At 43.6% G+C, this 117711-nt stretch overlaps 15 protein-coding genes and 2 long non-coding RNA genes across 31 annotated transcripts in view; 10 read left to right on the top strand and 7 right to left on the bottom strand.

Moving 5' to 3' along the window:
- The window catches only part of shank3a (SH3 and multiple ankyrin repeat domains 3a), a 130914-nt gene extending 125346 nt beyond the window's left edge, over positions 1–5568 (bottom strand). Inside the window, exon 1 of the mRNA XM_084671743.1 lies at positions 5504–5568. The gene's annotated coding sequence lies outside the window, so the exon portion shown is untranslated. The remainder of the gene's footprint in view (positions 1–5503) is intronic.
- An 11704-nt stretch (positions 5569–17272) lies between these two features.
- On the top strand, positions 17273–20767 carry arsa (arylsulfatase A). 2 transcript variants are annotated; one of them, XM_084673205.1, is made up of 9 exons: positions 17273–17361; positions 17513–17645; positions 17855–18095; positions 18194–18412; positions 18716–18885; positions 18972–19096; positions 19296–19423; positions 19520–19622; positions 19780–20767. In XM_084673205.1, exons 1-9 carry the CDS (start codon positions 17340–17342, stop codon positions 20073–20075), a joined length of 1437 nt encoding a protein of 478 aa, XP_084529331.1. In that variant the 5' UTR covers positions 17273–17339; the 3' UTR covers positions 20076–20767. The 2 variants fall into 2 exon arrangements, with proteins under 2 accessions (XP_084529331.1, XP_084529330.1); XM_084673204.1 differs by having other exon boundaries at positions 17294–17645.
- A 965-nt stretch (positions 20768–21732) lies between these two features.
- mapk8ip2 (mitogen-activated protein kinase 8 interacting protein 2) lies at positions 21733–46271 on the bottom strand. Of its 2 annotated transcripts, XM_084672544.1 has the most exons (15): positions 45874–46271; positions 36188–36293; positions 29998–30225; positions 29788–29866; positions 29439–29659; positions 29340–29343; positions 26785–29044; positions 26441–26646; positions 25743–25818; positions 24818–24990; positions 24602–24711; positions 24001–24123; positions 23830–23900; positions 23644–23742; positions 21733–23177 (listed from the first exon to the last, which is right to left on the bottom strand). In XM_084672544.1, exons 1-15 carry the CDS (start codon positions 45936–45938, stop codon positions 23105–23107), a joined length of 3894 nt encoding a protein of 1297 aa, XP_084528670.1. In that variant the 5' UTR covers positions 45939–46271; the 3' UTR covers positions 21733–23104. The 2 variants fall into 2 exon arrangements, with proteins under 2 accessions (XP_084528670.1, XP_084528671.1); XM_084672545.1 differs by lacking the exon at positions 29340–29343 and having other exon boundaries at positions 29456–29659.
- On the top strand, positions 37889–41143 carry LOC146258945 (gastricsin-like). The gene is made up of 9 exons (XM_084672014.1): positions 37889–37944; positions 38139–38283; positions 38406–38523; positions 38834–38952; positions 39217–39416; positions 39641–39757; positions 39993–40140; positions 40446–40544; positions 40686–41143. The coding sequence occupies exons 1-9, from the start codon at positions 37889–37891 to the stop codon at positions 40833–40835; spliced, it is 1152 nt and encodes a 383-aa protein (XP_084528140.1). The 3' UTR covers positions 40836–41143.
- Positions 46272–47258: 987 nt separating the features above from the next.
- LOC146258946 (zona pellucida sperm-binding protein 3-like) lies at positions 47259–49531 on the bottom strand. Its single transcript, XM_084671838.1, has 8 exons — positions 49098–49531; positions 48843–48961; positions 48653–48756; positions 48377–48554; positions 47983–48163; positions 47802–47887; positions 47485–47720; positions 47259–47376 (listed from the first exon to the last, which is right to left on the bottom strand). Exons 1-8 carry the CDS (start codon positions 49482–49484, stop codon positions 47315–47317), a joined length of 1353 nt encoding a protein of 450 aa, XP_084527964.1. The 5' UTR covers positions 49485–49531; the 3' UTR covers positions 47259–47314.
- Positions 49532–51759: 2228 nt separating this feature from the next.
- Positions 51760–57733, top strand: chkb (choline kinase beta). 2 transcript variants are annotated; one of them, XM_084671836.1, is made up of 11 exons: positions 51760–52248; positions 52412–52520; positions 52714–52827; positions 52989–53122; positions 53259–53363; positions 54269–54327; positions 55237–55324; positions 55428–55536; positions 56107–56210; positions 56299–56380; positions 56467–57733. In XM_084671836.1, the coding sequence occupies exons 1-11, from the start codon at positions 51896–51898 to the stop codon at positions 56521–56523; spliced, it is 1314 nt and encodes a 437-aa protein (XP_084527962.1). In that variant the 5' UTR covers positions 51760–51895; the 3' UTR covers positions 56524–57733. The 2 variants fall into 2 exon arrangements, with proteins under 2 accessions (XP_084527962.1, XP_084527963.1); XM_084671837.1 differs by having other exon boundaries at positions 52445–52520.
- A 315-nt stretch (positions 57734–58048) lies between these two features.
- Positions 58049–61597, top strand: LOC146258948 (kelch-like protein 23). 2 transcript variants are annotated; one of them, XM_084673346.1, is made up of 8 exons: positions 58049–58792; positions 58893–59081; positions 59139–59323; positions 59409–59760; positions 59891–60036; positions 60216–60370; positions 60778–60935; positions 61087–61597. In XM_084673346.1, the coding sequence occupies exons 1-8, from the start codon at positions 58535–58537 to the stop codon at positions 61267–61269; spliced, it is 1626 nt and encodes a 541-aa protein (XP_084529472.1). In that variant the 5' UTR covers positions 58049–58534; the 3' UTR covers positions 61270–61597. The 2 variants fall into 2 exon arrangements, with proteins under 2 accessions (XP_084529472.1, XP_084529473.1); XM_084673347.1 differs by having other exon boundaries at positions 59667–59760.
- A 150-nt stretch (positions 61598–61747) lies between these two features.
- On the top strand, positions 61748–68328 carry cpt1b (carnitine palmitoyltransferase 1B (muscle)). Of its 4 annotated transcripts, XM_084673200.1 has the most exons (20): positions 61748–61907; positions 62688–62848; positions 63081–63220; positions 63324–63495; positions 63620–63721; positions 63814–63951; positions 64053–64130; positions 64229–64336; positions 64475–64559; positions 65092–65287; positions 65389–65574; positions 65664–65769; positions 65871–65987; positions 66068–66232; positions 66586–66720; positions 67000–67152; positions 67252–67365; positions 67463–67555; positions 67692–67823; positions 67936–68328. In XM_084673200.1, the coding sequence occupies exons 2-19, from the start codon at positions 62708–62710 to the stop codon at positions 67788–67790; spliced, it is 2328 nt and encodes a 775-aa protein (XP_084529326.1). In that variant the 5' UTR covers positions 61748–61907; positions 62688–62707; the 3' UTR covers positions 67791–67823; positions 67936–68328. The 4 variants fall into 4 exon arrangements, with proteins under 4 accessions (XP_084529326.1, XP_084529323.1, XP_084529325.1 ...); XM_084673197.1 differs by having other exon boundaries at positions 67692–68328; XM_084673199.1 differs by lacking the exon at positions 61748–61907 and adding an exon at positions 62290–62583 and having other exon boundaries at positions 67692–68328.
- Positions 68329–68486: 158 nt separating this feature from the next.
- Positions 68487–73296, bottom strand: sephs1 (selenophosphate synthetase 1). 3 transcript variants are annotated; one of them, XM_084672899.1, is made up of 10 exons: positions 73246–73296; positions 72145–72308; positions 71910–72006; positions 71687–71790; positions 71343–71450; positions 70871–71025; positions 70670–70760; positions 70473–70572; positions 70089–70301; positions 68487–69918 (listed from the first exon to the last, which is right to left on the bottom strand). In XM_084672899.1, the coding sequence occupies exons 2-10, from the start codon at positions 72238–72240 to the stop codon at positions 69704–69706; spliced, it is 1179 nt and encodes a 392-aa protein (XP_084529025.1). In that variant the 5' UTR covers positions 72241–72308; positions 73246–73296; the 3' UTR covers positions 68487–69703. The 3 variants fall into 3 exon arrangements, with proteins under 3 accessions (XP_084529025.1, XP_084529026.1, XP_084529027.1); XM_084672900.1 differs by having other exon boundaries at positions 73232–73281; XM_084672901.1 differs by lacking the exon at positions 73246–73296 and adding an exon at positions 73041–73162.
- Positions 72816–73717, top strand: LOC146258951 (uncharacterized). The gene is made up of 2 exons (XR_014729787.1): positions 72816–72936; positions 73623–73717. It is a non-coding gene; the product is annotated as an uncharacterized LOC146258951 (long non-coding RNA).
- Positions 73718–73880: 163 nt separating this feature from the next.
- bend7 (BEN domain containing 7) lies at positions 73881–78221 on the bottom strand. The gene is made up of 11 exons (XM_084672722.1): positions 78033–78221; positions 77361–77438; positions 76892–77233; positions 76413–76526; positions 75956–76290; positions 75743–75850; positions 75460–75577; positions 75245–75358; positions 75120–75164; positions 74654–74701; positions 73881–74553 (listed from the first exon to the last, which is right to left on the bottom strand). Exons 1-11 carry the CDS (start codon positions 78094–78096, stop codon positions 74495–74497), a joined length of 1425 nt encoding a protein of 474 aa, XP_084528848.1. The 5' UTR covers positions 78097–78221; the 3' UTR covers positions 73881–74494.
- A 657-nt stretch (positions 78222–78878) lies between these two features.
- prpf18 (PRP18 pre-mRNA processing factor 18 homolog (yeast)) lies at positions 78879–83268 on the top strand. 3 transcript variants are annotated; one of them, XM_084672894.1, is made up of 11 exons: positions 78879–79038; positions 79300–79377; positions 79695–79721; positions 80791–80895; positions 81017–81130; positions 81261–81407; positions 81760–81828; positions 82100–82240; positions 82333–82404; positions 82500–82655; positions 82812–83268. In XM_084672894.1, the coding sequence occupies exons 1-11, from the start codon at positions 78973–78975 to the stop codon at positions 82890–82892; spliced, it is 1056 nt and encodes a 351-aa protein (XP_084529020.1). In that variant the 5' UTR covers positions 78879–78972; the 3' UTR covers positions 82893–83268. The 3 variants fall into 3 exon arrangements, with proteins under 3 accessions (XP_084529020.1, XP_084529021.1, XP_084529022.1); XM_084672895.1 differs by lacking the exon at positions 79695–79721; XM_084672896.1 differs by lacking the exons at positions 78879–79038; positions 79300–79377 and having other exon boundaries at positions 80225–80895.
- Positions 83269–88334: 5066 nt separating this feature from the next.
- On the top strand, positions 88335–95212 carry LOC146258954 (uncharacterized). The gene is made up of 5 exons (XM_084672966.1): positions 88335–88820; positions 90703–90879; positions 92767–92976; positions 94146–94359; positions 94599–95212. The coding sequence occupies exons 1-5, from the start codon at positions 88335–88337 to the stop codon at positions 94775–94777; spliced, it is 1266 nt and encodes a 421-aa protein (XP_084529092.1). The 3' UTR covers positions 94778–95212.
- An 801-nt stretch (positions 95213–96013) lies between these two features.
- Positions 96014–101071, top strand: LOC146258955 (uncharacterized). Of its 4 annotated transcripts, none has more exons than XM_084672458.1 (9): positions 96014–96112; positions 96223–96296; positions 96389–96442; positions 96847–96946; positions 97033–97069; positions 97184–97320; positions 97592–100040; positions 100240–100276; positions 100388–101071. In XM_084672458.1, the coding sequence occupies exons 3-9, from the start codon at positions 96394–96396 to the stop codon at positions 100519–100521; spliced, it is 2943 nt and encodes a 980-aa protein (XP_084528584.1). In that variant the 5' UTR covers positions 96014–96112; positions 96223–96296; positions 96389–96393; the 3' UTR covers positions 100522–101071. The 4 variants fall into 4 exon arrangements, with proteins under 4 accessions (XP_084528584.1, XP_084528586.1, XP_084528585.1 ...); XM_084672460.1 differs by having other exon boundaries at positions 96394–96442; XM_084672459.1 differs by having other exon boundaries at positions 96019–96108.
- A 3381-nt stretch (positions 101072–104452) lies between these two features.
- LOC146258956 (uncharacterized) lies at positions 104453–105747 on the bottom strand. Its single transcript, XR_014729752.1, has 3 exons — positions 105631–105747; positions 105219–105327; positions 104453–105080 (listed from the first exon to the last, which is right to left on the bottom strand). It is a non-coding gene; the product is annotated as an uncharacterized LOC146258956 (long non-coding RNA).
- Positions 105748–107142: 1395 nt separating this feature from the next.
- LOC146258957 (ADP-ribosylation factor 4-like) lies at positions 107143–110609 on the bottom strand. Its single transcript, XM_084671565.1, has 6 exons — positions 110384–110609; positions 109617–109697; positions 109366–109475; positions 109032–109103; positions 108698–108823; positions 107143–108608 (listed from the first exon to the last, which is right to left on the bottom strand). Exons 1-6 carry the CDS (start codon positions 110448–110450, stop codon positions 108522–108524), a joined length of 543 nt encoding a protein of 180 aa, XP_084527691.1. The 5' UTR covers positions 110451–110609; the 3' UTR covers positions 107143–108521.
- Positions 110610–111787: 1178 nt separating this feature from the next.
- Positions 111788–116199, top strand: LOC146258958 (uncharacterized). Its single transcript, XM_084671566.1, has 12 exons — positions 111788–111876; positions 112009–112052; positions 112557–112620; positions 113333–113479; positions 114177–114275; positions 114418–114470; positions 114596–114706; positions 114921–114966; positions 115076–115147; positions 115431–115584; positions 115697–115767; positions 115864–116199. Exons 1-12 carry the CDS (start codon positions 111850–111852, stop codon positions 116020–116022), a joined length of 1047 nt encoding a protein of 348 aa, XP_084527692.1. The 5' UTR covers positions 111788–111849; the 3' UTR covers positions 116023–116199.
- Positions 116200–117711: the final 1512 nt, after the last annotated feature.

The raw sequence follows: 117711 nt of genomic DNA on the forward strand, positions 1-117711 counted from the left end.
AACATTAAACCAAACACTGCACTCGAAAGAAGCGGGTTCCTTCAAGGTAGCCCGACTGGCGAGGGATTCATTCACAACTCCTTCTTTATCAGCCCCTCCACTCTCACTAGTATCTGTTCTCCCTTGGCACAGTTGCACCGGGTCGCTATGGTAACATAGGATTCCAGCCGAGATCACATCCAGAGAAGCAACAACAGATCCTCTGGTCTGAAAGTCCTCCTGTCTGTACTACAAACCCCCCCCTCCCTCCCTCCCCCCCCGTCGTCGTCTGTCTGTTTCCTCTGAAATCTACAAACCCTTTTCTCTCTACATAAGGGTTATAAGAAGACTCAAGCCATTAGGCTCCTCCAGATGGCTTGGCAAGAAGACTTTGTGATGGATGCTCAAAGCCTGTAAAATTATATCTATATTGGCATTAAAACAAGCAAATAAAACCATTTCTAAACTATTCACTACATGCAATCATACTGATGTCAACATACATAATTTCCATTGTCAATACTCATTAAACTTTTCAACAAATATTTGAGGAGTTTTTTTTGTAGATGTACACACGTCATAAACAGACACACATGCATGGTCTGTAGTAGTTATCTGCCTGTGTTAATGAGTGTAATTGTGTTAGTTGTTTTGGGACTAAGATAAACAGTTGTTGTGATTACTGAGGCGTTTCCGGACCGGAGGCCATGGGTTGCACCACTACTGGGAATGACATCTAAATCTGTCTCAAGAGCCACCCAACAAACAGTTTATCTTCTTCTGTCAGTTTCATTGATCTCCAAGTCACAGTGTACGTCCAGTGTCCGAACAACCTTTTCCATGTTTGACTCGTGCAAACCAAGTTGAACTAGTTAAACTCACTCCTCAGCATCACCTGTCCATCTGATTGGCCATAGATCTGCTAGCTCTTCAACGTAGCTGGCTGAAGCTCTTGATCGTGAGTGTCGGCCGGTTGCACGCGTGACGTGAGAACAAACCCTGGAGGGAGCAGGTGAGGGAGAACACGGTCCTGACAAGCGACTCGGAGGAGATTGGACTATGGTCACTAAGTGCTGAGGACTCTGTCTGGGTCGAGCTGCTCTTAAAAAGCTGCTGCATAGTAAGAGTGAAGACACTGACAGATCAATTTAAGTGTGTGCGTGTGTGTGCGTGTGTGTGTGTGTGTTTGTCTGTGTGCTGAGCCATCGTCTGCCTCTCCTTCTGAATACTAAAAGTCCTGCAGCGGCCTAGACCAAACTAACCACTGCAGACAAACAAGGGGAAAGTCTCCTATTCCCATTGGCTGGTCATTATGCTGCAATATCTTATGCTTTGTTTTTCCTTGGCTCAGACTTGTCTGATCTGGATGTTGCACAAGGACCAAGAAACAACAGCCTCTCTCTCTCTCACACACACACACACACTCCAGCTAACTGAGGTCATAAGATAGAAAGACTCTGGAGAGGATAGGTGTGGGAGCTTGACACGTGCTAGAAGGGATTAGGAAAACACAAACAGCATCACTTTAAATAAGATGAAAACACACACACAGTCACACACACACACACACACACACAGTCACACACACACACACACACACACACAGTCACACACGCACACACACAGTCACACACACACACAGTCACAGAAAAAGCACAAATCCACGCACGCATAGACACAAACACACACAGTCTCCCTCCAGACCAGAGCATTGGCTGGATCCACCTTCTCTCAGAAGAGCGCTCATTACTCCCCAGATTGTCTTGTAGTTGCAGCCACACAGCGCCTGTTAGAGAGCAGTGCTGGGGCTTCACAGCAGTACGGAGAGAGCTGTGGAGAGGACCGATCTGACGGAGGGAGGACACTGCCTAACCCTGACTAATGATCATGTCTACCTTATGGTGGGCACGCACACACATAGAGGGCATTGCATTGGACCCTTTGAGAAATTGCAGAAACAAGATGGCCGAACACACACAATGTATGACTGAAAAGGAAGAACGGCTGAGCTTTCCATCTTCGCTGACCCAGCTACGCATTTCCTACAGTGTGTGTCTGCTCCCCCAAGCCTCCTTTCTTCAGCTGACTCGGCCACAAGACTAGTTGTTCTCTCTGCATTAACATGTCATGATTTCCTTTGTTAGTTTTTTCTGTTTTGAGGCCCACAGCTGAATGTTTGCTTGGTAATCTGATACGGTTATTCATACGTGTGCAAGAAAACAAACTTCCCTGCAAACAGAGCAAAACTACAAGGCAGAGGACTTTGCTCTCTTTTGATTTTATATCCAAACAAAGCTATAATTTTATCAACCGTTTCATTAACTTTTCGAGTATTAAAGATCATCAAAAACACATTCAGTTTGTCATTATCTTCCATTTGAGATGGTTAAGCACTGTTATATTGTTGATATTAAATCTGTAACAACCCTGTCTGCCCGCCATGGTCTTGTAATCATTTTGAGATGACTTGCATCATAAATGATTTTGGTTGTGCGAGTGCATTCTTATGTGTAGGTGTGTGCATACGTGTATGTGTGTGTGTGTGTTTGTGTAAGCTTGTATTGTATGTACTGTAACTATTTGCACGTGTCCATGTGTGTCTTGTTTGCTCGTTATTTTACAAACAAGCACCTGTTTGTGTTGTCCAAGGTAAGAGACACCAAGCAGTGAGCCTAACGTTTTCCTTTCAAGGAATCGCACAGAAGCACAAGCTGTGAGTCTCTGAAAGAAACCCTTCGTTCTGTCTCGGCAGCATGTCAACTGCAGCCTCTCAATCAATACCTGACTGCGCCTTTCTGCTCGGAGTCCCAGTGCAGTGTGGACGCTGTCAAGCGCTTGGTTCATGTCAACAACAGGTTAACAACAGCCCTGCCTGCTATACAAGAATGTTTCGGCTCTTCCTGATTGTAATGGAAGCCAGGGTGATGAGAGTGGACCCCTGTGGATGCTGAGGAGCTCCTAATAAAGGACCTGACTGCAAGGGGAAGGAGGGGGGAGAACATTACCTACATGAGAATATTGAGAATCTCAGCTTGACAAGCTAGTTTAGCACATTAAAAACAGTCAGCCGTCCACAGTGAGGGCTGTCGTCAATGTTACTGCTTTATTGTATGATTTAAAACATAGTGTAATCAACATGCCTGTGGTTGGAGGCAGCATGGGTGCAAAGATAATTTGCAGGACTAAAGCTTGATATAAATGACTGTGTCGGGAGCAGGGTAAGCGTACCCTGGTGACAGCCCCACACCAGCCCCCCCCGCAACCCCCCTACCAGCCCCCACACCAGCCCCCACACCAGCCCCACACCAGCCCCCCCCGCAGCCCCCCTACCAGCCCCCACACCAGCCCCCCCGCAGCCCCCACTCCAGCCCCCACTCCAGCCCCCCCGCAGCCCCCACTCCAGCCCCCACTCCAGCCCCCACACCAGCCCCCACACCAGCCCTCACACCAGCCCCCCACACCAGCCCCCACTCCAGCCCCCACACCAGCCCTCACACCAGCCCCCCACACCAGCCCCCACTCCAGCCCCCCACACCAGCCCTCACACCAGCCCTCACTCCAGCCCCCACTCCAGCCCTCACACCAGCCCTCACACCAGCCCCCCAGCCCCCACACCAGCCCCCACTCCAGCCCCCCTACCAGCCCCCACTCCAGCCCCCACACCAGCCCTCACACCAGCCCCCCACACCAGCCCCCACACCAGCCCCCACACCAGCCCTCACACCAGCCCTCACTCCAGCCCCCACACCAGCCCCCACTCCAGCCCCCACTCCAGCCCCCAAAACCAGCCCCCACACCAGCCCCCCCACCAGCCCTCACACCAGGCTCCTAAGCCTCTATTCTGTAAGTAAACTGTGTCATAACAACAAATTCCACAATGCAAAACTTTGCCCTCATGCTCAAACATGTTCCATTTGGACACGGTTTTGCTATTGGCAGCAGTACCTCACATCTTTACCATGAAACCAGTGGATACCACCCTGTCTACCAACTGGTCTCTCTCACTAATCACTCTTCTAACTTCCCAGGTAGATCTTCTCTATATGTAGGCTCTCAGTATCTCCATACTGCCAAGGTTATTTGGGAATTTATATTTTTATCTGACTGATTCATTTGTGTTATTACATTTATTACATTCGTAGCATGCCTATACAGGGTCCTGTAAAGGGACCTGATTCAATATGAATCATTAAACAAGTACGCGAATCATAAAACAACTGTAATGCTTTGATTGTAAACATTTGATACTAATGTTTATGGAGTATTCACCTGGACAACAGCATGCAATCTCAAATGAACAGCCTTTTCCCCTCACCTCACATTCCCCTGGGTTAAATCTATGGAATCCATTTGAGACCAGAAAGGGTTGCACTAATTCACAAATTGACTTCTGAAACACATTATAGGTGCTTGTTCCACATTGATCTACATGTATGCAATATTTAGTTGTATGCAATCAATGTTTTACGATTCCATTACAACCCATGATCATGAAATTGAGGTCAACATAAAAAGCAATGATTGAAATGACAACTGGAAACAATGTAGACGGTGTTCAAATATAACGTTCACAAGCTTTATATCTTTAATATGCGAAGTAGCCTAACTGATATAATTTAGACGTACAGTACTGTTCTACTTGTGTGTGTAAGAGAGAGAACAAGAGTTAAAGCTCACTGTAGTTATAGTGTTCAACTCCAGAATATGAAGGGATGGATGGCTGAGAGAGGGACAAAGAAAGAAAGAAAGAAAGAAAGACGAGACGAGATGGAGAAAGGAGAGAGACAGAGAGAGAGACGGAGGCCGTTGGCAAAGTCAACATTGTCATTAACACAGCCGTGACGACAGAAGGAGGGGAGAGCTGGGGAGAGCATTCAGGAGCTCAGGGCATTGAGATGACCACCCCAGTGGCACAGCACGCGTGCACATGGCGTCAGACATGCCTGTTGCTAAGGAATGAAAACCAAACAGAAAACCTAACCATACAATAACAGCTAGGAAGGGTCGTACACTTCTGTCTGTGAATGTGTTGACTAGCATCAGTGTTGTTTGCCATGTCAGGGCAAACCGCAGGAGAAACGTTTGAGTACATGGGCCGTAGTGTCAGTGTGGGACGTCAAGGTTTGACTACGAATTCTAGCCTCTAAATGCCAAATCCTGACTACAAATGTATGATGTGATCCAAAAACATAGAGAAGAACATCTTCTATGTTAGACACTAGGCATGCTTGAAAGTCTACCATGCCTGATGTTGCCTGATATGTGCTGGTGCATCATGAACCCACTATTCAGATGAGGATTCATTCGTGTGCTTGCCCTGAACACAGCAAGCCAAATGAAGGGGCAAAACCAGAAGTGAGCCCAGAAAAACGCCTTTGTGCGTGAATGATGGTCTCTGTCGTATGACCCTAGTCGTATAGAAACAGGACACCTCACACTCCACTGTTTAAACGGGTGAAATCAACACAACAGCACGCACTCTTGCAAATCTGAAGATATTACATGTTCTTATAGCGAGAAATACCTCAAGTAGCAAATGATCCAACTATGAGAAGAATCCCCATGCAGGTTTGAACTGTAGAATTGCCAATCTTCGACTAAGCCAATGTGAACATACACACAGCACAAAGCCCCAGGGTGACTGACCACAAGTTTACTGACCCCACAGCGGAACAGCCTAATGTGACTTCCTCATTCTGGCTACTGTTTCAGCCCCTGAACAGCAGTGACTGACATGTGGAGGGGGGGCAGGGGGTGCTGAGATTGACAGATGAGCTCGGCACTCACTTTAAAGTGCAGGACTTGTCCTTGATGGACTGTTTTGGTCAGACAGCCAATCATTCTTCGCGTCTGTTTGCCCCCACTCCCCCAGGGACATCTCACCCAATGAGAGATAAAGGAGGCACAGTGTTCTAGAATGTGCCTGAAGCTGATGTGTCACAAATCACCAGAAAAATCACATTACTAGTCTGCATCAACGACAAAATTGGGTCCATCTGTAAATGTTTGTCTGTGGTTACTGATCAAAGTAGGCAAGGCTGCTTTTGTTGTTATTTGATTTGGGTTCCGATTGAGCAAAGAACATAAAATGTATCACTCCATTTCAGCAGCATCTGAGGCGCTACTCTGTGCACTCTGGAGGTAAACACAGCCTTTTAAAGCTATTAAAAGGAATTTCTCTAAAATATTAACTAGCTTACAGTTTTACAGCCACAAAACAAATCTCTGCTCAACCATGATACAACAGCATGAGTGAAGTTGTCCAGCTTCACTGATCTGTTTGTCTAAAAGTTTCTCCTCCCCCGTTAAAGGGCTGTCATCTTAGACTCAAATTAATTCTTGACATGTTCTTTATGGGGTTGCCACTAAATACCCTGAATAACATCTTGTTTATGTGCTGAGAGTTTTAACTAGCTGTCTGCAGGCATGTCTATGGACAAAAAAGAGTCATTAGTTTCTCTCTCTCTCTCTCTCTCTCTCTCTCTCTCTCTCTCTCTCTCTCTCTCTCTCTCTCTCTCTCTCTCTCTCTCTCTCTCTGTGTGTCCCTCCCTTTCATTTCCTTTTCTGTCTCCCTCAGTCCGTACTAAAATCATTAGCATCTCAAGATGCAGACAGAGGAAGTGAAAAAACCTCTACCACAGTTCACAACCTCTGCCACTCATCCCCAGAGGCCGACAATGGGATTGTGCCATTGGATGACCTGGACGTCACTCGAGCTCATTAGGCCAATCACAAAGTGTTTGATTTCAGCAGCTGGGCAGAGAGGTCACAGATACCTTGGTTTTGCTAGAAGGCTGTGAAACTAGCAATACATGTAAGGCACACAGATGAATAGCTGTGCCGCTTTGATTACATCCCTGGGTACAGCCAGCAGCAAGCTGAGACTTTCATTAGGAACAAAGAAATGGATTCCAGAGCTGTTCTAGAATCCCCTGTTTCTGGTGTGGGTGGGTGTGAGCAAGCCAATCGGCTGATATAAGCTGGTGTGCAACATCATTTGGAACCACCTGTAGCCCAGTTTGTTTGTGCCTTTCATTAACTGGCCTACACACTAATCTATCCAACCTCAAACAACATCAGTGTAAAAATCCATAATCGACTGATCTTACTATATCCCACTGCTATTACTGTGTTACTGGTTATCTTTTAACCTCCTCGCTGTCGTGGGAACAGGCAGAAACAGGAGTCACAGATTAACTAAAAAGTGATGTCACAGCACATCTGATGCATGCCAACATCTCTCCTTAAACATCTGACTGATCAAAGTCAATAACAAAGCATTTACTTATTACCAACTATAATGCACACCGTACATATCTCACTGTGGGGATTAACAAGCTGAACGATAACAAACAAAATCAAAAACAAAACAAATCTTTGATCTGAGATCAAGTGGATAGGCCTACAGGCAAAACTAAAGAAGGAAACTCACCAGCAGATTGTCAGTGTTGTACTCCAGTGTTCACATCAGTGATATTCCGTTCAGCTGAAACCTCCTCCTCAACACTTATCCCAACACACGCGGCGCGCTGACACCCAGGGGGAGAAAGGAAGCAGGGGATCTTCGCAAGAGCGGGAGGGGGAAAGAGGAATGAGAATAAAAGTGTGAGAGTGAGCCCGCAGACAAACACACACGTACATCAAGTCAAATACATCACGTAAAATACCGCAGTCAGGCTGAAAAGCTCAAACACAGCCGAGTTTAGTCGTACGTCAGCTTGCATCCATCCGTTTCCAAAAATCCACCCAAGAGACCTTTGGGCTCCATTAAGACAGCCTACAGGTTATGGATAGCCTACCGATGAGGCGTGTGTGCGACGCGGCCCACCTGTACGCCTGCCCACTAGACAGCTGCCGTGCCTGTTCAATGAGAGTGTAGTTTGACTGTGGGCTCCCACCTGCAGTTCTGCACCGTGCGACCAGCCTTCCCACAGCCCGCCAGGCACTCCCGCTAATGAAAGCAGATGGAAGGGTTGAGAAGGTTGAGAGGGGAAGGAATCCTTGAGGTGGCAGTGATGAAAAGAGAGGAGCGTCACAGAGGATAAGTAACAGGTCACAGGGAGGAGGGAGATAGAAAGTACACGTTAAAATTTAAATGCACGAGCGGTGTACAGACACACACACACACACACACAGCTAACCCCAAAACCACTCGAAAACCAACTGGCTTACTGAAAGATAGCCTGACAGAGGCAACAAAGGGATAGGCCTACGTGTGCTCGAGGAAAAACTAAGCAGTCGTTCTAAGTGTGCTCTCTCAGGCTCGCACACTTACCAGACTGTACAGGACTGCAAGAGCAGGACGTGACAGTCAACTCCACCATGAAACAGCAAGATATGACACTGAGGGAGGACCAGACCCCAGGAGGACACTTCGCTTGAGTATACCACTGATGTGACGTGGGTAGAAGATGCCGTCTGCCGTAGACACTTAAAGCCTAAACAGCAGACCAGACTCCTCCCAGGAGGTTCAAACAAGCTGTACTTATTTTCTCTCGCTGAAATGATGAGACAAGCACACACACACACACAGGTCTACCTGTTCTTTTGGGCGTGTGTGTTTGCGTGTGTTTGTGTATGTGTGTGAGGGAGGCATGGAAGCGTCTTTTTGTCCCCTGTGCCGACCCAGTAAGGTGATCCTAACTGGGTAAACAATACCTGTTCATTCAACCGGACCCAGCTGGAGGACTGATCTAAGCTTAGCCAGACAGTGACAAGCCTGCCAGACATGGGGAAAAATTTCCTCACTATGTGGACCATTCATGGGGAGGTCTTCTTTCAGCAATACAGGGTGTCTCCTGACTGTGTGTGTGTGAGGGGGGGGGGGGGGGTCAAAGGATTTCTCAGACATAAAAGATGGAACTGGAAATGCGGGCAGGTGGAGTAAAAAATCTTCAGTCTTCACCTGTGTGTGTAAACTCTCTCTCTCTCCGGAGGTAATTCACACCAGCATTAATAATAGAGGAATGTGTGTGTGTGTGTGTGGTGTGTGTGTGTGTGGTGTGGTGTGGTGTGGTGTGTGTGTGTGCACTGCTACAGATACTGCAGCATTCAGCTTGTCCTTGCTCAGTTTCCGTGGCTCATCAGTTCATCATTATGTTGTTATTCCGCGTGCATTCTCTCACAGTCGGGATACAAACCATGTCTTTAGTCTGCCCAATCTGAGAATTCTCACACATGCCTCCAATCAGATCAATAACCTGTTTGGCTCTTCAGAGCAGAGGTACACACAGTTGTGCACTCACACATGAATACACAGACACATACAGCCCAAGCATGTCCAAACGTATTATACAAATGCACACAGTTCAAATATTCTGCTCACATTCCATTCAATCATGACTGCCAGCCATGTCAATGAGATTCCTGGATATTGAGCAGTCAGCAAGTCAGTCCCATACAGCCTCAAACCGATCTGATCCCAAATTGAGCCAAAAGGTTATTTACATATTCATGATGGAGGACAAGACTGGCATGGTCTGTTAAGGGTCACCTTTGAAAGAAATAATAGGTTTACAGTTTTTTTCAATTGTTTACACACAATTTTGAAAACCGGGTTCTTTTTTTCAAAATATAATCACAATTATCCAAACACCACACTGAATTGGCATAATTCTTAGATTGTTTGCAAAATGACACACTTCAGTCAAAACATACACACTTCAGTCAAAACATATACACATATTTGTGAAAATGCTATTAGTTTTCATTTAACCAACACAGTCCTCCATGATCAGACACTATTGCAGCCAGTTTCACACTGCTGTGATACATAAAAAACACTTTTGTAAAAAAACGAATTTTAGGAAATAGCATGTGCTAGATTTTTGACCAGACATCGTTATGTAAGGGATAATAGAAAATAAATAAAAAAAGAACAATAGTGACAAACCCGCAACATTGTTCATGATTAGTCTAAGATAGGAAGAATATACATAATTAGGCCTACTATAAACATACCAACCAAATAAAAATCACTGCATGAAGTACATATCCTTTGACTCTGAAGAAAAACTACTGTAAAAGTAACAATAATACTGTAACTATTCATCATCTTTCCGTCTGGCTGGATCAGGACATAAGACTTCATCCACATCACAGGCTATGTCTTCATTGGCAAGGCACTGTTGGAAGAATCGCCTCGTGTGACAAATCCACCCCTGCAGAGAAGCTGCTTCGATATGATCACAGGCCTGCTCCATGGCCTGAATGAGGGGCAAACGGTCATAGGGCCGCAGGTCGTGTACCTTCCACCGACATGCTGAGAAAAACCCTTCTATTGGATTTAGGAAGGGGGAGTATGGGGGAAGGTATAAGACTTCAAATTCAGGGTGCTCATGGAACCAATTCTGGACCAGAGCAGCCCGATGGAATGAGACATTGTACCCCGGGTCTCCTCCTCTACCTCCTTCTCCTCTTCCTCTAGCTCCTTCCTCTCCTCTTTGAGCTCCCTCTCTCATTCTCACTTTTCACTTCAATGTTCTACACTTGTGTCTTTCATCCCATTGGTACAACAACAACTCTGAATTCTCCACCAGCTGCTTTCCTAATTCACAACTATTTCCCATTTCGCTGTTTCCTTTTTTTGGGCGATAAAAGTATAAATTTGAGGAACATTTCATACCATTTCACAAGGGACTGAGTGACAGTGTGCTATCAGCAGCACATGTAGATATTACATTTTCTCAAAGAAAACACAGCTATTGCTGTCCCCATAGACAAGGAACTTTAGCACATCTGATGCTAGTTTGTCTGCCATCAGCACTGCTATGTCAGTGTGTGTGTGTGTGTGTGTGTGTGTGTGTGTGTGTGTGTGTGTGTGTGTGTGTGTGTGTGTTAGTGGGAGCGCTGAGCCATGGCAGTCTCTGGTGACTGAAGCTGTTGATCATCCTTGGATGAAAATGTTCTGACTGTTGCACACCAATGAGCTTCAGCGGTGAGGTAAAAGTGACGTAAAAGTAGAAGAAGAAGAAGAAGAAAGACTGTTCCTGACTTCACACAACAGGAAAGGATGAGTCTCCACGGAAACACTAAGACAAAGCTGGGGAAAACAGAATGTGAGCTGACTGCTCTCACAATGTGTTTTCTGGTTTGCTTGATGGTTTGGTTTCATGGAGCTATGAGCCTGATCATAAGGTTGTGTATCAGCTGATGGGGTCATCACGTAGGGGTCGAAGGTCATCCCAGGTGGAGATGGGTAGTGTAAGAGAAGCATCTGTGTGACATCCCACCAAAGTGGAAAGTAAAGTTTACTGGATCAGGGGCTGTAAGAATAGAAGCCCTGGACGTAGTATCTATTGGACAAATGGACACAGACAGCAGTGAAAGACAGCAAGGAAAGAGAGAGACAGAGGGAACAGCTTTCATTGAGCATGTCACTAAGAAATGGGATCTGAGTTTGTGGGCATTGGAGCGGTAATTGGTTCCAGGTTCCAGTCCCTGTGGGAGACGAACTCAAGGAACATTGCTGTATGGGAGCTGATATGCAGCTTGATAGCTTAAATACCCATCTGACGGATTCAAAATTCTGCAGCCCTATGCAGAGTGAGGACTAGATGAGCCTGATCAGGCCAGGGTAATAGATTGCCTTGGTAATTTACTGCTAGCAAGCTAATGAGACTCTTGGCATGGTTATACTTTACTTATTAAGCCTGCACTGGAGATGATATCCAGGAAGATGTAACCCACTATGGCTGAAGCAGTTTTCACTTCTCTATAGTCTCTATAGTAGGTTTTCTCACACTAGAAGTGGGAGCAGGATTTTATGGTGGGGAACTATTGCATTTTGTTCAGCTGCAGTTTGTCCAGTTGCCTTCAAGCCCAGGGGAGGCTGCAAGGTTGAAAGAGGGCATTCTCTCGTCTCTCTGGTTGTTCCAACTAACATGGATGACAGGGCAGTATTTAAATCCCCAAAATAACAATGATAATAAAAAATCTCATTAAGTTTGACACCTGCATTTCATGAATATGGAAATACACAGGACTGAGCATATTCTCTGCTTTTGAAAGTGTAGCCTGTTGGTTAACTAGATCATAATCAATTCAGGCAGAGTTGTTTGGAAAGCACCAGGGCTTTGCGGTCCCTAAGAGGAGCTGGAGGTCAGATCACGCCTCAAGGTGACTGCTTGAATGAGATGACACTGGGTTCATCTCAGTTGTCCTGAGAGTAATTGATCATATCGCTACTGTGATCCTTGCATATCAAACATTCCTGTGACAGCAACTTCACATCTAGCCATATTCTGCTTAAGATGATATCAGACTTGTAATATAGCAGGCACTGGCAATTTAGCGTGTTGATTTAAGTGAACTCCTTTTAAAGTAGCATGCTAATGAAATGCATTAGTAATGCCCTGGTACACACACACACAGAGTTCAACACAGATGCTCTTAAAGTAGCTTGTTAATGTGGCAAATGTGGTGTGTTGATGGGATTCATCTGATTGTAAATTCTGAGTTAACTCTAATGCACCATGTTAATGATACTTTATGGGGTGCAGCTACACTTTACTACACCTGTATACAATTATGAATCATTTATTCAATCTGCTTATGAAAAGGGAAGGTTTGTGTTCTCCAAATGCACTCAAACGATAAGACTATTCCACAAGGCACTAACGTGACCAGCGAAACACGACAACGCCCACGAGAGTAATACTCAAAGATTCTTGAGGAATCCATTGGATATCGTCTAGTCTATCTCACCTGGCATGGCTCTAGGTTTCCTGACTCTGTCAGTCTCCAGGAGGAGGGCCGGGGTAAGGCAGGGGTCAGCTCTATAAAAGAACAAATCACTTGTGAAGAGCAGCTTTGTTCGACAATAACAGATGAGCAGGTCAGCTGGTGAGAGGAGGGGAGACAGCCTGAGGGCCACTCAGGATGGTTTATAAGATTACTTAGCAGCTCTGGACTGCAGGGTGCAAGGGCGGGCCTTGGTCACGGTCACTAACAGATCATAACTCTCAGATCATAAGCCTTTAGGAACATAGGTAATGTATATCCAGGAGGTGTTTGTATTTTGGCGTTTGTATTTGCTTTGCTCTGAAACTTCCTCTGGGTCCTAGAAGGATACATGTCCGCTAGTTGTATCTCAACATCATTGTGAGCAATAGTATGGACTGAGAGCTTAGCGTAACTGTAATGGTGCACGTTAGCCAAATGTGTCTTCAAACATTCATGAGATCTCCAGCTCATGTTTCTTCTAAGAGGTTTGTTAGATTCCGTTGCACATTTGTGCCGTATTTGAGCAAGACACAACTGCTACAATGACAACACAGCACAGATGTTTGGCTTTCTCTAACAAATACTGTTTTAGGTTGGTGTACACTGTTGCTGCACCACATCCTACAGCATTTTGTAAAATAGTACAATTATTTTACCTGTGAACTGTGTTGACTGTGTTTTTAAATGTAGATTAGAGACCTTTAGGGTCAGTGGAAATCAATGCAATGTACTCAGAATGGGTTTTATCTTCTATAATTGGGCATTTGAGTACATGGTTACCGATTCCCAGGCAGGCAAAGGGTTTAGAATGAAGTTCTATAAATCCCACTTCTCCACCCAGTCTTTTCTGCAGCAGAGTTCTGACCAATGGCGAGGTAAGCTCAGACAGAAGAGAGTGACAGTTGCTGTCCATGGTCCTGACTGTTCCAGAAAGATTCAGACCGGTGGTGCTGAACAGACAGCTGTGTGCATTTTCTCTCCCATCTCTCTCTCTCTTCTCGCTATTTGTACCTCTCTCCCTCTGTCCACCTCCATTTTCAGGTTCTGCAACTAAGGCTAGTGTGCGTCTGAAAGATGATCCTTAGTCCTTCTCACACAGGTGAGGGAGTAAGGCGTGAGGTCTCATCAAGGTAGAGAAAGTGTGAAAAAGGAAGGGAGAGAGAAGGAGAGACGGAAATGGATGAAGACACTGGCACCATCCAAGAACAGTAATATACATCTACTCTTTGTCTGCACAATCAAACAGTAACAGCAACACTGTACTCACATTCAGGAATTGTCCTAGAACAACAAATGGAGCTAAGTTATTCATCAAATAATACTTAAGATCAATAACAAAGGAAGGCACCAGCTACAGACTACCTCATTCAGAAGAGGGCTCAGTTAGGAAACTCAACCAGACATGACTTGATCAAATAGCGCCCTCTAGTGCTCAAACAGATAGCTCCAGTGCTGCCTGTAGAATTGCAGCATTCTCTCCATCAATCAGGATGAAGACTCTAAAGTTTTTGATAAAACTCAATTCATGGCTGACTGGCCGCACAGTTTGTGTTTGCTTCAACATAATTCATGACACAAACATAAGGTACGAAGCTGAACAGTAAGATGTTGAATACTAATAATGAGAAAATAATGAGCCTTGGACAGTACAACTAACATGACGGGCGCTGTTTCAACTTCACAACTTAAAGATCCACAATAGGAGGTATAGAGAAATAGACAGTGCAGGGAATAGAGAGATGTTCTCCTGTGGGTATGAGCAGGTATCTGGAGACAAACACTCACCTGCTTGCCCATTGGGATTAGCCTCTCTCATCTCAGGGGACCAGGGTTGACAGGAATATGTGTTTCTCCTCCTATTGGCGTCAGCTGTTTTGGTCTATTCATTTACAACTGCCTAAAGATGAAAAAACAAACAAACACGCACATCGCCCTCTCAAGAACAATACCGTCCATGTCTAAATCCCTCAAAACTCTTAGTTACTGTACATATTCAACGGTAGGCTAGGCTACACAGTGAGTGGTGGGGTAAAACCCAAACGCAGGAGAGTTGCGAGGCATTGTGTCGAACAGAGGGTTTAATATCAAAAACAGGAAACAGACATGGTACTCACAGGGACAATGGGTAATGACAAGACAAACACTGGTCACAAAACAGGAACCTAAATACACAGAAACAAATAAGGCACAGGTGGACAAAGACACAAGTCTAAAATATTAACACACACACACTCACAAACACACCCACAGTACACACACATACACACTCAAACAAATGCATACAGGCAGACACACACTCGCACACCTGAGATCAGATACCTTGTTGTGGTTGTGGTAATACCTGTTCTGGTGAGGGTTTGTGAATGCTGCTTCCATTTACCAGTTAACAGGTCCGCCCTGTCGGGTGTCTTGGACAATGATCAGATACAGTATGTGTTTGATTCATAAAACCAGTGACACACTGAATACAGTTTGGTGTTTCCTGGGGTAGGAAGGCAAGTACCGGAACCCCAGCACAAGTCATTCGTTGGAAGCCATGGGACTGGGAGTGTCCTTGGTGCAAGGGAAGGTGACGCATGCTGTCTGTCAAAGTTGGTCTGTGCCATGGAGTGAAATGCCTGGGGTGTCCTTGTCAGGATTAAATGAAGTGGACTAAAGCAGGGAAGTGACACTCCAAGGGGTTGCTTTATCTGCACACACTTGTGACACTGCCAGGCAAAGATGGACGCACACATACAGTAAGTACATCATTTATACGATGTCTCGAATTGGAGAAAAAATTTGTGTAATATTGTAATACCGTAAGTAGGCAGAGAAGAGGAAAAATACAATTGTGGTTAAATTGACAAAAGCATATAGTTATTTTAAAGGGTCTGCCTTTTTCTCTACCCTTCTAAGTTGCTCTCGCCCCATAAAACCAGTAAACAAACAGACACAGACACACTTTCAGTTTTGCGGCATGTAGGTCAACCCTGCAGAGATATGTTAAAGTGAATGGTAAATCAAAACAATCCATCAGCTAGAGCCACAGCAATGGTTCCCTGAGGCTGAACACAGCTGGTGCAGCTAGACATAAAAAATACACACACACATAAAACACTTTGATTTTCCAATTTGAGGGTTAGTAAAAAGAAGGTGGATCTCCAGCATAAAGCAAAAAGATAAAATATATTTATTTTCTTTTATAAACCACTTCTTGTGTTCCAGCCCTTCCTATTGCTGCTCAATATAAGACATTTGCATTCATAATCAATAGGGTATGCCTGCTTAGTGGAATATGATATAGTCCAGGGCTCGCAACTAACTTTTTTCCTCACTGTCCCAGTACCGTCCCAATTAAAGTGCAAAATTAACCATAACAAACTGAACTTGACCTGTCCCAAGATGTAAATTATTTTATTTTTGCATTTGTCAACTCTGTTTTAGGCTTCTCTGTTCTCCTCTCCCCCTTTCGTTTCTTTCACTTTGTGTGGAAAAAAAACGTTTTGAAAATACAAGTAATACAATTTAGAAAACGATTTCTTATAAAAAAAATATGTTTGCATCATTGATGAGTACTTGATGAAGAATTCCTCCATTAGTTTTTTACACTGAGAAAACGGGGAACGAGGCCTGAGGAAAGTGGTTCCCCCCAGACTATATGGTCCACCTCCAACCATTTTCCTCAGGCTTCCAGGGAAATATGTTTCCCCTGTTTTCTCAGTGTAAAAAACAAATGTACACATGAAACTTGTTATGATCACAGTAACATACATCACCAGCATCACTGTATGGCTTTATAAATGTCCAGACTGCAATATACAAGGCGGGGAACCACTTTCCTTAGACCTCCAGGGAAATCTGTTCCCCCTGTGTTCTCGGTGTAAAAGACTGTTATAGATTAAACTTATTATACATAATGATCACAGTAACATATACATCACCAGCATCACCGTATTGCTTTATAGATAGAAATGCATTCCATTTCCACAGTGCTAAGAAAAACGTATATTACAAGGCCGGGAACGTCCTTATTTTAGAAAATCAACCTTGGCATTTATTTCTCCCTGAACTCGAGCGGTCCCGCTCGAGCGATACTGCATCAGCACTCTATTTCTCTTCCTGTTGAGTTAATTGGCTCGGTGTCAGGCTGAATCACTAGCAGAAGGCACACAGACACAGGTAGCGCGTCAATTCTGCAAGTGGTGGGAGACATGAGAACATTCGAAAGGATTCAACCCACCAAGATTCAAGGACATAAAATAATGGGATCTCTTGGTGGTAACGTGGACCAAAAACCCTCAGAATTTTTTTTATTATTGACATACAATAACTTTTACATCCACAAGATGGCTGTAGTGATAGGCTTCTTGAGTTTTCAGCAACAAGACAGCTTCTCTGACAGTTTTTTTTTTTCCAGTAATGAATGTGTATTTAAATTCAGTACTGAGATACAAGCAATGAGAAACGTTACAAATAAATGACCCTAACAGTTAGCATCACAAGTACGGTATATGACAATCACAACAATAATTCTTTGACAGCTGCTTGCTCACCACAAGAGACTACGTCATTTGTAAGCGACAGTACAATTTGATCACATGACGATCATTTGACAAACGTTTCACGTGACCACTGGGGGCTATCTGTTGTGATGAATGCGAATGAATTGTTTGCAAAGTTTGTTAACTTGCTATTCCTTTGCCAACTATTCGTGTATTTGCAGAAAACTGGAATTGCAAAATGTTCTCTGCCCTGTTTGCAACGTTGATTCTCTCTCTGGCTGTGCGTTCTTTAGGTTCGTCTCCAAATTTTATTCTTCTTTTTGCAGATGATTTGGGTTTCGGGGATTTGGGTTGCTATGGACATCCCAGTTCACTTACCCCTAACTTGGACCGACTGGCATCCGACGGTCTCCGATTTACTGACTTTTACTGTACCAGTCCTGTATGCAGCCCCTCGAGGTACGCAGTAGGCTACGACACAGACGTACCACACTGCGTCGTTGTGATTGATACATACTTGAGTAATCTACACATAAAACTACAGAAGAGTAATTTATATTATTTTAACGGTGGCCGTATGCCGCCCTACTAAAACTCATTGGAATGTTTGTATATTATAATGTAGTTGTATGTATGTATGTATAGATATATCATTACTTCTTAATCAGGGCATCTTTGCTGACTGGGCGCTACCAGACCAGGTCGGGGGTATATCCTGGAGTTCTCTATCCTGGCTCCCGTGGAGGTCTACCTCTCAACGAGACTACCATAGCTGAAGTGCTCAAACCGTTGGGCTATGCCACCGCTGCTATAGGGAAGTGGCACCTGGGTCTTGGGCTCAATGGTACATACCTGCCCACCCGCCAGGGCTTTGACAACTACCTTGGAGTCCCATACTCGCACGACATGGTAAGTCTTAGTGTGTGCTTGGTTTGCTCTGTTGGTGTATTCAGTATGAAGATGTGTTGTCCAACCTGCAATGGTTTGTACCCCTCTCTTCCTTCCAGGGACCCTGTCAGAATCTGACATGTTTCCCTCCAGATGTTAAATGCTATGGGTACTGTGATGTTGGCGTGGTAACCGTTCCCCTGATGAACAATGACATTATCAAGCAGCAGCCTGTGAACTTCCTGGATCTAGAGAGGGCTTACAGTGATTTTGCTACAGATTTCATCACTTTGTCGGCCAGGAGACAACAGCCATTCTTCCTCTACTACCCTTCCCATGTAAGTAGCTGTTCTTCTTCGTTGTCAGAAAGCGCTTTTGGTTCATTTACAAAAGCGTATGTTTTTCTAAGTTAACTTCTACCTCTCCTACTCTGTATGGATGTCTCTGTCTCTCGCTTTCTCTCTCTTTGACATTTTGTATCAGTGACACACTTGTGTGCCATCAATTGATTTCTGTAATGTCCATTTTTGTTTAAAATGGCTGGTATCTGATAGGTTGACTGCCCAACAAATGCTTTAAGACCTGAAATCTCTCCTTTTCTCTGTCTTTCTTTTGTTCGCCCTCTTCCTCTATTCCTCTAGCACACTCACTACCCCCAGTATGCTGGTCCCGGGGCTGCAGGCCACTCTCTCCGGGGTCCATTTGGAGATGCTCTTCTGGAGTTTGACACCACCGTGGGGAACCTCTTGTCAAGCCTCGAACAGAATGGGGTTCTCAACAACACACTTATATTCTTCACAGCCGATAATGGGTGTGTGCGTGTGAGAGAGAGAAAGAGACAAAGACAGTGTGTCAGTGTGTATAGCTGTTTAGTAATTGCCCTTTCTCTGTCTCTAGACCAGAGCTGATGCGTAGGTCACGGGGAGGAAACTCTGGCTCTCTAAAGTGTGGGAAGGGCACCACTTATGAGGGGGGCATGAGGGAGCCTGCCATAGCCTACTGGCCTGGGACCATCAGAGCTGGTAGGAAAACAGTCACTACCAGGACAACCTTGGATGGATGTTTGAAGTTCCAACACCAAGTGCTCTAGACCTTAGAAATCTTCTTCTGTTTTGCCACATATGAGTGACATATTCGACTACTATGAAATGGGTGTTCAAACCCAAGTATGGAATCCTTTTGACTAGGGTAATGAAATTGGCTTTGATATTCATATCCAAGGGGTCACACATGAGCTAGCCAGCACGTTGGACATCCTGCCCACCATTGCAGGATTTGCAGGTGCCAAATTACCCAGTGTCCAGTTGGATGGTGTGGATATGACTGATATTTTGGTCAACCATGGAAAGGTAAGAGAGACATTTTCACTTTTTCTGGGAAGTTTTGGAGTAGCCTGATATGTCCATTTCAGTCTTTAACTGACAGTCCTCCTGCCTGTCCTCTAGAGTAAGAGGGAGGCCATGATGTTCTACCCCACAGACCCCAGTGAGAAGTATGGCATTTTTGCTCTCAGGCTTGGGAAGTACAAGGCCCACTTCTATACACGAGGTGCGTTCTAATCCGAAGAGAAAATGTCCCGCATATCAAGCACAAAAAAAGCTTTCTTGGTGTCAGACTTTTTTTTTTTTTTTTGAAGATTCAAGCATTATATAATCGTAATACAATGTGATTGAAAACAACTTTATTCCCCTTGTCTCCCTCTCAGGGGCTACCCACAGTGAGACCACCCCGGACCAGGCTTGCCACGTCACTGCCTTCCTGACGGCCCATGACCCCCCGCTGGTATTTGACCTGGAAGCTGACCCATCAGAAAACTACCCCCTCTCCCTTCAGGAACACCCAGAACTCAAGTTACTGCTGAAGAAGATCCAGAGTTTAAAGACCCAGTTTGATGCCTCCATGGTGTTTGGAGAGAGCCAGATAGGGAAAGGAAGTGACCCGGAACTACAGCCCTGCTGCAACCCCCACTGCAGCCCTAAACCTAGCTGCTGCCAGTGTTGACAGACACCGTACCTTTAAAGTCCTGAGACTACAAAGATCTGTTGAGGGGGGCACACACATGCACTTTAATACCATCACCCAAAAACAACTAGGCTAAAAAGGGCAGACTTGGCTTGGATTACCAGTACTGTACACGCATGTTCAAAACCACAGGACACATGAGGTGAATAATTGTTGTTTTTATACTGCATTCCCTTCCTTAACTCAATAGATGTAGTTTTTATTACTTTAACATTGTTTTAAATGCTTCTCAAAATCCAAATGTGTGCTTTCCTACTGAAAAGTTTACTGCTGATTTAATATTTGTGTTGTGAATCAATTGTTTCCTCTGTGATGACAGCTGATGTGAAATCCCTTATAGGTCGATTCTACGAATTTAGAGGAAATGTTTTTTTTGTTTGTTTTTCTTAACTAATTCTATTAAGTGTTGTAAGGGAAGAGACAAGAAAGACAATGGGACATTGTTCGGACATCAAGCATATATTTTATTCATAAGACCAAACCCATGACAAGGCAGAGTGTTTTTCGTTTTTCATTTTTTTCATTTTTTCTTCATTTAAATTTTCAGTTTTTACAAGTCCTTGTTTTTTTTTTAAAGATATATGTTTGTTCTCTCACATACCTGTACTGATTTGATCTAGTAATACAGTGAAGAATCTTGTTTATGTAATAAAGTCCAAAGTTTTGTTGAACTGATATTGTATGACTATACAGAACTAGGTCATCCTCAGGAATTGTCTTGTGGAGCTATAGGAAGGGAGGGTTTCAACTAGGCTGTCACAAGAGAAAACCAGAAACACTTCAATTTATAGGTCTGATAGTATAGGTCAGAGATGGGGCTTGTTTCTAGAGCTCAGAAGGATGGCCTAGCCTATATTAGCAAGATGCAATATGTTTCTTTATGAAAGCCAACTGTGAAAGCTCTGTTTTAATAGTCCAGTCACTACTCAGCTCTAACAGGGATTGGTCATTGCTCAGGTGGGATGACAGTGCCAAAGGGAACATAGAACATAATGCATGTCCCTCAATAGTGATGTCACTTGTCACTAATACCCCTACAAGTTGTCAGCAAAAGCTTGTTTGTGTAGTGTTGCCGAGTTGGTGAGAGCTGAGAATGTCACTTTGTGTGATTAATGTTGGAATAACAATTTTTGTGGAAATGTGACAAGTTCAACAAAGAACACAAAGTCCATGACTGTCCATGTCCATTTTCTTTTCCATCAGCGTTTTCATTTGGTTGTGATCTTTTGAAATTGTATTCATTTACATATTTAGTTTAAATAACATACTCAACATAAAGGACACAGCACTATCTTTTGGATTTGCTATCGTATTTACATAATCTAACTGACAGTGATACACATTAAGATTACATCGTCACAGCCTCCTACCTATAAAACGGTCACTAAGGATCTTGTCACCATGGAAAGACCTGTTGTGGCTCTACGATGCTCTCTTCTTCTTCCTCTGAGATTCTGATGATGAATACAGACAGCGGAAGAAAGTATAGTATTGGGACCTAATGCATCCCCTCTACTTCACCTGCTACTAGGGACAGTAATCAGAAGCCTTTCGTTTCAGGCACGAGTGGACTGTATGAATGTATTTATGATTCACCCCCCACCCCCCTCTTGACTCTACCCCCTTGGTCCTTGTGGTACTGCCAGCTACAGTATGCTAAAACAAGCCTTGAAGAGACTACTACATGAAGTAAGCAATCCACATACTGACGACGTAAACATACTCCCCGCCTGCCTGAAGACAAGGAGAGTTTATGTGAAAACGTAGCCATTTCTCCAGGATTTGGCGACCAGTACATATAACTACCTAAATAAACCTGCTGGCTGAAACGAGCCTTGCACATCCAATAAATCCTTCCTCAGTGTCCAGTGGCCTTTCATGAACTTTACCAACTTACACACTTACCAACATTTTTGGGGTTTAGTGTCACTTGAAGAACCGCCATCATATCCAGATCTGACAAAACGATGTCATTATTGAGAACCACTTGTTTGGGCAGATCATCTCGTTCCTTTCCTCATCAAACTCAGCAACCAAAAAAACCTGATGGGAACTGAGGAAGGTGTTGTGAGGGAGCAGTGTTGAACAGTCAAGACTATGATATCATGGCTTTGTGTGAAGTGGCCCTCAGCTCACTTTGACCTGAAGTTTGACTGACCATTACAGAGTAGTTTACAGTGTTTACTTATAGCTATGAGTTTGATGTTAACTCACAACTCGGAGAGTACAGGCGACCCAGATTATAGGTCCTCATCCTCAGTCCCCGAATATGGGGAAACCCCTAAACCTGGGAAAACAGATCACTTCTCTCCACTAGCTCATTCTCTTTTCTCTCTTATTAGGTTATTGATTGTGTTTGAAACGTACATAAAGTGGGTATGAAGCGTCCGTATGTTTCTACTGTCTATACATATATTTACAGTACACACTACATCTTGTACGCAATACAGGAGTAAGCTCAGACCAAGGACAGTTCACTGGAATCTCTCTACCTTTCTCCAAAGTCATTATCAGTAGAAAATCTAATCAGCCGTTTGCCGATATTACACCAAATCTCAGCCCAAACAATTCACCTACATCACAGCTATTTTGCACCCTGCTGTGTCTTTTAAATGTGTGTGCATGTGTGTGTTTGTGTGCATTACCCTACCAGCCATGCATTAAAACATGTGAAACCGCAGTAGTAGGAATATCCTTTTGAGACCTAAGAGGATGACTTTTTAAATTAACAGGTGCCCAGCCTCTTAGTTCTGCAACTGTATCATATAAAAGTCAAAGAAACAGGCAACAAATCCATCAAGAAGATGGGAAATAAACAATTGGACAGACAAAGTAAAATATGTCGCATACTGTAGAACTGAAATGACAATCCCAGTTTTAGAGTTACACAGGGGTATTTTACAATGGACAGAAAAAGATCCACCACCTCCCTCTGGTGGTGAAATTGATGAACATACACTGGCGATGGGGAGAGGGGGGTTGTCAAGGCAACACATCCTCTTTCCTGCCTACTCCAAGTAGATGTCTTCGGTCGGGCAGGCGTACTCCAGATGCTCCTGGTAATACTCCTGGAAGGCCCGTCTGGAGAGAAGGACACAGTGTCACGTGAGGGACATACCAGGGAACGATCAAACAAAAAAAGAGACAAATCTACAATGTGGAGAAGAATGTGTCCTCGTCTTCGTCATGGTGAGATTCAGACTTCTCTCAGCCCTGTTCTGTAGACAGTGAATCATCGGTATCTTTAATAATTCAGACCCTGTGGGCCTGATTCCAACAAGATGAACAAATCACAGTTAGAAGTCATTATCAATGTCATTTCCCTTTCTCTCCTTCTCTCTCTCTCTCTCTCTCTCTCTCTCTCTCTCTCTCTCTCTCTCTCTCTCTCTCTCTCTCTCTCTCTCTCTCTTTCTAGTCAAATATGACTAAGTCAAATTAGTCCAGAAGTACAGTACAGAACAGAAAATACAGAAGACTGTTAATATCTCAGATGGGCTTTAAGAGAGCACCGAGACAGAGCGAATGTTTGGGTGAGCTGTGGACTCACCCGACACACTCAGCCACGCGCCTCATGGACTCCTGGGAGACGAACACGTGACAGGCGAATCTGTTCAGCATGGGGTGCTTAGTGATGAAACCAAAGTAGCTGAGGGAACAGGGGAAAGGAAAAAGGTGCATGTGACAACACTGTAGGAATCCAGTTCACTAACAGAATGTGGTCATGGGGACGTACCAGTTGTTCTTGGGATGGCATCCGCAGAAGGAGATGTTCTTCATCTGAAAGAAGTGACTGCACCTGTCGAACTGAGGGCAATGGGGGGGGGGGGGGGGTCAGACTCCTTCCACTTGCCTATACGTAACATCCAAGCCTTTCTATTGCTCCGCCGTTCCACTCACGCCTCACCTCATCCATGGTATCGTATTCATCCTCCAGGCTCATGACCAGCTTGACCCCTTGCAGGCTGATCTCCAGCTCGCACAGGGAGGGGGGTCGCACATGCACCGTCCGCTTCCGGGATACTGCAATCTGACAGGCAGAGAGAGAGAGAGAGAGAGAGAGAGAGGGAGGGAGAGAGAGAGAGAGAGAGAGAGAGAGAGAGAGAGAGAGAGAGAGAGAGAGAGACATGCTTACCTAGACAGGTGAAATGCAATGGAGTCATACACACTTTCATTTGCTGGAGCCCTCCCAAAGTTCCATTAGCCCCCCCAAAAAAATATATATATTAAAAAATATATATATTAATCTTTTTTTTAAAACATATTTTACATCTAAATGTGTCCATTTATCTTCCTAAAACCCACTAGAGGACACAATTTAAAAGGAAACGTTCAAACATTTCTTCTGGGGGGAAGATGCCCCCAGACCCCCCTAGGTTTGCTGGGTCACAGGAAAAATAATAGGTTTTATCTAGGGGCTTAGCCCCCCCAAAAGTGGGAACCTAGATTTGCTCTGCATTCGCGATAATAGTGCATGTGCCTTACTCATCACTTCCTGTTGGGCTTACCTTTTGCATGGCGGCACAGAGGATGCCGTTACCTTGGTGATAGGGTACCTCCACAGAACCCAGGAACTGCACACTGAAACTCTCCATCCACGCAGGGTTCCTCTTCACTCCTACAGGAAATACATACACAGGATGTGACATCACACAGGGGCACAAATGAACTATTCGAGAACACAAGTCTTCTTAAACACCAGTGACCTTGATGCCTCCACTTACCGACAATTTCCTTGGATTGTCCTATGACCTCATGAGCGTAGAAGGCGGGGAATATGCCCCTCTCCCCTGTGCGCATGTTATAACCTCTGTACCAGTAGTCATCCTCCTCTTCCTCTACGTAGAGAGGGTCGTCCACATCCAGCTCCAGCTCATCTGCATGTCTGGGGATGAACCTGCAGGGGGCAGCAGGGAGGGGCAGGGGTTCAAGCACAGTTCAGGAACCCCGAGTTGCTTTTTAAATACTGCATCCTACTGAGCCCCATGATCCCATGATCAAAGCAGAAAGATCCTTGTTAGTGTAAAGGCAGGCCACTGGGGCTGGGTGCTCTTGTTCATGTGCACAGGAAGAGTCTGCTGAGGGGTCAGGTGACTCCCAGAGGACTGACTGTCAGCTGATGAAATAACAGATACATTGTGCCATGAGAAGAGAGAGATGAGAGAGAAGACATAATATGCAATAAGATCGAGGGTGACACAATCCAGTAAGAGCAATATAGAAGTATGCTTAGCGGAGGAGAGATTTAACGGCAAATGTACACAATTGCCGTGTTATTGAACAAAGGGCATGTGCGTACACACACATATTAGACATGTAGTGACAGGTGTGATTATCGCTGGTCCCTCGGTGCCAGGGCTGTGGGCCCAGCTGTAGCTACGACACCTGGCTTCGCCTCTCTCTCCCTCTCTCTCCTTTCTCTGTAGCTCCCTCCCCCTCCCTCCCCCTCCCTCCCCCTTCCTCCCCCCTCTCCACCACTTGTGACTCACCGGCCACATCTCTCCTGCAGCGCACCCCCACCCCTGAGCTCTTCAGGGAATATCATATTTCACAGTGAATTGAGTTTGCTCTTTCATTTGGATGCTGCATTTCTCTCATCCTAGTTCATACTGTGCCTTGTCTTTTACTTGAATCGAGTCTCTCTCTCACCTGTACACAGCCCTGTGCGTCTGGTCTCTCTCCTCTCCGCTGATTGTACAGGAGAACAGCCCAAAAGACTCTGTACCTACAGATATGAACACATAAACATATACCATAATGAGGTCTCCGACACAAACCTTCCCAAATGAAAAACGACAAACCTGTTCTTGACTAGATAGACTTTTAATTGAACAAAATTATGAGTCATCAGCTATGTGAATCACCAAGGGGAACATTGGTTGAGAATAGATCTACTAAGGAGCGCAGTCCTTCAACATTCACAGTCTCATCTGGAGCTACAGCACAGTGAGATCGTTCAGCTGACTTCACTAATGGAGAAACCCATTAGGGTTGACAATGCCTGCCAGCATCCTCCAGATGCCTGTCGATGATGTCAGCTCATTGCAGGGAACTAGGGATATGTTAATACTGGTACTGTACTTATAGCTCTTTCAATAACACATGTTTTTACACCATACTGGTGACACGCAAAGCTTTATGTTCCAAAAGCAACATCTTTCATTGAAAGCCCCTTGGTTGGGAGTAGTGTTATTCTAGGATTCATTTTAGGGCAAAATGTTCTACATAACACCCAGAAGGACACCCTCATGTTAATAAACCAAATAACTGTCTCTACCGTACAATCTTAGCACCCTCTTTACTTGCACAGTTGAAGCAATAGCACTCTTATTTTTTCGTTGACTTACTGGAGGAGCGCGAGGTGCTGTTGACAAACACGTTGAGGAACTTCTTGGAGAAGGGTATGTCTGCCTCGGGGGAGGAGTCTTCTGAGGAGCTGAGTTCCGGCCGCACGCCCGCGTCACACTGCCCGTAGCCCACCTGTCCAGTGCCTAGGGGGTCGTCGTCGCACAGTGTGGAGAGCTCGCTGTCGTCACTCAACACAGAAGTGCACCTGGGAACGTCCCGCACGCGAAACAATCGTGCGAAAGGCATTACATTTCGGATGCATTTCGTGTCATTACATTCAGATGTTAAATCATTTGTGAATGACTCGTTCATGCACAGAGACCCACATGCATCCCCTGCATACCTCCTGAGGCTGACCAGCTCCAGTGTGGTGTTCTCGTCCACCACCAGGGTGTACTTCATCGAGTCGTAGGCCAGGCCGTCGTCATCCTGCTGCAGCCTCCCTACCTGCAGGGGGAGCTCCCGCTCGCAAAGGGGGAGGTCCCGCACGCTCTCGTCAATGGGCGGGGAGCTGTCCAGATAGAGGTCGCTTCCTCCGTAGGACGATTTCTTCCTCAAGCTTCCCGAGAAGGGCGAGTCGTCCTCCTCCTCCACCCCCTCCTCCTCCTCGTCGTTGTCCGTGGAGTAGGTGAGACTGAAACAGCGGTTGGTTTGGGCAGTGGGGATATCCAGGGTCAAACTGTGTTTGACCTCGGTGATGCGCTCCAGGGAGGCCGTGGAGCGGCCGCAGGGCTTGGCCTCTGTCTCCCGGCCCTCGTCCTTGTCGCTGGCCACACTTTCGGTCAGGCTGGGAGACTCCAGATCCTTCCTCCCCTCCAGCATCGTCAGGTCGTTATCGGGCTCCCCGGCCTCCTTCTCCTCCTCCCGTCTCTGGCTGTTTTTGGCGGCCTGAGCGCTGACGCCCTTCTCAGGGCGGGGGGCTGTGTGGCTGCGGTTCGGGCTGTGGACGTAGCGCTCCACGATGACAGGGCTCATGGTGTGGAACGTGGCACTGCCCACGTGCATTGTGGGGCTGAGCTTCTCGTCGCTCCTCACAGACTGCCTCTTAGGAGGCTTGGCACTCTTCTCTCCCTCCTCCCTTTCCTCCCCTCCCCATCGTCGGCCTTTCCCCTCCTTCCCCTTCTCCTCGGATCCCTTCGTCTGGCTTGGCCGCCCAAGCTCTTCCTCCGGAGGCGCTTCGGCGAAGGCGTCCGTCTCGATGTCTGAGGAAGGAGAGATGGTGTCGGTGACGGACGTAGACCTCTTGAAGCACTCCTCGGGGCAGCTGATTGGATAAGAGCCTTCCGAGATCATCTTGTTGACCAGATTGCTCAGCAGCCACGGTGAGTCAGAGTTCTCGCTCAGCTCGTCCTCGCTCTCTGACTCAGACTCTCCCTCGCTGTTTCCGTCGTACTCGTCAGCTGTGGGCATGAGCCGCGGCCCCACGGGCAGGTAAAAGGAGCGCTTGAAGCTCTCCAGACTGTGGTCAGGCTCGATCTGCAGAACCATCTGTCTGGAGTGGCTGTCCTCGCAGTGCTGGGCCGGGGGAAGGGTCTCATCCGGGTCGGCCAGGTGCTCGTAGGGGAGGTCCTCGTCCACGCCGTGGAGGCCCATCAGAGCCAGCCCGTCGTCGTACGTCTCCGGAGGGGGGATGGGGGAGTCGGCCGTGGAGGGAGTGGCCATGATGGGCGATGGGAGGGGGGACGGGGAGGGGAGGGGTGATCCGTCTTTGATAGGGTCGCGCTGACCGAGGAGCAGAGACGCCTTCAACCCCACGATGCCGCTGTCCTGCTCCAGCTCCGTGTCGGGGTCCAGCTCCTGGTCGGAGGTGGGCGAGCTGGCTTCCTCGATGGAGTTGGTGAGGTGGGAGGAGCGCCCGCTGCTGCTGTCGTCGCTGGTCAGGTCCAGCTCCGTCTCCGAGATGGAGGAGATCATGTTGGAGACCAGCGGACCCCCGCACGCGAACGCCGCCTCCAGCTCCCCCTCAATATCCGAGTCTGACCCTGGAGAGCTCAGGTCCTGGTCCGGATCTGACATGGTGTAGCAACGCTTGGCGTTCATGTCTGCTATTCCCGGGTCTGACGACGGAGAGGTGGAGTCGTTGGCGGCCACTTCATTGGCCGGGCCATGGCGGTCGGAGCCATTGGATTGGTCGAGAGCATTTGAATGGCTGGAGTAACTTTTAAACGAGGCGGACTCGGATGGCTCAATGGAAGGGAATTCCACGTATTGGTTCTCTTTGCACACCATGTCGTATGTCTCCTTGCACATAAACTCCACCTCAATGTCCTTCTCCAGCTCCTCCTCAGACAGGGGCGTGTCAGAGCCGTCGTTCCCCCCGATGGGAGCCGTGGAGGACAGGCACCGGCTGGTCCCATCGGGGTCTGGGTCGTTCTCCAGCTCTCGGTCCAGGCCAGACTCGCTGGTGATTGTGTATGTGTCGTTGGCGCGTCGGGAGGACTGGCATGAGTGTTTGTGGTTGTGGTCGCTGTTGAGATCGTGGTCGACCTCTGTATCGGAACACTGGGAGTGTTCGTCCGCGGAGGGCACTCTGGAGGTCTGGAGATGGGCCTGCTCAGGGAATTCTCCAGAGCAGGGTTGAGACTTATGCTGGCCAAAAGACCCTGCAGAGGAGAGGAGGGAGAGAGGAGGGAGAGAGAGAGAAAGGGAAGAAGGTAAAGGAGGGGATGATTGTATGGAAAGATAAGATACACCAAGTATGTGAGCAGTCTGTGCATGGACAGCAATGTTTAACCGTCACCAGAGGGGAGATGTCAATGACTAGAAACATATGGTTGATACAGAGGATTCAGCAAATCATCCTGCACGTTGGCACAAAGGAGTTTCTTAAATACTTTGTCGAGCACTGTTGCCGAAGTCTGCTGAACTCTGATCTGATTGTGATCTGAAAGTGACGACGAGACTTCACGGCACATCAAATCACGGTACATCATGTCACGTCACGTCACGACACTCATGTTCATGGGATGAGTTTTGATCTCTGACTTCCAGCGTAACATCGGACATTTTGTTACCGTATTCAGGCCTCTCTCGTCTGTTGCCCTCCATGTCGCAGAGAAGGGGCCTGCGGGGAGACTGGGGGTGCCCGCCCTCCCCTGCCTGTTTGGGGGGAGTACCTTTGCTCTGGGACCCTGGAACCTGGGAGGCTAGTGCGACTGGGCATTGGCCCGTCACATGGCTGCCGTCCTCAAGACATGAGTGAGTCGGAGACAGACGGCCTGCAAGGCAAACATGTGACAGTGAACCACCTTTACAAGTGAATTGCGACAAGCAAAAAGCTGTTAAGCGAACAAAACATCGAGGGAATTGAAGCAAATTGAGGGCTGCATGGCATTGTTGTTCTCACCCTGTGAAGCTGGGTTGCGAAGAGAGTCTTGCCAGCTTCCCTTCTTCGGGGACAAACTGCTGTTGTTGTTCAGGGAATCCTAGGGGAAAACAGGGACGAGTCTGAGTTTTGGTGTTGAATAATATCAATGGATCTGTGTCTGGAATTAAATTTGGACCTGTGTAAGTGTGTAAGTGTGTAAGTGTGCGTGCGTGCGTGTGTGCTACACACCTGTGAGACAGCGGTGGTGAGGTTGAGAGTGGTCGGTCGGCTCGTCAGTGTTCCCAGGGTGGGGGAGAGTGAGGGGGAGGTCAACGGGGAGGGAGGATCCTCAGGGTCGACCTCCTCGTCCTCCTCGTCGTCCTCATCCTCATCGTCAATCATCTCAAACTCCTGGAAGTCGTCCTGGAAGGAACACATCTGGTGGTGCAGCTCGCTCTTCTCCAGGATCAGACAGTCCTGAAGACAAAGAGAGAAATGATTCGTGAACAGAGGCTTCCGAGAAGAGAGAGAACGTTCTCTCCGAATGGAGTCTTTTGCTCTGTCATCCGTACCTCTGACAGGAGAGAAGGAACAGTTCAGCAACTCCTCTGTCTAGCACACATCCGATTCCAGAATAACCCAGAATATTGCCACTTTCGGAGGGACAAAACACTAGGAAGCTGACTGCACACACGATCACACACTTTTCCTTGACCACACACTGCTGAGGATCCCACACACATCCCCATACCACGGTAGGATGGGGTTCAGGTGACTGGTCCACTCCACAACAGAGTGCACATTAACTGTCATGGAAATCTGCTAATGTCCTTTTTATTTGTGTAAGTGTGTGTGTTTGGGTGTGTGCGTGTAGGTGTGTGTGTGTGTAGAATGCTAGTGTGTTTTTATTATACCAGACAAGATGGATAAAAGCACATTAATGTGGTGCTTTAATCCAGCCCCAAAGCACTTACTATTGATTAGAAGTAGCATTACACTGTACAGTATCTCAGTACAAAGTTGTACCACGGAATATACGGTAAATAATCTAGAGCATTCCCGCACAGTGTCAGTCTGTCTTGCTGTGTGTCCCATTTGACCCTCTCAAGGAATCTCTGTCTATTAATCTCTGTTTTCAAGAATGTGAACAAACACCAGTAGTTTCATTCCTCTCCACACTTCCCCTGAACGCTATATTGAGTTTGACAGTGAAAGCACTTGGTGGAATCTGTTCTATCCACTTTGAATTTGGCCAGTGCAGCAGTTTCCTATCTCCTTTTCAAAAGGATGTATTTTAATGGGAGGCATCAAAGCAAGGCCTCTCATCTCCTGCGCCTCGCAGGACTGCTGACGCCCTGTAAACCCCTCACATTACCACAGGAACACGGGTCAACACCCAATACACCGCCAAGAAGTTACAGTACATTCCCAGTCAGATCCACAGAAAGATGTGTGTTTCATATGAAGGTTGGATTGCACATCAATCACCCCACAGACATTCGCGTTGAATCAATCATCCTCTGGTGACAGCAATATTTCTCAATTTAACAACATTGCAATCACATATATCTTTATGGTGTAAACATCACAAGGTCGATAGCTGTACTGATGAAGGTTTGCGTGCGTCACAAGGCATCTTGCTCTTGGGGAACAGCAGCAGGCCACCCTAGGAGAGAGTGAGCAGCCATAAATATGAGTTGCCTCTGAGAGAGGATCGATCCTTGGGTCTCAGGTTCCCAAGGACACCCCATCCTGCCTGGCTAGCCCTGACACGCGCGCCTCCCCTTCTGCTGACTTAGAGGCCAAGCTGGGCCATGTTGTGAATGAGCTTCCCCACACCCGCTGTCACCAACATGAGAGTTTGTGGCAGCGGCCTACGTTTTTAACTTGTGAAAATGCCAGCAAACATTCACCCAATAACCCCGTTGGAAGTTCTTAAAGTCATCCGGCTCATCTGTTTCTGAGCCAAAGTGCTTACTCAGTAGCCCACTGACCGTGAACACTGAAGCTCTGGTGGGATGGCTTGTAAGAGGAGGACTGAAGTATCTTTGATGTGTAATTAGAGGGACTGGAGGCTGGTTGGGCCTCGCTAACGCTCCGGCAGGCTCGCTCTTTGAGAGACGAGCAGGCTCACTGTGCCGCACAGCAGAGGACGGAGACAGCAGCTCGTCAGTGATTCACATGCCTCAGCAGAGAGACAGGAGCAGAGACGGAGGGAGCAGAGCGCAGTCGGGGACAGGATGGCTGACTGAGAAAGAGCAAGGAGACCAGGACGTAGCTGTCGTGGAGGAGGTGCTAAGGCTGAGGGGCTGCCTGACGACAGTCCACGTCATCTGAGATCAAATACTTCCGAAGGTTGAGAGAAAAAAGACTCTGAGAGATTGACAGAGCAAGAGAGTCAGAGGAAAGGACAGCGTCAGGACTAACAGGCGATGACAGACAGCAGTCCACTGACATGAGTTTGAACCCAGACAAGCTAAGGCTTCACCCATTTAAAGGACATACGGAAAGCCCAACTAGATATCTTACCTGCCACTACACAAAGAAATGTCTCACTGTATCCCCATGAATCGTAATGTGCACGTTTACATTATGAGGGAGGCGACTACAGGAGCTGCATTGGTGTATCTCTGTGGTCTTGGCCTGTGGTGTTGGTGCAGGCCACTGGATGCCTGCAGATTGGAGCAAGTTCTTGTGTCAGGGCAAGCATGACTAGACACATAATGCTCACTGGTGCATTCCAGAGTCCATTTGAACTCCAATCCATATGGACTGCACGGTCTGTTCCTGATCTTATCGACTGCTGACACTTGCTGTATGTTTCTCTCTTACAGTGATCAATGTTTTAAAGCAGGAGATAAGAAACTGGGATTTGTCCATTTTTTTGGTGATGTTGCAGTTATTATTTGTGAATGGCAAGGATATCTAGCACAGCTTATATGCAGGCCTATTACATCAATCAACGGTGTCTGTGATTTGCAAACAAAGGCGACATCCTGCCGATGGTGATTGATAGCCTGGGGTATTTATCGGTGATGTCATTCCCATCCTGTAAATCTACACACGTTTAACTCCCAGCAAGCACCAGGGCTGAGGCACGGCCTATCAATGTGCGACAGCCTGAATAATACATGTGTGGAGGCCGCTCAATCAGTGTTGGGTAGGAGGAGAGACCGACGTGGCTGGAAGAGAGAGAGAGGGAAAGGAGGAAAGAGAAAGTGAAAAGTACAAGAGGGCTGGGATACAAATGTGCTGGCAGAGAGAATATGTGAGGAGTGTCAGAGATGAGAGGGAACTCCTTGTATTTGACAGGACAGTGTGCACGGTGAGATTCAGTGATCCAGGGGCGGCGCCAGAGAATTTTTTAAACAGGTGCTGCGCAATTATACATATATTCGATTTATAAATACTATTAATAAATGAGCAATATTTTTGGGGGTGCTATCGGGGTGCTTTGGTCTTTTTTGGGGGTGCTGAAGCACCTGCTAGCCCCTCCCTAGCGCTGCCCATGGTATGCTTGCTAACTGTAGACTGGTCAAACAAAACAAATAAGCAAGACAGATTGACATACAATCTGTGTTTTTCTGCAAACTCCCTTTTATACACTCACACAGACAGTCCCAGAGGCTCCATGCCTTGTGATCCAGTGTGCCTGCATCATGTCAATGATGGGGAATGCGACCTGGAAGAAACCTCATTTAAGAGTGACACCATCTCTGCTGTACGCCCACACAACTGAGCAGTCAGAAAGGGGGGGGGGGGGGATGTCTATGTGGGACAGGAATATATGAATTCCTGAGTTTTCATGAATTGAAAACGTTTTATTTACACAGACCCAGATAGCTATGATATCTGTAATGGATTTGGCAGTTTATTTTGGATTCATTTTGAAGATCAACACCAGGATGCTAACTCCCCTATCCCCCCCCCCATCCCCCCCTACCCCCCCCCCCCCCCTCCCAGCACTTCCCCGACAACAACATTCTCTCTGCGAACAGAGAGCACAAGAGAGAGATGGGGAAACCTGAGCTCAGTCTGCAGGACGAGGGAGGGAAGGAGGGAGACTGAACGAGAAGAGAGCGAAAGACAGAACGAGCAAGAGAGTAAGAGAGAGGGGAGGGGAGGGGAATGGAATAAGGCAGGAGGGAGGGACATTGACTCTGCATAGCAGCAAACTGCACTGGTCACCCCCCCCCCTCGCCCCCCCCCCCACCCTCTCTGCTGCAGCCATGGCCCTGAGCCACAACCATAAAACATTCACATCCCACAGGAGAAACAGAGGGGGAGAGGGACAGAAAGACAGATGAAGAGAAAGCAAAAGACAGAGTTAACAGAGCAAAGAGAGAAGGAAACGATAGGAGATTAACAGGCAAGACAAGTTACGGGTTACTGTACATGGAGAATAAACATGGCGATTATGTGAGAGTTGCTGTGCATGTTTGATCTGTATTTTGCTATTTTGTGAAGGTCTGCTTGTTTTCACTTCATACAGCTGACTAAATGGGAATATCAAAGCAGCTTCACCCGTCCCATCTGCAAGAGTGAATCTAAGTAACCCAATTAAACACAGCTTAGTGATGGGGGCTCCATTTTATCTGTCGTATGTTGTGGAGCTGGTGTTAATCAAGCTGGAGGGCAGGTTAGAGTCCTGGCCAATAATATAATGACTCCATCCCTGGCCAGCCTGGTACAGACAAAGGCTGCAAGGTTACACAGATACAGCTTACATAACAGCCACATGCAAATTGGCACTTCACTCTTTTAAGGCTCCAGAGGGGGTGCACCAAAATATTCTCTCCCTCTCTCTCCCCCACTCTCTCCCTCCCTCTCCCTCTACCTCTCTCTCTCTCGCACATTTTAATGTCCCTCTTTCTAATCCGTTCTTTCTCTCAGTCGCTCGCTCTTTTTCTCTGTTGCTTGCTCTCAGTCTCTCTCTTTTCCTCTTATTCTCACTCTCTTGCTCTCTTTGACCCTGTTTCTCGCTTCTTTTCAACCTGCTTCAACAAGCTGCTATTTGGCAACTGTCAGCCAACAGCAGACCAGCCTGGGTTACTGCTTATTCATACAGTTTTTCACAATTGCTAAAACACATTCTTGAAACAGTCAACCATTTTCTCAAAACTGTAAACACAAAACCTCATCTTCAAGCATTATTTACAAAACCTCTGAATCCTCTTGCAAAATGAAACTTTCGCCTCAAAACTGTTTTACCTGTCCTCAAAATCAAACTTGTGCCTCAAAACAGATTTACCTGTGCTCAAAATCAAACACTGCTATCAAATCATAAACAAAGTGATCAAAATGATATACACTATCAAGCAATCAGTACACAATAAAAAAAAAATTTTTTACACGTTATTCAAAACGTATAGTTCTCAAGGAGAAGTAACCAATTTTTACGTAATCTCAAAACAAATGTCATATTCTTTTGATGAACAAAAACATGTTCTATCACAGTAGCTCAACATTTATCAGAAAATACTACTCTGCTTCGCGCTTTGCAATTTGTCTTGTTCTTTTTCCTCCTTGTACCCCTATACAGTACTATACTGGCATTGCATAGTTTGTCACCAAAGGGCACTACAACGTCCCTGTTGGCAACACGAGTCGGGCAGAATGTTAGGTAAATTTGTTCATATTTTGTTACGCGTTCTCTTGTTCTTTGTTGATATGAACCTGCAACCAGTCTAAATCTATTGAGCAGTCAGTACTGTTACTGCTCAATACAAGCTCTCTCTTGGAAGTCGCTTTGGATAAAAGCGTCTGCTAAATGAATAAATGTAAATGTAAATGTAAATGTTACTGTAACAAATGGAAAGTACAATGTTCAGAGCCATACCATTTGTTCATTGTACAGTATAGAGCCTACGATGCACTGTACTACAGTATACAATACTATACAGTAAAAGGGAAAAAAAATCTAAGGAGTAAACATGTGATCTCTTTTGTCTTTGGGCTGGGTCAGGGTTGTCGACATCACCTTCAACAACCTGTTTGCTCTCTGAACTGGCTTATATTGGTTGTGTCACATCATTTGAAACAAGTTACATAAATCATTTTTGAGTGGTTGTGTTTAGTCAATGACATGTTTTCTCTATTTATATTTGATTGTTGCCATTTGTGTTTACCAGTACGGATGACATGTGCATTAGAGTGCAGAATATGTTTTGAGATTTGCTGAAAAGTCTATGTGAGATCTGCAAATTGTGTTTTACCATGTGAAACGGTTTAAGGTATTGACAACAGACTGCATAATTAGCTACATCAGTTAGCTAATTGTGCAGGCAACTGATAACTTTGTTCAGCCAGGGTTTTAGTGTTTTAGCAATTCAAAAAACTGTAATATACAATGAGAGATGACTGTAAATAAATAATGATGACAAACAGGCTGTAGATACCTTGCAGTCAATATGGTTGTTGTGGTAATAGTGAGTCTCACCTTCTCATAAGGGTCTGAGTCATAGTTGAGTCCAATACCACAGTCATCTGTGATTTCAGAGAGATCTTCATCATCAAACTCCTCCAGACTGATATCATGAGATGGCCTGAAAACATAAACGCACACAATGTAAATGCAGTATACTGTATTCAGGGTTCCACACACGGTCATACATGTACATAAAGGTTTCCACCGCGCGTCCACCCTCCAGGAGGGTGATTCTCTCAGACTCATCGTTGCCCACACAGTGTGCTCCAGCCCTGGGGACGACTGCTCTGCGCTAGAGCCTGTCACTATCTCTCTGGGTCTCCACCAGAGTCAAGGCCACACACTCTTCTGCTGTAGTGGTGTGAGTTTCAGGCTGCTCCTGAGGCAGGCGGGAGAGGGGCCGAACATGACCAGCTCTGACCTCTCGAGACGAACGCCTGCCTCACACACACGCACACACACGCACATACACACACACACACACGCACACGCACAACGCTGAGGCAGTCTATGATCCTACACTGCAGCATATCCCTCAAAGGGAGGGCGACGCCATACGAAGAGGCCCTGTTTAGAACCACAGCACATGCGAGGCACAGAGGCCGTTTTCGTGAGACCGAAACGTCTCGTTTCCCTTCCTCTCGTCTGCGGTACATTTGTTTCAGCAGGGCTTCTCCACTGCTGCTTCTCAGATGGTGTGAAGCTCAGAGGGAAATGCTGCATTGCAGCTTTTCTAGTGAGGACAGGACACCCAGATTCTAGTATACAGTAGAAGGTATAAAGACAAGGAGGGAAAATGAGAAAGAGAGAGAGAGAGAGAAAGATTACACCACATTAAACCAAGAATCACAGAATCAGCTACCAGATCACATTCATGAATAAGATACAGAGTGCAAAATCAAGTCAAAATGTTTCATATGAAAGGTTTAAATCTAGTGTGCATTGACATGTTCACAAAGCATGAACATACATGAGTTACCTAAAAGCATAGGCATAGAGATTCCCAATCTACTGTAAATACCATGACAAAGTGCTTTTATGTGGCTGGGTGGATAGCAATGTGGATTTTAGATAGCTCTATCCAAATTCATTCCATTCTCAAGCACACTGATAGCCTTGACCTTTGTATGAGGTTGAAAGCACAAACTACTTTGTTTCCTATCAACACAACTTAACAGAGAATGGCTGTAGAACCTTTCCAGTGGCATTGACACCATGGAAATATCTTTACTCTATGACTTTATTCTGACAAGTCCTAGATTTTGTACGTATGTTTCTTGTTTACACTCCTGACCAGTACATTTGAATGTCACTCTTCGCTGGTGGTTGCCAGAAAAAATTGACTGAGGTCTAGCCAAGATCAGTAAAAAAACACAAAAAAAACTGCTTTCAAGCTGCAAAAAAACACATAATCATGTTATAACCCAATTGTTTGATTACAATAAGTGTTTTGGAGGTGTTTAGTGAGCCCTATCTGGACAGACCATATAGGAGGGCTGGATAGGGGTGGGCTCAGTCTACCTGGAGGATGGAGAGTGTAGAGGAGGACGGAAGCTGAGGGTGACCTCTAATGAGCTGATATGATCCTGCTGATATGATAATCAAAACGATACAACATGATAAGGGGGTCTGGCCTGTTGTAGCCTATATAAGACCAGGGAAGCTGTAGCCAACTTGTGTCCAGCATACAGCGTAGTGTGTTGACCAGCGATCATGAAGTTCCTCATCGTTGTCCTGGCGTGTGCCGTTGTCGCCGAGGGAATAGTCAGGTATGCTGCCCTCCTCTGTCCTGTCTCTTTCTGCGTTTCGCTCCTTCTCTCTCTCTCTCACTCGATACCCAAATTTTCTAGGAGAAGCGTGCCGGTTATACCGGGAGCTCGCGTTGACGAAAGCTTGCTTGGCTTTTTCAGTCACATGAAGACCAGCTACTGTGAGTGTGTTTGTGTGTGACCTGTTTTTTCAGGGTTCCTCTGGTGAAGCACAAGTCTATCCGTCAGGCTCTAAGGGAGAAGGGCGTCCACCTGCCTTACCAGGACCCTGCTCTGAAATACCAACCTACTGAGTTTGCAGGCGGCTCCACTACAATGTACATCAACAACTATGCTGATGTAAGGCCGACTCAACTCATTCAAATATGGACTAGCCTTGCACTGAGTGACTAGGTTCTATGCTAACTATACCGTTCTGTAGGGAATATAACTATACCCTTCCTGGTAACTGTGCCCTCTAGACCACCTACTATGGAGCCATTACCATTGGCACGCCACCCCAGTCCTTCCAGGTGCTGTTTGACACTGGCTCTGCAAACCTGTGGGTAGATTCTATCTACTGCAACACCCAGGCCTGCAGTGAGTCCATCTCCAGTGGCTATACAACTTCAACATTAACAAGCTTTGCAATGATGGCTCAAGCCGTTCAGATCACCATTTCATAATAGTGTTTTCCAATTCAAACCTATCTCCTTTTAAGTGTAAAGTGAAGAATGCACAGACACTATATTCAACATGACAACCACGACAATGCTGCTCTTGCGATTCAAGGAATTTCAATTCAATATATGTCACTGAGGCCCCCTTTGTTATATGATGCATTCATTTGATCAAAAGCAGTGAAATGCTCTGTCACTGAACTAGACTTTTCCTTTTCGATCATTTCTAGATACACACACTAAGTTCAATCCCCAGGCCTCTTCCACTTACTCTGCCAACGGACAGACCTTCTACCTGCCCTACGGAGCAGGGAGCCTCAACGGGGTGTTTGCTTATGACACTGTCAATGTGAGTCCGACTGTTGTTAGGATATGTCAATGTCAATGTAAGTCCAACTGTTGTTAGGATATGTCAATGTCAATGTAGGTCCAACTGTTGTTAGGATATGTCAATTTCAATGTAGGTCCGACTGTTGTTAGGATATCTCACTGTCAATGTAAGTCCGACTGTTGTTAGGATATCTCACTGTCAATGTGAGTCTGACTGTTGTTAGGAAGAGAAGAAAGGTGAAAGTAATGAGCTGTGACCCTTTTGGTAATATGAACTCTGTAGGTTGGTGGGATTGTCATCAACAACCAGGAGATTGGACTAAGCACTAATGAGCCAGGTCAGAACTTTGTTGTGGCTCAGTTTGACGGCATCTTGGGTCTATCCTACCCTACCATCTCTGCTGGAGGGGAGACCCCTGTCATGGACAACATGATGTCCCAGCGTCTCCTGCAGGCAGACATCTTTGCTTTCTACATGACCGGGTATGACTACCTCTGACCTACATAAACGAACACTACTAGTACAACACTAGCCTACTCTACAAGAACAATACTAACTTATTCAAGCACACCATCTGAAAAACACCTTGAATTCTTTTTTTTTGACACAAGCCAATGCCAGACGAGTACATTACTTGTACAGTACCATTCCAACAGCAGGTTAGGTATTAGGTTGGGTATTAGCTGTGCTGTGTTTCATATTGCAGTGGCGGGCAGCAGGGCAGTGAGCTGTCATTTGGAGGAGTAGACAACACCAAGTATTCAGGCCAGATCTACTGGACTCCCGTTACCTCCCAGACCTACTGGCAGATTGGTGTTGCTGGGTGAGAGCCAAAACCCTACAAAACACAAACAACAGACTATGCAAATGATTCACACCACAAGTGTCTCAATGTTACATGATAACTTGAGCTACGGTATCTCAAAAGTCAATGTTATTTGGAATAGTAAGTCATAGAATAAGCCACATTGCTGTGGCGAGTTGTCTATTCAGTCCAGTTTGGATGAGAATCTGGCCCCAGGGCATGTCATGAGTCGTCCGTGTGTGTTCTCTGTTAGGTTCGGGATTAACGGTCAGGAGACGGGCTGGTGCAGTCAGGGCTGCCAGGCCATCGTAGACACGGGCACCTCCATGCTCACCGCTCCTAGTTCGCTCATGGGAGGCATCATGCAGTCCATCGGAGCCCAGAGGGACCAGTATGGACAGGTGAGCCGCACAGCTGCGGACAGGGCGCAATGCTCCAGTCTGTACCAGCAGGGTGTACCGAAAGACTAATGTAAGGGTAAACTAAACCAATCTCTCTTTACCACAAAAACAGAGGGACTGGAAGTGCAGAAAATACCATATCAGGACCATGTTAAAATATATATCGAGCAATTGCAAAGTTAAACTACATATTATGCAATGCAATGCATGACGGAAGGGTCCTGTGCACATCATATTGTCATCTTTTTCCATCTCTCTCAGTCCCTCATGCCCTTTCTCTGTGTTATGTTTGTTTGTTGCTCCAGTACGTTGTGGACTGCAACCAGGCCAGCAACCTTCCAACCTTGTCCTTCACGATCAGCGGGGTTTCCTTCCCTCTGCCTCCCTCAGCCTACATTCAACAGGTAAGTCAGTGTGTGTGTGTGTGTGTGTGTGTGTGCATGAGAGCGTGTGTATGGGAATAGGAGCTTGTCAGAGCATTAGAACGGGTCGACATAATAGCACGTGTGTGTCTAGCAACAACTGTCTGTTTCTCCATGCAGCAGAACCAGGAGTGTGTGGTGGCCATCACCCCCACTTACCTGCCCTCTCAGAACGGACAGCCTCTGTGGATCTTTGGAGACGTGTTCCTCAGGTCATACTACTCAGTCTACGACCGCGCCTACAACCGCGTGGGCTTTGCCACCGCTGCCTAAACCTGGCACACGTAACGTGACCGGTAACAACATGATGATGACCGCTAACCTGCTGCAATGCTCCAGTGTTCCATACAGAGTTGTATGTCCTGTGTACAGTACATGGCTCTGAATGGTCTCTAACACCGCTCACACATGTTAAACTGCTATTCAATGAGAACCTCTGCATGGTAACTACCACAGGGGATCTTGTCTTGGGCTTGCTTAAACAGACTTTTTCGTGATCAATTGTTGTTTCCTGTCATATCAACATACCAGTAAGTTGTTGTAATGAAAACAACTGAATCACGAAAACCAATTTTTTAATTAAAAGGTTCAATCTTCTAAGGATGTCATTCTTAGATTCTGCTTCTACAGCAATGATGATTAGAAGATTTGCTCTTTTCAAATAAATTCTCAACAATTACATATCTATGTGTCTGTGTGTGTCTATTTGTGTGTTCCTAACTGCACAATTACACAGTTCTTGGAGTAAGGGTATGTTTGCAAATACGTTTCTGTCTGTCTGTCTGTCTGTCTGTCTGTCTGTCTGTCTGTCTGTGCATGTGTCTGTGTGTGTGTGTTTGTCTGATTAGAGCAACAGCTCATTAGTAAAATGGATTCTGGGGAGTCATACATTTTTGCTACAACATAGAATTAGCGCTCTGCTCCCTAAGCTTATTAAAGTGCTGCACACAAACACATACACACACACACGTTAACAAAACCAAAGTTACTCATAACCCAACCATAGATCATGGCATTTAAACCAAATAAGCAGTCAAGCATAAAGCTGTCACACCATCAAGCATCTCTCTTGTATTAATTTTCCTGCTTCGCATGTATGAGATTTGATGGTTGAATCAAAATTAATTAACTAAAGTGTCCGAGAAATCATGTACTAGACATGGATAGGCTTGATTTATTCACCCCCAGAGAGCCTGTACAAATGTATCTTGGGGTTCTATAATACAAAACTCAATAACGTGAAGAGCAGTATTGGGTTACAGTAGTCAATACTGAGGAGAGTGGAGAGCCAGATGGGGCATTTCAGGGAAGGGTGGAGTAGGAAGAATGAGGTCACACATGGACTCACCCCCCACACACACACACACACACACACACACACGCACACCGCCTCTAAGCTATCTCTGGAGTGAATGTGAGTGTGTGTGTGTGTGTGTGTGTGCAAAATCACCACAGCTGGCTCTCCATGGTCATCTCCATGGCAGCTGTCAACACAACAGGGGAATAAAGACTGGCTGACAAAAAAAAAAGCATTCTGAAGCGCCCACAGTCTTTCTGTAAAGGTGTTTCCTCTGGAGGTTGCCTCTGTGTCTTGGCTCCATTTTGTTGCTCTGCTTGTCTGCACAGTTTGCTGTAGCCAGGCTATTGTGGCATACTATCATCTGTCCCCATTTTCCCTAAACGGCAAGACCTGCAAAATGTGTCACAGTAAAACCTCAAAAGCCACCCCCACCCTCCTTCTCTCCCTCTCCCTCTCCCTCTCCCTCTCCCTCTCCCTCTCCCTCTCCCACTCCCTCTCCCTCTCCCACTCCCTCCCCCTCCGACCCAAAAATGTGCCCTTAAGTCCCAGAGGTGAGTGAGCAAACCGACACGTCAGGAAAACATAACAATTTTAGAGTATGTGGCAGCATGCTCCAGACTCCAGAATATGCTATACTACTGCTGCTCATACTGTTCCATCCGTTTTATTGTGGCCAGATCTGATTTGGCCTGTGGCACAGAGGCCTGTTTATCAAATCTCTGTCAGAGCTCTACAGCCATCGCTTGAGTCAGTATCGACAAAGCACAGCCATCTGCCTCTCTTTTTTTACTTCTCTTTATTTCTGTTGGTCTGTTCTCCCTCGCTCTTTATTCTCCTTTTCACTCTCCCCGATTTCTCTCTTTATCTGTTTCTCACTCCTGTCATTTTCCTGTTTACCCTTCAGTCTCTCTCCCTCCACCTTCCACTGTTTCTCTCTTTTGGGCAAACACTTGTACCAGACCTTAGCATCATCCTGGTCATCATCTACGGTGTCTGATGAGGTCAGTCAGGCCCAGACAACAGCTAACTCCTCAATGATGTCATCTTGGGCTAATTTCTCCAAATTCAGCCTGCCTAAGCAAACTGCACTGGGCTGCGAAAACTGCCCCTGAGAAGGGCTCTTGCTCAATTCTCGCTCTCTTTTTCTTTAGGCCCATGTAAAAGCTCTTTCCCCACACACACACACACAGACACAAACCAAACCTGATGCTGCCACTGATAACTATCAATGTCGCTCCTCTATTCCACCCCCCTCCGTAGTTTGTGAGCTAAGGCTGTGACAACCACCTGAACCAGTCACCCGTCAGCCCACTGACCCCTTCACAGTCACACACACACACACACACAAATGAGAACATGAGTCACCAATCATAGTGCTTGTATCTCCCTTAGAGAAACAGGTTCAAAGCATATTTGAATGATGCTGTGTTTGTGGATGAACTGTTGTGTTCAGTAGTTCAATCAGCAGATCAGAATCATGTTGGTTTGAGAGAGAGAGAAATAAACATGGGTCCTTAAGCTAAAATGAATTTGTGTTTGATTTAAGCCTCTTAGTCAATGGTACTGCCCCCCCCCCCCTCCATTCCAAGCTTCAAAGGAACATGTAAACTGGAGCATCAATATAGAACTAGTCACCAAGTGGAGGGGTGGAGTCAGAACAGCCTGCTGCCAAAACACTCCAATCAGTGACAAACCACTATGCCAAATGAGAAGACTGAGATAGAGAAAGAGAAATAGACAGAGAGAGATTTGACTCTAAACAATAAATAAAATATTCCATTTCACGCAAGGCAAAACGTTCCCGAGAAACAATCAACCTATTTCGGAACATTTCCACAGGTGTTTTTTATGCATCTGTGAAAATGTAGTACCATGTAGGCTCTAATCAAGATCAGCGAGCAGGTATGGTGAGCCAGGTTCCTACTCCTAACCCAAGTGAGTAAGTTCACTCCAGCGACTAGGAGTGTTCTGTCACCGTGCTGAGCCTACAGCTCCATTCTGGGAGTACCCAGACACTGTGAATATGAAGCACAAGCTCCCCAGAGGCTTATATTTATACCAAGGGGAACCATTTTGAGGTTACATAAAGCAGATTACCAGACAAACACACTGGCACACAGCTGTTCAGTCCCACAGACAGACACACACACGACAACACACTTAAGAACTAATTATGAGTGGATATAATAACGCGGACACACGTTTCTGCGGTTTTCCTATCAATTGATATGGGTGTTTCAGTGTTTCATTCACTCACGCATTCACTCTCACTCACTCCCTCACTCACTCACCAACTTACTCATCTGCATGGCATTAAAGTACTTTGAGTGTAACCACATTGCGACTCCTAGAGAGCAGTGTACATACAGTATACTGCTGCAAGAAGGATTATAATTTCTGCAAGACAATGTCACTCCCGTTGGATCAGCTAACCATGATGGAATGCACTGCCATGGGTTGTTGACAGTTGATTTACAGTAATACTATATGGATCTGAAATAACAACACACATGTATTTCTGAAATGTAATGTTTCTTGTCTCGAATCTGTTTACACTGGATATTTCCTTTTGAAGTACAGTAGACTACAATGGTGTTTATAGAGGGTATATATGTGACACAGAATATACACAATACGAAAGGTCTTTATTTCTGCTTCTTTATCTCCTTGCCTCCCTTACTCCTTTGTTTATCCCTTTCAAGGTCATTCTGAATGTTACTGTGCTTGTCATTAAGGCTAATAGATAAGGAGCGGCCTGGGTTTGGTTCCCTCACTGGTAATGAGATGTACTGTCTCTAGCATTCAGCAGTTCTGCTGGGGACTGGGTTTAAGGGCCACAGGAAGCACTGGATTGGGCCTTGGGAGAGCAAAGCTCCTCTTCCTGGTGCTCAGGTCGTCACTCCTTTCTTCCCAAGGCAAATGGGACACTCAGTTCCTTCCACTTACCCTGACCTTCTCAGAACCCCATACCTTTCATGGTATAATTTGGAATGTATCATTGTAATACACATGGTGCGGTGAGGTGTATTCAAATAATTATGGTAACGTGTCTTAGGACATTGATAAACACCGTACTCCTGTGGAGGCTTTCAAGACAAATCAGATGCATACATTTCTTAACTTTAGATATACTGTATTTATAATACTATAGTATGTCAAAATATACGTATACCAACTATCTTTAAAACAGTTTGAAGTATGTCTGTCAGTCATTTAACAAAAGATTATTCACTCAGATAATCCAATGACTAAAGACGAGCCAATGTGATATTACCTGGAATAGAATAGTCTGCCTTTCAACCTTTTAGCAAACATGCAGGAATCATGTATCATAATGGAAATTGTTGTAATTGTAGTTGTAACCTACTATCTAAATGATTCGAAGAAAGTGGTGCCTTAAGACCAGTAAGCTTAGTCACCTGCATCCGACTGTTTTAGCATATCAAACAGTGAAACCGGCTAAAATAGCAACGTGTGTCTGTTTGGATATAGGATCTGCGTTTAGGTATGCAATACACGCTTTGACAGCTACAGCTCAGGAACCAGCTCTGGTTTGTGTTTGTCTCAACAGGGCGTGGGCCTTGCTCCCTCTCCTTCTCTGGGGTAATTGAATCGGGGAAAATGCGGCAAGCAGGCAAACAGCGTGACAGTAAAAATCAATTGCTTGTCCCTCCAGTGAACATTTGTCCTCTTATTTTAAAAGGTAACGCACTTCAAGGGTAAATATTTTTGACGACACCAGAGGCCTACAGACCTAGACAAAAACAAAACACAAGCTTCCTCAGATTCAATCGGTGCTTGCGCACTGCGCGTTGTGGCTGAAACGTAGTAGCAAACAGGATGTTTTAACAGTGTGTCTATGGCTTGTAAAACTGTGTAAAAAATGATAACAAATAAGCAGTTTTCACATTCAGTTTGATGCGTGCTTTGTCCACTTATCTCCAATATCAACGCTGAAACAACCCCGTTCCCGCGGCTCCCATCATATGTGGTGACGAGGTGTAATCTTACCTGCAACCGGGAGGAGAGAGTGAATGGAACGTGGAAAGGGAAAACATCTCAGCCCTGTCCGCCATCTTCTTCCAGAAACGACTCAATGTGACTGCGGAGAAATACTCAAGGAGTGCAGTCCATTCACGGCTGGGTAGGGCAACAGACGGACGCAATCACGGACAGATTCTCTCTTCCTCCCCCTATCCTACGGGCAGATGCGCCTGGCCACGACCTATTGGCAAGTCAGATAAGCGTGATCAGCACCATCAAATCTGTAGAGCAATCCAATCTAGGGGGAAAATGTAACCGACCAGACGGAGAAAACAGTGCGGTAAAAAAAATTTTTTTTCTTTCTCTACAGATACATCCAGGATAGTAGGCCTGCACACCCGCAGTCCGACAGCTGCCTCGCCAAATGCCTTCTGCTGATGCTGCCTATGACACGAAGCGGCGACGGGCCAGCGGTGCAAAGTGGGCGGGCGGGGGTGGGGGGTGGGGGGGGGGGGAGTGAGCATACGTAGAGTTAGTTACAGGGGAGTACTTGCTAACCTCGCGAACCATAACTAAAAGTTTTTCAAATGCCTTTTCGTGATATTTGTCAATTCTTATGAAGATTACAGATAACCAGTTCCACAGCAACTAAGTCAAGGAGTGCAATTAGAGAAATGTCTTGTCTTGACAATCTTGGAATGTCCTCAATGTGACGCCACATCATGGGGTATATATGATCACAGCTGAACTGAAGGAATCTCAGTATGTTTCAACATTGTCATATTTCCAATGTTAAGGTGACCGACATATCTCAAGGAAGAATCTTATGTTAACTTCCAGGTTTCGGGAATGGGCTGCGAAAAAGGAAGTTGAAAAAGTACCATACAGTTCGTCAACAGATTTTAATCGGCTCAACAAGCCAAAGCAATAGCTGAACTGCGGAGCTGTCCAGTAACCTGGTGCTGAATCTGACGAGAACGGGTGTCTCCATACGCGATACAAGCATTAACAAGACCCACTTCTCACCACAGGAGGGCGTCAGATACCACAAGATACTCTCTTGTGGTTCACTCCAGTCATGAAGGACCATTAAAATTACAATTTGTATCCATCATATTTAATCAGCATATCAGCAGTTGAAGCAATCAAATGCACGCTATATTGTATTTAATTTGCCATCTATTTGCTTGTTTTCATATGGAAATTGACAACCTTTGCCTTGTGAATATTTGAGATTGATGGGTCTTGTAGAAAAAGGTTTGACAAGCTGCTAGGGATAATAAGAGATATTGTATAAGACACCTTATACAATCTTGCCAAACTTCAAGTATTGGTAAGCGCTTAACACAGAGCAATATAATACATTGATAAATGATAGGACCATAAAAGAGAGAACATACAGGCCAGGGATATACCATTCCAAATGTTTATTAAAATGGTGACGCTATTGTTAAGAATATGGATTGAGTTACTCCATCTGTTCCTCTCCAACAGTGATAGCGATGCTGGCCAAAGCTTCCCATTCGTGATCTGAAGGGCAGAGGCACAAGGGAAGGGTGTCAATTTTGTTGACATAAGCCATTCAATGTAAAAAAAGAAACAAAACATGTGTTTATCTTCGTTTTACACAATACAGACCTGCATCAATGGTCACTTCGCGAACCTTTCTCCAACCACCACCACCTCCGCCGCCACCACCACCGCCGCCACCACCACCGCCGCCACCACCACCATAGCCGCCACCGCCGCCACCACCATAGCCGCCACCACCATCGCCGCCACCACCGCCGCCACCACCACCACCACCACCATAACCACTACAGTTAGAGTCACAGCAGCCACAAGCTGCATGATATCCATTGGACTCTCTCCATCTGTGGAAAATGACAGAGAGTTATTCACACCATGTCAGAGATTAGAAATCGTACAATAACAGTCTCACATAGTTAACTTACCCATTGGCAAAGGAGCAGGCTTTGTAGGTACCGTCAATAGACCGGGCAGCAGTGGATGCCTTCAAGTAGCAGGTCATGTAGATTTTCTGCAAAGTGCAAAGAGAAAGGTTTTAAATGGGAGAATAAAACATTATGGAGGATCTCAAAGAACATGAGAAGATCTTTAGTAGAGCTTGCTCACCATTGACCTTGCTGGAGATGTCTTGCCAGGTATCTTGACCCCAGCTAGGCCCATGCCCTGGCCCTGGCCCGGGCTCACGCCCGCGAACATAAAGGATTCAAGCTGGAACTGAAGCTTAGTGTCATCTCCCCGTGGAAAGAATGTGGAGGCAGACCCAGTGGCCTGACCATCAATCATACAACTGCAGAACACAGACAAGACATAGGCTCTTGTTAGAGTCCCATCGACAAATGTATCCTTTATCTTGCATCTGACGAGGTTTGACAGCCACAGCACAGTGTGCAAAAAGACAACAAAAGACAAGTACTCGGCCAAAGATTTGAGGAACCTACAAAGATATTGCTCATGGAGGTGCTGTTCAGAGTGTCACCTGCTCCCCTCTCCCTGTACTTACCCATGGTTGTCAATGAAAGCATATCTTGGTGAGGAGTTGACATCAGGTTGAAGGGTGGCCACACAGCGGTCCACGTAGACACGCAGGGGAACGTGCATGTACTGTTGGACAGAGGCCTGTATTCTAATCAAATCGCCTTGTATGTAATTGTTGTTAAGCCTCTCAAACTTCCCGTCATCTGAAAAAAGACATTTAGGTTTGATAGTGCTACTGATTCATTATTGATATTACTGATCCCTCTCGAAATAAATTGTCAAACTATTTCTACAAACTCACCAGTCATGAGTTTTAAAGTAAAGTAAAGTAATTCTTCTGCCACCCTAGTAGTAGAGAATGGGATCCACCGTGGATTCAAAGCTAAACTGCTCACATTGTGTTTCCTGGAACAGACAAATAAACTGCATCACAGTCCAGAACACAAATGTTGCATTTGAGGTAAGTTGTGAAACATGGATCATTGACATACCTTTGGTAGTGGCACGCCACTCTAATTTCAGCTTTGCCAGTCCTCACAATAGGGACATTTTGCACAGGACTGGGTGAATAGGTCACAAGGTAGGAGTATACCAACGAGTCCTCATTCATCTGGAAAATGCATCACTTAACAATGTCAATGTGCACATAATCATGTCACATTATCACAAGTCATGACACGCACCTCTAAAAGACATGATTGCACATGTGAAATGAATGTCAGTTAGTTATTGCTGTTTATATTTACCGTGATTTGGCTGCCACATGACACCAGATCAGACTGAAAGAGCAAATCTGTCGGTATCTCTTGCGACACAGAACAACTTCCCAACTTTAGATCATCACTTTTGATTAACTGACCAGTACCAAACATGTCCCTCTTCACCATGATATTGACCTGGCTCTCTAGGCACGAAACTGAAACAGAGTTGGTAACAGGAGGTAAAGGCACATCAACAACCACCCCTGTCTGGCTATCTGCTGGAGGATCTTTAGGAAATTCCCAGGAGATTGGTGGCTCAGGAATAACCTTTCCTTGATAATTAGGTTTTCCAAAGTCCTGAGGGGCACCATCACATGCATAACCAAGCACAACCACTACCACAAGACAATTTGCGATCCACTTCATCGCCATGGCTTCACAACAAGAAGTAGTCCACACAGTTCACCAGATACTGTGAGGACGTGGGGAAGTTGATGCTGCTTTTATAAGGGATGGGTCATGTTTACTTTGTTGACACAGCACCTTATTTTTCTGACCGTTCCAAATGAATTTCAGGCCAATGAATTAGCTGGGGAATTGGTATTCAAGTGTGCTATTCAAAACAAGTAGCTCTCGCAGAATGCAACACACAGATTTTTCCCAAAACAGATGTGGGTGTACTTTACATACATTTTACTCTGGCATGGAGACTGCCAACAGAAACTAGCCTTTTGGCTATAACTGGGTGCATTTTAACGTTCATTAATGTACACTGTCCCTCTTGATATTTTTTTAAAATAAATAAAGGAATATTAGTTTATTCTTCAATTACATATTCTTATTTACAAGGTTTTATTTTATTTTTTTATTGATTCAATGGCCTCCTTTGGCCTTTGGTGTTCAATTCTACATCATGAGATGCAACTGGGCAGCTATGTAAGATTATTTATGTTGTGCTTAGAATCAACACAACTCTAATATTGCAACCGATTGCTTGCCCCTGGATAAGATCTTTGTGACCCAAATGTTCCAGGTCAAAACTTTTAAAGCCAGGATGAACACTGTGCAGATATACATCCAGCCTTTTGGATGACGTAAGTGGCCAGATGTCATCAAGCAAAATCCTACAGTCATATCAAAACAATTCAAAGAAGTTAGCTCTACATCTTCTTCTTCTTTAGGTAATTTGCTTCCTGGTGCAGATGAGGATCCTAATGTAAACAATCCTATCGTTAGTCAAATCTAATTCCACTATACATAGAGAGAGATAAACTATAATTGTCAATCTTTAAAAGCAGAACATGATCTAAGACATTTTAAGGCCCTTCACAGTCCCTGATAAGCAACAAATAATGATTGAATTGGATTACTGCAAAAACGCCTGTTAAATTCTTTAACAAACCATTGCTTTGCACTTGTGCTCAGACAAAATCAACATTCGTTGACAAACAGTCACATTGACCGTCCTCAATATTTAGATGTTCAAACTGAACTTTGAAATGTATTTAAGGACTGAGTGACCTCAGTCATGTCAATCAGTGGAGTATGTGGCTCATTTGCTCATTACATTGTTCAGCTTGCACATACATGTATTATTATTTGACACTTATGTATGCATTATATACACAAGTATTTATATAGGGTATCAAATGTTTATTTCATCATCCTCGTCTCCCTAAACAACACTACAACAGCATCCAAACTAAAACGGCAATTTATGAAAATAAGAATTTGGGGCACAAAGATGTTCTGGAAATATTTTAACAATTCATCTCACACCTGTTAACCATAGTGTTTGGTTGGTGGCCAAGGGGTGTGTACGTGTGGTAGTGTGTGGTGTGGTTAGCACTAGTTGTTACTCCTTGAGGTTGCACGTTAGACTTGAATGTTGGCACATCAATTGCTCTTGTTTTTACTGCTGTTCTCTCAGAATTGTTGTTTTATGTTTTGTCTTGCAGCCCTTTCCCCCTTTCCCCTCAGCTAGCTTTTTCCACAAAGGCTGCCATGGAAAATAAGAATTTCTTCTTGATTACTTTCCTGGTCGACCGTTAAATACAAATAAAGGGAGGGGGCTGGCCAATAAGTCCACCCAATCTAAAAGTAAGCTGGACTTTGCCAGGTTGTTCACAGCATATGGGGAACTGTTTGGTTCACTTAGTGTAAAGTCCTGACAAATAAATTAAGAATAGTATATCCTGTGACTGTGGCCATAATGCCATAGATAAATGGGTTCAAGAGAGTTCCATGCCTACAAAGAGACTTGTACCACGTAATAATTTTTTACCTGTTGAATGCATAATGTAGAGCCACTTTTTGGAATTATTCTTCTTGTTCACAGATGAACATCCATACTTGCTTACTTAGACTACGTATCATTTACAAACCAGTGTGTATTGACTGTTCAAACGTAGTCATTACTGTTTGATATACACATTCATTTATGCTCAATACCATATAGTTTCAGATACAAATTAAGTCTACACTTTCTTACGCTGTAAAATTACAAATTGTTTACGTTCCGTCAGTGTTAGTGTGAAGACATGAAGCAGGGAAAGAAATACACTGTCCTGTAGTGACTTTCCACACACTCCTGCACAGTAGGTGGCGATGTGGGCACCTTTAAGTTAGATCCAATACGCCAACTACATTCTAAGAAGAAGAAAAACGCAGAGACTCACAATCAACGGTTTATCAAAATCCAGTTCTATGCGATTAAGATCGAGTATGTCAGACTATTCACGATAGCCATCTTTAAATGGAAATCTACGGCAATTGAGAAACACATTCCATCTGAATTTGCATCCTTAACCTTTAGTCCAGTTGCTAAAGCAAAACAGATTACAATGCAGTCGGGGCAAAATACGATTACATGCCAGGGCGAGGGTGCTTTGGACAAATCCGACAAGACAAAGGCTTTTAGAAACATTCCTACTCTTACAACAGAAGACACTGATCCCGCCCTGGAAAGGAGAAGCGTGGGTGACATTATTTCCGTGGCTAACGAGACTAGTTTAAGGACACCGAGCCCTGGGGGTGCCAACGGCGATGACGACTCTGAAGCGGAGTCGTATCGGGATGGACGAAGCGAGGAAGTGGACAGGGACACTAAAGGCAGGGCGTTTGCTTGGTGTCGAGACTTTCTGTCTGGCTCATGGAAGACCATTCCAGAAGCGGATTTTCAGATCAGCATTGTGAGGTTAGTAGACAGCTACCACACTTAAACACAACTACAGATCTTACGGCTACATATACAATAACTGGCGTTATATTATATAACTAGACACAACTTTTCTTGCCACGTGTGCACAGCTTTGATAATTTGTGTCCAATGTCCAATGTTTTTTGCCCTGTGTTTGCAGCGGTGGACTGAGTAATCTTTTGTACATGTGCAGTTTACCTGACAATGTAAATCCCATGTGCGACGAGCCGCCCAGGGTACTGCTCCGAATCTATGGAGCCATTCTTCAGGTCTGTACTGTCAATCCCTTCAAGTAAAATGTTTACTTTTGCAAGTGTCTGCTTATTAGCTTTTAGATGAAAGGGAAAGGGTGGAGAGACATGAGATTGTGACAATTAGGCTAGAAGTTTACGTATTAAATGAGAAATGCTCAGACTAGTTAGTTTTCTGAGACATCACAACTAATTTGGATGTGTGTGGCAGGGGGTGGATTCTTTGGTTCTAGAGAGTGTGATGTTTGCCATCCTTGCAGAGCGAACACTGGGGCCACAGCTGTATGGCATCTTCCCAGAGGGACGCCTCGAACAGTACCTACCAGTATGATGACTCACACACACACAGTACTGTAACACTTTCCCCCACACTCACTGGAATACTGAGTAAAAAAAACGAAATACCCTTTTATAATTACGTTATAGTATCAACCACAAATGAAGAATATTTAATACATTTGATGTAACATTTCTGTACCCAATCAGAATACCCGTATGAAGACGGAGCAGCTATCAGATCCAGAAATCTCAGCTAAGATTGCCTCCAAACTGGCATGCTTCCACAAAATGGCAATGCCATTCAACAAGGAGCCCAAGTGGTTGTTTGGGACCATTGACAAGTGAGAATAAGACAATACTTTGTCTGATCAGAACCTTCTCAACAAACATGTGGTTTCTCAGTGTGCACTTAGAAGAACAAAGCATGATTAATCCCAGCACTAATACTGGCACACATTTTCCGTTTGTGTTTTGCAGGTACATGAATCAAGTGATGAATCTGAAATTTGTCAGAGAAGCTCACGTGAAGAAATACAACAAGCTAATGAAATTAAATCTTCCTGCTGAGCTGGAGAAACTCCGGTGAGTGAGGATTGGCATTAAAGGATTGGCATTAAAATTTGCCTCCATTCAATAGTACCCTGAAGCGGTTAGGGAATCGGGCTATTAATCAGAATGTTGCCAGTTCGATTCCCAGACGTGCGAATGACGTTGTGTCCTTGGGCAAGGCACTTCACCTTACTTACCTCGGGGGGAATGCCCCTGTACTTACTGTAAGTTGCTCTGGATAAGAGCGTCTGCAAAATGACTACAAGTAAATAGTATTTCCTTGGATATAGGGACAAGAGGCACTCACTATCTTACAGTTCTTCTTCAATCATGTGGCAGTGACAGAAAGAGGACTATGATGTTCTCAGTGTAGCTAGATAGGTTGACCTCTCCCCCAGTTGATATAGGACCTATTTGAACACTCAGCAGCACAAGAGCTTTCCTGTACTGTGACCGTACACCATATAGTGCTACATCTTGAGATAGGAAAAAATGATAGTGTCACTCTTGCAGTCCACCTGGTTGCCTAACATCTCATTTGTCTAATATTCACTCTGAAAAATTGTTCTTTGGTCTAGTCTTGTCTAATATAACTACAGTTAGGTAGTTGCTCCAACCAACAATGTACTGTGCTATGGCTTCAGAATCTATTCTGACCCCTTCACTGTTAGTGGAAGGAAGTTGTTCTGTAATCCTGTTGTGTTTCTGCATGCCTGGTCCACCCCACTGGACGTAAGATGACAGGTGTGTGGCTCCCACCCCAACAGCAATGAGCCATGTCTTTTGTGTGCATGATATTGCTGTTGTGATGTGTACTATGAGATGTAACAATTACTGTTTTGTTAAACCCAAGATGCCCTTGTTTTCTCTCTTGTCTCTCTCTCTCTCAATCGTCTTCCTTCTTTCACCTTCCCACTCAATCTCTTCCTCCTGATTAGAACGCTGCTAACAGCAACCCCATCTCCTGTGGTGTTCTGCCATAATGACGTTCAGGAAGGTAAGAGTCACCTTGTCCCCCCCACAATGATCTGCCACCTGACTCCACTGTCAGACCCTTCCTAGCAGAACATGAAGCTACCGAACTTAAGAGGAAGCATGGTGAGGCTATTTTTAGTTTGGAGTTCAGGCATGTGGATTACTGACAACCAATAGGTACATAATTGGAATAAGAACAGACTAAACCAAGCATCTTATTTCCTCATTCAGTTTCTATACACAAACCCATTATGTTTGGATGATATCAGACATGATCATGACCTAAAACTGTTTTGACGGGTTTGTCAAAGTAGTCAAGATCAAGGCTATTGGTGAGTCTGACCTGTCCATGTGTGGGCAAGAGACATCTTAAAAGCTGTGGAGGCTCTATCCTGTCCTTGTGTTCCTGATCAAAACATTGGGAAAATTGTCTCAATCGTTTGTGCTCTGTGAAGTTAACATTTTAATATTTAATTTATTTTATAGGTACGTCAGAGGTCACTCAGCCCACCAACATGGTCCAAATTCACCCCAAATTTGTGTTAGTTTTTTATTCTTTTGTGTTGGTTTGTGCCGTTAAAGGTTTTGTTTGTGCATATCAAAAAAATGGCAGCACAAAAACTAACCGCACAAACCAGCACAAATGATTGAGACCTTTGCTAATGTTTTGTGTTGGGTGGAGGGCTAATTTTAGGCTGTGTGTGGGTGTGAGAAGCATAATACAAGCAGTAGAAGTCTTATGTCTACTTATTTTTATATTTTCTATATATGTTTTACATTGTTTAGTTCTTAGAATTAACCACACTATTGTACTTTTCTACAGTTTTTATTTAAGATTTGTATATGTTTATTGTATGCACCTTCCTGCCACAGTAAATTCCGTCTTTGTGTAAACCTACATGGCGAATAAACCAGATTCTGATATGACTAGGTAACATCCTGATTCTGGAGGGCAAACACCAGTCCTCAACACTGAAACTCATGCTCATCGACTTTGAATACAGCAGTTACAATTACAGGTGCAGGTTTTGTTGTTTACCGTGTCAACAAATGGGTCAAGTTATGATGCTGAAACAGGAATACAGTTTTCTTTAATGTCTTCTTTGTTGTCATTCGCTTTAGGGGCTTTGACTTTGGTAACCATTTCTGTGAATGGATGTATGACTACACATACAACCAGTGGCCCTTTTACAAAGCAACAGCAGACAACTATCCCAGCAGGGAGCAACAGGTGAGGTCATCCACTAACTATAATCACAGATGCTCACCCCAATCTAAGTCATTCTTTATTATCTATTTCACTATGCTTACGCATGACGTCATCATGCCATAATGCCAGGATTATAACCAGCATTATTTCACAAACGGGGATTGTATAAAGTTGAAATGTGGTAGGTGTATGGCTCAAGACCCAAGGATGTGCTGTGAAAGCACCTGAAGTTGTTTGGATGCAACAAATAAATGGAAGTATATCGAGGTGACATAAGGTGCAGCTGTGAACGCCAGGCCAGGCAGGACACACTCCTTTAGGGATCACCAAGGTCTAACAAACTGCTGCTTTAGCATTAGCAGCTAACTGCATTTCTTCTGGCCACATGGCACCACCTAGAGGCCAATGGGTATGTGTGTTTAAGGGATCCACCGGAAGACCACACATTAAAATAAAAATAATAAAATAAAAACATACCTTTAGAAATTCAGCGTACAGACGGTGTTTAATTACAGTTTGAATACATTTTACTTAATATACGCAACATATTGCTCATTATACCACCTGTTATATCACCTGTGTCTCCTGCAGCTCCTTTTCATCCACAACTATCTGTTGGAGATAGGGAGCAGCTCTGAGAGACCCTTGCATGAGGACGAGCGCTACATAGAGGCCATGCTTCTAGAAGCCAACAGGTATCAAAGTCTCCTATACAACTATTGCAATCCTATAATTAATTGTTATACTTCTCTTATATATCAATGTTGTGTTTTTTTTTTTTAGGTTTGCATTGGCCTCCCACTTTCTCTGGGGCCTGTGGTCCATCATCCAAGCAAGGATATCAAAGATTGAGTTTGGCTATATGGTAAGAAGCATCATCTGCCCTAAGGGAAAACAATGACCTGTGTGTGAAGGTACATCACATTTTCTCATTTTGATCTCTCATTCCAGGACTATGCCCAGTCACGGTTTGATGCCTACTTCAAGCAAAAAAAGCTTGTCTCCTAACTTTGACTTTTCCTACAAAGTACAATGATTTCATTGATCAGATCATCCGTCCTTTATTTAATTTTTCATCCCTTAGTCCTTTTTCATAGTAATGGGGCAGGGTCCAAAGATTTCCGATGCTGTAGGTGTGTTTGTATCCGAGACCAATACAAGGGGAGTGAGGGTGTCATGCATCCTTTAGGTTATAGCTGGCTATTTATTTGCCTTTGTAGCACATACTATGCTTTGCATTAATAAGTGCTATACTGTGTCAGCACTGTTTTATTCTAACTGCAGTCTAAATCAATGCACTTATCCTCCTCATAATGTGAATGCTGTTATAGCGGTCTTGTTTAATTGAAGAACATCCAGTTGTTCCAGACAGTTGTGCTCTTCACCTGTCGTCTTGCACTTACATGTGATTTGTCAAAAATCTTCTGTTCAAAGATTCTTTGCATTTTGTGTTGTCACCGTAGTCAGGTTTACTGTGCATGTTGTAGAATGTTGGCTTTACAGCATGGCACCAAACTGTGAATGTCCATTTCTCAACTCAACAGTTATCATTACTTTTCTTTGTCTTTTTGGGGAAGATAAGTGTGTAATTTAAAACAGGTAACTAGTTGGCCATGATGTAATTGCTTTTACTTTAGCAGTCTTTGTGAATCATGAGTCATTCTACCTCATTGAATGCAGTGAGTTTCTTTGTAATTGATAATCAAGATGTTAAATTGTGACATGCATTAATGTCAATTATGACCATACAGTAAAGTTGTACTGTACAAGATTTAAAACCAGATCAGGATGAGTTGCTTCAAAAGTGCAATTCATTTTGTTTTTTAAAGCTAATCAAAATTCCAACTCTACTTCTGCATTTCCTTTTAGTATAACCTACAAACAGTTTGTGTATGAGGTGTTTTCATTTCAGTCCATATTTGAGACCGTCATGTTTGTTTAAAATCAAGATTAACAGCATGCTTCTGTGATACAATAAAAAAATGATTATAAATGGGATCAGGTTGAAAAGCAAGGCCGGAGTTTCAGTGCTTTGAATGATTATACATTTCAAAATACATTTCAAAATGTATTCCTATGTTTCATTTCTTAATCATTTTTGCTAATGCTGCCTTATTGAGAAACCTTTTAAAGAATTGCTGATGTAAATACAAATTTCTCTTTTGGCACTGCTTTGAGTGTTGCCATTGAACTGCTAATAAATATACTTCATACCTGAGGATGTTCTCGATATTTCTGTTGGACCCATTGAGGGTAGATATTTGACACTCACAAACTTAATTTGCAATCGCTATAAACCCAAAATAAAACATTTGCGTCTGGCCAACCATGTCAAATCAATTACACTGTAGACGTACTGAACAGTATGACCTATTGATGATAGAAACGAAATGATAGAGTGCGTTCTATAGTATGTCCTGTTATAGCAGTTGAGGGCTCACATTTCAGTTCCCTATCCCCACCTCTCTTTTTCAAATGGCTTTAAATAGACCAGCAGGGCAGAACTCTATCCGGCTCAGAAGTCTGTATGTATCCAGTCTGGGTGATGCAAGTACAGGCTTCCTGACAAAATGATTCACGCCTGGATTTGTAATATAAAATCTGTCCACTACTGTGTTTTGACAGTATTTAAAAAAAACCTGATGCAGTCCTTAATTCTGCTTCATTTTGGACTGTTTGTTTAGCTTATCAGACACGAGGTTTGGAGAGCTTTTGTGGATCAAGGAAAGAAACAGACTCAGGCAGGAACCAGTTTTCCATTACAAATGGGGTTTGTGAGAAAAAAAAAGTAAAAGGTAGTACTGTCGCTTCAGCTTGAGATACAATTTGTTTTAAAGATAAAATGTTTCCACAAACCTTTGGTCGTGATGTGCACCTGCTGTGTTTTTAGTACAGCATGAAATGAACAGCAAATCTGTCCCAGTAAAACATGCTCAATTATGTCGACTGTAACTGATCTTGTGTGGAACTAAACAAATGAAATTCCCTCTTCATTGGATAAACTGTTCCCCCGGATATAATGGCTCGTCTCAGGCCGTATTTGACATTTCTTCTTCAGTGGTTAAGCTTGTGGTTGAAGCATTGTTTTGCAAGGTTGTGGAAGGCAGTTTCAGCAGCACACCGCTGGCTGACTGCTTCATCTGGTGGAACAATGGACAGAACATGTACAGGGGGAGTTCAGGAGGAATGGAAGACTGATATGGCATACCGCACATATCTCCATGGAGATGGCAGTCATACCATGGTTACAATCCAGACCAGCACTCATGTTTTCCATGTAAATCAATGCACTGTGGATACTGCAAAACATTAAAAACTGTGGTGTTCCAAGAATCATCCATACATAGTATATGCTATGATCTTTCTCCATGTGTCAGGTGGATCTGGGAAGGCTTTCAGCCTGCAGTGAGTACTTCAGAGCCTTGTCTGAATCCAATATGAGAGAGACCTCAGAGAACCTCATCCACCTGGACGACATTCCATCCTCTGTGCTTCACAGTCTGCTGGAGTTCACTTTTTGGAACAGCTTTCATGTTCCTAAAGAAGAGCTGGGGATACACATACAGGTGGGCTGATTAAGGTTATTAAGGTTCAGACTCAAACTAAACTAACTGCTTCCTAAGGTGGGTAGCTACCTCCTGGCTGAGGATTTCCTGTCACGGTGCCTGTCAGCCCTGGACAGTGTGCTGACCCCAGATACCTGCCTGTTCTATCTGGGTCTGGCCCAAGACATCTGCTGCACTGAATTGCGGACAACAGTGTTCACTTACCTGAGCAGAAGCCTGCTGGAGTTGCCTCACCTCACCAGGTGTGTTCAGTACACATGGTTACTGTATTTAGTCTGGAAGCACATAGGTATACAGAAAACACCATGCTTGTGGTTAATTTCTCAGGAGGGAGGATCCTCAGGAGGGGGAGGAGCTGCTTTGGCTGAGGTCGCAGGGTGATCTCCAACTGTGTAGCCTCAGAAAAGAGAACCTGACCTCTTGGAATGACCCAGAGACAGAAGCTGCCCGTCACATTTTCAGATTTGAGGGTTCAGAGGTCAACGGAGAATGGCATCCAATCACAGAGCTCCCCTTTATGGCTGATAAGTGGTGTTTCACCACAGTGGTCCTGTATAACTACTTGTTTTTCATCGGTGGTTACAGGCAGCGACTGAAAAGAGGGTGGGAGTTCAAAATGGCCTCTTTTAGATACAATCCCTTTACTAATACCTGGGTCTCAACTGCCCCTCTGATCAAGGTAGGTTCAGTCACATGCCACCTGGAAATCTAACATTTCTGCCTTTGTTGTAATGAAACAACGCATGTATGCAGTGTTTGTAAAAACAGCACAACTGAAGACAAATAACGTATAATCTCGGTGTCTGCAGCACAGAAGGCATTTCAGTGCAGTGGCATGTGATGGCTGTATCTATGCTGTGGGAGGCTGGTACTTGGACTCTCTGGTGACGCCAGACTCCAGCACTACCCTCTACACTGCTGTGGAGTGTTACAACCCCTGGGAGGATACATGGAGGTTGGTCAACAAACCAAGTGTAGCAGACAACCACAGAAGACTAAGCCTCCTGACAACATGTTGAAAACACAATTCCAAATTGAATTAATTGTGCTATCCCTAATATGATTTGTGTTTGGGATTGGCAATCATTTGGGATGATACATTTATAATCAGTCATCCCCCCCCCCTCTTTTCAGATTTGTTTCCTCGTTGCCCATGAGTGACTTCTTGTTCAGTATGTCCTTGTCCCATGATGTCCCTTTGGCCAGCAGTCTGGGACACTTCCTCTATGTCCTGGGGAACATCCAGAGGACTGGAGAGAAACTGGTCCTACAGTACAACACCAGAAAGGGTACCTTAATTCGAGTAACGTACAGTCAACTCCGGAATTAATTGCGCCTCTGGCAAGGGGGAGCAAAAAGTGTAAAAAATGTCCCTTTTCTGTAATTTAGCTTAATGTCACAATGAAAAAAAAAAGAACAATCCAACCTCCAATTGAAGTACATTTATTTTGGGGAAACTGACGCACTGAGGCATTTTTCCTATTTATAGTTGACTTTAATTTGACTTCAGTTGACCAGAGTGTTTAGGAACATTAGGAGGACAAGAGAACACACACATCAAATCACAGACAGTGTGTTGAGCTTCCTAAGTTAGCAAATGGTTATACATCCGGTCCAATAATTTCAGAGTTGACTGTATTATTACCCACATATGGCTATCTATTGATCAATCAATCTATTTATCTATCTTTCATAGACACTTGGTGTGAGCTGCTTCCTACTCTTACCAGGACCGATGCAGACATACCTAGTATTTACTTTCTGGGGGCCACAGACAAGCTGTTTGTAATTGGTGGGAACAACTCAGAAAACATAGTGGCATCATTCTCTGTGGAGTCTCAGCAGTGGGGAAAGGTGACTGTAGGGAATCTATTGTTTCTATCAATTTCAGCCCTATTAATGATTCATTATTAAATTGCATTATTCAAATAGCATATAGTATATTATCTTTACATTATTGGATCGAAGGTAGCCTGGATGATTAATGCCTTTTGTCTCGTTCTAGGTACAAGTGGCTGAGAAGGTGGCATTAGCCGGGCAGGGAGCGGTGCTAGGTAACCAGGTCTATATGCCTGGAATTGAGCACAATGCTATAGTAAGACTGGATCTCAACTCTCTCTCCCTCAGTGTCCTCCCTCCTCTTCCCATCTCAACCAACTACGAGGCACTTTTTCACCTTCATTTTTAATAGACCCTATTCTGCAGCCTGGTCTTGTCATTACTCCTCATAAGTTTACGGTCAACCTTATGGCGGTGTAGCAGGACATGGAACATGAAGTTATTTGGCAAAATGTTGCTACATAAACAATTCCATTGAACTGAGAAACCTTACACAAACATACAGTATATCTGTCCTGCTGCCAGTAGAGTATTAATACTGTAATATAGCCTAGTACTGTACTTTAGGCCTATATTGTTGTTGAGACCCTCCAAGCAAGTAGTTGGGCTAATTTCCTTGTTCTGTGTATATGTATGCCAGTTCATATGACAATAAACTAGTGCAAACCAACTAAGAACCAGAGTGTACATCATTGGTTCTAAAAGTACAGCACACAGGGTGTCGAGTTACAGTTACCGAGAGAGAGAGAGAGAGAGAGAGAGAGAGAGAGAGAGAGAGAGAGAGAGAGAGAGAGAGAGGGAGAGGGAGGGAGAGAGAGGGAGGGAGAGGGTGGGAAAAAACACCAGATACACAACTCTCAAAACCTAGGAAAGCTGCTCCAAGGGTATTGAAGTCACACTAGAGGACAAACTGAAGCCAAGTCCAGAAGAATTACAGTTTACGTAACACGGAAAACTCCCTTACCTGAAAAATCTGGTGATAAAAAGGTAGGCCAATGCCAATATTGTGAATTTGTGTATAGAATCATTTTCGTTACGTTTTACTGTTGTTGGAGTCAAAATAACGTTTGTTCTGATTCCGGCAAACTCACAATCCATAACAACGGTTTACAAATAGGCTACAACCTCTTCGATTCCAAACAGTCAACGGCTTGTAATGTTTTTAGGGCCTTTTTAAGCCACGATGCATGGACTGAATTGCATGAACATTTGAATGAATTGATAAATAAATGAACTTATTGGTTTTAAACTGTCATTTTCAGAGAGAATATCTATCTTAGAACATCGTAGAGTAAATGCAACGGCCAACCTCACGTGATCTTCCACGTTTGCAGTGTTTATATTTTTAAATCCTACGTAGCAGCACATGCATCATCGTCGCTACAGCTATATTTGGCATTTCAACTTTGCTCCACTTGGCTGTTCTTATGACATGGAAAAAGAAATTCAAGCTTGAGTTGTCACCAAAGCCATGAAGGCCCAGGGACTTGTGACCTCCAAACAGTCATTTGCCATGGAAACCAACAGCAATTATCAACTACTATGCACGACTTTAAATGCGATTCTGGAATATGCATGTTAGTTAGCTTCACTACGTTTCATATAGACCCAGAGGTAGAGCTATAACGGTCAATACCATACCTGTCTCTGTTCTTCCGCATTTGTGAGTTGCTTTACTCTACCCCGAATATAGCCTACTGTACATTAGAGAACGAGATCAACGATCATTTGATCTTGATTTTATTGTCTCACTTTTTGTTTTTGCAGTTACCGTTAAACTTTACAGGATGGCGGAGGCGCATCAGGCGGTGGGCTTCCAGTTCACAGTGACACCTGACGGTATCGACCTCCACTTAAGCCGTGAAGTCCTCAAACATATTTACCTGTCGGGGGTGACATCATGGAGAAAGCGCGCTATTAGGTTCAAGGTACGCTTGGCTTCTCCACTGATGCCAAGTATTTGATATGGTCAGACCTCAAAGGATAGATTTACTGTAGTTCCAACATAGTTAGATTACAAATGTTGCTAAGGCCAGAACGTAAAATGTGAACCCAAAGCATATCCATGTTTAGGGTGTGCTATGAGTGACATTGATCTTTTTCTAGAAAAGGGAAACATTGGTCCATAGGAAACCACTAACTTGTCTTCATTATTCCCAGAATGGAGTTTTAACAGGTGTGTACCCTGCCAGTCCATCCAGCTGGCTGATTGTTGTGATTGCCATAATGAGCACCCTGTATACCCGGATAGACCCTTCCCTGGGCATGATAGACAGCATCAAGAGGACCTTGCCTGTTAGGTCAGATTTATTTGTATAGATTCTGTGTACTGCTGACATGTAAATAATGATGTTGTCGAATGGAAAACTGGAAGGCTGCTTTGTGTGTTCCCTGGCCCTGCAGTGACTACATGACAGTGCAGACCCAGACAGTGTTGAGTGCCATCCTGTTTGCCACCGGTCTGTGGCTGTCTCTTATCTACCTACTGAGGTACTCTCTCAAAATCCTGCTCTCCTACCATGGATGGATCTTCGAGTCCCATGGAAAGATGAGCTTGACCACCAAATTGTGGCTTGTGAGTCTGTTTGGGTGTTATGCACTGTGGAGAAAGGAAATCACACTACCTTATGCATGTCATGCATGTTATGCATCCATAACAGGTCATTGTGAACACATAAAAGTCATTTCTCTTTCCTCAGAGCTTAGTAAAGATGTTGTCAGGGCGCAGGCCTCTCCTCTACAGCTTCCAGGCCTCCTTACCCAGACTTCCAGTGCCCAGTGTAGATGATACCATCAGCAGGGTGAGAGTGGGTGGGCAGCGTGGGCTGGGGAGGGGGTGGTTCTTAGTGTGTCATCATCATTCAACATCAGTGTCATTCACCTGTCCCTCCAGTATCTGGAGTCAGTTCGCCCCCTGCTGGATGATGAGCAATACAAACAGATGGAGATCCTGGCAAATGACTTTAAAAAGGACCAAGCACCCAAACTACAGAAATACCTTGTACTCAAATCCTGGTGGGCCACTAATTATGTAGGTATTCCCTAGAATGGGATTATATTATTTCTGTATTACGTCAGATTGTGTTTTGATGCCAAAGGAAAATGGTGATGTATCTGATGTTTCTGTTCTAGGTGAGTGACTGGTGGGAGGAGTACATCTATCTTAGAAGCAGAAGTCCAATCATGGTCAACAGTAACTTCTATGCCATGGTAACAAGTCATTTCGCTTCCTGCAGGCTTTGCACTTTAAACTGTCAATCAACCAGCAGATCCTAAGTGTCAGGGTTGTTTCGGTGTGTTGTGTTTAGGACCTCCTGTACATCACACCCACACACAGGCAAGCAGCACGGGCAGGGAACGTGGTTCACGCTATGCTGCAATACCGACGCAAACTAGAGCGAGGAGAACATGCACCAGTAATGAGAGATCACTCCGGTGTCCCTTTCTCTTAATCCTCTCCTCTTCCTGCTCCCCCGTCTCCGTCTTCTATTTGAAACATTGATAGACTCACCTTTGAGATAGACCAATTATAATTTGACTTCTCTCTGCTCCAGTTAAGGGCTCTCGGTATTGTGCCCATGTGTTCCTATCAATCGGAGAGAATGTTCAATACCACGCGCATCCCAGGCATTGAAACAGGTGAGACATTTGTGAGAGAACCGTGTGTGTGTGTGTGTGTGTGTGTGTGCGCGTGTGTGTGTGTGTGTGTCGTGGCAACCACGTCACGAGTCATGGGGTTGAGACGCATACGTAGCACTGCCATTTGTTGGATGAACAAAAGAAATAGCACATGAAGTGTTGGGACAATAACATTCGTGCCGGAGACCTGCTCTTACCTCTGGCTTGTGGCGTCTCCCTCTTTGAACCCTGTCGGGTGCTAAGGCAGAGGGAGTCAGATGGCTGAGAGGTTAGGGAATCGGCCTAGTAATCAGAAGGTTGCTGGTTTGATTCCCGGACGTGCCAAATGACGTTGTGTCCTTGGGAAAGGCACTTCACCCTACTTGCCTCGGGAGAATGTTCCCGTACTTACTGTAAGTCGTCTGGATAAGAGGGTCTGCTAAATGACTAAATGTAAATGTGAGGTGGAAATGACAGAGACGCCACAGTGTCCATAGCCTCTCGTACTCGGGCTCCCTTGAACCACCCTCCATCCATTCCCTCCTGCGTTCAGACTTTGTCCAGCATCTGAGCGACAGGAAGCATCTGGTGGTGTACCACAAGGGCCGCTTCTTCAAAGTGTGGCTGTACCACGGGGGGCGCCACCTCTGGCCCAGTGAGCTGGAGACCCAGTTCCAGAAGATCCTCAATGATCCCACTGAACCGCAGCCAGGGGAGCTCAAACTGGGAGCCCTCACAGCGGGAAACAGGTAGGCACACGCACGGATACACACACATACACATGCATGGACAAATTCACACACATAAACATTCTCTCTCCCCCCCCCCCCCCCATGCTCTCCATTCCCAGAGTTCCTTGGGCACGTGCACGTCTAAAGTACTTTGGGCAGGGTGTGAACAAAGCTTCGCTGGATGCTATTGAGACGTCAGCCTTCTTTCTGACGCTTGACGACGAAGCGCACGGTTACGACCCAGAAAAGTTGAAGTCTTTGGACTTGTATGCCAAATCCCTGCTGCATGGGAAGTGCTACGACAGGTAGAAGAATAGGGATACACTGAGGAGAGATCTTGTGCCCGGCTTGGGAGTTTTCAATCCATGTACAATCTGAATGCTTTCTCTCCTAGGTGGTTTGACAAATCTTTTACCTTGGTCGCCTATAAGAACGGCAAACTAGGTGTGAACGCAGAACACTCTTGGGCTGATGCACCGATTGTAGGACACATGTGGGAGGTTAGTTTAATGTACTGTATGTTATACCTATATTTAAGCATTGCCTTGTGACTGTTAAAGTGAGTATGTCGAGCCCTTTAACTGTATCTCTGCGTATACAGTATGTCTTAGCAACGGACTGCTTCCATCTGGGCTACACAGAGGAGGGACACTGCAAGGGCGATGTCAACAAGGGCCTGCCTCCCCCGGCCAAATTACAGTGGGAAATTCCACAAGAGGTATAGTAAGACCTATGGCGGGTTCCAAGTCAGGTCTGCCATTGGTCTTCTTGTGACACTTCTGGAGTTTCCTTCCTCAGTGCCAAGAGATCATTGAAAGCTCATACATGGTGGCCAAGGAGATTGCCGACGACGTGGACTTCCATGGCTGTCTGTTTGATGAGTTTGGGAAAGGCCTGATTAAGAAATGCAGGACCAGTCCTGATGCCTTCATCCAGCTAGCTCTGCAGCTGGCACAGTTCAGGGTAATAACAAGTTACATTTCTTAAGATGTAGTTTCAGGCATAGGCAAGAGATCCGACAGTGGTTTTTGTCATAGGGGTGGGAATCTTTTGGTACGTCACGATTCGATTCAAATCGATTCTTGAGGTAAAATAGATTCACTTTTTTTCCAAGATAAAAAAATTATACATATATTTTTTCCATACAAAAAATAAATAAAACCATTTTGGAAATTTGTGAATCGCTAGAAAACTGAATCGCGATTCGAATGTGAATCAATTTTTTCCCACAACCCCTATTATGTCATGTATGTATATTTGCCACATTGTAACACTGCTAGAACAACACGTTTGTTGTGTGTTTGCCTGGGCTGCAGGATAAGGGGCGGTTCTGTCTAACATACGAGGCCTCCATGACTCGGATGTTCCGAGAAGGTCGTACTGAGACAGTCCGGTCCTGTACCTCGGAGTCAACAACCTTTGCCAGTGCCATGGATGACCAGAGTGCCACGGTGAGCAATCATTGTAAAAGTGCTTGTACTTGCATAATAGTTCATTAGATCCATTGGAGTGATATGAAAACTCTTGCCAGTAAGCATGAGGTCACACTGCCATGGATGAGTGGCTGACCAGAACATGTCAGTTCTTGTACTCTCACCACTGTGATTCGGCATCATTGATTGGCTCCATCCTACGGTCCCCGCTCTCCCTTTTATAATTTGTATCATCAGTTTGCTACTTTAGCTTGACTTGTGTGACTTGAATAAGGCTAATTGTTTTCTTATGACCAGAGTGCCAAGAGACTAGAACTGTTCCAGAAGGCAGCAGAAAAGCACCAAAACATGTACCGTTTGGCCATGACAGGATCTGGTATCGACCGGCACCTCTTCTGCCTGTACATCATGTCCAAGTACCTAAGCATTGACTCACCATTCCTCAAACAGGTCTGTTTGTCCTTCTTGGGGTTTGTGTTTGGTTGGATGCATGTGTCCAAGTCCAATGTTTACTAAGTGAGATTGTAATACAAGAGCAAAACTCTCTAGGTTCTGTCAGAGCCATGGAGATTATCCACCAGTCAGACCCCTCAACAGCAGCTCAATCTGGTTGACATCAACAAGTTCCCAAGATATGTGGGTGCTGGAGGGGGTTTTGGCCCTGTAAGTTAATCACACTTAATGGCAGAAGGCACTGACACGCACCCCTCAATTCCCACCATGTCAGAGATACTATTATACTGTTTTTCCTCTGCCACAGGTCGCCGATGATGGATATGGTGTGTCTTATATCATAGTGGGAGAAAACCTTGTCACATTCCACATCTCCAGCAAGTTGTCAAGCACTGAAACGGTGAGAATCCCCACAGACTCATACTGTACACCTGCTTATCTGTTTCGAGTTTCTTTAATTTGGACTATTTATTCTCTCTCAAATCTTTTTTCCCCTCTCTTGCCTTCTCCCTCCATTGCTGCCTGTTGACACGCAGGACTCGTATCGCTTCGGACAGAACATTCGACAGGCCATGCTAGATATCCGTGCACTTTTTGACCAAAATGACAAGAAGGCAAAGGAGAAGAAGATGTGAAGGCTGCAGAGAGGACTTACAGTCACAATAAAGGCCAGTGGGCACTCTGCTGATGGCCTCTCCGCCTTGTTCTATGCCACATTACTTGAGAATTATTCCCAAATGAGAGGAACTCAATTTCATTTGACCTAAGTTTGCTTTTCAGATATGCAAGAGAACTCTGGTGTTGCAGTGGTAATTGCAGTCGCTGTGTCTCAACTAAAACAGAAGGGATGAAATATATGGCATTTTTAAGGTAGTTATCACTGAAACTATTTATTTCAAGTGTGACAGTAAATGTAGTTAACCATTGAATGTAGCAACTGTTAAGTAGAAATACATTTGAAAGCTGCTTGAAAGATTTCAGTGTGGAATGGAGTATAAGGATGAATCATTAACAGTTACAGTAAGTCATACAAATGCTGGTTACAGATCTATTTCTGTAACATGTCCAAACGTAAAACTTTTTTAAAAACAATGTTCAGCATTGTGGTGCCTAAGACTGTTGTCTTGCCTGTGTATTTATGTACTCTGTTCACAATAAAGTGTGTTCCATAAAGTGTGTGCTCTAAGTATGTCATTCTGAAATTGTTAGTTAAAAATCTACATGATTCCCTCAACCTAACCAGCTTACTGTTCATGACCCCAACCCTTCATAGAGCAAAAGGCTGGTTCCTAATGTAACACAAGACAAATGACACACCAGACACAATTCAGTTAAGAGATAATCCAGTTTTATTTCTGCTATGGAAGTAGAGATACCACCAAAACCATGTGTGGTACCCAGACCAATTAGAAAAGGCAATATATCTGGTGAATGGCCAGCTGAAATGGCTTAAGGCCCTCCCTCCAGTATAATGAGTGACAGATGAGAGACCTTTAGGGGGGTAGAGTTTGCCTATTTAAGCAAACAGCTGTGCCAATAGACACTTCAAGAGGAATACAACAACTGAGAACCTTTAGGCATACAAAATGAATCTATAAAGCCATATGAAAAAATATTCAATCAAATCAAAAATACTGTGGATGGATGCCTACAAGTCTCCTAAAATTTCTTGATGGCATACTCGTGGAATACTTCCATTATGTTTTATTTATTTTTTCACTTAGACCATAAAAGAAGCTGAGAAAATCAACTCAACTAATCAGAAGAATCAATTTCCACTGTAAACACAACATGCACGTTATGTTCTGTACATTCTTAGTAAATCATAAACATTTTGAAAGTTAAACTCAATTTGTTTTATACAATCAATGTTATGATCCTATTGTAAAACAGTGGTCATTGGAAGCTTCTACTTATATGATTTATTTGTTTTGGGGAACATACAAAAAGTGAATGTAAAAACAAAAAATCGGCCCACTTCTGTTCATACTTATATATAAGCCCACTTCTTTTCAAGGCATCAGTTATAGCTGGAACTATGGAACTAGGCTTTTCAACTGTACAAATAGTGAACACAAAAATGCTATCCCACAAGCCATCACTTACATGTGCTTGACGAGACCACCCTTTAAAAAGAGCTCAAGAGACGATAGACACCAGACTCCTTTAGATTCAAAATGAATCACCATTATTGGATATTCTCATCATCAGCAGAAAAGCACCTCATCATCCTCAAGTCTAACCTGAACATGCCGATCAAGTGCGTCTTCAGTTAACGTAACAGAATGCAGCAGACACAAAAGGCAAATGGATTACTGTTGTTCTCTATTAAATTTGTATCGCCGGTATGGTGGGTCCACTGAGTGGTGCCCTGCCCCTAAGGCCACTGTCTGAAGCAGGATTATGTACACAACCACCCAGCAGATTCTGTTGACAGGTGTTTATATTTACACACACGAGGATGGTTTCTAGAATGTGTCTAAAAAAAACAAACTCATCTGAGCTTTGAGGTTCCGGTTTTGTGTTGCAGTGGAGGTGGTGGGAAGGATTACGAGGTGGCACCAGGAGTTGGGTTGACATTTTGGGTTGATGACTGAGGGGCCACCTCTATGATTCGTGGTTTGTCAATGATGCGAGCAGTGCGGTTTCCTTTCTCCACAATGCCAATAATCCATGCTTGGTGGCCCTCGCCGTATTTAGGTGACTTGATCTCGGCACAGAAACGTGCTGCCTGCTCCCGTGGCAGACAGATCAACAGACCCCCTTCAGGCAAACACACAAGAGAGACAGTCAGGTGAGCCTGTGTGTGTGTGTGGGTGCAGCAGATTGTTTCTATGGGTGGCATGTTTGGATTTCGGGGGAAGTATTGTGTGTGTGAGTGTGTGTGTATGTGTGTGTGTGGGACAAACAGCGATGGAGAGACACACACGCACCTGATGTCTCTGGGCAGGTGCCATGCATGAGTCCGAACATGTTACCACAGGCCTTCGACACGGCCGCCATCTTGGCGAGAACGGGCAGATTGTGGATGACGAACGACACCTCGCTCCGCTGTTGGCGTGCCAACGTCTGGGCATGTCCCAGGATTCCGAATCCTGTGATGTCCGTGGCTGCATGAGCGTTGAACGTGTGCATCAGTCCAGCCGCTAGGGGGCGACGGAGGAGGCAGAGACAGAGGAGAGGGAAGGGATTATAGTTACTGTTTTTTTTCAATTCTGATAGTCAATGTCTGATCAGACATTGTTCTTTAGCAAAATCGGTGATGGCAGAGTATTCTGGGACAGTGTGTGTGTGTGTGTGTGTGTGTGTGTGTGTACCTGTTCTGTTGAGCCGAGCCATGTTCATCATGGCCTCCTGGTAGGCCAACTCTACATCCTCCTGAGTTACCACTAATTTGATTTTGTTCCACTTTTCGGGCTGAAAAACAAGGACAAGAGTTGAGCGACGTCGGTGGGTTCATGCAGTGCATGTCTGGCTTTGGCCATAGAAGCCAATCGCATCCCATCAGCCTTACAATGTCCAGCCACTGGTGCACTGCCACAGCCACCTGAGTCCCCAGAGGCTTGGTCAACACCAACACGTCCCCCGGTACGGCATTGTCTGGCCTGGACAAACAGCAGCACGGGTTATCATCCTCACCATCACCACCGTATCATCATCACCATCATCATCATTGAGAAAAAAAGCTAAGGAGAGGCAGAGGAGGTATTCTCACATGATGAACTCATTGGGCTGGCACACGGTCGTGGCCACTCCCCCCATGACGACCCACGGGTTGAGTACCGTCTGTCCCCCTGTTACTGATGTGCCTGCCTCCTCCGATGCGTCTTTGAACCCCTGGATGATTAATGGCATCACTTTGTCCCTTTCCTGTTACAGTAGGAGAAGACAGGGGGGGGGGGGGGTGTGGAAGAAAGGAGAGATTGAGAGAGTTGGACATTTACAGCTCCAGCTATAGTATTGTCAACTAAAATCTTATCCAGAGCGACTTACAGTAAGTACAGTAGGGACATTCACCCCGAGGCAAGTAGGGTGAAGTGCCTTTCCCAAGGACACCATGTCATTTGACACGGCCAGAATCAAACCAGCAACCTTCGGATTAATAGCCCGATTCCCTAACCGCTCAGCCATCTGACTCCCACAATATATGATAAACTGTTGATATGCGTTCTATCATGTGTCCTTACCTTCTCTGACATTTTGTTGCTGACCCCCAGCAGCATAAGCATGTTGTCACATTCCGTTACTCCCATGGCGTATAAGTCACTTAAAACATTGGCACATGCAATTCGGCCCTAGAAGAGAAAAACAATAAACATACAGTTTCACTCATAAGTCAACACAACTGTAAAGGGTGACATGAGGGAGTCGGAAGATTTTAGTTTGTGAGACATAGTATAATGGATCTACAGTAATAACACGTTTATAAGATGTGAATTCATCTGTCACAGTAGTTTATTCTTAATGATATAACGAAGGACCAACAGGTGTAAACACAGGCATGCACAAGGATGTGAGAGGGAGCACACACCATCATGTATGGGTCATCCACTATGGGGTAGATATAGTCTGTCGTCTGAACCAGCGAAAGGCCCCCATGTCTGAGCGGGATCACACAGGTGTCCATACCAATGCCTGCAGACAAAACAGAGAACTATTTAGGACCCATTTCAAAACAACCCAGAGCCACACACTGGGGATATGACAGATGTAAGATAGGTTTATTAATGTTAATGTAACTGGTTTCCTCATACCCAGCCTAGGCATAACTGCTCCGAGGAACTGTTCATCTTCCTGGTAGTGGTTTTCCTGTAGGGCTTCAAGAAGTTTCTGCAGTACTTCCTGGGGTACCTATAAGCTCAGAATGATATACAATTTAATTTTTTCATGTCTGATCTTGGAACATCTCTACGTTCAACAGGTTTTCATCATTCACTACTAATGTGATAGATGAATGTCTGTATGTTGCCTATTGTAGCCTTGACCCACCTTGCAGCCTGTACCCTTCAGCTCAGCAAAGCGTGTGAGCCTGAAATTCTTGTCCAGCTCATAGCTCTCTGGGTTAAATGACTCCCTCACCGACATGGCTGGCACAATGTTAGGCCTTTACCACTGACCAGACCACTTTTCCAGGGAAAACAACAGTCAATAATCTAGACAAAAGGTGGGAAGACCAGAATATTGTTGGAAATGTAGGAAACATAACAAGCAAAGCGATTAAACAGACATTTTGTTTCAACGTTTGTATATCCTCATATGGGGGCAAACTGTGTCCATTACACTGAAACTTAATGAATGGTGGACTGCAAAGTTAGATAGATAACGATATAAGTACGTAACGCTAGTTGTAGCTACATTAAATCGATTTACAACACGTTTTGTCTGAATGAAATACACCAACTGATCTAATGGGTCCTAGTTGATGCTAGGGGGGCGTTGTGCATGAACACAAGAATGAATGCTTAATAAGTGAGCTTGCCAGCGCATGCTAAAAATAGTAGATACATTTAACTGCACATCGTGATAATCAACCCAAGGGGTTGCATCAAACCAAACAGACTATGTTGCAATTTCAGTGATGTTATTGCGGATAGCTGGCAAGATACATGCTTGCAGTCAAAGGGGCTGATAGCTAACAAGCTAATCATAGTAGCTAGCTCAGACTACAAGTGCAAAAACATCAATGACTGAACTGAGCAATCAATACGAGCGAAAAACGCCGTTTCACGGTCCAAATTTGAGTTATACAGCCCAAATCAATGCATAGGTTAGTGATAACAGGTGGGTTTTTAACCGACTGTACAGTGTTTATATCATGTTATGAACAGAAATACTGTTAATAGGAATAGCAGAGCACAAAAATGTCGGCGGTGGAAAAAATTAACCCTTTAGTGTCCCACGCCATGCGAGATATGCAATCACAGGTTTACTATCAATCAAGTGACCTTAATGCTGCAGTTTACTTAAAGGCTACTATCATATGCTTTCCTATACATATTTAAAGCAGGTCTGGTAGTAGTTATAGGACTGAAGCAGAGTTATATTCGTGTAACGTTTCCCCTTTAATTGCTCTCACCAGTTTATCCTTACCAGCTTTGCGTTAGCGGAGCAGCCCGAAAGAAGAGCGGGGATAGTACCAGGATGCATTGGGAGTTATTCAGCCGCCCCTAAAGATTGCCTGACAAATAATGATTAACATTTAATTTTTTGTTTCACAATGGAACAACTTACATTTAAAATGCTATTATGTTTAATCAAGAAAAAAAGCAGCACATGCTTCTGAATCCAATAACAATTTAGAGAGAAAATATAAATGGTTGAACCGATTGGGAATATATATGAGATCGCAAAGGGTCCTTCGCAAGTAGACAAGCGCCTTTATCCTCCCCTTTAAAGAACTGTAAAGTCTGGTAATAAAAACTCAACAATGGAGTATACCTTTAATTTTGTGTTTTCCCTCCAAATAGGTCCATGCAAACCCCAGTCACATCAACCGAAAGGAGTAACCAGAACCTTTTCTACAGCACAAATAACTTTATTAAATGTCTAATGTATCTTCAAATTCCTCGCGTATGTTACTTACAGACTGTACTTAAGACAGATTGTGTACACATTTCTGTGTTGGTGTATTAGACACCGAAATGTGCAACGTTCAATAATAATTTCAGGCACAATACAGCATCATCATGAGCTCAATATATTTATTGATTTACACAGTAATTTGAACAATGTTGAGGTCCACAGATCGGAAGTTTGAAAACAGAAATACAAAATGTTTATGCTGCACAATAATTAGCCTACATTTATAGTGGTTCATTGCTACAGCTGTAGTAAATATTAAGGTGCATTACAACACTACACCAATCAGAATCAAAACGTATAATATAAAGACCCCATCCATCCACCCATTTATTTTTATTGTTTTATTACAATGTTTTTGTTGTTGCTTCTAATAGGAGACAACCTTTTGTTGGAAGCCTGGGTCAATTCTAGAAATGACAAATTAGACAGAAGTGATATCTGTAATATCACATTGATGACTGGATAACGTGAAGAATACTTGGAAGTTTTGCATCTCTGGATCAAACTAATGAGTAATTAAAAGACACCAAAGGCAATGTGGACGTATGCAGGACTGAGAAAAAGCAGTCCATGGAAGCTCATCAAATACGATTGATCTATTAATTTAATTACTCTATTGTCTTCTTTTTTCTACAATCACAATTCAAAATCAGTCACAGGATTAAAAGAACATATGTGGAAGTGGCACAAATTAGTAGAGCAATAGGACATTAAGGTGCAACATTGATGTTGCAAGGCTTTGGTGGCAGCACTTGCTTTAATCTGTCACATTCTTCCTCGCCTCAATCAAACTGGCTGAATTCCCAGAGTTACAGCCTGGTAAAAGAGCAAAGGATTTGTCTGAAAGAAGTACTTTGTTACTTTTTAAAATAATTTATTTTCATTAATTATTCATATTGTATATTATTTATATTACCGGTTATAAGAGATTCTCCCTCTTTTTCTCCAAGTGGTTGAATGGTTTCTATTAAAATAAGACATACATTGCCACAAATCCATGTCAATACCAAAATGTAGTGGCATCTTTTTGGCTGTTCTGCTAGAGCAGATTTACTGTCCAATATCTTCAGGATACCTCCCCCACCCGACTGTACTGAGCTGTTTGACTATGACACTGTTGACTAGGATAGAAATCATGGTGTGAAGATAATTAGCTGACATTTGGTAACCTGCATGATAATGCCAGATGTCAGGGAGTTAGTGTGACTGAGACAAATGTTGAAAGAGAGCCACTAACCCAAGGTGAATGCAGACAGAGGTAGGAAACGGAGGGTAGTGAGGTTTGGAGTTGGTAGAGAAGGAGGAAAACAACTGGAGGGTGAGGGATGACTGAAAAAAGAAGGATAGAAGGAGAGAAGGGGTGAGAATTGGAAGGTCCATACCTGTGCAAGGTCTGTTGATGGCTTCATCTGGGTCTGCTGCCTGTGCTGATGATTTCAAAAGAAAACGTTTTGAGAAAGCTGCATACAGACCAAACTCATACACTTAAACACACATACAAACACACCTCTCTTTAGCCGTCTTCTGGCTAGCTTGATTTGGTCCTGCAAGATCTGCACCCAGTCTCGAGGGCCAGGAAGTTTCTCTATTCTGTTAGCAGTGCAGTACTTCTCTGTAAACACTAGACACAGTTTGAAACAACATTTAAACCATATTTGCACATTTCAATTTATCACACAAGCTACCATACTGTATGATCCACGATAAATGTCTGTCCCCTACCTTTGATGGCCCCCACTATGTTCTGGTCCAAGCCTTTGCGGTGGTCATTAAGTCCTCTCTTCCTCTTGCCATTGGGAAGTGAATTAGCCAGAGTAGCATCATCAAAAAAGGCACACACCTACGGAAGAACAAAAATCGCAAAAATCCCAAAACTTGTTTAGCCACAATATATTTTCTATGTTTCTGAGGTCACGACAGATAACACGCCTCAAATGGTCAGTGAGTAAATAATTTAGTTGGTATAGTTAGCTAGTATAGTCAAACTGTATAGTTTGCAGCCCACCAGCTTCCTGAAGAGCAGGCTGCCTGAGCGTGTGTAGTTCACCAGGATAGAGTCCAGCTGGGTCTTTTGGATGACAACATCATACTCCTCTGCCAAAAGCACCTCAGACTGACAGAGACACACACACACACGTATACATACTTTAAAAATGAAAAAGAATCAAGATAAACAAATGACTCTCTACTAAATCAAATGATAAAAGTGAGTATACACCTCAGAAGCCTGCTGTGCCCTGGGTTGCCCATAGTGAGGGCTGTGTGGACCATTGACAGCGCTGGGCTTGTTCTGTGCTTGCACGGTTGTGACATCAGGTGGGACTGGTGAGGCTGGAGAGGAGATTCTCTCTCTCTTTATTACCCTTGTTCCTCCGGGCTCAGGGGGTACAGTGACAGTTGAGGAGGGTGGCCGGAGGGGGGCAACAATTCTTTTACTGGGTGTACTCAACGGTGCCACCTTGTGGACAGGTCTCCTCTTACGCGGTCTACGACGCTGTGATGGCCCAGGGCAAGGGGGGCATGGAGATATTGACTGTTGTTGGTCCTGGGATCCTACAAAGCAAGATGTGATTCATATTGGATTGTGTCTATCTGTGTGTGTGTGTGTGTGTGTGTGTGTGTGTGTGTGTGTGTGTGTGTGCGCCTATGTGTGCGTGTGTGTGTCCACCACTGACCTCTCTGCATCTGCATTAGCCTTCTCATGCCACGTAGTTCCTGTAGAATAGCCTCTAGGGTGCTCTTACAGTTACACATGCAGCAAGGAGCTTCAACATCAACAGGGGGAACATCTGTGTGGAATATACACATAGACACATCCATCAACATTTCGGTTTCATGATGGATATGGATCCTGCTTAACAAGCTTTGCAAACACCATGTTCCCTTTTTGTAGATGTCCTACAAGGAAAAACAACGGTCTACTAATTATTCAGATGGTGTATGTCATATTGTGAATGTGTGTTTGTGAGTGTGGTTGAGTGTGTTTTTTTCTATTGGTGTATGTGTCCCCTCCATACACAGTAGGTCAGACTGTCTGCCTGGCACAGACCATATCATGTCTGCTCTGCACAATGATTCTCTTGTCGAACATTGTCTCGAGCTAGAGGTTCAAAATACAGCAATGTGTTCTCTTATGCAATCCTTTGGACCTTACCATTAGTTTTGACTGCTCCCTTGGTGTTGTTGAGCATCTTCAGGGTTTTGGAACGTGTGCTGTACTGATTATATCCTTGCCCATTAGGCACTGAGGTGGTATTCGATGACAGAGAGGAAACTGGTTCCCCTGTTGAACTCCAAACACATAGCTGGTGGTCTTCCGATACAAGAGGGAAGGTAACTGGCTGTGCCCAGCTCTGGTGCACCTCCTGGGGCTCCTGTTTTAGGCTGTCCCCCTCTGATCCAACACGTTGATAAATCCGACCAGCTTTGTCACTCAACAGCCTCATCATCCCTGTGATTTGTTTCTTGATCTCCATGCCCTCATCCTCCAGCCAGACTGAGAAAGAACGGGGTTAAATTGAATGTGTGTGTATGAGTGACTATAAGCATACTATAGAGAATTCTACAAGCAAAAACATAATAATTATATATTTTTCCATTTCATAAAAGCCTCATATGCCTACCCTCTGGCACAGCTGCATCTTTAGACTCTCCATTGACATCTCTATTGACAGAGCTGTCAAAATACATTGGATCAAATTCTTGAAAAGGCAAAAAGAACGTAAGGTTACACACTTTATGGAACATCACTAAGAGGTCACAGACACAAACTAAATCCTGTATGCAAATTAAATGCCTGCGGAATATGTTAATGAAATCATCTAGACATGAGGGAGCAAAGACTCATAGGCTATGTGACACCAGCTCTATGCAGTGTGGGCTGTGATGCCAATCAATGATTTTTCTACCATCCAGTTCACATTCCACCACCTGTGGGTGGCATGAAGTTACATTTCCCATTCTTAAACTACCTTAAATATTTAAAAAATTATGTAAACTATGACGAATATAAAGAGCACGTTAGTATGTGTTTATAATGTGTTTAATTAGCCTATAGTCTGTCATAACACACTTCACGATCTTCATAGCCTTTTAAAAAATACATAATTTGGGGGCGACGATCATGCTTTTTTCTTTTGTCATTACTTGGGAGGTGGGAGTTATATTGCACAGAAGGTTAATACCTATGTATTGACGTTGCCATCTCTTTTGTTTACAGTGTCGCCACAACACAGCGCCAGCCAAACACTCAGACACACACCGACGCACATCACATTTTCCTCGCCCCACTGTACCTTGATCCTTCACCAATTTATAGCTTTGAGACTTCCTTCTCCTTTTCCTTTCTCCAAACTCCATCTTCAATAACTGTCGAGGATGCTTCCTCCGAATGCAAATCTAAAGGGCGCACCGTTATTTTGTACAGTCAATGGGGTGCACACGCACCAAATATCACTGTCCGTCTACACTAATAATCAGTTGAATGTCGTCTTCAATGTAAGATTCTAGTCAAATAAAACCTTACAGGCTGTTATAGGCTGGTAAAGTAAATAGCTGGGGCATAAGTTATTGTTTCTCATCTGTATCTGATGGATTTCCATGTTCATATCGTACACTCACGGGGCTGGTCGTTTAGGCTATGTAAATAAATAAATGACTTAATACTTAAAAATTCGTCACATCTATTCCTCTGCGCCACCTGATGGTCACTAACAATTTCGACTCGGGGTCAAAAAGAAGCATCCTTCTCTTTCTTTGAGAAATGAAAAATACTCATCAAAACATGTTAAAAAGCATTCATAAAATCAGAAGAAACGAATTGGATGTTGGCCAGGGAAGAATCTACCAATTCAATTAGCAGGCCACACTATAAACTGTAGAGAATGTAGACTGAAAGCCTAAAATACCAAGTTCATATATATTCGATTTTCAGTTATTTAGCATATATTTCAAACACTTAAAGATATGTTACACGTACTTGTAACGCACAAACTAGAACGTGGGTTACTGTGGAACAATGTTTGAGTGCCACTTGCCACTCCGTTTTTAATGCTTGCTGGGCTTGGTCGTGCTTTTATTTTGAAAGGCTGAAGCAAACGTCATCGAATGTCTTCCTGGTACTGCTAGTCACTGGTTAGACCCCATTACTTGTTTTTGTCACAGACCGATGTAGACCAGTTAAGCGGATTTCTCGTTGATAGGAAACAGTTGAGATAGGACGTAGCTACAGACAATATGGATATTCTTAAAGCGGAGATTGCAAGGAAACGAAAACTTATTGACGATAAGGATCTTATTGATGTGAGTGGCAGTGAAAGCATGTTGTGTGTGCCTCATGCGTTAGCTTGCTAGCTACAAACATTCATTAGCTAGCGAGCTAGCAAGCGTAGTAACTTGCTAGCGAGTTAGTGTTGACATACTGGGTTTCGTAAACACATGTATAAATAGGTGTAGCGCTAGCTGTCCAACTGAAACGAAGCAAACTGCAATACTGCCACTGATATTTTGATGGATACTGTTCCTACTGATGAAACGAGCTGACAAACTCCATTTATTTCACAGGATTCGAAGAAATACTTCAAAAGAGCGGATCTTGCGCGGAAGGAAGAGGAAGAATATTTCAAAAGATGTGGATACAAGGTAACCCCAACGAGCATGTCCATAGTAAAAATATGATGTTCCTGATGTTTCTATTTTAATCATTAAAAGGGTATGTCGCACTATTTTTCTCTTTCCAGATAGTCCCTTCATGTCTTCCCATCATCTTAACATCACCAATAAACTCCCACACAACATTCACATTCTCTTGCTTAATATACGAAGTACAGTGTAGATGTTTTTATTGACTGTATCACTGTATCTCACATACTGGGAAGAAGCTTATACGTATGTGTCTGGTGATGCTTAGCGTTGATTGACTCTGCTGTCTCTCCCAACCTGCTAATGCCTTCACATAGGTTCAGAAAGAGATGCCTGACAGAAAGGTATGGGATTGAACCGTTAAGGTAGAAGATAGGTTGCATGCGAGGAGATGACTAAAGGCTGTGTTCCAAAAGTTGAGGAACCCCCTTCATCAACTTATTAAAACTACTACAAACGGATAGCCTACTGAAAACAATGAGCCGGCAGACCAGTCTTTAGACACCCTGCTGTAAGAAAAATTGAAAACGTAATGGGGTGTTTTAAATCTTTCCAGCTTCTTGAACTCCTAATCTCTTTAAAAGGAAAGGGAACAAGGCATGAGGTTGTCTACAGACAAGGGTCTGCTCTCCTTAAACTACCAGTTTCACAAAGGACAGGGGGCCAAAAAAAGAAGAGATTTAACAGAATTGGGACACAGCCAAAGTGTGGACATGAGCATGGGTCAAATATACAAAATCATTTTGAGCATTTGGCTTTTTTGGATTTGGGCTGTATTGTACATGCGCTCTGTGAGGTTGATATTGAGTTTGGTATCGATTGTCATTTTTCCTTTGGTTGTGTCCAGGTTTTGCATCCATGTGGAAAACTTCTCCTCAGCTTCAGAGGCAAGAGCCTCACGCCTTGTTTACCAAGCTTATAAGCAGTACCTTTTCCTGGCTTGGGTCTTTTGTGTATTATTTTCAACATTTGTCATATGCACCTGTTTTTATTTTGCCTCCTTTTAGATTGTGAACCATTAAGAAACAATCTAAGTGTGCAGAGATGCATGTGTGTCTGAAAGCATGATTTTGCAGCACTTTTGAAAGACGAAAAAAATCCTTACTGTGAGTAATTTCCAACATGAACATGGATTACGTGCAGCACATTTCTTTTTGCGCAGCCAGGGTAAGTTTTGATGTGATTGCTGAATCCGAAAGTGCATTGCAATGCAGAGGAAAACTGTGGTTTGATTCTCCAGAAAATGTTAGCGATGAACCGCGAAGCCAAACGTACTATTATTCAAGATCTATGATCAATCAAGTGGTAAGGTAATGTTTTGATAGTGGCAACCTGTTTGCACTGTGCTTGTGTCTGTGGTTTGTCAAGGCATTTCAAGTGTACATATCTCCCTTTCCTCTGCTTTCCTCCAAGATGGAAAAGAATGAGGAGAAGGCAGAAACCTCCTCTTCATCCAACCCAGCAATGGAACTGGAGCTCACAGAGGAGAAACTGCCCATGACACTCTCCCGGCAAGAGGTCAGTTCAACAATGATCTCCTGGTTCAACAATTCAAGACTGTTAGCTTGGTGCTTTAGCTGCGTAGACTGCAAGGTTGAATGTTACATATATTGGCTTTGATGTCGCTGTGGTGTTCCAGGTGATCCGACGACTGAGGGAGCGAGGAGAGCCGGTGAGGTTGTTTGGTGAGTCAGATTATGATGCCTTCCAGAGGCTCAGGAAGATTGAGTTTTTGGCCCCTGAAGTCAACAAGGTAAGGCTTGTTTGCCGAAGGCCATATTTTGTCATTTTCTTTGTTTTGTTGACTGATGTGGCTCAGTGAAAGCTGGGTTCAACACTTTTGGAAAAGTGCTCTGGTAATTAGCTGTGCTCTCTGTGGTTAGGGGTTGAGGAACGACTTGAAAGCGGCTATGGACAAGATCGACCAGCAGTACCTGAATGAGGTTGTCGGGGGAACAGAGGCAGGAGGAGAAGACACTCAACACGACCTGAAAGTGCACGAGGAGAACACCACCATTGAGGAACTGGAGGTACACAGAGAGGCTTTGGTCACATAATTTAGAAGTCAAGTGGCTGATCGGTTAGGGAATCGGGCTAGTCATCAGAAGGTTGCCGGTTCGATTCCTGGCTGTGCCAAATGATGTTGTGTCCTTGGGCAAGGCACTTCACCCTACTTGCCTCGGGGGGAATGTCCCTGTACTTACTGTAAGTCGCTCTGGATAAGAGCGTCTGCTAAATGACTAAATGTAAATGTAAGGTCCATAGTTGAGCACTTGGCTAATGTCTTTGCTGTAGAGATTGAAAACATTGTAGGTACCAGCCCCCTTCTCAACTCGCCTTCAGTTTTTGGACTTTGTGAGTGTTGATGTTGTTCTCCAACAGGCTCTGGGGAAATGGCTGGGTACGGGAGACGATCACGGAGACCAGGATGTCATTGCCAAAGTTCTGAGGGTAAGACTGAGTCAGATGCTCTGGTTTGATTGACTAGCCTACATCTGAAGTGACTTTTCTGAAGTGACTTTTTCTCTGTATTGAATCTTCGGAATACAGCACAGCATTCTGTTGTTCGGCGTTGCTACGGGATACATTCCAGGAGTGAATTTTCTGATATTCGGATTATGTAACAGACAGTGTAACAGCTATCTATTTCAGACCATTTTCTTGGTTTGTGCTGGGGACCTTCTGAGGATGGAGGTTGACTTTGATTGTTTTGCCATCGTAGTTCCTGCTAGGTGTGTGGGCAAAAGACCTTAACCGTCGAGAAGATCATGTGAAACGGAGTGTTCAGGGCAAGCTGGCCAGTGCCACCCACAAACAGACCGAATCTTATCTGAAACCTCTCTTCAGGAAGCTACGCAAGAAGGTAGGACTTTTTAAATTTATTTGTATTTATTTACTACTTTACAGGTCAATTCTTGTGTTTTCAATGCATACATTTGTCATTATCTCTTTCAGAGTTTGCCAGCAGACATTAAAGAATCAATTACAGATATCATCAAGTTCATTATGGAGAGAGAATATGTAAAGGTATTTAGCTTCTTAGCTGTTTTTCGAATGTAGGATTCCTCTGCTGGCCTGTGATCTAGTGTTTTTGTCTCTAATCCTGTCACTGTTGCTTCCAGGCAAATGATGCCTACCTACAGATGGCGATCGGGAATGCTCCCTGGCCCATTGGTGTGACCATGGTGGGTATCCATGCGCGTACTGGCCGTGAGAAGATTTTCTCCAAACACGTTGCCCATGTCCTCAACGATGAGACACAGAGGAAGTACATTCAGGTGAGAGATCTGAATCAGCCAGTTAAGCGTATACTGTAGTCTTTGATATGAAAGCTCATTCAGTTTCCCAGTTGTAGAACCTTTTTGGTATTATGGCATCCATACTTTCACATTGTATTGTAACATTTCTCTGTTCCTCACTGTGACCACCTTCAGGGACTGAAGAGGTTGATGACCATCTGCCAGAAGCACTTCTCTACTGACCCGTCTAAGTGTGTGGAGTACAATGCCCTGTAACAGCTCTCTCACTCTGTAACTTTGTGTATTGGTTGTGCTATAGCTTTGTTATGTACCAATCAGGCAATACAGAGCCCGCTTGAAATGTTAATTTGGAGAATTCCAATATGTAAATATAGACATTTTAAACCTTTCTATTTCATTATTTCACTTGACACAATTTGCAAAAAGGGGTGACTTCACTTTGTCACACCAGCATATTAATATGTTATGCTGTAAGGTGATTGGGAAAGATCTTCCGATTCTCAGTTAGCAACATTGTCTCTTTTTCTTTTTTTTATGCATGTGCTTGTGAGATTGTTGACAGAGATGATGTGTAAGTTTTATTATGCCTTAACTTTGAAACATTCATATTAAATAATAGTTTAAAGCAAAATTTCCATTTTCTGAAAATGTATATTTTATTTGTGTAAATACACCATGTTAATTTATTTTTGGTACACTTAACTTCTGCTATCTACAGGAGTAATCGTCACTAGGAGCTTTAATGCCGTCATTCTAGACAGTAGAGGGCGCCAATGGCTATCAGGGAGGTTCAACGTCTGCTCCTCTCTTATTACTTTGTAAATCACATTTGTCGATCAGTTATGATGTACAGTCTCTATAAATAGTAATAGCAAATTTTGAGGGGAAGATACTGCCATTCTATCATACTTCATTTAATACAATCAAGTAAAAAATGGGCTTGGTGAGGATTCTTTACTTGGAAGTTGAACTTATCAGGGCAGGTAAACACAATGACCCCTGTTATGTCTAAGTAAAGTCCCCCATACAGGCTTACGATAACTCATGTTATCTTACATTAGCCATTTATTGAACTGCTGAATACTGCATGTTCTCCATGTATGAATAGTCTTACCAAGCTCTATTCTAATTAAGATGTTTTACTAAAATACTTGCCCTATCACAGTTTGATCCATCACGGTTTGATTCTTCTTACAGTCAAAATGACTCATGCATTCATACCCAACTGTCACTTTATTAGATAGATAGATACTTATAGATAGATAGATAGTGATCCCTGTGAAAGAAAATTCTAGAGGGAATTTTGTTATTATCTGTTGAAATGTGTTCAATACAGTCCACACTCAGGTGGAGCCATTGGTTATCATCTTGGGCTCTCATTCTCAAGCTTTTCCATGGTTTAATAAGGTGATGTTATTGTATCTTGTAACCATGGTGACTCCATCTGTTCTTTTCAGTTATTTGTGTTTTGTTCAGAGCGGCATGAGCCCCCATTAAAGTAGATTATTTGGTGTGTAACCTCAGAACACACATCACTTTCAATTCAGTAAGGCTAGAATTGTGACTCACACAATGACCTGCACAAGGGCTACTTTGTGGACCCTTTTGATCTTTGTGATGGCTGTGAAATAATATTCTTAAATTGTATTTTTGGTGCATAATTTAAGTTTACCAAGGACCATCCTTGCGCATGTTATCAAAACATGGGCAATATTTTGGAAACAATCTTATCTAGTATCTTACTGGACTACAAATAGGAAAGATTCTGAAAGAACAGGATAGTGCTTTGACGTATTGCAATGGATCATCTCGAGACATTTGGTGAAGGACACTGAGGAAGATAAATGAATTCAAGGCTGACAGTTAATTTGCAAGCTGTTGTTAAAGCCATGTGTCGATTGCTTCATGGTTGTAATAAACCATTGTTAGCAGGGATGAGCTTCTCCTGTTCCCCTGGCACCAGCATTCCCATCGTGTGCTCAAGCAGCCTATGTGCAGGAGGCCTGGCACTACTGCCCCGCCAAACTAGTGTAATGTGCCTAATGTGCATGGCGAAGGACAATAGTGGGGGCAGGGTAACATATGTTAAAGAGGACTGGCAGAGGGGCACACACAGTCAGTGGGTCAGATGTGTTGGCATGGACACTGGGTGCAGGAATTGTCTGTTGGATTATTAAATCTAATGGAATGCATCTGGATTTGTGTCTGTGTGTGGGGGGGGGGGGGGGGGGGATAATGTTGGGTTTCCTCCCAAATAAGGTAATGTGGACCGATCATGTGAAAAATACAACATTCCCAATATGTTTATATATGTCTATTTATATGTGTTTCCAGCAGCCATGCATTCTTGCTCAGAGCACAGGCTGTTTTAACCAGTTTTCAGGAGTGTGTGTGTATTTGTGTATGTACAGGCACACAAGCCAAGTTGGGGTTGGGGTGCCTTGAAAGAAACCCTCTACTGATTAGTGTTGATATGTCTTTATTGGACACTTAGCACCTCATCAGACACTGCTAGACAAAGCCGTTAAACCAACCCAAGGGTCCGGACCGACTCCAGCACCATCCCTGGTATGTTCTCCACAGTTTGGGCCAGAGGGTCAGACCTATGACTATGCTAAACTATGCCTCATGGAAGTGTCTGTCTGCCGCAGGGCTTTGAGGGGACGCTGGTCTGGGAGAGTCTGGTTCTATTCCTCCTGCAGTGACCAATGTCAAGCTGTGTGCGGTTGGATCCACTTTTCAGGGGTCACTTGTCACTGGACCAATGCCAAGTCTGTCGGCCAGGGCCATTTCCCTCTTCTCTGTCGAGCCTAACATGTATGGCACAAGCACACTGTACCTGGCACTTAAAACATGGTCGATCTACACTCATTTATTTTTAGCTTAGCCACAAACATGATTTGGCTACAGTGGTCAAATGTACAGTTTGTAGCATGTTTGCTCCCTGATGGCCATGGTAAACTGAAGGCTTGCATGTAATGAGGCCTGTCATATTTCCCTAACGATCTGTAGCTTGAACACGTCTATTGGTGTCCATAAGATTTGGGCTAGGTTGTGAAAGACTCTTTTGTGCTTTGTTTCGGAGAAAGGTAGTGCATGTATGTGTTTGACTGTGCGAGGCCGTGTCAAACATCCTCTCAGTAGCATTATTAGATTTAAATCCAAGTCTTCATGGCTGAATTAGACTAATTCTTACAACATATTAAGGATGTTAATATGAAGCTTTAAACCAAGCAAGTTTCCATGTATCACAAGATGCTTGATCAAGCTCGAGAGCCCTTGAAGAGCATCTCTGATTAGCTGCTACTGTGCTTTTATTTGTGTTCTTTCTGTTCTGTAAGACAAAGAGCGAGAAGGAAAGCGGGCGAGAAAGAAAAGGACAGAGAGAAAGAAAGAGAGAAAATCCTTTTGGTTGAAAGAAAGATCCAAAGAAGCGTCATTGCGCGGTCATTACAGGATTTCTCAGCCCGTCACTGTGTACCTGGGCATCATCACTAATAACCAATGCTGTCTGTCCTTTTACTGGTCTGTCTTTAATTAGTGCCCTATTTTGCCTCAAATCAGGACCTTTGACTGGCCACACGTTGCCAGGCACCAGAGAAGCAGTGGAAACCAATTACCTGAGAAGGCTTAGTATTGCATTTGAGCTTTTTCTCTCTCTCACTCTCTCTCTCTCTCTCTCTCTCTCTCTCTCTCTCTCTCTCTCTCTCTCTCTCTCTCTCTCTCTCTCTCTCTCTCTCTCTCTCTCTCTCTCTCTCTCTTTTCACACTCTTTCTATCTTTCTGTTATATTCAATTGAAATGTAAATGCTATGACAGAAATATACTAATTTTGCCAATGCAAACGGCATCAAACTATGAGATAATGTACTACAGTAAAAAGATCGATAGAAAAGTCAAATAAACAGTGCACCTGCCACCTACCATAACAGTTTCTCGGGCTAGTAAAGGTGTCCACTGTCCACATATACTTGATGATTGTTTGATAAATGTTGCTGTTACTGGGTCAACATTCTGAATAGAACACAACCTGTATTGCTTCACTCTGTACATAGTATCTGATCAGACATAGTGGTCCATGAGTCTGTCACCTTTCATTGTATGATAGCCAAATACCTCTTTTTTGGTCTCAGTTTCTGTCTCTTTCTTTCTCTGATACACTCACATTAACACTCATGCACAGGCAGACGCTTAAAAAATCCTCTGCATAATAACGATGTGTATTATGACCGTTCTTTTTGAATCGTGTTGATTTATTGCTCACCAGCCTGCTCTCTCACCACCTTTCCACAGCCTGCACGATTACATCATCAGCCACAATGCCACATTCCTGTCAGCACCGCTCCCACCAATCTCATTATTCATTTGACTGGTCAGGCTTGGGTAGTCTCAAAGGTCAGAACATTTTCTGAATGCTAAATAGGACATTGCGTGTGACTTGTTAGGTCGTTATGGAGTAAGTCAGCACTCGCAGGAGGAACCACAGTCATGGGAGAAATAACAAGGGGGCATGGATGAATGAACCACTATAGAGGAGATGGCGAACACAGAAGATTGGCCAATTTCATGTGGGAAGGACTATGAAGTAATTAGTGATACAGAACGGGGTGTGTTTACCAACCGCTGCACAATAATCCTTTCTGTCAAGCTCTTATTATTTTTTTTATTTTTTTTGCTGTAACATAATGACATTCCTGCCTATAACAACCTACTATATCCTTGAAAAAGCCATCATCCTGTGAACATGGTGATCTCTCCTGTCTGCAGGCTTGCCTGTTTCTAGGACTGGAAGTGGGAGAACACAAATGGTTAGGAGAGTAGAAGAGAAGAAATTCAAAGAGATGATGAAAGGATAGGACAGGAGTGGTGGTGATGCAGTGTGATTTACATGACAGACATGCTCTCTGCGTGAATCTGCATTTCCATTTTCAGCAGACAAGCCTCTGAATAGGCGGATCCGTCCTCACCAGTAACCCCAGCTGCAGATTCTCCAACTCTGCCCCTGTCTACTGTGCAGCTGCTGACCATGCCCCTGAGACAGAGAGACAGGGGGGAGCAGAGGGGAGGGAAATTAAAGCTATTAAGATAGAAATTAAGCTAGCATCGACCTCTGCTTTTAGATACAGATGATCAATATTTCCTGGGAGTAAAACTGTGGCTCACTGTTCAGCTCCTGTGGTGCACTGGTAAAGACATCTGCTCATATCAGGTTACTGTTTCTATATGGAACCCAACATCATTTAAACTGATTCAGAAAAACATGTTTTTTAATAGATACATCTGGTTTAACAGTTATAATTATTGAAAACAATGTCAGTCCACGCCTACTATAAAATTGCAGCTTGCCATGTAGGCCCCCCGCACCCCTTCAGTGTCCGTGTTCTTGCGAATATTTTTTTTAAATAACAATACTAAGCCGTAACAGCGGATTTTCCAACATAAAAAGCAACGGCCACACTGTCAATAAGCCATTTGTTGTATTTCGGTGGAAAATTATTAAATAAATGTGATGTGCTGTTTAACTTGTGTGGGGTCGCATCTGCTCGGCAGCAGCTTATGCGTTTGAATAGCGCGGTGAGCAGCATATGCGTGGTACTCTTTGAGCTGTGGCCAGGGCGAGACGGCGTGCTAGCGCATGAAAGCCTGATATATCTAATTCGCACTTTCCATATTTACATCATATATTTTGAGCTGCAGTATGGACCGGTTTCAGACGGAAAACGCTGGAATCAACGGAATCAACGAAAGCGCAGAGGAAAAGTACCGTGCTGTAGCGTACGACACAGCGCTCAGCACTTTGGTGGCTGTGGTCATTTATGTGGTTGTGAAAGTTAGCGTGGATGGGATTAGGCAGTGGCGGGCCAGGATATCGGTTCTGATCGTTGGCTCAGGGCCCGTGGGATTGACAGCTGCGTTGGTCGCTGTTCGCTCGGGAAAGGTGCTGAAACTGACTGTACTGGATGAGAGGTACCGGACGGCTCTGCTCTGCCGGCCCCAGCAGATCGCCCTCGACCCAAGAAGTGTGGAGTTCCTACTGGGACTCGGTGTAGACTTTGACAACATGGAGGGGTGCTGGCACAATGAACACTTCTTCACCAAAATAGGAGTGTTTCAGGAGTACTTGCTGAGCATCTTGGAACAGAAAAAACAGAAGGTGGAAATCAAGGTGCATCTGGGAACCAAGGTAGCCTGGCAAAGAAAACCATAATCATATATGACTGACACAAGTACAATTGTGACTTTTGTTGTTAAGGTCTGCAAGATGCTGAACTGACAATTTAAGGTGTTGTCAACATTATGTTTCTCTTAAAATAGTGGATTATAAACTCAGCATGAAAATGCTTCTAACTTTAGTGTGTGCTCAAGAGTGTTCTAGTGAGAGAGTCAATGCGAGTGCAAGCTGATAAGTGGTAAATCTCCCATTTCAGTCACAGGGATCTGTTGATGTGTTTGACTGTCTTTCGGGTGAACTTGATCCTCCCCATGAAGCAGCAATCAAAGCCAAGGCACACGGCTGTGTGTAGATGTGTGTGTAGACGTGTGTGTATGTGTGTGGCGGGGGTGTTAGAGTTCACAAAGGCAGGGGTTTCTGCTTCTCAAAAAATAATCAGACTGGTACACTGGTGAGAGAGATTAGACAGAGAGACCAGCGAGGAAGGAACTCTTCTCCAGGCTCTGTAACACTGGAAACAGGAAATATTCACGTTACATTTCATTGTATAGAATCGTTTTCTCAATGAACGCTACAGATTTCCTTACGGTTTGTTTCCGGCTCATTCTGGTGTTCTTTGTGGCAATATTCTTTAACCTGACTATAGATATGCCTTGCCATGGGTTCATCGGTTCATCATTCAATGGGAATGGGTGGTGAAATATATGATAAATGGATGGATTCATGATACATGAATCAACTGATGGTGAATCCAGACTGAGACAAGTGTGATGGATGTGTCCTTTGGGTCATGGCTCGATTACCACAGCTGCAGCAGATTGTTTGCAAGGTGCCACCATTGGTGATAAAGCATAGAAAGAAGGGTTGGGTGTGGGTAACAAGAACACAAGTGTAAGGTGGATCAAAAAATATAATAAAACATAAATAAATGGTCCTGACAAAGATTCACAGTAGGTGAATGAACGGAAGGAGTTTGGCTCAGGCCTGTCTGGCCTTGCCAGCATAGCTGTCCTCCAGTGATGACCAGTGCCCGTAGCAGTGTACAACTTCTCTCTGCCACCCCCTAAGTCTGCTGACTTACATCAAGGATACCTTTCATCAGATATAACATCCGGCTGATTAAGAGGCCTAACATCGACCAAACCTTTTCATTTCAGAGGACTGTGTGTCTGACAATTGAGTTATTCCTCTCTGCTTGCCAGAGATGTGTGGTCTGTGAAAGCACATGTTCTCTGCAGTGTAAATGGATTAAGCACACTTAGAGCCTCCGGACATTTCTGCCTATATATTTTTTGTAGTTTAAAGTCTGGTGTCCTCTGCCTTACTGCACACAGATTATCTTACATTGTTCTCTCTTCCTGCCCTCTATACTAACTATTTATCTGTCTGTCTGTCTGTCTGTCTGTCTGTCTGTCTGTCTGTCTGTCTGTCTGTCTGTCTGTCTGTCTGTCTGTCTGTCTGTCTGTCTGTCTGTCTGTCTCTCTGTCTGTCTGTCTGTCTGTCTGTCTCTCTCTCTCTCTCTCTCTCTCTCTCTCTCTCTCTCTCTCTCTCTCTCTCTCTCTCTCTCTCTCTCTCTCTCTCTCTCTCTCTCTCTCTCTCTCTCTCTCTCTCTCTCTCTCTCTCTCTATGCTTGCCTCCATTACAGTCTTTATATTGCAAAGGTCACTGTGAAGATTCTAGTGTTTTATAGAGGGCAATGACATACACAGCTTCCTTCCTAACATACAGCAATAAATCACTAGGTATGTTATTAACACAATGGTGCCGAGTTGGAAAGGCCATTTTGAAGAAAATCCCTCTGTAGCAGATGTGTTTCATGTTCTGTCTCTCTCTCTATGTCTCTCTCTCTAATTCTCTGCCTCCGTCTATCCATCTTAATCTCTCTTTTTCTAAGTTCACAGAGGAATACCTGCGTCGGATCCCAGGTTGTGACTGGCCGCGAGTGATTGTTGTAGCTGATGGGTCTTGTGGAGACTCTTGCTCTGTGCTGGGCATTAGTTCTGACTACTCTGTAGAGTCCTGCCATGCATATGGAGCTAATGCCACCATCGAGAGACTGGACCAAAGACAGGTTTGAAACGCACACACACGCACTCACATATGTCATCACTAAGTGTCACAAAGCCCTTCGAAAGAAACCCAACATGTTGGTGAGTGTTGTTGGGAAGTGTTTAGACAGGATATTACAGCGCGAGTATAACCGCGTTTAGCCTAGCATCTCATTGAGCGAACAATGACCTGGATTGGTCCAGAGCAGCTTGGCACAAATTGGAATTCGATGCCCAACTATTTTACTGGGAGGGATTAGGGCCCAAGGCTCTTTACAACAACATCATCCGTATTGAAATTCTCATCGACACAAGGTCACGTGTCATGACAACCAGAGGGTCCACACACACACACACACAACGTGCTGTGCTGATGACTCAGTCATGTTCCTGAGAAAAGCAGGCAGCAGGATGGTGGAATAATGAAGAAGCAGATATGAGACAGTGCACAGGAGATTAAGACGAGTGAATAACATGTTGGAAAACAAACAACTGCTCTTTTGCCCTGCCTGACCTTAGGGCTGCTTTTGAGAGGTAGGCTAACAGGCTGTCAGATGGACAGATCAGACACAGACAGGTATACATACAGATGGACTGACAAATAGATAAGGTAGGCAGTCAAGTAGGCAAGTAGGCAGCCACATGGTCAGACAGACAGGAAGACAGACAGGTAAGCCTGCTGACAGACAGGCAGTGGATGGAGAAAAGGGTGTGCAGACAGATAGGCAGACATGATAGACAGAAAAACACATTTGACATGTTCCCTCGGGATGCAGACAGATACATTTTACATAAGCAATCATGACACGTCCAGCTCACAGCCACTGAGCAACACTGATAAGAGACTGTTTATTTGATATTCTGTTTGACATGGCTGTGTGTGACAATGTAATAACATTGTTAACTCTAAATCATAAAAAAACAATTGTCTTTTTTTCCTTTTTTTCATTGTAACTGATTTTGACTGGGAGGAATTACTCCACTCTTACAGAGAAGGTGGAGAGAGAGAAATAGAGACATTGAGAGGGAGAGAGAAAGGGAGGGAGAGATAGAGAGAGAGAGAGAGAGAGAGAGAGAGAGAGAGAGAGAGAGAGAGAGAGAGAGAGAGAGAGAGAGAGAGAGAGGGAGGGAAAAAAAGAAAGTGGGGTTTGTTTATATCTATTTAGGTTCTCCTCAGATTACTAGGAGACAGTTTTATTCATATGTTGTCTTCAGAGGCCTGAAGCCTGGTGCTACCGGCCCTCTCTGTCTCTGGTCATTTCCCTTATTTATTGAATTTGCCCAACAGGATACAACATGGTTAGTTTCACTCTTCCCCCGACTTGGTAGCTATCATCACTGTGTGAGCACATCTAGTTCATCTAATTAATGTGGCAGAGGATCAATTCTCATTTGAGGGAAGGAGGCACAGGGATGTTTGCTATTTAAACCATATACAGGACTATTTCAACTATATACAGTCTCAAGTAAAGAGACTGTACCTGGAAAATTCCTGCATTGGGTTTGTTTTATGTTCTTAAAGGAACCTGACGGACAGTGACCAACCAGGACAGGATAGAGGAGACAAACAAAGACATCAATATGTGTGAGAAAATAGAGGGTCAAGTTGGAAAGAGGTGTGGAGAAATAGAGAGAAATAGAGAGGTGAGAGAGGTTCAGTAGGTCATCTCCTGTATCACTTAATCAAGGGATCATATCTACCACTCCCTTCTGTTGTTAAATAAAGTAATATTGTTCTAATGTTGATATTAAGAAAGCATAATCGATTTATTTGCTAATGTTGCTAATCAGTCTCTCTTTCTCTCTGTCCCTCTCTCTCTCTCTCTCTCTCTCTCTCTCTCTCTCTCTCTCTCTCTCTCTCTCTCTCTCTCTCTCTCTCTCTCTCTCACTCTCCCTCTCTCTCTCCCAAGGTACCTACCCCAGAGATTCGGGCGCACAGTCTGTATTTTGATCTGTCAGCGTACGGCGTCGAGGCCCTAAGAGAGCAGAAGACCCCTGCAACCAAGCCAGGTTTTCACTTGAAGATCTACGGAACTTTCCGCCATCGCTACATGGCCCTGGTGTGCCCCGCCAACGATACCAAAATGGTCCGCTTCCTCCGACACACCGTCAACTCCTCTGTAAGGGCTCCCAGCTGCCCCGTATCTCACACATCAGGCATTCAACAAGATTCCTTGACGACACATTGGGACATAGGTTTACAGAAATATAGTCATTGAATGAATACACGGTTCAGTAGTTAATTTAATGTTGAGATCACATGGTGTTTCATGCTCTCACACGTAGCACAGGAGATTACCTCCTCTCTGCTTGGTCAGGATACTGCTCTTGGCATGTCCATCTTAATGCAGTGAAAAGAGGGCTAATAATAGCACATGACTGAATTTCACACCTACTTACTCCTTACCTTTCATTCAGCAAATGGCCTCCAACTACACCATTGTGTATCTTGGCTGATTACACAGTGTATGACCGCAAGTGTATATGTGTGTCTGAGCAAGGTGGAGGCTGAACCTCATTGGTTGTGTGTGTGCGTGGCCATCTGTGCCCTTCTGTAAATGGAGAGGAGAAGCATTCTCCCAGCTGGATCCAGTGTTCCCTGACTCCTACCCGGCACCCAGAAAGGCGAGGCTGACAAACATTTAAAGATTCTGCTGAGACTTGAGACGTGCAGGTTTCACCTTGAGATGTGCACATTTGGTGAGCCATGGCCATAGACATAATGTTGCACATCCTCCGCTTGGCTAATGGAGGATGATGTCTGATCTCACCTTGCGTGGGCATCAACACTTGAGTAAGAGACCAGACACACTCTCCTTTACAGCTTCCCACGCTCAGCAAGACTGGGCACACTGTGTGACACATAGTATGTTGTTCACACACATACGCTTGCACGCACACATCTACACACACTCCCTGTTACCTGGTTACGGATAGCTAGTGAAGGCCTAAGAAGAGCATAGATGAGCAAAGAGAGAGACTGAGTGTGTGTGTGTGTGTGTGAGAGAGAGAGAGAGAGAGAGAGAGAGAGAGGGAGAGAGAGAGAGATATATTGTTTCCTGTTCCTAATTCATATAGAAGATAGTAATTTCTGTAATTACACTGTTGCTTTAGCAATATGAACATTTGTTCTTTCATGGCAATAAATCCAATTGAATTGAACAGAGAAATAGTTTCCATGTAAAATTGCCTCCCAAAAAAGAAACAAAATTCACGTCATACAGAGCATAACACTTTCTATAAACAATCGGATTCAAATTTGTCATTTCTGTATACCCTCTTCCTGCAGATCATGAAGAACATCTTCCACCAGTCCTTCAACGCCTACAAGACAGACATCGAGCCACGTCTGAATGACCTGACGCTGCACCGCATGCAGTGTAGCCGCCGTCTGTTTGAGGTCCAGCTGTCCCACCGCTGTGTCAGCGCGGCGTACATCGAGGGGGACAACGTGGCCGTCACCGTAGAGGGAGAGGCGGCTCGCGTGCTCAACTTTGACACAGGTGTGTACCAGGGCTGTAGGCAGAATCGTCTTTATGGGTCAGCCTAGAAAAATATTGATTTTTTTTTTTAACTTATTTACTTTGCCATGTGCACCTGGTGCATCATTTTTTCGGAGATTACAAAATAAAATGTGATTTGATTCTGAGGTTTTGACCGTGTTTGAAGATACTTGTATGAATGAACAGCTATTAGCTGTTTTGCTCTTACTAAACAATCGTTCGATTTGTCTGCCTTACAGGCTGTGGCGTGAACCTGGGCATGAGGGGTCTGGAGTCACTAGGGACCTTCATCTACCGCACTGCCACAGCTGTGGACCAGAACGACATGCTGGAGGCCCTGTCCTCCAAGATTCAACACTCCAGGCAAGTTGCCGAAACCTTCAGACTGTCTGGCCTGACCCACACTATGTTTGACTGAGAACATGAGATGGCAGGAAGACCAAAAAACATCCCTTCTACCATGGGACTATCCAGGATCAGTGGGCTGGATTGGATGAGAACCATGCAGGTGTAAAGGGATGTCAGTTCAATACCCCAAGAACTGCACGATCAAGGTGTGACTGACAGATGGAGAACACAGATAACAAACTAGTGGTTGTGGTCATAGTCACATGGTCAAATTTTTTACTGTATTGTCCCATCATGGTTGAATGAAGATTATCAACAGTGGAAGAGACAGAACCTCACGGACCCAGATGCCTCCTTTGTCCTGGGAGAATGTGAATGAACAGGTGGACTGAATGACCATCCTTGGTAGATCACTGGTTTAAGGAAGACAGGAACCAGGAAGGTGTTTAGAACAGGATTGTCAGTTTGGATCCTGATCTAAAATGTCACCTTTCAAGGTTTTACTTTTGGGGTTTTCAGGGTTGGTTTTGATGCTGTACACTTTGAACTATAAAAATGTAAATGGAATGTACTATAGATCGTATCCACATAAGGACAGAAGAAAATTATGGAACCTTCAAATGTGACTATTTTGATGATACTATGGATTTGACCAAAGCTCAAAATATCACATTAATGTGTTATTTCTATCGTGGTGTTGCCTTCAGTGCAGTGAGTTTTTGTAAACATTGAGATGTACGGTGAAGAATACAACACAGTATTGCTCTATGTCTTGACACATGTAATAATTGTTTACTGTATGAAATGACTAAATGCTAAATGACTAAATGTACTGTATGTGCCTAAAGCCTTGGACATTGTATCAATTAAACAATGGATATGAATGAGATAATGGCATGTACAGGTAAACCATACTCTTCGTTTAATACATTACACACAGTCCTAAATATAGGCTGAATATCTACGATTATTAGGGAGTTAGGGTTATGCTAAATAGGGTTTGTTTGAGGTTGTTTTTCAAGGTTATGCACCTCTGTCAAGTTATCGTTCTACTGCCATCTAACGGTATGAAAAGCAAAATGACGCCCCCAGTTTGCAATAGGCCTAGTGTTCAGAATTAACTGTGGATGGCAACTTTAACCATTGCGTGTAACAATAATGACGCTAGTTTAAAGGTCGAAGGTGTCAACGTTTTGTTACTAAAGAAAAGAACACATCAAGAAATAAAAGTTGTGTTACTATGACGTGGTGAACTTGACGTAGCTATATGCTAAATTCGTCACAGAGATGCGGTAAATTTGAGTTCTAAATTGGCATTACTTGTCGGGAGTGCATCTTTTAGACGACTGAAGATTTGTGATTACATTTCCGTGACCTCCGATAATGTCGGAAACAAAGGAGGTAGGTAAGGATTTCTTCTTCAAACGTTTTTGGATAGAACGCGTTGAGAAAGCCTATGGCCTAACATAAAAACTATAACATGGATATTTGATTGTCTTTTCGCTTTTTGTGAAGGTGAATCCTCCACATATAAAGAAGAAAGATCCATTAGCCCCTAAAAAGCAGAAATATAGGGCTGACCTGACAAGGTAAAATGACATGGTTGGTCGGATTAACAGAGCCAATTTATTAGAGCTGAGTTCCAAGTGTATTTGACATTTGGTCTATGCTTACTTTCAAGCTAAGATGAAGCCAGAAAAGTCATCGGATATGCCTGGAGCAAAAATGGATGGAGGTGGGTTTTCCATGTAATTTCTCTGGTCAGTTAACTTGCACATTGTGCTCGCCGACAAGTGTATTTTGTATGGCAAGCTATATCTAGATTCGATTATTCTTTCCCAATCCTGGTTCTCGGGACCCCCTGCCATGCCCTGCCCTGTTTTCTTTTCCTCTTCCTGTTAACCTGGTTAAAATGTATGGGTCATCAGCCTGATAACAACCCGCTCATTTGAATCAGGTGTGTTGGAAGAGGGAAACATCTTAAACATGCCGGGCAGGATTGAGAAAAGCTACCTTATATCAACGATGGGTTTCATTTCTGCAGGCTGAGGAAAAAGATCTAAATGTATGACTCAAAATTAGGGTTTGGCAAGTGAATAAAGTGAAGGTCATGTCTGACAATGGATAGTTGTCTTTCAGGTCACTGGGTGGGGAGGAGTCAGAGTGCTCCTTACTCCTCAGAGACAGAAGATGTCTGCTATCCCATGATTATTCAATTCCTGAAGAACCTCACAGACGAGTGAGATCCAGTTTCTTTATATCTTGTCTCCAACATGTTCACATTTTTAGCAAATGCAAATGACTTATTCATTATTTCTCTCTCAGACAATGGCTGGCCCTTAGGCAAAGCATACACAACCCTGTAAGTGCATCTCAACCTTGTTTTAGAGGAATAACTCTAAGAAATGCTGCTATATTTATGAAACTGATGAGGCCACTCAAAAACACTCTGTCACTTGTCTACTATTCAATGAAGGAATCTAGAGAAAAAATGTCCAAGGCTTGCCAGGAGATTGTGAAAGTGATTACCATGACAACGTTCCGACTGCTGGTCCCGGCCATTATGGAGGTGCTAAAACAGGAGGACCTGGAGGACCCTGTTACCTTCAAAAGGTAAATTATTGAATTACTCTTAAAATTCCATGCTTAAAATGAATGAAATAACAAGCAACATTGTTTTCAGAGCTGTTGTTATAAAAGCCTCCTACCAAGCATGGTCCCAAAATGTGTTACTGTTTAAAACATGTGTATCTGTTTGTGAAAATGCATGTAATTGTGCACTAAATTAGTGACCAGACTTGCAATCATAATACTTTGTAATAACTGTCCATGTAACACTGGACATGCACTGTATTAAGAGACAAGTTGCTTTTGCTTGTTTAAGACGATCCCAAAGTGCCATGCAGAAGCCTGAGACAGACAACCATTTGAGAACCCTCTTTGGGGTGACTGAGGAATCTATTCTGCAGTCACTGAGAGCCACATCACCCTCCAGTTCACCTGAGCTGACCAGTGTGCTGGTGGGGGAGATCGTCAGAGACATTAACAGCAGCATCTCAGCAGTGGTCTCTACCTGGGGTAGTATCTCACCAGTGCCCGGATGCAGTCGATCGGTCAAGAATGCCATCAAACAGATGGGTAGGGTAATCCATGTTGGCCTACAAAGGTTGTGCCTGTGTAAGAAGCCAGGGGAAACATTGGCCTCAGAGGGAGCTTTCTCAGAAGCAGGGAAGTCCAGCACTCTTACGGAAGTTTTATCTGACCCAAACTTCCAGAAGAATGCCTCTAGAACTGTCAGTGGGATCCTGAAGAAACAAACCATTTCATCCTCTTTAGAATCTTCAACTTGTGCCAGTGCTTCTGCCAGTCTGATGAATATGTGGGGCTCTGCTCCTCCCACTCTCTCCCTGGCCCATGCCCAGTCGGCAGCCTCACTGATTATTCAGTGCTTTGTCAGTGACATGGAGGACGTTTCCATGCACTTGTGGTTCGAGAATGGTACAACAACTCCCAAACCGGAGTCCACGCTTTCTGAGGCCAAGACGATTTATGGCTCAATGCAAGCAAGGTTGAGGAATTTTTTCACACTGCCAAGCTCAACAGTGTCAGAGCAGCTCCCTATAGAGGAGGAACTAGAACTGTGCACCAAAGAAGTAATGAGCCTGATTCTGGATGCTTATCGTTCCGAGTTTGCAGCGGTTGGATGGCCTACTTTAAAAGTGGATGGAGCTTCACCTATGTCCAGCCCTCCACAGAGGCCGTATATGGAACAACTCCTAAGTCATCTTGAAAAGCTGACCATCGCTTCATCATGGACTGAAATCCAACTGGACTCACCTGGATCCTCCACAAACGCAAACCTGTACAGCATAGGAAAATTGTCACCTGAGCGCATTCTAAACAAAGTCAAAGATGGGGTCACTGAGGTGCTTTTAAGAAATTCTGTGAGTTTCAAATCAGCCGCACACTCTTTACCTCCTTCTGAGATCGATATTGATGATGAGGCCTCAGAGATCATCACATCTTTTGTTTCAGATGTGAAAGACATGGCCCAAGCTATTAAGGCTGTTGACGGCCAAGAGCAGGCTGATGTTGAAGAGCCACTAAGCACAGAGAGGGATGCAACTGAATCCAGCCCCAGTCACAATACCATAAGACACCCAAGTATAAGTGAGAACATTTTTTCTGCCACTGTGAATCTCTACAAAAACCTTCAGAAAAAACTGTCCCAAGGGCCTAAGAATGAAAAGCCAACATTTATGTGTGAAGAAAAACTTGTAACTAGCACCCACAGTGGGCTTAATAAGAGAACCATCTTTGAGTCTTTTTCTGAGGCCCAGTCAAGTGTTTGTCTTCAGCAAGAAATGTCCAAATCTGAGGAGATGGAGAACTCTGAGGAGCTCTCCCAGCTTCAAAGGACGGTGGGAGCCATGTTGAAAAGCCTAGAAGGTATCAAGGGTTTTGATGAGGAGCCCCCAAGAACGGGCATATCGGGATCAGAGAAGATGCTGGAGGGCGTGTCCTTCTCCCTCCCAGGAAACCCCGTCCCCAAAAATGTCCCTGTCATTGCCAGCCCGATTGTCAGAAGCACCATTATTGATACAAGTATCGAAAGAAAGCCAGCTCTGTCACCCAGAGTGTCAGATGTGGTAAACATCATTCTAGACCACGTGGACCCAAAATATATACAGGTAGCCACATCTCCTGGTGATGGTCCCAACACAGCCCTCCAGAGACTGGAACAACTAAGCTCCGAGGGCAGGATCGGTGACCTCTCACGCGACCTTGTTGATCAGCTGCTAGTTGCGATGTCTGATGACGTGGACACACTACTAGCGTACACGAGCCCAGCTGAGAGAGGCGTCTCAGACACTGTCCTCTCCGGAAGTCCGAGGACTGGGGAACAGCCATTGAAGCTGTTCACCTCAGAGCTCATTTACAGCTTCACAGAGGAGTCAGTTAAACGTTTACTCCTCCCACTCCTCCTCCCTCCTCTGGGAACCTCCCAGAAGGTGACAGCCTCTCAGGATGTGACATCGTCACCCCACGTCTCCAGATGCCCCAGAAACAGACCCTCCTCTGGATGCTCAGTGGGTTCAGACAGCTCAGTACTCTATAATAACACTGTGAATCTTTTCACTAAAGCGATGGTCCAACAAGTGATGGACATTCTGTCCCCGGATTCAAAGTCAAGTGCCAAATCTTCAACAAGCCCTACGCTGTCTGCCAGATGTAATGTGAAAAGCAATCCATTTGATGGGCTACTCAAAGAAGAGGGCAGTGCAGAGAATAAAATGATTGTCAAGAAGGCAAAGAGTACATTTAACATTATGGTAAGGCCTATACATGGTCATATATTTTACACACTTTTCACACATTTAGTAAGGTGACCTGGTATTTATAGTAATAATATAAAGCCAAATGTAATTTGTTATATTCGAAGAGAGTAGACTATCCTAATCAGTTAATTCAGATACACCACATTTTCCCCCATAATTCCACATTTTTTCCGATTTTTCCGACAATGTCCAGTCAACTCAGGCAGTAGAGGACCAATCAATCTGCATCTGTGAGTCAGCAAGAAAGACTATACATCATAGATTGTTTATAGGAAAAATAATTGTACATTTGAAAGCATTTTGGATGGACAATTGTCTCTCTGATTCTCTCCTTACTCCAGCTTCATGCAGTGTGTCCCAGCAGGCCCCAGAAGAGGTACCACCTGAAAACCAGTCTCTTCTAATGCGGATCTTCTCTGCCATGACCCTGTGCAACCCGTTGTTCAAGAAGGCCTCCATGACCCAGATCCAATAGCATCATTTACTGTTTAATCAATCTGCTGTGCCTTTTTATGCAGTAAATAGAATTGCATTCATTTCATTCTTTTGTATCTCATGTATTTCATGGTTCCATGACTAAAATGTTGTCATATTGGTAGATTGGAGTGGGAGCAGTTAAAAGGCAGAGTAGATAATGTTGTGGAGAAGCACTATTTGTCATATTTGCAAAAATAAACGTAACATCCCCATAGCAACCAATGAATGGTTTGACAGTAACATTTTCTAAATCCGATATCTGTGGCTGTAAAAAACATGACCCATCATTTACATTGGACAGAACGAAATGATTGGATGGCATTCGGATCAAATTTAATGATTGGATGGGCTACTTGTCTGTCTACCTACCTACCTCCCGGCAGAAGTCAGGCAGCCCATTCATGTTTTTGGGAGGAGTGGCTTTAAAAGAAGGGGGTGGGATATTTTGGTTTGAATGCTTCCTGCCTTTAAACCATTTTGTTATTTGTTGCAAGTTTCAAGGCTCCGTCTGTATTTCTGGTTTGCTCGTTGTGTGTTGTTGACTTGTGTCAAGGCATGTGTACGTGTTTAACAAATGTGTCATTTACAGTATGGATTAAAACCCATTCAATCATGCATCTCCTGCTTTGACCATCCGTAGGCTCTGTCATTGATGCCTTTATATATAAGGCCATTCTTGGGCTGCTCCCATACTACCTTTGTGTCCTTATAAAGCAGAAAAGTGCCAGGAAATACTCTTTGCATTCTCCGGACTGCGTCATGCTATCTGTCCCTTATGCCTGTACGGAAATTGGAAAGAAGGCTTTTGTGTACTCTGCACCCTCGGAATGGAAATGTTGCAAACTGTCTTGAAACTAAAGGAATTAATTTCGCTTAATGCTTTTAATTAAAAAATGAAAGCCGTACAGACAGATTCCTTAAGTTCCTTAAATGTTTTTAATGTACCTGGCTACTCCTAATGTCTGTAACTATGTTTGTATGTATGCTGCTGCCTGTCTTGGCCAGGACTCTCTTGAAAAAGAGATTCTTATGTCATTCTTATGTCTTCAATGGGTCTTCTGATTAATTAAAGGTGATAATAATCTCATTCTTTTATTCACTACATTCAGCGGGACAGTTTTAATTTATGGGTTCATTTTTAAAAGGATTTGCTTTGACACTGTTATGAATTATGACAATAAGACAGAATTATGACAGCGCAAACCTCAACCTTTTAGAATTGATGTCCCTTCCCATATAACCAAGCGACAGAAATACTCAAATATAATGCATATACACATAATGCGTCTGCATTGTAACATCATAGTGTTTACAATGTGTGTGGAACAACACAAATAAGACAGTATTGACAAAACACAAATTGTAATTTGGTTTGATACTGTTTGTTACATTTAGACATTTAGCAACAAACATTTAATTTGTTACTCTCTGTGCATTCCCTTAGGGAGTTTCTCCTTTCCAAAACTGTGAAAGTGCGGAAATTCAAGTAGCTCTACCTGGGGGTATTTTGCTTTTCTATAAACAAACATGTAGAAAACACATCATACAAAAGGCATGTGTGAACTCCAAAGTCGCCTTAACCAAAGACGATGTATCTTTCCGTAAGAGAAAAACTTCTGAATTAAGTTTTAATCTGAAGTGACAGATAGAGGCTTTTAAATAGGACAGGGATGCCACAATATACTATAAAGTACATCATACCCTCAATGATATTGATTCACTGATTCACATGCTGTGATATTGGCATTTATGTAGTCCCTATTTTGCCCAGCCTTTTTACCCTGTAATGATCACCCTCATTGTTATAATAATAACACAGGTGTGGGTAACTGTGGATATACCAACAGTTTAACCAGGGTGAAACAGCACAAGCGAACAGCTTGTCACTTGTGCTGTTCCACCCACAACACAATACAGTTCTGTTCTTCATATTAGCAAAATACAAATGTTGTTCCATTTTGAGAGTCCACACATGATGGAAGATAAAATATACTTCCTGTTCAAGTAGTTGACTCAAGGTCCAGACGTATCATGTCTGTAAAATGTGATTTCTGTCCACACATCTCACCGTTACTCGTGAAATTGTGTGGTCTACCCCTGGGAGTAGACTAGGGTCTAGGACTGTTCAGTCATTGTGAAACAAAAATCATCATGAGGTTGTTTCCCTTGTCATCGTCATCACTGTCTTCACCCTCCTCATCCATTGTCGCCTAGAAAGTGAGAAATGTGTACATTGAGATAAGTGTTTGCATTTCAGTTGTATTATGTGTGGATGTCAGAAATCAAATTCTATTACTGTTTTACCAAACACCTTTTCCCACCCTTTCCCTTTGTACTCTCCACCCTAGTTGTTTCTGTGAGGCCACATGAAAATGCCTAACCCATAGTAGCCTATATGCAGCGTGACATATGTTAATATGTATATATATATATATGTTAATATATACAGAAGGTATAAACAGGTATTAGCTTACGGATTGAAACATGTTGATAATCAGAATTTATTTTCTGAGTGTATAATAATAGTTCTACAGACAGATTCATATTAAACATATTACTCCGTTCACTTAATTATGCTAGCAAATGCATACAACTTACTGTCAATGTGTTCCGATAGTAATTCTGCAGAAGATACGTAGAGGATAGCTTTATAGGCTACTGCCAGAAACTCAACTGGAAAAATCAGATGGACTCCTCCCCTTGTCCTCTTGTGTTGGAAAGCCCCGACACATCAAAAGAAAGCATCTTGTATAACTGGGTATAGAGTATGCACTAGCCTAATCCCACACCAAATAGTTATAGTGCATTAATCGATTTATCTGAAAAAGTTACCTATGGCCAAATGGAAACCAAACGGGTTCTTCACTGGTTGACTGGATAGGCCTATAATAAAATAACATTTCTACAAAGCATGAGGCAAGATAACACGTAAGAATTAAACTATGTGAACTCTACAATCATATAATTGTATAGTAGGCCTACATATGTAATTATATATAACTGTAGGCTAACATAGTTATGTTTATGTGACTATTTCTAATACAATGTGGCTTCAGTACACGTGCACACTTTAATAACTTTAACATGTAAATTAACGCAAAAGTTAATGTTAAACCTAATATGCGAACCTATAAATATGCACTGTTGAAAGGAGTGACAGTTGCCTCTTTCATTTCCTTAAAGCACGAGACTGTCTTCACTGTATGGTTTCGTTTGCAAGGAAACAAGTTTTATATATGCTCAGCGCAGGCTGCTCAGTGTGTTTGCTTTTGTTTCTGATTGCTAACCAAGTCATAACAACACACCTTGCCAAGTCAAATGATAATGCATTAATTTAACATATCCGTTTATCCAAAGTGACTTACAGGAAAAAATTGAACCTGTGAACTCTTGATTTGCTTTAAGATTAAGCAATACCCATCCCATAAAATCGCCCTGTCATCATGTTATGAGTTAGGCTATGACTGATCTGTTTTTGTATGTTTGTCTTATTGTGTCCCTTACGTGCAGTTGGGGCTGACATACATAACATCGGGGTGTGTACAGGTATAAAATGCAACAGGATGTGCTTTATGGTTTAACAGGCTAGACTTGGGTGTGTGTGCTATATGAGAGGTTTGTTGTCTCTTTGTTTGACAGGGTTTAGATCAGCAGATCTGGTTTTATGTTCTAAGAATTATCCAAACTTTAAGCGCTAATGTTAGGGTGCTTCTTTTTCATATTAGCCTATAATATAGTCTATATATAACATATATGAAAAATCAGCCCACTCCATGATGATGACACTGAAGAACAGTTAGGCTGAGGTTATGAAATCCCAACAATTTAAGCTCCAAGCAACATTTGCTTTAAGTAGGCTATCCATATTTTAGTATACTCCTCACTTTATGATCTTCACAGACATGGAAATAAATGATTAATAGACCACATTGTTTCAGTTGCAAAGGTTTGTACAGTTTTTATTGGAACAGTTTTTAATGTTTTTTTTCTCAGAAAAATGCGTTCTGCTTTATTTTTTAATAAAGGGGTTGTGTTTCTCAGCAGGCCCCCCCGAGCCGCCGAACCAAGCAACACAGACAACCAGAAGCCGACCGGGAAAGGGGAATTGGAAAAAAGTATTTGTTTGGCTTTGGTTTGGTTGCTTCTGTAGTCTAGGTTTTTTGGTTCGTGGTTTGAGGTCAGTGCGTTATTGTAGCACTGGCTCTGCACGCGCCGCTCCCTGCCGTACATGTATGTGAACACGACGCATTGGACTTGTACCTAAGGCAGGCAGCCATCATCACAGTCTGCATCAGGGCTACACCCGGTCCAGGTTAGCAAACGAAGTGCAATGCTAACCTGCGCAGAGTCACCCTTGTAGGGCTCACTACAGCGCACACATCAAATGTGGCCTATGCTGGCCCTGAGGCAGCGTGTGAGGTCAGCTGTTACTGCCTATTGCAGGCCGCATCTAATGCTTGTGTCCTCATGACAGGACGGCGAAGGGAGTGACGTGACCCTGCCCTTGGCAGCGGGGATTTCTTCGCCATCTCTTCCTCCTCTTCTCTCGCCTCCTCACTATGGGGAAACAAATTGTGGGCAGATTATGTACTAATTAATTTACATTGTTACGTCTTTCTTCATAGTTTTTTCATTGCTGTTATTGTTTTGGGTCATCTGTTTGTATGTAGACATGATGAGGGTGTTTAAACTTACACAGGTATGGGTTATTCCCATGAATGTCCAATTACAGCAAGCAGAAAGGGTGGGGCTCCATGGAGTAGGGGCTCCAGAAGTAACCGATTAAAGATCGAAGGTCACAGTCCTGCGGAATAACAAAGTAGGAACACATATGACAAATGTATCGTACCCAAGGTGGATTTATCTCATTCATATAACTACACAAGTATAATTCATAAATATACAGATCCTAACCACATGCTATGTTTTAATTAGATATCTAATTCCATCCAGAAAACAACATGATTGCCTTCCCCCCACTTCAAACCAAGTACCCTTTGTAGTCATAAATTACATGTTCTAAGCATATCAAGTGTAAAACACAAACTTTAAAACACACATCCTAAATATGTTATGCAAACATGTATGTAAAAAAAATCCAACTCACCCCATGGTTTCTGCAGTGGGGGTGAAACCACAGCAGAATAGAAAGGACTGGTTTAGCTCCGGGATTTCTTTTTATGTTCAGTGACAGTGCCGCCCCACCCATGAGTCTCCTCCCAGAGCTGACGACAGCTATCACAGGAAAGCACCTAAATAACCCTCAGTACGCCCTGTCTGCTAGTTCTGCGATCCTTCTCTTAATTTCAATTCCAGCACAATAACACGTTCCTTTCTGTTTGTTCCAGATGACCCTGTTATAATCTGTCAAACTTTATTCGCAGACTTAGGGTTCAGATACACAGACAAAACAACACATGAAATACATTACACACAAACACAATAGAGGATGAAGGTTTAGAAAAAGAAAGGTTGTTCTAGAGCAGTGGTTCTTAACCCTGTCCTCAGGGAACCTCTGTCCTCAGGGACCCCCTTTCCTGCATCTTTTAGATTTTTCCCTGCTCCAACTAACCTGATTAAGAATCAGAATGGGATTTATTCGCCATGAAAGTTTGCACAGACAAGGAGTTTGCTTTGGCAGGAAGGTGCAAACAATAAACATATAGGAACCTAAAATTGAAATATGTGAACTATCTATACTAGGGGTACATAATCTAGCAGTATTAAGTGGAATTAGAATTAAACAAAATATACAATATAATAAAATATAAGTAGCCGTAATTTACAGTAAAAAAAAAACGTTATCTAGCTCTGTAGAAGCCTGTACGTACATGCAGCCTGAACATAAAGCCTGAACCTGGAAGCCTGGTAACGAACATGCATTTGAATTAGGTGTGTTGGAGCCAAGAAACATCTACAATATGCAGGACAGGGGTTCCCTGATGACAGGGTTAAGAGCCACTGTTCTAGAGAAACAACTGAAGTTGAACTTGTTATTGTTCAAACAAACACCTTGTTTGTTAAAACCAAGATGACCTCATTTTCTGATTCATTATCATGAACACACCCTCTCATATCTCTATTACAGTGCACTATGATAGGATGTTTAGATAAACCTTGCTTTGTTGCAATACATACTTGAATATGATTAATTCAATTGCCCAAGTATAACCACCCTGCTCTAGAGTCATTCTCTCCTGCCTTCAGTTTCTTAAATCTTCTTTGGGAGGGGTTTGGGGTTTCTTAAGAGCCTGATACTGACACACACGCAGTGAGCCACAGTGCATGCAAGCTAACCCTCTGGTGGAATGAAGCTGCCATTTAATGATCACTAAGGGTTTGTACTGGAGGCTCTCTGGAATGTAGTCACTGAAACAACCTTGCATGTTGTTAGAAGGTACATAAATGAAATATTGCACATGTATAACAGTGTAAATTAGGATCACAACTCATACTGTATTAAACACAAAACCCAAATCTGCAGATATGTGCTGAAGCTACAACCGGATAGGAAAGATGGGCAGGATGTGCTTTGTGGTTCAATAGCCCTCCAGGGTAGATCACTGAGGCAGGCCTTAAGGTAAGTATGACTCATTGCTATGAAAGAAACTCAAGACAATTGTTTTTTTTAATATAGTCATTTTCTTTATTTAGATTTTTTGTAAAACAATTAGCACAATTTAACAGTGGCAGCTCCATGCAAATTATCAAAGCATTGGTTGGAATGTTTGCCCAGTGCAGTTACAGGGCAGGTGTGTGTGTTAGAGAGAGGTGGAAAGCAGAGTCAGATTAAGCACATATCAGCCGTCAAAATACCAACAGAAGCCACTAGCAAACACTGCTGGGTCATAGAATGCCACTCAACTGTACCACAAGTACATTGGCCATGGACCAATACTGAGGAACTCCAGCCTACCTTTCCTCACCCCTTTTTAGAGGCCTATTGACTGGATGCTGGACAGGTAGGGTCAGGGTTTCCACTTCTGTTGAACACTTGCCTGAGGCACAATGTCTCAGCATGTGGTGGGGGGGGGGGTCTCCAGTATTAAAACAAAAGACAGAAACATCCTGGTTGAGGGAGTGCCCACACACATTCAAGCAATCTGTGCTCACAAAACCCTGTGGTTTCCACTTCCCATAACTTTCATCAGAGCACATGGGGAAATTACTTATTGCATAACGTTGTCCTGTTGAAACAGGACAGAAAAACATCACTGGTAAAGTATCTGTCTCTGGGGAGGAGAGTGCAACTACACAACCAGATAAGAAAGGATTAGATCAAGGCCAAGAAGTAACATACAGGAGCCTTCAGTTTATATCAATTCCAAATCCTTTCTAATCTTGTTGTAGTTGCTCTGGACCTATCCTGAGATGCAATGGCATGGGAGTGAAGACACAGAGGTGAGGAGGGGAAAGGCCAGCTGGGCTTGTAGGCTCAATGTCCATTAGGCCAAGTGGAGCTACAAAGACGGGTACAAGTTGCCCATAAAAATATATATTTACACAAAAACAAAAAAGAGAGAAAAAAAAATGTCAGACCAAACTTGTAACTCCTCTCCTGCATTTGTTGTTGTGAACAACATCTACCTACTCTAACTGAGCACTGCATAGGGGTGAGAAGAAAAGAAAACTCCCAAAGATTCTCCTCGCTGTTTACTTGATGTCTCCTGCTGCCATTTGCCGAACATGCAACTGAAAGCACAACTTATCTGCTGCTATATGAAATAGGGATAAGGAAGTAAATTAAAGGGATGTGTAGGGATGACTATAAAGTAAAAGAGGGGGAAAAAAAGATGTTCCAATAAGTATTGATTGCATTGTCCGACAGTTATGTCCTTCCTGCGCAAACAGGTAATTGGAGATCAAATATCTCTTGATTGGATGTCTTGATCTTCCTTCCCCTTCATTTGCTGTTCTTTTCTCTCCCTCTCTCACTCTCTCTCTCTCTCTCTCTCTCTGTCTGTCTCTCCCTTTCTCCAGTCGGCCTGTCGTTCCACTTTAGTGCTTGGACAGTTCGTTGGACAGCCAGTCTAGTCCTTCGTAGAGTCCTGTGCCCTGGGTGGCACAGGTTGCCTGCACGTGCCACTGAGGAGCAAGACAGGAGAGTGGTCTGAATATGAAGGCTGTGTGTCTGTGTGTGGGGACCTGTTAGTGCGAGACATAAAGACACTCACAGTTCTGCTGCGGAGGCTCTGTAGGCCCAGTTTGTCTGTGAGGTCACTGACAGCCATGGCATTTGGAAGGTCCTGCTTGTTAGCGAACACCAGCAGTACTGCCTCTCTCAGCTCATCCTCTTGCAGCTGGACAGACAGAATAAGCATTTTGGGGGGGTTAGACAACTTCAATACAGTCTCAATATTTAATGATCATGTAACTAAGATCACCATGTCCGCGTGTCGACTGATGCTGCAGTCCTTCCTTCAGGTGGACTGACCAATATATTTTTTTTTATTGAAAATATATCACAACCTGCATACACAAGGTAAGGTATTGGGGTCAGTTAAATACCATCTTAGAAAGTTCCTCTGCAGACTCTGCCACTCTTTCTCGGTCATTACTATCCACTACAAAGATAAGGCCCTGGAGGGAGAGAAAAAACAGATAGAACAAGAATAAAGCTTCATTCCAACTGTTTCTTCACCATAGAACTAGAAACACAGGTTGGTGGTGTTTGTATGTCCATTTGGATACAATTGTCAGTTAAATTAATGTTAAATGTATTCAACTTTAGACACCAGTTTTGAAATTAGCCCAGACCTTTGGCAGACTTGCCCCATGTGCATTTCGTCCTTGTTCGTGTGTGTGTGTGTGTGTGTGTGCATAGTAGTGTGTGCACACACACCTGTGTGTTCTGAAAATAGTGTCTCCAGAGGGGTCTGATTTTGTCCTGGCCACCCACATCCCAAACAGTGAAGCAGATGTTCTTGTACTCCACTGTCTCCACATTGAAACCTAAACATACACATCAGACCAAATATCTTTAAATGAACTTCTAGGCCTGGGCAAAGGCCGCTTCTAAGATGATATACAAATAACAAGAAAATTAGGAGGATTGACACTGATTTGTCCTTTCTCTGACACTGAATCTCTTACCAATAGTTGGAATAGTGGTCACTATTTCTCCCAATTTTAATTTGTACAAGATCGTCGTTTTCCCTGCTGCATCCAATCCAACTGTAATATGCCAGAACACAAAAGATTAGAGCTAGCTATGTCATATCATAGGGCAGGAAGAAAAGCTTATGGTAGGTAGCTAGTTAGCTAGTTACATTACGGAGACTGGGACCAGTAAAATTCAAGATGTACACAGGTGATTTTGGCTCCGATCTGTATCTGGTTGGTTATAATTATAACTAGCGTAGGTAGTCTCGCTACCTAACTAACATTAGCGTAAACAACCCTGGCCCAGCCGTACCAATATTTAGTGCTAGCTAGCTAGCTAACTTATTGGCCCTGATCATGACGTACGGTGTAGAGATGATTGATATAGGCTAAGCTCTTCAGGCATTAGCCTCGAGACATATTGACAAACTAGCCACCTAACTAACAAGTTAACTTCTCCTACAACAAGTTAGAACAATATTGGCTAGCAAGCTAGTACTACACACTAGTACTGCTTAGTTTTTAACTAACCACATTATCCAATGACGTAAATTTACAGCGTTTTGTCAATGCTATTACCGTACATTGAAGTTTTGTAGCCCAAAAGCTATATTGATGAGATTGTTAAATCTATACTACTGATAGTAATTAAAAAACAAGTAGTCAACTGATGATGTATTAATACTAGCATAGCTTAACTAGCGTAGTTGCTATACTTCTGCACCGCTAACACTGTTCAGTAGTTAGCTAACACTTACCCATCAGAATTCTCATTTGTTTCTTGCCAAACAGTCGAGAAAAAATGGACGAAATTGTAAGCCCCATTTTTAAAATTTGAGCGCCTTTCTTAAATGTTTCTGATATAATACAAAACGTGTGGTTAGCTCAGTTTATGACTTCGAAGTGAGGAAAAGGCGAGCACCGTTCGTGTCCTTTCCTGATGCCACGTCCGGGGCCAACGTGGAACTCACAACGTCATGTGTTTTGAATAAACTTTATGAACATTGCTCTACAATGTACTGGTGAATAAATGAAATCGATGAACATTTGATTGTATGAGGTGATCAGGAAGCTGAAGCAAATATTATACAGATAAATAACAAATCCACTTCACAAAACTACCTTGAAAAGATGGACAAATTATACAGCTTAGACAAGGACAGTGGTAAGTTACAAAAAAGCTATGATTTACACTGTACTAACCAATCGATTTCACTAGAGGTCACCCGGATCAACAACATGTCATCAGCCGACGTTCATGTTTCAGAACCATTTTACAAGAACTTGTCTCTAGAAGTAGTTTTATGTTCATACTTATGTGGGATTGTGTGGGTTTGTTAAGAAGTGCGAGTAGGCTAGTTGTTGTCTCATTTTGAATCATTTTCCAGATTCTGATTTTGTACACAGTGATTATTACACATGTAGGGCCAAAACAATGAATGAAATGTGCTCCTGCTATGATGATTTAGTTGTAATAAAATGAACACAGAGAAAGAGACTACATTATAGACTTAATTTATGTTATAATTTGAATTTTATTTATATTTTTTTTACGGTTCTTCAAAAGCAGTTTGGATCCCAAAATGTTCCTTAGAGAGGATTGTAATGTCTTAGATATTGCAAGCATATACCCAGTTCAAGAATTGGCAAAAAAGGTTTATGGCAATATTTATAAATAGGTGTAACAAAGTTTGATTGATTCTGCCAAGAAAGTTGGTCATCATTACCCCCTTTGCACTTAGATATTCAGAACAGTTTCATGTAACATAGTCTATTCCATTATGGGAAATGGAAAACACTCTTAGATTCATATATTCTTATACCTTTTAAGATAAAAGGCAGTATGTTACTAGTTTTCTCTGGCAAGATGTGGAAAACCCAAACCATATTGGCGCCAATGAAAAATCCCAAGCCAACTCCTATTCACCATAGAAGCACACACACACAAAGAGAGAAAGGGAGAGCGTCAGGTGGGAATTTTTCAGCAGGTGGATTTACAAGCAACATGTGACTTCACAGATCCAAGGTGCATGCGCTCTGTCAACTTAAGGCTGTCTGTATGTGTGGAACATGCAGTTATTAGTGCAGCATATGTAGTCGTTGTTAGCTCATGGACTGAACAGTTTGGCCCAGACAAAGGAACTGAACAGTTTGCCCCGGACTTTCTGCATATAAGCTACAGAACGACTTGGCTGTCTACAATTACTGGAACATTCTGTTAACCATGGATGGAACATTAAATATCACACAGGTAATGAAAATTGCCTCTTACTTGTTGAATTCCTGTGCTCATGACTGCGTTGACCTGATACTTGATCGTTTTAAGAACCACAGCTCACATGGGTTTAGCGCATCATTTATCCTGTGCCTATTCTTCTTTCAGATTGAAACTCTGTCAGCCGTATATATAGTGTCGCTATCTTTCAGGTAAGATTTCTGTTTTAGAATAATTTCTTTGCCATATAAAGACAGTGATTATTTTATGCATTGCAACAGAGACATCTGATATAAATTGTTATCATACGCTGTAAACTCTCTTGTACTGCCATAGTTTTGCAGGACTGGTCAAACCAGTATAGTGACTTGTGACAGTGAGAAACTTGAATTCCATTCTGATTATAGCTCAGTGCATTTATTACAATTTGTACACTCATAAAATTATTCCCGAAAGTCTTCCCAAGTCTACATTTATGTATATTTTCATGTTTAAATACTGTAGGCAATAAGGACAGTTGTGTAGCTCAAAGTGGTTGTGTGTGTAAAGGGGGGGAGGGGGGACTGGTTAATGTAATTCAATACATTCTTTCTTTCATAGTCAGTATTTTCCTTGCCAATCTCTTTACTTACTATGGAGGATGACAGACTCATAATCTTGTTTTCCTTTTATAACTGGATGTCTGTCTTAAACTAGAATGTTGCTTTATTTTACAGTTTAATTGGAAGCTTTTCTGTCCTTGTGGTTTCCATTGTCAAGTGGCAGCATCTGCAACGACAGGTGTGTTGGATAAACACAAGGCTGAAATTAACCTGCTTTTACACAGCTCATGCACAACATGTCCTGGACACAGTGACAAAACAGTGACAGTTATCATTAGCATGCTCTTCAAAAACATGCCCTTTCCAACTCCCCTGTAATTCCATGCTACATGTATCATAGGACAGCAACAGAAAAACTGACAGCTTCAATAACATATTTTTCCAACCGACATGTTGTACCAGAGAGTCAGTCGGTACAAGATCTCTGTGCCTTATCTGCTCCACCCAAGCAAGGAGAAGCACAGCACGTTCAGGAATACAGAAACTGCCCCTGATTTCCTTTGTGAGACATATAGGAACCTCCATGTGCCCTTTCAGTTATCAGAAATGTATGGCAGAGATCTTGGTCACATATTCTGAGTAAATATTGCCATGTTATGTACATACTGTAAAGGTATTTCAAAGCTAAACAGACATACACACACATCCAAAGCTGCAGAACATTTTTTCACAGTGAAACAAATTTACATTTAGCAGACACTCTTATCCAGAGCGACTTACATTAAGTACAGGGACATTCTGCCCGTGACATGTAGGGTGAGGTGCCTTGCCCAAGGACATAACATCATGTGCCCCAGCCAGGAATCAAACTGCAACATTCAAATTACTAGCCCAATGCCCTAACCTCTCAGCCACCTGACTCCCTTGAGATTTTCTTTTTGTTTGTGTAGGTTAAGCCACTGGTACAGCTGGCTCTGGCTGATCTTCTGGCCACCTTCACCCTCATGTTCACCAGCTGCATAAACTTCTTCCAGCCTGGAACTTTCGACTTTGTCCAGAGTGTAACTGTCTGTATGCGTGCTTTGCCTCTGTCTCTGGTAAGTGCCTTTGAGTTCCTAAACTACACTTGAAAACCGGCTGAGTCACTTTAAAACATTTCAGATGACATAACATCTTCGAAAACAGTGACTCAGCAAAACTATAAAGTGACAACTGAATCATAATGGCACATTCACCTTTGCAATATCATATAGAGGGACCCACTGTTCTTTTAAAATGAACTTTTACTCCATAAACATGTGAGGTCATGTTTCAAGTTATGCCAAGGGAGATTGTATTGGAACATGCAGTTATTAGTGCAGCATATGTAGTGGTTGTAAGCTCATGGACTGAACAGTTTGGCCCAGACAAAGGAAAAAAGGAAAGGAAAAATAGTGACAAAAAAATTACTAAATGTATTGCCCTGCTAAGGACACTGCAGTTACACTACTGCAGACACAATGAAACAATGATAATAGGCCGTGCGTTATGTGATGAGGTAAAGGCCACCTGTACTATTTGCAGGTAAAATGTCTTGAGACGTGTTTTGTAGAAATCTTTGTAGGTCTGGACTGTGTTACCGTAGTTTTAAAAGTTTAGATGAATTGAGGCATTTATAGCTCCCTATGTCTGGTCCTATGGTCTGGTCTTATCTTAGATGTTGTCTTATAAGTCGTCCCCATTTCTTTCTTCCTTTCTTGCTTTCTTTCTCTCTCACTCTCTCTCTCTTTTGTATTATCTCTATCTGTGTTACAGATGTTTTACTGTGTATCATCTCTGCTTGTGATGGTCTATGCCTGGGAGTCCAAGCATGCAATCCAAGGATGGAGGGAGAGACCCACAAACAATGTGGAGGTGAGAACACACAAAATGTGCTTTAAATTCAGACCCAACTTCTCAGATCAGTACACCCTCATCCCACACTGCTGTTTCTTATGTTGTTCTTTATCTCCCATCTCCTGTTCTCCTGCCCACCCTCCTCCTTTTCTGGTTATAGCCCTTCTGCAGAAGAAGAGTTGGAGCTGTTAATGTACTATATGCTGCTGTGTGGTACGTCAGTCCTACTGTTCAGCTTGATGTGACCTATTTACTTGACAAAAGCATGTCATGTCAGTGTTTGAATGTCTCAACTTCACATATTAACGTGAGCGTTGGTTTTTGTTTATGTTTCACAGGTTGTTGCCAGTTGCGTTTTACCTGCTGTACACATTCACAGATGCTTTAACCCTCACCCCCATCTACCCACCAAGTTTAGACAACCTCATGGCTGTCAGTTACTGCTCCAGGTAAATACACTAGTTTGCAAACCATTAAAGTATCTCACCCATGTTAGGAGCACAATGCCCCCATCCCTTCTGGGCACTTTGAACCGGCAAACGCAAGAACACAGGAGAATGTATTGCCTTTGTGGAAACGACTTTAGACATCATGTCCTTGAATGATCTAAAACACAGTCTTACATTTTTGGTCTCACAAACTTGCTGCTGTTTTTCCTACTAGTTGTATTCCGCTTCTACATATCTGGACCGACGCCTGTTCAGATCACGTGAGTGTTGTAACATCAGAGCAGTTTCACTTTTTACCATGGCTCTCAAATCTATCATGAAATACATGCTCATGAGTAATGAACATGACCACTTTTTAACATTTTACAGGAGAAGATCCACGACTTGCTTATTCGAATCATTATTTTCATCTTCATCATACCAGTTCTTGTCTGTTGCACAGTAAGTAGCACCTCTTTAGTCATGTACAGTGTATTTATTTGTGTAATATACCTAAATTATGTCTGACAGAATTCAGAGTAGAAAAGCTCAGGAAATTGGGCTAGTAATCTGAAGGTTGTTGGTTTGATTCCCTGGCTGTGCCAAATGACGTTGTGTGCTTGGGCAAGGCTATTCACCCTACTTGCCACGGGGCAATGTCCCTGTACTTATTGTAATCCGCTCTGGATAAGAGCGTCTGCTAAATGACTAAATGTAAGGTAAATGTATTAATGTGCCTGTGCAGGTTTTGTACTGTAAGATTGGTCGTTGGCAGCTCAGGTATGCGGAGGATGGACTATTTCCTGTGGAAGGAGACGGACACTCCAGGAGGAGGCTGAGAGGAGCGTTCTCCTTAGCTCGTAACATGGTGCTGGTAACCATCTTCTGCTGGACACCAGGTACAAAACATACACACATACTCATACTGTCTCACATATAAACACACACACAAACCGAAACTCAAATACATATAATTTGATTGTAATTCCATGTTATTTTTTCCCATTACAGTCCTGCTTCTTGTTGTACTGTCAGTGACAAATATACCCCAACAGCAACTATTCCCTCTCTATGTCATACAGGTTTGTTTCAACACACCTTAAGACATGTTTACCCTCTGTATGTAGATCACAGTATTGATGAATATCTTTTGAATTGGTGGTGGATCTGTGTTTCAGGCCGGGACAATGTCTCTGCAGGGTTTTTTGAACAGTGTATTCTACGCCTGGCTTCGCCCCAACTTCAGAGATGCTATTCTAGGAGAGAGGACGCCCCTGATCCATTGGCCTTTGGCCTTCTTTGATGAATCACTGAGGCCGGAACCTCAACCCCTTTAAAGACTTGTGGGTAGAACAACTCATTGATCTACGATCAGCCCACTCTTGCCAAACACTGACCTTGACTGTGAAAAGGAAGGATAATAACCTGAGATCTAATAGCAACAGGAGTGTCATCGATTTGACCCCAAGCTGGATGGATGGGAGGCTGGAGACTACACGTACTGTATGGCTGTTGTGCATCACAAGGTTATATGGAGGACTCAGGCCCACTGTTCCCAACCAAACACGATGAAACAATGTGAACTGTCTGTTTGTGGATCACAATTGAAAATCCATCTCTTAGTTCTTTGCCCCACATGGATTGTTCTGTTGTACGGCAGATGTGTGAAGGTAAAGGGATTCTGGTAGCACTTTATTTATATTAACTTGTTAAAATGTTTTTTGTTTTTCCCCCTTTGTGATAGTAAAATGTACGTTATTTGTTGTTAATGAGACGTTGATTATTAGAAACATGAATTGTATTGAATTTGTTGTATTCAAAAGGGTTTACAAAGCACTTCCTCGATGTCAGGGTTTTTAGGTTATTAAACTTGTGTTTGTGTATACAATGCTATTGGACTGCTGTATTATCCAATGACCAAATGTAATGTAGATCTAAAACATTATTTTTTACTGTATAGAGTGATAACAAATGGTTGTTACCTGCCATGCGATGTTATATTTATTTGTTGGCCAGTACTGTAGCAAAATCGGACAAAGAGATCTCCCTATACGGTGTATGCTTATTTTCAACTCCGTTTTACTTTATTTATACAATAAAAGCAAGTGGCCTGAAGCTGATAGTATAAGATTGTTTCTCCAGTTCTCTGTGTCTCCCACTCATTTCAAGGTCAAGGCAGTGAACCAGTTATCTCGTGTTTGAAATAAAGTCTTATTGTGTTTGGTGACGTTGTGTCATTCAAACATAAACCCATGGCTTCAATCTGAATTTCGGGTGACTGATCAGACAATTCCCTGGACATAATAACTGCATACTAAACTGTAGAGACAAAAGGAGTAGGATGTCCTAGGATATAAAAAGATTAGCAACGGTCTTCTGTTGTCAGTAATGATACTTGTGAGGTTAAAAGTTATACATCACAAAAGCACACAAGCTCATACCCACTCACCCGCTTTCCGGACACACACACACACACACACCTGTGCAGAACATTAGTGCTTCCCACCATTCTCCCCCTCCTCTCAGCCCCATGTATGTAAATGTTGCCTCTGAACACACCCGTAGGTAGAACAGGCAAAGAGTACGCTCCTTATTGCCCCCTTCTGTCTAATGATTAACCAGTGGCAATCAACACAGGTGTGTTTATTTGTTCTGAATCACATGACCAGACAGAATGTAGCTGAGTCACTCTCACCTTGGTCCTAAAGTTACACCGTGAAACACATACTGTAGAAAGTTGATTTGTGATTTCATAAAAAGAGGGTTGGTCAGTATGCAAGATTATTGTCATCCTCCCAGAGAAACTGAAGGAGACCCCGTGTGATCCAAGTCTTGGTTAGCCTGGCTGCCAGCCCAACTTCTCCCCGCCCACAAAAAAATTTGGTCGGGAAGTTGGGTCTGGAGGGTCTCGTATTGGGGAACAACTACAGAAAACCAGAATCTGGGCGTACCAATGAAATTGCCAGGGCGGGCTTTATACCATGATGGACAGATGATCAACAGTAACGTAATCACCCACGTCACAA

The sequence above is a fragment of the Hypomesus nipponensis genome, chromosome 14 (genome assembly GCF_054491055.1).
Source record: "Hypomesus nipponensis isolate SF chromosome 14, ASM5449105v1, whole genome shotgun sequence".
In the NCBI taxonomy this organism is placed as follows: Eukaryota; Metazoa; Chordata; class Actinopteri; order Osmeriformes; family Osmeridae; genus Hypomesus; species Hypomesus nipponensis.

Bases quoted from the DNA above. Each gene is read 5' to 3' on its own strand.
- LOC146258958 (XM_084671566.1), top strand. From the start codon at position 111,850: ATGGATGGAACATTAAATATCACACAG. The intron at 112,053-112,556 runs GTAAGATTTCTG...TTTATTTTACAG, and splicing joins ATAGTGTCGCTATCTTTCAG to TTTAATTGGAAGCTTTTCTG. The intron at 112,621-113,332 runs GTGTGTTGGATA...TTGTTTGTGTAG, and splicing joins GGCAGCATCTGCAACGACAG to GTTAAGCCACTGGTACAGCT.
- chkb (XM_084671836.1), top strand. From the start codon at position 51,896: ATGCAGTCGGGGCAAAATACGATTACATGCCAGGGCGAGGGTGCTTTG. The intron at 55,325-55,427 runs GTGCAGGTTTTG...CATTCGCTTTAG, and splicing joins TACAGCAGTTACAATTACAG to GGGCTTTGACTTTGGTAACC. The intron at 55,537-56,106 runs GTGAGGTCATCC...TGTCTCCTGCAG, and splicing joins ATCCCAGCAGGGAGCAACAG to CTCCTTTTCATCCACAACTA.
- LOC146258954 (XM_084672966.1), top strand. From the start codon at position 88,335: ATGGACCGGTTTCAGACGGAAAACGCTGGAATCAACGGAATCAACGAA. The intron at 90,880-92,766 runs GTTTGAAACGCA...CTCTCTCCCAAG, and splicing joins AGAGACTGGACCAAAGACAG to GTACCTACCCCAGAGATTCG. The intron at 94,360-94,598 runs GTGTGTACCAGG...TCTGCCTTACAG, and splicing joins CGTGCTCAACTTTGACACAG to GCTGTGGCGTGAACCTGGGC.
- LOC146258946 (XM_084671838.1), bottom strand. From the start codon at position 49,484: ATGGCGATGAAGTGGATCGCAAATTGTCTTGTGGTAGTGGTTGTGCTT. The intron at 48,555-48,652 runs GTGAGTTTGTAG...GTCTTTTTTCAG, and splicing joins TACTTTAAAACTCATGACTG to ATGACGGGAAGTTTGAGAGG. The intron at 47,377-47,484 runs GTCTGTATTGTG...TCTGCCCTTCAG, and splicing joins CGAAGTGACCATTGATGCAG to ATCACGAATGGGAAGCTTTG.
- LOC146258945 (XM_084672014.1), top strand. From the start codon at position 37,889: ATGAAGTTCCTCATCGTTGTCCTGGCGTGTGCCGTTGTCGCCGAGGGA. The intron at 38,524-38,833 runs GTGAGTCCATCT...GATCATTTCTAG, and splicing joins CTGCAACACCCAGGCCTGCA to ATACACACACTAAGTTCAAT. The intron at 39,758-39,992 runs GTGAGAGCCAAA...GTTCTCTGTTAG, and splicing joins TGGCAGATTGGTGTTGCTGG to GTTCGGGATTAACGGTCAGG.
- cpt1b (XM_084673197.1), top strand. From the start codon at position 62,708: ATGGCGGAGGCGCATCAGGCGGTGGGCTTCCAGTTCACAGTGACACCT. The intron at 64,560-65,091 runs GTGAGACATTTG...TCCTGCGTTCAG, and splicing joins CATCCCAGGCATTGAAACAG to ACTTTGTCCAGCATCTGAGC. The intron at 65,288-65,388 runs GTAGGCACACGC...CTCCATTCCCAG, and splicing joins GCCCTCACAGCGGGAAACAG to AGTTCCTTGGGCACGTGCAC.
- prpf18 (XM_084672894.1), top strand. From the start codon at position 78,973: ATGGATATTCTTAAAGCGGAGATTGCAAGGAAACGAAAACTTATTGAC. The intron at 79,378-79,694 runs GTAACCCCAACG...GCCTTCACATAG, and splicing joins TCAAAAGATGTGGATACAAG to GTTCAGAAAGAGATGCCTGA. The intron at 79,722-80,790 runs GTATGGGATTGA...CTTTCCTCCAAG, and splicing joins AAGAGATGCCTGACAGAAAG to ATGGAAAAGAATGAGGAGAA.
- sephs1 (XM_084672899.1), bottom strand. From the start codon at position 72,240: ATGTCGGTGAGGGAGTCATTTAACCCAGAGAGCTATGAGCTGGACAAG. The intron at 70,761-70,870 runs GTGAGAATACCT...CTGTTTGTCCAG, and splicing joins CAGCCCAATGAGTTCATCAT to GCCAGACAATGCCGTACCGG. The intron at 70,302-70,472 runs GTACACACACAC...GTCGCCCCCTAG, and splicing joins GGCTCGGCTCAACAGAACAG to CGGCTGGACTGATGCACACG.
- arsa (XM_084673204.1), top strand. From the start codon at position 17,425: ATGTTCTCTGCCCTGTTTGCAACGTTGATTCTCTCTCTGGCTGTGCGT. The intron at 18,413-18,715 runs GTAAGTAGCTGT...CTATTCCTCTAG, and splicing joins TCCTCTACTACCCTTCCCAT to CACACTCACTACCCCCAGTA. The intron at 19,424-19,519 runs GTAAGAGAGACA...CCTGTCCTCTAG, and splicing joins TTTTGGTCAACCATGGAAAG to AGTAAGAGGGAGGCCATGAT.
- LOC146258955 (XM_084672458.1), top strand. From the start codon at position 96,394: ATGAAGCCAGAAAAGTCATCGGATATGCCTGGAGCAAAAATGGATGGA. The intron at 96,443-96,846 runs GTGGGTTTTCCA...GTTGTCTTTCAG, and splicing joins TGGAGCAAAAATGGATGGAG to GTCACTGGGTGGGGAGGAGT. The intron at 96,947-97,032 runs GTGAGATCCAGT...TTTCTCTCTCAG, and splicing joins CTGAAGAACCTCACAGACGA to ACAATGGCTGGCCCTTAGGC.
- bend7 (XM_084672722.1), bottom strand. From the start codon at position 78,096: ATGGAGTTTGGAGAAAGGAAAAGGAGAAGGAAGTCTCAAAGCTATAAA. The intron at 76,291-76,412 runs GTCAGTGGTGGA...CTTGCTTTGTAG, and splicing joins GCTAATGCAGATGCAGAGAG to GATCCCAGGACCAACAACAG. The intron at 75,851-75,955 runs GTGTATACTCAC...TGTCTCTGTCAG, and splicing joins GGGCACAGCAGGCTTCTGAG to TCTGAGGTGCTTTTGGCAGA.
- LOC146258948 (XM_084673346.1), top strand. From the start codon at position 58,535: ATGGCTCGTCTCAGGCCGTATTTGACATTTCTTCTTCAGTGGTTAAGC. The intron at 59,761-59,890 runs GTAGGTTCAGTC...CGGTGTCTGCAG, and splicing joins CAACTGCCCCTCTGATCAAG to CACAGAAGGCATTTCAGTGC. The intron at 60,936-61,086 runs GTGACTGTAGGG...GTCTCGTTCTAG, and splicing joins AGTCTCAGCAGTGGGGAAAG to GTACAAGTGGCTGAGAAGGT.
- mapk8ip2 (XM_084672544.1), bottom strand. From the start codon at position 45,938: ATGGCGGACAGGGCTGAGATGTTTTCCCTTTCCACGTTCCATTCACTC. The intron at 25,819-26,440 runs GTAAGTCAACGA...TCATATCTGTAG, and splicing joins CAGCACCTCGCGCTCCTCCA to GTACAGAGTCTTTTGGGCTG. The intron at 23,178-23,643 runs GTGAGTCCACAG...CCTTCTCTCCAG, and splicing joins CGCGTGGCTGAGTGTGTCGG to ACGGGCCTTCCAGGAGTATT.
- LOC146258957 (XM_084671565.1), bottom strand. From the start codon at position 110,450: ATGGGGCTTACAATTTCGTCCATTTTTTCTCGACTGTTTGGCAAGAAA. The intron at 108,824-109,031 runs GTATTTAACTGA...CTGTCTGTCCAG, and splicing joins CAGAGGAACTTTCTAAGATG to CTGCAAGAGGATGAGCTGAG. The intron at 108,609-108,697 runs GTGAGTGTCTTT...CTTGCTCCTCAG, and splicing joins AGAGCCTCCGCAGCAGAACT to TGGCACGTGCAGGCAACCTG.